This window comes from Phragmites australis, chromosome 1, assembly GCF_958298935.1.
Source record: "Phragmites australis chromosome 1, lpPhrAust1.1, whole genome shotgun sequence".
In the NCBI taxonomy this organism is placed as follows: Eukaryota; Viridiplantae; Streptophyta; class Magnoliopsida; order Poales; family Poaceae; genus Phragmites; species Phragmites australis.
The window spans coordinates 7,485,970-7,630,148 of NC_084921.1; the positions used below are offsets into that span (position 1 = coordinate 7,485,970).

Below are 144,179 nucleotides of genomic sequence, written 5' to 3' on the forward strand. Positions count from 1 at the left end.
CCACAATACTGCTCAACTTAGTCCAAATTTAAGACTAGCAATTGAAAATGTTAAAGACATACAAGTCAAAACTAAACTATTATGATTATCTTACAAGATGAGATGCAATACAAATACAACAATAGTAAGATAGAGTATATAAAAAGATAAAACATCCTCACACAATATCATATGGATGGCATACTCCAAACTCTCCCCATAGAAAAGCAAACCTAGATGCATCTAGAGGTTTGATAAAGATATCGGCAAGCTGGTGTTAGGTGTCTATGTATTTCAAGTCAATGTCTCCTTTCTCATTATGGTCTAGCAAAGAGTAGAATCTCTCATCTATGTATTTGATTCTAGAATGTTGAACTGGATTATTGGCCAAGCTTATGATACCGATGTTGTCACATAAAAGTGGCACACTCTTAAAATCTAACTCAAAATCTCTCAAGATAGTAACCATCCATAAAATCTGAGAACAACAGCTAGCGGCAACATCATATTTAGCTTTAGCGGTTGACTGTGCAACACTAGACTACTTGTGAGAAAACCAACAAACAAGAGAGGTACCCAAGAAATGATAAGTATCAGAGGTACTCTTTCTATCAATTCTACAACTAGCAAAGTCGGTAATCGAAAAATCTCGAAGGGAAAGTGAAGAAGATGTAGAAAACCAAAGATCTTACTCAAGGGTGTGTTTGAGATACCTCAAGATGTGCTTCACCACTTGGTGATGAGATGCCCTTGGTGATGCTTGGAAGAGATCACATAAGCAGACAACAAAGTAGATATAAGGTCATGTCATTGTCAGGTACAGAAGGGAGCCAATCATGCTTCTGTACTCCTGCTAGTTTACCACCTCACCATCTTCATTCGGATAAAGCGTGATCGAGGTAGCCATCAGTGTCTCCACGGGCTTCACATCGCTCATAGCAAACTTCTTTAATAGGTCCTTAATGTACTTCGTTTGGTGGAATGTAACTTAGTTGCATTGCTTGATTTGAAGCCCAAGGAAGAAGTTGAGCTCGTCCATCATCGACATCTCGAATTTCCTACTCATAGTTTCTGTAAATATGGTCAAAAGAGCATGATAAGAGCCCCAAAAAATAATACCATCCACGTATATCTGGACAAGTAGAAAATTATTGCTATGTTTGAAGGTAAACAAAGTTTTATCCACAAACCACATCACATACACATACTCTAACTAGAAGGACTTAAGCCTATTATACCAAGCTCTAGGTGCCCGCTTAAGCCCATACAAAACCTTCTGAAGCTTGTATACTTGATGTGGGTATTTGAGGTGCTCAAAACCAGATAGTTGCTTAACATAGACCTCTTCCTCTATAAAACCATTTAGTAAAGCACTCTTAACATCCATTTGGTACAACTTGAAACCTTGAGATACCGCAAATGCAAAGAGAATCTTAATGGCTTCTAGTCTAGCTACTAGTGCAAAGGTCTCTCCAAAGTCTATCTCCTCTATTTGAGTGAAACACTAGGCCACAAGTCTAGATTTATTTCTAACTATAGATCCATCCTCCCCCTGCTTGTTTTTGAAAACTCATTTGGTGCATATGGTATTGATATTTAGGGGTGGCTCTACAAGTGCCCAAACTTGGTTTCTCTCAAAGTTTTCTAGTTCTTTATACATGTAATTGATCCAATTTGAATGAGAAAGAGCATGTGCAACATTATGGAGCTCAAAAGATACAATAAATGTAGAATCAATAAAATGAGCATGTTGAGCATATTTGGATTTTGTTACTCTTTTACCAAAGTCACCGATCATCAGCTGTGGAGGATGTCTCCGCTGAATGTGCTAAGAGACCTCGTGCTTTGAGATAATATCCCCCTCAAACGCTGTAGGTGCAGGCTCGAAAGTAGCTAAAGTGGAAGTAGAGGCTGCAGAACCCTCTGCCGGTGTTGAAGAAGCAGGAGCCAACTCAAAAAGCAGGTGTGATAGTAGGAAGTAGTGGATCATCTTCATCATCACCGAGAGTTGGAAGGTCGTCATCTATAAATATGTTTTCGCTCATCTCTTGGTCACCTGTACACTCAAGAATAGGGCTAGCAGAAAGGGTTGATTCATCAAAAGTCACATCACAAGACTCCATGATAGTATTAGTGTCAAGATTATAAACCTATAAGAATAACCATGAAGAGAATGACCCAAGAAAATCCCATCGAAATAACGTGACTCGAACTTGTCAGGATTTTCACACTTTAGGATGAAGCAATGACATCCAAATACACTCAAGTGAGAAAACTTCGACCTCCTCCTAAAGCGCAACTCATAAGAAGTTACATTCAAAATCGAGCGCAAGAAAGTATGATTGGAGATATAGCAAGATGTGCTAATAGCCTTTGTCCAAAACTTTCTAGGAGTTATATATTCATCAAGCATCATCCTAGCCATCTCAATCAAAGTTCAATTCTTCCTTTCAACCATGCTATGCAATTGAGGAACGTGTGGAGAAGAAAATTGATACTCAATGTCATGTTCAAGGCAGAAAGCATCAAAGAGATAGTTCTTAAACTCAGTACCATTATCACTACGAATTAATTTCAATGTACCAGGGAGTTCCTTGAACAATCTCAAAACTAAGCTCCAAAAGTGTGAGAGTAATCATCAACAATGACAAGTACATACCACTTCTCACCCACCGAACAAACTTGGGATGGACCAACAGTGTCCATATGTAGAAGTTCTCTCGGTCGTTCAATCATCACCAGATTAACTGGTGTGTGAGAAGCAACAACTATCTTTCCATGTCAATAAGGAGCGCAAACAAGGTTCTTCTCAAACTTGAGCTTGAGAAATCCTCGGATCAAGCCAAGGGCACTCAAATGAGAGAGCAGATCAAAACTCATGCACCCTAGCCTTCTATGCCACATACAAAGCTCAGAAGAGGGTTGAACAATTAAACACCGAGAAGAATGAAAAGACTTAGAAAAATCGGCTCCAAAAACTCTCTTAATCCAAGAAATCTGACAAATCAAAACGCCTAAAAAATTAAGAACTCAAAAAGCATCATGCTTGATGCGCATTTCCAAGTTCTCATCCAACAACTAAAATACATAAAACAACTTGTATCCCAAATGCCCCACTAAGGCCACATCTTTGAGGGTGAAACTCTCATTTAACTTTACCATACCTTTGACATTCACTCTTCCTTTTCTATCACCCCCGAATATGATGTATTCGTGTCGCTTCGTCGGGGTGAGGTTGGGGACCATGATAAATCTCCAATCATATGGCATGAACAACTGAAGTCAATGAGCCACTTGTTCTCTAAGTCTCTACCTGCCATCTACATAAGAGAAGAATAGTAGATGGATGGCTCAATACTGAGGTTAGACAGAAACATCTTAGGAATCTAGTACTCAGTCATCCACCCTAAAGCAGTAAAAGTAGGTGGATGCAAATCAACACTCTCATGCTGGGGTCGAGTACAACGATGAGAAAAATATGGTCCGCCAAAGTGATGTGACTCAGAGCTCCTAATACGTGAACTAAAACCATATGAATCATAGTAAGATCCATACCGAGCACCACCTCTAAGAGAAAACTGAAGAGCGTTAGAAACTCGTAAGAGCGAGAAAAATTCTCATATACACCAGAAGAGGGGTGGTACATGTCCCGAGTACTCAACTCCCACTCACGTCTCTCATCTCTCATACGACGAAAACAAAACTCAAACAGGCGACCCTCTCTCTGGTAGTAGGTGCACACATAGTATCTCTCAAGGACTGGCCTATTGGTGACTCTAGGTTCTATCAAAGGAGTTTTCATCTTAAACTGAGGAGCTCTCTTGGGTTGTATCTTTGGAAGTTCTCTCTTCTTGATTTGTGGTGTGTGAATTTTCTTTTCTAGCACAAGGGGTGTGGCGTTTATTATGGATTTTTCAGACTCAAGGGTGGTGGGTGTGGCGAATATAGTCTTACTTGGTCCATTGTAGGCTACTCTCTAAAAATTTTGCCCTAAAGCTAATCCTGCCTTATTTGCATATATCTTGGTCTTGGTCAAGATCAAATCTATTTTGCCCTTGCCTTCTGAGCACTTCTCCATAAAAGAAAGGAGATACTCATTCTCATCCATAAGATTCTGAACTTACCCTCTAACACAGCTGAATTTGTCCTTAAGGACGATGTAGATGGAACAGTTTAGCCGCACATCCTTATAACTCTCAACACTCTCCAATCTAGACTCTAGCTCCTTAATATGCTCGAATTTCACTTCAACATTATTTGTGAGCAAAGAGCAATTATTGCAAGCACTTAACATAGTAGGTCTAAACTCCTCCTCAAGCAGCTTCTTCTAAGTAGCCTCAAACCGACTAGCAACTTGAGCATGTAAAGTCTGAAGCTCGATAAGTTCATTCATGATCACAAGACAACTATCACATTACTCATCCTTCGCCCTAGACCTAAGCAACTCAAGCTCAAATTAAGAATATTCTTGCCTAGATTTGAATTCCCTAACCTCATGAACCACTTTCTTGAGTAATCTGTCCTAGCTAACAAGAACATCATTCAAGGTATCAATTTAAGCAGAAAGCTAGTCGTAGGAAGGTGATATCTCAGAAGGATCAAGCTCGGGGTTACTGTCGTTGTCATCCATCATGAAGCAAAAACTAGTGAAGTTCTTGTTCTTCTTCTTGTTTCTCATGGGCGGCTCCTCCTCCTCCGAGCTCTCATCCTCGCTTGAGGATGTGTTGATGTTGTTGAGCGCTGCCACAAAAGCTCGTGAAGCTACATTGGACACTTTCTTGGCCATCTTGTTGCAATTCTTGAAGAATGACTTCTTGTTCTTCTTGTGCTTATTGTAGTCGTAGTTGTGATCTTCCTTCTTCTTAAGTTAGGACAGTTTGTCTTGAAATGAGTGATGTCACCACACTCATAACAAACACGAGAACCACCTCCCATCCGGTCTCGTCAGTTATTGTAGAAGCGGGTGAACTTTTTCACAATCAAACAAGTGCGTCCACCTGCTTTTCAGTGATAGAGACCAAGGAAGACCAAGTAAATCCGCAAGGTGAAGGGTTAACATAAGAAAAACCAACTCCAGCTTGACTACCACCACTGGGTTCTGAAACCAACATCATGTTCTAAGACAGGGGGTTTTCTAGACCTATCCTAGCCGTTTTGGATATCTCTACGGATTTTAGCTTGCTGAAGAGTTCATTACAAGTCAATGTGTCATAACTGGATGACTTATTAATACTTGAGATTTTTACTTCCCAAATGTTACGGTTAAGAGTATAGAGAAGCTTGATCGCCATCTCATGATCAATGTAAGGCAAAAACCCTGTTGATCTAATAATTCCATCAAATCTTATAAACATAGCATCCAAAGACTCTTCATGGCTCTGCACGAACATCTGATATTCCTGATTGTACGTGCTTTGACACTAAGGCTTGATCTGGTTGATGCCCTCATGAAAGACACTAAGAGTAGACCAGATCTCTCTAGTAGTACGGACGTGCTAACTATATTAAACTTATTACGACTCAGGTTGGTGAACAATATATTTCTAGCCTCGTTGTTGGCTTCATATTGTTCAATCTGAGTCTGAGAAGTGCGAGCGATAGAAATCTCATAGTTGAGTCTACAACTCCTATATCCTATATAGCATTTCCTTCTCTTAAGAGATAAGCCTACATGTGCACCTTTCAGTACGAAAAATCACGACCTTCAAATAAAGAGATATTTCCATGTCTCTCCATTAGTACCGTCGACCGTCAAGTTCCATCTATCACCTGCAACCATGAGACAAGTAAACACGTATGTCCAACTCCATCTCAAGTTAATTAAAAATCAGAATTCTCTGTTTAAAGCATAACCCAGAAAAATCGTATTCACCAGTTGATCCAGTATACACTCCTAAGCACCGGATCATCCGACACTTGTAATTCTTATTCAACTGAAAACTTTTTAAAAAAATCCTCTAACGAAGCATCCGGTATACACTCCTCTATCGCTAGACCATCCAGTGAATACAACTGCACCAGTCTCCCCATTTTACAAACTCTCTGGAACAATTACTCCGGTGATTTCTCTGATGAGCCCATTTTCACCCACTAGACCATCCGGCTTGTACATCTTCACCAGACAAGCTTTGTAACCTCTCTGAAAAAAATTAGTCTGACGAGCACTGTTGACTATCGCCGGACCATCCGGTGTTGCAATGGGTTTTCTCTTCTGAGTCAAAACCCATCGGTGTGAAATCTTCCTGAGCGCTGGATCATCTGGTGTGTACAAAATTTCTAGCACCAGATCATCTGATGAATACAAATTTTCTTGGCTCAGAGACAAACGCCAATTCCATTTTCTCCGTAGCTTTGATTAGTTAGGATCATACTTGTAATACATAAACTTGCTCACGTAATTCTAAAATTATTAATATTATCAATTACTCATCATATATAAACCAAGATACATCTCAACTTTATTTCTCGGTAATTAAATATTTTTCGTAAAGAAAAAGAAAAAAAAGAAGAGAAGAGGTCTGTAATTAATTAACCAGATCCGTTCTAGAGGATTACATCATTGCTTAGTTCAGGATCCACCTCGGTCTGCAAAGTCTCGTTTCGATAATACGCTAAAAAAAGAAGATCAAAGACCAACCGAGCTAAGTTTTGGACTGGTGCAGAGCGTGAACTGCGCCAAGGAAAAACGGGCGTTTTTTTTGGGGTGCGGACTGCAGGTCTTCAGCAGTGCAGCTGCAGTGGTCAATGGCGGAGATCGTCGCTTCATGCGTTGCACGGCTCGCCTCGTAGCATGTAGCCGCCGTTGCCAAGTCGCCGCGCACATGGCCCTCCGCCTCCCCGGCGCCTACCACCAGCGTAACCGACGACAGCAAACACATCGTGGCGTGACGCCACCCGAATAGCGCTACATGTGGACGGTGGTGCGGCTCAAATCAACCAAGTGCAACGTGAGTGGCTGTCGGGTCGTTGTCGGTGCTGGATATTTTCTTTTCACACTTTCTAATTTTTAGATGTTTAAAATTTAGGAGGTCTATCAGTGATTTTGTGAATATACGTAAACACGTAAATGCTGATGTGGGTAGAACTCTAGGGTTGGTAGTGGCAGATTTTCAATGAGATTTGTCTCTACTGCTAAGTTTATAGGGGCAGAACAGCGAGGTGACGTTGGCCACAGACGGCGTAGAATGATCAGATGGACGGTTTCAGGACGAAAGTGAACAGAGACAGCTGATGAAGTGAATATTGTGTTGTGGGAATAGCTTTATTTTCTTGAGAGTGATAAGATTTGTGGGAATACATCGCACACAGAAAAGGAGAGAAGGGAAACACAATTGTACTTTATTGTAGAAAAGGGGTGTTATCACCGCGTCACGATCAGATCGCCACCAATCTCTTTCGCTGCTCTGGGCTCTGCGATACCAAGCAAGTAGAAACAAGAATTTTTATTTTTTATTTTTTAAATAAAAAATTATAAATATATACTTTCATTTTGAAATTTTACAATTTTCGTTTTGAAATTTTGCAATTTCTATACCTTTGTCGCCGTTGTCGCCCGTTTGAAATATTGCAATTCTATGCATAGATTAGGCCCATGCTATCGGTCCACGTCCTTAGAACTCTGGCGGTGAAGCGGCCCAATAGGCTACGAAACGGGCTCGTCACGTGACAATCATCAACCAAGGTCCACGATTTTGTAGTAGTAACGACCCAACAGCATGCAGAATTCCTTTAAAAAATCAGAATGCAGAATTCCTTTCTTTTTTCTTTTTTCAAGGGCAGAATTCCGTTTCTTTCTAAGAGGAAGACAGGAAGTAGATTCTGACACTCAATCGGAGCGCACACCATAATTTTAATTCTTCCTGTTTTCACTGCGAAATTTAAAGCAAGCCGCCGGACCGACAACCAACAACCACCAGAGCTTGGGGCCTCTGATGCTGCCAATTCAACCAGAGCTGGAGGTTCAAGCTTCAAGCTGATGACAAGGAAGAAGACGAAGGAATAAGAGCATTTTTCTACCTCGCCTGTGCCCTCGAATTTCAACAAGGCCCTTACAGCTTGTCTCGCCGGAGATAGTGTAGTTTCAGCACCACTTTTCTAAACACGAGCGCGTCTGTGCGATCGTGATAGTAACAGTGCCCGCCTCACGTCATATTGCGTCCCATTCCTTAATTCGTATGGTTGCAAGCATGCCGGCCTAGTTCTATTCGACAAATTAACGTAACTTTTTTTTATATGTGATGTAGCTGTATGGCTGCATGCAGTCGGCACAGTCGAGAAAAAGAAAACCTAGGTAATTTGCAGACATTGTGCCGTTTTAATTAGTTGGATCTTAGAGAGCCAAAATCTTGGTTTGGATGGTTAATGAAGGTAATGTACTTAGCTTCTATCTATCAGGATCAAATCTCAAGTCTGTGGTGATGTATATGGATTTTAATTTTTTTCAGTGGTAGGCGATTTATCAGTCAACAGCAAGTCATCTGTGATGACTTCTTCAATCTTCAGCCTTCATATTTTCGGTCTTCAGTAGACGTTGTGTGAGTACGTACGTGTGGTGGTATAAGTATATACGTGTATGTGTGTACGAGTTGTACTGTTGTTTTAAAAAAAGGTTGGATCTTAGGTCACCAAGGCATATCCTCCGCCTTTTATATATAGGTTGAGCTGTGGACACATTTGAGGTGGCGTTAGATTTGGTGTGAAGCTTATATGTGCTGTAAATAATAATGCGATAATAAAAGCATAGATACCATTCCACATAAAAATATACAAGAACATAGCAACAAGTATTCATTACACATGACCTTGAAATAATATGACAATAATTCATAAATAAAAGTACCCGACACCATGTGTACATCAAGAACTAGATAACATGTATAAAACATATATAAAAGTGCCCTCAGGAAGTTCATAACAGTTGGTCCAGGACAATCGAGGTCCTGCCCCCTAGCTGTTCTATTGAACATATCATCGACCGGGCAGTTTTCTAAGCTCTCATCTAGTTTTCAGAACCTGAATAGAATTCTCTAGACTTAATCATGGATAGTGTTGCTGAGCTAAATCAGAGTACACAAATTCTAAACAGAAGTAACAAGTTATTGAGACAATAAACGAAACAGCACGTTGCAAAATAAGTACTAACAGTAACTGAATAGTTGAATCAATTGCTTTATCTAGTATCAATTATTGTTGGCACACTCTGAGCTAACAACAGCACTAAATCTAGGAATCAAAATAACAGGCAGTGCACTGAAGAGCTAACTCAACAAATGTTTCTCAGTGTACAGGAACAGACCAAAGAGTAACACCAATTAATCTCCAGGGGCTACCAGTTCCAAACGAACAACACACAGGTCTAAACCATTATACTTAGAAAACATGCTCAATCTCTACGCATCTATTCATCATCGAGCAACAATGTATATGTACTTGACTATCTAGAACAAAGAAAGAGGAGAAATACTCACAAAGTGGTTAGTTCAAATGCGTTGTCGATCGAGGCTAGGCACGACTCAAACGTCATAGACCCAGAAATCCTATCGCCAGCTGTTGCTGCTGGCGAGAAGGAGAACAGGATATAGAGCCTCAACTGCACTACGACGACATGTGTGAGCGAGCCTCGGCATCCACAGCTCTGACCAAAACCAACACAAGAGCTCCTCCACTCAATCCCTCCAAGCACCAAAACACCAGATCTAAAGCCTGGGCTTCACTCGATTTTAGCTCAGAGATGACAACCAAAAGCAGAGAGGGATGAGTGGGGAACCAAGGGGTTAAAGAGTTTCTCACTTCTACGTAGGGAGAAGAAGCTGGTCTAAAAATAGATGCACTGATACCCTCAAGCACCCCTTGACCTCCGAGGGAATCGGAGGAGTGGTTGTGCCACCATCGCCTTGCGGCAGCCGCAAGCTCCCTCTCCCCTTCTCTCTCATTTTCCCGTTTTTTACCCTAACAGGACTTATGCCACATTTGGACCTTCACCCCATGGGCTTGGGCCACGCTGAAGCAAATGGGCCAGCTAAACCAGCCAAGGAAGAGCCCAGGAAAACATTGAAATTCATTTATTTCTCAACAGCCCCCACCAAATTTTAAAGTTGGAGTTATTCGGTTTGATATACAAGATTTGAGTAATTTGTACCTTTTGGGTTTGAAGTTACCTAGTTGCATAAAATTTAGCTCACACAGGATGAGGAGGACTAAACCTTGATCCTCAGCCTTGGTGTGAGATCCTACTCATATACAACACCCTGTACTAGACTGCTCTTGCCTTAGCTCTCGGGTTGGACGTTATGATTATATCCATGTATCTTAATTCATGAGTGCCACCTAGAGAAGTACCCAGCTTCTCTAGGATTACGACCCCAAAATCACACTCACATGGATGAATTCTCCTAGATATCATATAGGACGACATCTATTGCCATACGACATTGAATTCATTTAGAGCTAACAGCTCACCCTCTCTTATAGAAGAGCAATATAACAAATGAGATTGAATTGCTCTGTGTCCACACAGCTTGTTTTCCTAGAGCCTAGTTCATGGGATCTCTGGTCTCCTAGGATAGGTTACTGCCAGTGTGAACCTTATCAGTGGATAGTAATCTCATTCCTCTTGATGATGTCTGAATGACCTTTGTAGCCATTCCTTTTGTGAAAGGATATGTATGGTTCCTTTCAGACTGAATATAATCCACAGTCATTATAGCCGTCTCTACTGCATGCCTGAGCAACTTGAGTCATCATTTTATATACTTTGAAGTCTTCATATTATCCTTCATACTCTTTACCTTAACCAGTACAGTTTGGTTATCGTAGTAAGTGAGATTAGCTGGAATTGGCTTATCCAATATCGACAAATCAGAAACAAGCTCTCAGATCCATTCTGTCTCAATGACTGTTGAGTCTAGCGCCACTGAAAGGATCGAATAACCCAAGAGGTAGGGGTGAATTGGGCACTACTTAAAAATACTTCTACCAAAAACTAAAACAAATAGCAACTTTATCCTAGATGAAATTTAATGCAACTATACGAACAAGTTAGAGCAAGGCAACAAAACAAGGAGGCAAAGAGACTAAGCAAATTGCAGAATTAAAACTTGCAAGAATGTAAATGCTCAAAGTAAATTCAGAAAAGTAGAAAAATGGACAAGTGGACACCGATTTTTTCTCGAGATATCGAGGAGATGGCACTTCCCCAAGTCCTCGTTGGAGCATCCATAAAGGATATCATTCCCCTTTGAGTAATCAAGACTCAATTACTTCCTCATGATTGCCACTTCTCCATCTTTAGATTGGCTGGCATCAAACCAAGTACATCGCACTTCCCAGGGCTCCCACAAGACCTCCAATACCTCACCGAGACAACTTCAATCATCTAGGATTGGCTATGTGTTTCCAACACCTAGAGCAACAAGCCAATAGCTTCACTTGATCAAGATTAATCCTAAACTACAGCTAGATGCACATTTGCAACCCTCAAAGAACTAATTATGTCCTTAATCTTCTAATTAAGGACTTTGCAAATCACTTAACTGCTCTCTCTTACTTCTTGATGACACACACAGTGTATAGGCTCCTTTAGATTGCAAGAGATTAAAGTGAGACCAAATGAGGGGGAGGGGTATTTATAGGCTAGAGGTCCAAATCTAGTCGTTACCTAACTACCCTATTTTTCTATAAACACCGGAAGATCCGGCGTGCACTTGCTCACACACGCCAAAACACCAGTGTGTATCCTTTTCAAACACTCCCAACTGCCAGGTGTCAATTACCCGTTAAGCCTATTAAACACTCTGGCGAAAACTCTGGGCACACGCCGGATCATTCGGCATGTAGAACCACGAAGTCCAGACTTTGAAATTATTATCGATAAGAAACACTCCGGCGTATACTCTAGTGTACACACTGGACCATCCGGCGTGCATAATCTTCAAACTACTCGCTGAAATCGTCTCTGCAATAAATGCTCTGTCGTAGCCTTCTTTATACGCCGGAACATCCGGTGTGGACTTTAATATTTTTGTGCTATGTCACCACACAAAAATACTCTGGTGTTAATGAGTCTGAGATCGTTGGACCATTTAGTGTACTTAAGATCTTTTTGCCTTGATCCAAGAAATAGTTTGTTGTGTTTATCTCTGGTATCGCCGGACCATCCGATATACTAAAAATTTTTGAGCTCGTCCAAGTCAAGCATTCTTGAGCTCTAACTTCTCGACATCTTAACCAATGGCTTCTTTGAGCTACCTAGTGATATAAATTCATAAGTGTGCATCTAACCTTATCTAGACTCAACTAGGTTAAGCTACAACTCTTAGCTCCCTTTTATAGTACGGTCAAAAGATTAAGAAAAGAGATCTAAACTACTCTAAGTGTGCTTCATCTTCTTGTGACACTTAGAACTAAAAGATCCTTAATCTTGATGCATATGTCCTTTGTGTAAGGGAAACGGGTAGGCTACACTAGCCTAAAACAAAAAAAAAATCTACCGTATTCACCTAGGAAATCATGCTAGTAGGAGATCATAGATTGTTACCGCTCGACGGGCAGTGTAGCAGAAGAAGAGTTGGAGTAGACTTATCCAACACCGTGTGCGTCAAACTCCTCGAGCAGCTTCTTGATCATATCCGCGACCAGCCCCGCGTAGGTGTCACGCTCCTCGACCAACTCCGAGCAGGTGGTCGTGCTCCTTGACCAACTCCGAGCAGGTGGTCGTGCTCCTTGACCAACTCCGAGCAGGTGGTCGTGCTCCTCGACCAACTCCTCGATCACGTCACATTCAACTCGCCGAGAAGATCAGCGTTGCAATAACAGCAATGCCTCTACGGTATCCACACGTACTGGGTAGAAACGCCGAGCGCCGATGTGCTAGCACCGCACGCGTGCCTAGGGTTTTGGGAGATCGTGTGGAAGGTTGCGGCTAGGGTTTTGGAGTGGTTCAACATAAGCACGCCCTACCCACGCCTCTCGTTATATAGAGATCGCCAATAGGCTCCCACGTTGGAAGCACTTTAGGACTCTAACTTCTCATGGATCACAATCCAATCAAAACCCTTATACGAAACTAATTCGCATGTTTTTTTTCCAACCCATTAAGTGTGTGACCCGTTAGGTTCATATACAAATGGCTACGACTCGGAAACCCTTTCTAAACTGAAATCAATAGCAGTCCCTAGCAGGACATGTTGACTCCCGAGTATACATAAAAGATCATATTGGTATAATCTTGATATACACATGCACTGATCCCTCCGCTTCACGATACCAGTCAAGCTCAAGGAGAGATACATGCCACCCTTGTGATACTTCGACCATTCACTCGATCAAATAGTGGATTTATCATGATTAACTCTTTAATCATATTGGTATGGCCATGCAGTTTCTCTATCCAACTACCTCGAGGGCCCCAGAGATATCTCTCCCTTATCAAGGAGGGGTAAATTACATCTTGATCGCTCATACCCCACGACATGTTTCATGATAAACCCGAAAACTACCTTTATGACTACCCAGTTATGGAATAGCGTTTGACGGTCTTAAAGTATGTCACTACATATTCTGAGAATCAATGACGATCTCAGGTCTAAGGATCCTGTAGGTACACCATTTGAGATAACAATTGATGGCACATCATAAATAACAATCCCAGCAATATCTCAAGGTGGGTCTATCCAACATCATATTCTCTAACATAAATATCCACATTATTGACCTGGTATCTCTATACATATAATCCATAAAACGTGATCATCAATCAATACATGTGTTAGTCTTATGTATCATCATAATGATATGTGACCAGAAATCGACTAAGAATAACATCATAAAATAAACAAAGAGTTTCATGAACAAGTCACATACTTGCCAATCAATCTAAACGATAGTCATTCTTGGAATAATACATTATTCGGTAGTACATGAACATAGAAGTATGATACAATCATCTATATGATTGCCTCTAAGGCATATCACCTTCACTTTGATCATCCATTATATCACCTTAGGTACTAAGAAACCCACTCATCATTGTGAACTCAATTTTTGATACCCTTCAAAACACACATATTAGTCACAATGATACGGTTGTCATTAATTGCTAAAACACTTACCACTTACCTGGGGGCATAGATGCTACAATCTCGCTCTTTTTGGTGATTGATGACAACACAAATGAGAAATATCAAGATATGAACTAAAGTACACCATATCAAACTAGGCTATAGACATCATAAAGCAATAAAGTAAGAGAAAGCTTAGCACTAGAATAACCTATCATGCTAGATGAATTAGAATTAAACACACACAAAATTAAACACAATGTGATGACAAACAAAACACATCAATAGAAAGAGCCAAATAGCCTGTCATTACATCAAAATTCATGAAGATCCAACAATCCGAGCCTAGCTACCTAGAAACCTAAACTCCCCCTGAAACTAACAAGCTTTCTAGACACTCAAAACTAGCTATCCTCACTCAAACCCCCCTAACACTAGACTCTCTCCCCCTTTGACATCTAAGCACCAAAAAGGGAACACATCTAAACATCTAGAGCTGGAGGAGATAGAGAAGCCAACGTTGCCGAAGAAGGTCACACCACGAACTGAGAATCGTCAGACTCAAAGTTGGATGTGGAAGAGTCGAGCTCGATGACAACGGCTTCGATGAGAGGTGAGAGGGATCTTGCGGAAGGCTGATAAGAGGCTAAGAGAGTAGGAACCTCTGATGATACTGTATCAGGACGAGGTCAAAGCTAGAGGTAACGACATCATGAGCTGTCATCTCCTAACGATTTGGCTCCGCACAGCCTGAAGGAGAGAATCTGCCTCGTCAAGCAGGGGTTGATCGACTTGAGGAGGCGGCTCGATTAACTGTTGCTGAGCTAGGACTATCGGCTGTGGAGAATCCTCAAAACTGAGAGGTTTAGTAGTCAAAGGTTATGTTAACGGAGTAAACACTTGCCTCTACGAAGTCCCAGCAGGCTGTGAGAAGATTCTGGTGAAAAATAGTGCTAACAGTGAAAAGCCTAATATCAGAGTATACAAAAGACCGTTGACACTGTTTGGGAGAGGACTCAGAGCTAGAGCAGGTGCTCAAGGCACCGCAGACAACTGTAGACATGTATGATGAAACAGGAAAGAGAACATACGAGCGTTGTTCTCTCTGTTTGATTGAAGTGCTACTAACATAGCTTGTTGCTACTGTTGGATTAACTGTATAAGCATAATTTTCTGCTCCTGCTGGCGCAAATAGTTAGCCTAAAGCTTTGCTTGCATCTCTGCCTAAGCTGCCAACTGTTGCTGCTTCTAAATAGCCTGTTGCTGCTGCATCTGCTGAAGAATGAAAGCAAGCTCAGAAAACTGAGCAACAGGAGGTACAGGAGGTGTCATCTCAGGTGTTGAAGAAGGAGGAGCTGAAGTCTGTGGTGCAGCCTGAGAGGAACCTCTTACCTCAGCGTCATGAGAACTAGCAACTAGCGGGAAGTACTTCGCGCCATCTGAGACATTGTCATTGTCCAGGTCAAAGTATGCCTGAGGTAACTCTGTCTCGGTCTTAATTAGGGTCAGGTCCTCAACTATAACTCTCTCTCTCTCTCTATCCTCGCCTAGCACATGCTGCTTTGCGTGAAACATCACATGCTGACCATGATGTCTATCTGTAGGAGAAGTAGGAATATACTCCCTGAAGTAACTCGGTGACTGCTCATAGGTCTGAAGGAACTCCAGGAACCTGATAGAGTGAGCCAGCATATGAGATATGAGGTGTGCATATGGCTGCTGTCTGACCGTAGTCATACCATTGGCTATCATGTCCTCAATCTCACACAGAATCAAATCCACAATATCAAAACGTTGGTGAGTGATAATGGAGAGGAGTAGCCATTGCTGCAAACTAGTGATCAACTATGTGTATCCAATTCATGGTAGCAAATTGCATTTCATGTTCATGTGAATCACCTTTGCCTCAGGTGTAAGCATATTTGGTAGGCGAGGTGGACCTAAGATGAAGGGTTGCCTGAAGAGTGGCATAATCTCGTCGTCTGTAGGGAAGACTCCTCCAACGAGACCATGATGAAGGGGGTTGGCATTTGTATGAACAACCTCGTGCAAACACCTCTCACTCGCCTGAACCCCAAAGGCCTCTAGCATGTTGCTCCTGTACAACCTCATCTGCTCTCCCTCAAATATGAACTGAATAAAGTTGCACTCCGGCTCAATCTATATTGTAGCATAAAAGACTCTGACCCACTCCTCAACATATCGATCTACATCCGTAAGCAAAGCCGAGAGTCCTAGGAAGACATCAAAGAGAGGTCAATTAACTCCTCCTATAGCCAAATGCATGTAGTGCTAGTTGAGTGTCTTCTGCTTGCTCAAATTGACATTCCACCTCAAGTAAGATGCATGAAAACTCTCTTTCAGAATGGTTCAAATCTTGGGATTTACCCCCTCATATATGTACGGGGTAAACCACTCCTCGACTGGTATGAATCATAGCTTCTTGATTCTTGATGATTTGAAGGATGTCAAGTCACGCAAGCGAATCTCACCATATGCTGGAAGCTGCTGCTATGGTTGTTGTTGGGTTGCTCCCCCTAAGGCTGCTCCTCCTCTGTCTTTGGCTCCTGACGAGCCTTCTTCTGGCTACCTAACAGGCTGGAAGGTGTCACACCTAACCCCATGGCAGAACGAGTACGAGAGGACCGACGAGGTTTGGACGAGTCGTCACTGATCTGAAAATCGTGATGTGCATTTGCTACTGCTACAGAACGATCCCATTCTTTCTACACTTTGGACTTCTTCTTATTTGGCTCTGCAACTGCCTTGCCCTTTTCGTGGCGTTAACGACCCATCTGGAGGATGAAAACAACAAAGAGAGATAAGCGAACGCTTCGGGTTTAAGAAATTTGAATGAATTGTACCCAAATTTGAATCCTAACCAAGAATTTGTGGAGAATTTTGATGAACATGCTATGGATTCAGGTTTGTGACAATAGAAATGATCGATTTTCAAAGGATTTGGCTTCAATTTAAACAAATTAATCAAAAGGCACATGAAATTGAGACAAATTTGAAAGATTTTAATGTAAATTTGAAGAAATTGAGCAATTTGATGCACAATTTAGATCAACATGCCCTAATAGGTGATCAATGTGTAGGATTAGGCTCTAATTGCAACACATGATCAAATGATTGCTAAAATTTGGTCAGATTTAGTATGAATTTGAATGAAATTTGAGCAAATTTGATGATATGGATCTAGGGCATAGCAATTTGAAGAAACGACCAGACATGAGTGCTCACCACAAAGAGGTGAAGAGCAGGGAGACCAACGGTGAGCTCGGAGGTGGCTGGTGACAAGAGAGGGCAGTAGCAGCGGACCAGAGAGGGTGGCACACTGGTCAGTGGCAAGGCTAGAGGCGCGCGATGGGTGGTGACTGATGACGGTGAGTTGACGGGTCGATGGACGGAGCTTGGGCGGCAGCGCAAGTCGAGACGAGATGGCCAAGCCCGAAGGAATATGTGACAGATGGGACCCATGACAAATGCGAACGCCGGAAGGTCCGGTGATAAACAATTTGTACGTCGAAAATAGCATTGGACCAATTATTGCAGAGAGCTTGCAAACTGAGCCAAAAGCTAACTTTCACATGCCGGAAAGTACGCTGAACGGAGCACTAAACTCCGGACCTTTTTGGGCAAAAACTGACTTTTGAACGCCAGAAGGTCCAATGTTGACAAAATTGTACTCTCCAGACTATTTTTGAACAACTCTGATTTTTGTGCCTCTGACTAAGTGCCGGATAGTCCGATGATGATCTGGAGCTGACGCCGGACTATTTGTAGGGGGACTTCATACAACACAGACCACTGAGTGCCGGATGATCGGCTGAGGAGAAATTAGAGAGTGCAGGATCATCCGGTGAAAAGAAAAAGATTCTGCTAAACTAAAATCTTGTTGAATCCAAACTTCAAATAACCACACAACAAAAACACATGGTTGGACCAGTTTGAATGAAGCCTTACCCTCTCAAACACTCATTTGCAAATATTTGCCAAACAACTATCTTATAATAGTTTTGAAATAGACAATAAAAACCAAATGAAGAGGGAGAAAACTCCAAGGAAATGGTTGAGCCATATTGACTATGAATTTAAAGATTAAGGTTTTAAATTCGCTAGGATATGACTCAATAGGTATTAAGTACTTACATCTATTTAATCACACTTATAGAGGTGTATGTCCACATTGAGAGTGAATAACAATCTCAAAGGGTGATATTCTTTTTTGTGATCTCTCTACTATTAATGCATATGCAATGCAAAACAAGTGCATGAATTTAAACATGAGTGCACATTATATGACATGTGAATGCATAACATAAACTAAATCTATCTTGTCATATTACTTCACTTCTCAAGCTTCTTCATGGTGAACCCAATAACATGCCTTGAGAGAAACAAGGGACCATCATCTCAAGCAAAACTCATGTTCACTACTATCTTGAGAAGGTTAGATGAACATCTATCATAAATGCATCTATATGACAAGGCAATACATGATGTTTGAAACATCTATCACGTTCAACTCACTTCACAATCTACAAAATATGGCTTCATCTAGATGTTTTGTGAGAATATCCACTAATTGATCTTCCGACCTTACACCACTAAGACAAATATTATTTAGCCACATGATTTTTAAGGAAGTGATGACGAATATCAATGTGCTTTGTGTAAGAGTGTTGAATGGGATTATTTGTAAGTTTTATGGCACTCTTGTTGTCACAAAGGAGTGGAACCTTCTCTAGATGAACACCAAAGTCTAACAAGATTTACTTCATATAAAAGATTTTAGCACAACATGCTCCGGCCACTATATATTCAGCTTCCACGGTGGACAAGGCTACAAAAATTTTCTTCTTGGAATACCATGAAACTAGATATCACCCTAGCAAGTGGCACCCATCCGAAGTACTCTTGCGATCCACATGACATCCGGCAAAGTCCGAATCCGAGTAACCCAAGAGTAAGAAACTAGCATCTATGGGATACCACAAGCTTTAGGTATCTAAGGATCCTCTTAACTGCACTAAGATGAGACTCCTTAGGATTAGCTTGAAAATGAGCGCACATGCATACGCTAAACATATTATTGGATCTAGATGAGGTAAGTAAAGAAGTGACCCAATAATAGAACGATAAAGCTTTTGGTCAACCGATTTACCTGTTTCATCCATATCGAGATGTCAATTAATAGGCATTGGGTTCTTGATTGGCTTGCTATCATCCATTTTGGACTTCTTAATAATTTTTTTTGTGTACTTGTCTTGATGGATGAATGTCCATTCCTTCAATTGCTTGATTTGAAATCCAAAGAAGTAGTTAAGCTCGTCAATCATTAACATCTTGAACTCTCTAGACATCATGTCACCAAATTCATTGCAAAACTCTTTGTTAATTGAACCAAAGATAATATCATCAACATAAATTTGACACAAGAATAGTTCATTATCGATGATCTTTGTGAACAATGTAGTGTCCACCCTCCCGTTCTTAAATTCTTGGTTGATGAGAAAGTTACGTAGGTGTTTATACCAAGTTCTTGGGGCTTGCTTGAATTCATAAAGCGTCTTATGCAACCTATAAACATTATTAGAATATCTAGGATATTTAAAACTAGATGGTTGTTCAACATAAACGAGTTCATTGATGAAGCTATTTAAGAATGCACTCTTCACATTCATTAAATAAAGCTTAATGTTATGATGTGAAGTAAATGCAAGAAGGATACAAATGGCTTCAAATCTTGCCACGGGAGAAAATATTTTGCCAAAATAAAGCATATTGACGATAGCGTGTTCTTACTCCCCTAGATGGACTCCCAATGATCAAGTCAATAGGGCGATCCTTAGAAATATGTGTTTGCTTCACTTATGGTTCTGCAGGTGTATCTTGAGGTGGTCCAACATCTTGAGCTTGAGCTTGAACTTCCTCTTGATAGATGTGTACATCATGTGATGGAAGTGGTTGATCATCTTTCTTGTCATATTAATCAACTTGGGGCACTATGGAGGTGTGTGGAGTGAAAGTAGAAAGTACATCTTTATCCTCCTCCTTTGGCTTGATCTCCCCAATTGCCATCTTTTTCATTGCGTCTCTAAAGGGTTCATCACCTACATCATCACAAGAAACACCTTCTCCTTGTGAGCCATAAGATTCATCAAACTCTATATCACATGTTTCCTCAACAAACCGGTGACATTGTTGAATACTCGATATACTTTGAAGTTAGATGCATAACCAACAAGAAAACCAATATCACAACGACGCTCAAACTTTCCTAAACGTTCTCTTTTCTTGAAGATGAAGCACTTGCACCTAAACACCTGAAAGTAGGAGATATTAGATTTACTCCCAGTGAGAAGCTCGTATGTCGTCTTCTATAATAGTCGGTGAAGATACACTCGATTGGATGCATGACACGCCGTGTTGATTGCTTTCGCCCAAAATTTCTCTGGTGTATCATACTCATCCAACATAGCTCTTGCAAGTATGATCAATGTCTTGTTCTTCCTCTCCACCATACTATTTTGTTGAGGGGTGTAGGTTGATGTGAATTCATGCTTGATGCCTCTATCATCATAAAATTCCTCAACATGAGTGTTCTTGAATTCTATCCCATTGTCACTCCGAATCTTCACAATTGTGACCTCAAATTTATTTTGAGCCCTCTTTGCGAACTTCTTGAAGATCCCAATGGTCTAGCTCTTATTATCTAAAAAGAAAGTTCAAGTGTAACTTGTACAATCATCAATAATGACAAAGTAATAGAGATTACTATCAAGACTTTTGTAGATTATTAGTCCAAAGAGGTCCATGTGTACTAGCTCTAAGGGTCTTGATGTAGACATTTTGGACTTGTATGGATAAGAGCTTGCAACTTGTTTCCCCGCTTGACAAGCACTACACAACTTATCTTTCTTAATACCACTTCCTTCAAACCAACCACCATTCCATTTTTGAACAACTTCTTGAGTTAACTCATTCCAATGTGTGCAAGTCGATGATACCAAAGCCAACCCACAGATGTCTTAGTGAAATGGCATGTTGTCAAGCTAGCTTCATTAAAGGAAAAATCCATAAGATAGATATGTTTATATCTAAAGCCTTTAAACATTAGATCATTATGCTTCTTGCTAGTTATTACAATATCAGCATCACTAAATAAGCATGTGAAGCCTAAGTCACACAGTTGAGCTGCGGAAAGTAAATTAAAACTAAGAGACTCAACTAAAAGAATATTAGAGATAGAGAGATCATCGGAGATTGCCACCTTACCCAAACCTATCACATTTGCCTTAGAGTTATCACTAAAGTTGACTTTCTCATGATCACCCACTTTATCTTCTAGTGAGGTAAACATCTTTATATTGCTGGTCATATGTTATGTACATCAACTATCAAGCACTCAACGCTTGCTACCGGCTTTGTAGTTCACCTTATTGTTATCTTTTGCTACGAAGCACATAGGTGGTGGAGGTAGTGGTAGATCATTATTGGTGATGACGAGGCCTGCAAAGTTGTTGTCTTCATCATCACTTGAATTATCATTTGATCTCTCACCGGAGATCCATTCACCAACAATGTATTCCTTGTGGGATCCACCCTTCTTGTTGAAGAGCTTATTATTATTATTATTATTATTATTATTATTATCTTGATTCTTCTTCTTGTGCTTGTCCTCATCCTCACTTGCATTAATCTTCTTGCTCTTGTTCTTGTTCTCTTGTCCGGATGAGGCAATCATATGACATGTGGCCATAGTCACCACAGTTGTAGCACTTCTTCTTGTCTTTACCACCAGACTTGTCAAATCTCTTTGAGCAAAATTTGTTTTTCTTGGGATTATAGTTGTATCCCTTCTTGCCCAGCATGGATATCATCCTTGTGGTTCTTCACATGAGAAGGGCAAGCTTGGTGTCGAAATCATCACCATCATCATCATCACTCTCACTTGATGATGAAGGTTTCATCTTCTACTTATTCTCGTCAATCATCTTGGCTTTGAGAGCAAGATTCTTCTTGGATGAAGATTAATCATCTTGATCTCCAAAGAAGAACACCTGATAAGCTCAAATTTTCCCATCGACATCGGTCTTTCATGAAAAAGAGAGATGACGATGTTGTATTGTGGCTTGAGAAGCACTATCAAGATCCTACGAATGATGTCTTCTTGAGATAGTTGAGTAAACTCAAGTGAATTGATTTCCTCAACAGCGAATGTTCGAGCTATCACCGAGAGGGGGGTGAATAGCCATTTCTAAAAAATAAAAACTCCACAGTGGATTAACAGAGTCCGGAACTTCTGGATACTTGAAGTTCCGAGTTCAACCCTGACTTTCTGAATACAGAGAGCGAAATTAAAATAAAAGTACGCCTAAGCAAGTCTAGTTGATTCTATGTGTTACCAGAGGTTTCTAGAGGTGTAGTGAGTCCTTTCCGCAAGGCACCTACAGTCATAAACACACAACCACGTAGATCAGGGCAAATTGCCCAAAAGTCAACTAGAACAAGAATGAATACAAATAAGCAAAGAAGACAAGGATTTGTTTCCCAAAGTTCAGATCTAACGATTTTACATCTACATTGAGGTGCCCACAAAGAGTAGAGTCTCTTTCAACCCTGTTTCCTCACCAAGCGATCACGAAGATCGAGCTTGGGCTTACTCAAAGTCCTCTTCCCTTGTGTAGGGGAGGATGGATCTTCACAAACATCCCGTGGCACTCCACAAGCTTGAGTGCATGGAGGGTGATGCCTAGCCATCTAAGAGGATTAACCTCCAAGAGTAACAAATATGATGTCGATGCAGCTTGATGATGAACTCAAGTGCTCAAAGCTTGCAAAGTAGCACACTAGAACTCAAGTTGAATCTCTAAACCCAACTTTCAAAATCTTGCAACAGTTAAACCCAAAATGAGTGGGGAGAGCTCTAGAGGGGCTTTGAATGCACTAGTTTCATGGTAGGTCAGCAGCAAATGCAAGGGGGTGAGGGGGTATTTATACCCAACCCTAAAAAAACTAGTCATTACAACACTTCCTCCCTAAACCAGGAACTTTCGAGTTGACACTTGAATGTAGAACCAAGAGCCCTAGCCCGGACTCAATCCGGAGGTTTCGGCTAGCCACCAGAATCCAGAAGTTCTGACCCAATCCAAAACTTCCGGGTTCAGAGTTGAAACCCAAACAGAGAACCTCAAACTGGTCCTCATCCAGAACATCCGGCTACCCAGAAGTTCCGGGTTTCCATGTTGGTTACAAAAGCCACATCGAGCACTTCTGCCCAGATCCTTATCTGGAGGTTCCGGCTTACCCAAAACTTCCGGGTTACATCCGAAATATCCGAGTACACATAGTAAGTTAGAACTTCTTGGTGTTTTTGGTGTGATTTGTGTCTCCCAACTTGATTTAAAAAGGATACTTTGAGCATTGAGACATCTTCAAGTCTATCTACGTGCATCTGTCTTGATGGTACGGCAAACCTAAACTCAATTTCATAAGTAAAATAAATTTAAATCTATTGAGTAAGTACGTGCCACTTCTCTTTTCCTTTTTGAGAGTCCTTAGCATCTTATAAATTCTCCATAGGACTAATACTTTTTCACAATTTGATTAAACTTTATTAGTCGCTTAATTGCTTGTCATCAATTAGCCAAAACCGACATAGGGGGTCTAGATGCACTTTCAAACAAGCATGTTCATACGAGAATACATATCATTGCATAACTCATTGAGAAACATCTTAAATTAATTAAGAGCATTCATAAGAACATGATATCTTTCTTCCCGAATTTACCTAGAATCCTCATGAATTTCACAAAGAGCGGTCCAAATATCATGAGCGAATTCCTTGTTTCTTACTTAGAAAAAACCTCTTCACTAATTCTCTCAAATATAACATTTTTAGCTTATCATTCTATCTAACATGTTGTTCGGTAAAAGGTTGATCAAACCCAATGGAAGCGGCTAGCCAAACTTCGGAGGAAAAGCTAGAGAATGCTTTCAAATCTAATGTGTCTTTCTTTAAAGTATTTAGAAGTAAATGTTTCATTCTAAATAAGAAGGCCAAAAGTTCTAAGTTTGCAACTAATATTGATGAAGGTTTTATGCTTGGTTATAGATCAAATGCCCACGCCTACCGTGTTTTTAATAAGACCACCAGTTGTGTTGAAATTACATGTAATGTTACATTTGATAAATCTAACAGTTCTCAAGTAGAGTAAGTTGATCAAAATATTTTAGGTGATGAAAAAATTCCAAGCGAGGCGATAAAAAAGATCACCCGGTTGAAAAAGTTTCTTTGTGACATACAAAAGGGGGTAACCACTCGTTCAAAAATCACAAATTTTTTTGTGAATATTACTCTTTTATTTCCTCTTTGGAACCTTTAAAGGTAGATAACGTACTTGAAGATTCGGATTGGATGATGGTCATGCAAGAAGAGCTCAATATCTCCAAGAAGAATGAAGTATGGTCTTTGGTGGAAAGATCCAATCAAAATGTGATTGGTACCAAATAGTTCTTCCACAACAAAAAAGATGAGAATGAGATCGTGACAAGAAACAAGGCAATGTTGGTTGCTTAAGGCTTCATACAAATAGAAGGTTTGAATTTTAGTGATACTTATGCTCCTGTAACTAGACTTAAGTCAATTCGTATATTACTTGCCTATACTACTCACCATGATTTCAAGCTATACCAAATAGACGTGAAGAGTACCAAATGGAGCAATCTCTGAATTGATGTATATGGAGTAACCACCTAGATTTGAAGACTTTAAGTTCTCCAACCACATGTATAAACTCAATAAGGCACTCTATAGGCTTTAGGAAGCATCTAGAGCATGGTATAAATGCCTTAGGGATTTCTCATCACCTAGAGAACCTAGAGCTACTTGTTTCAGTTTCCGGTAGAAGTATTTTTAATTAGTGCCCAACTCACCTCCCCTCTTGGGCTATTCGATCCTTTCAGCGGCGCTAGACTCAACAGCTGTAGAGACAAAATGAATGTGAGAGCTTCTTTCTAACCTGCAGATATTGGATAAACCATTTCCAGCTATTCTCACCTACTGTGATAACCAAACTGTACTGGTTAAGGTAAAGAGTAGGAATGACAATATGAAAACTTCAAAGTACATAAAACGACCACTCAAGTTGCTCAGGCATGCAGGAGAGACAGATATAATCACTGTGGATTATATTTAGTCTAAAAGGAACCATGCATATCCTTTCATAAAAGGAATGGCTAGAAAGGTAATTCAGGCATCATCAAGAGGAATGAGATTACTATCCACTGATAAGGTTCACACCAGCAGTAACCTATCCTAAGAGATCGAAAATCCCATAAACTAGGCTCTAGAAAAAACAAGCTGCGTAGACACAAGAGCAATTCAATCTCATTTGCTACATTGCTCTTCTGTAGGATAGGGTGAGCCATTAACCACAGAGTAACACCAATTAATCTCCAGGGGCTACCAGTTTCAAATGCACAAGCTTAAACCATTGTACTCAGAAAACATGCCTAATCTTAGTGCATCTATTCATCATCAAGAATGTATATGTACTTGTACTGTCTAGAAAAAAATAGAAATACCCACAAAGTGATTCGTTGAAATGCGCTGTCGATTGAGGCTAGGCACAACTCAAAAGTCGCAGACCCATAAATCATATCGCCGGCCGTTGCTGTCGGCGAGAAGGAGAACGGAGATACAGAGCCTCAACCGCACTGCGACGGCACATGCGAGCGAGTCTCGTCATCCACAGCTCTGACCAGCATCAGCACATGAGCTTCTGCACTCATTCACTCCAAGAACCGAAACACTAGTTTTAGAACCCGAGCTTCACTCGACTCTAGCTCAAAGATGACAATCAAAAGCGAAGAGGGATGAGTGGGGAACCAAGGAGAACACCCAGGGAGAAGGAGCTGCCTACAAATAAATGCAAAGACATCCTCCAGCACCCCATGACCCCTGAGGGAATCGAAGGAGCGGTTGCGCTGCCACTGCCTTGCGACAGCCGCAAGCTTCCTCTTCCCTTCTGTCTCATTTTCATGTTTCTTACCCTAGCAAGACCGATGCCACATTTGGAACTTCACCGCATGGGCTTAGGCCACGCTGAAGCAAATAGGCCAGCCAAACTAATCAAAGAAGAGTCCAGAAAAAACATTAAATTCATTTATTTCTCAACAATAAGTACGTACATGCATGCGTGTTTGATCTCTTCTCATCCCGAGATATTATATTCGTCATCCCTGCGCGCAAACGTGCCAAACCAAGCCGCGCGCCTACACGCTGTGCGATGGAGAAACCTGTGCTTCACCGTGTCCCCTAGCCAAAACCGAACGATCCATCCAAGACAGAAGCCGCCATCGAGTGGAAGAAAGTGCGTGCCGCATCACCGCCCGGGACGTCCACTCCCTTTCCTCCTCCATCACCTCCCACTCGCTCGTACGTGTACCGTGTCGTGTCTGCGTAGGCAGCAGCTGCATGCAGGCGTGACCTGACCGAAGCCTGATGCTCCAGTCCAACAAACAAACTAAAGGCGACCGATCCATCGTCGAGCCGGTGGAAAGACGAAGCAGCGAACTGATCGCTGATCGGACGGGGCGCTAGGGACCAAAAAACGGCGCACCAAATCCATCGATGCGTCATGACCCCAACCGCGCCACTGCTCCCTGCCTCTCCGTTCTCGCTCGCGTAAGGGAACACGCGCGAGAGCAAAGGAAAGCAGCTAGCGCGCACGGCGCGTTTCATCTCATCCTGGTGCAGTGTGCTCTGCGCGCAGCCACCAGCTTCGCTCAAACCGGGACACGAGAGCGCCGCGTGCGGTTTGCACATGCATTTGGCTGCTCCAGTTCTTCTCCTTCGCCGTCCTCCTCCTGCCGTTGTGCTTGGTTAGTTGCTTGCCGGGTCTTGCGATCGGCCAGTCGGCGGACATGGGCGACAAGGAGGGGCCGGCGGCGGAAACGGCGGGGCAGGCGGCGCCGTGGCGGCTCAACGTCAGCGACTTCCAGATGCCCGAGCGGCCCAAGGAGCCTCCCTTCGTCACCAGAGTCTTCCTCCGTGGCCACGGTACCTCTTAATTTCCCGATCCTTTGCCTGCTATGTAATATTGCAATGTCAGTTCTGCAGATTGGTTCAATTTGTTGTCATGCGACACCGTTACGCATTTCCTGTGCACATTATCGTCCCCTGTTCGCCGTTTCATGCATCCTATAATTAATCGAGTTGGGAGAAATTAAAACCGCTAACACTAGGCAGAATGGAAGAGAAATTTTCACTTGCTCTTGTAGAAATATGTCTTATCAATATCGTTTATTTATGTTAAGATTCGGGTTAGAGAGCTAGGTAAAAAAATTATATAATATATGAAAGAATCAACAAATAATTATATATCAAGTAGATGGAATAGACGGATAAGATCATACATCTACTTAGTGCATGTGGAGTTACATTTCCGAGAATTATCTAGTGATCTCCGTTAGTTAACTTCAAGATAATATCAAAAGTTAATGATGGCAAACAGGCGAAGATGACAACAAATGGTCCTTAGTGGAGTCCCATGTGGACTGGATACACTTTTGACTTTTTCTGATCTTTTCCTCACTTCAGCAACTAAGCATCAAGCGTGCACGGCCCTTGTACTGGAGTAACACTTGGAAAGTATCCAAGTAGTGACAGTCGATCGTAAGATGCTTAGATTCATATACCACTAAACTAATATAATTCTGCAAACAAAATCACTAAGCCAGTACTAGCATTCCTGTCTCATTGGTGCCTGCACGAGTTACATGTATATACGTGATGCAAAGCAATGGCCTGTATTGTTCACGTTCCTTATTTTGCACGCTCGTCTAGTCCGGATGCTCTGCTAATCCTTTATGCCCTTTGTATCTCAACATCATAATATCAGTCGTCTCTCAAGCATATACTACTATGCAAAAGCGTTGCCGTTCACAAATGGTTATGCACTCACTAGTCGTCGTCTTACTTTGGGCGCCTTCCAGTCGATCTTCTCTTTTGATGTTCTATAGGTGCAAGAAGTTACTCTGGCCATCTACATACTTCGACTATTGACACTGGACAATCGAAAATGCATGACACCAGTATATTTTTTTGGAACATAGATTCAAAATATTATAATCTTGTTATGCTTCATAAATATAATATAGAAAAATAGTACAATCAGAGTTAGTTTTTAGACCTCGACTATGTACGAATTGACTCTTTTCTGGCCGGAAGGGGTACGTTCCATCCCCAAGTCGAACCGAGAATTGATTACTCTAGGATTGATGTGAAATTTCCTAACCTTGAATTTAGCCTTCCGAAATTGAATACTCTAGGATCCATGTGAAATTTCTTAACATTGAATTTTGAAACATAAAATGTGGTGGTCCGCCAGCTGCATGCAAGCTATACTTCTTTTCTTGTTCCTCTGGGAAGGCGTTTTGATTAAAGCATAGTCTTGTTTGCCATGACATGAACAAGGGCATCTGCGGAAACTATTCTTTCAGCTTGACGATCACAAGGAGTACAATGTGTCCCTTTCAGAGAAATCGAAACAAACTGCCATGCTAAAATCATCGGTAATTGCATTTTGGCTTGCTCGATCCTCCACGTAGGCAGCATGCAGAATTGAGTTGCTCGCATGCTCACAACCCGGCAACCTCATCAGCTTTTGCGGTGCACGTGCCGTGCCGTGCGAACATGCAAGGTTGCCTAGAGTCAAGACAATCCGTGTAAAATAAGAGGTAGAGAAGAATGAGTAGAAAGGGTGAAACTTGATTAAGATTTTGTTTGTTTCAGCTTAAGATTATAATAAGCAGTTTATAGATAGTAAATTATAATAAATTGGATTATGATAAACTGGAGTAAAATAAGTTATAAGTTGTTTGGTAACTTGTATTATTGAAGTCTATATGGTTGTTTTTAATGACAAAAGTCTATAATATTCTCAACTATTTTGGGTAACTTGTTTATCTTTTTAACACATTTAACATTCAATCGGCTTTACATAATATTTGTAAAATATGAAATTAAATAAATAAGTGTTAAAAGATAAATTATTCGTGCATACTTGAACTTTTGTCCATACAAATATACTCTCACTGTCGGTGTATTCAGAACCAGGGGTCCCTAAGTCCCGAGACCCGGCCGGCCATCCGCCACATGTCACCACCCTGCAAGGTAGGAAGACGCTAAGTCCCGGGAGAAGGTGTTTGGGGCCGCCGCCTCTGGTTCCCGAGCACCCTAGTTCCCCGATGATCCGCAGATGCTCGGGAGAGAGTGCTCGGGGCTGCACGTGGCAGCCCCCGAGGACTCGGTTCCCCGAAGATCCCATCGAAGTGCTCGGGAGAGAGTGCTCGGGGCTGCACGTGGCAGCCCCCGAGGACTCGGTTCCCCGAAGGTCCCACCGAAGTGCTCGGGAGAGTGCTCGGGGCTGCACGTGGCAGCCCCCGAGGACTCGGTTCCCCGAAGGTCCCACCGAAGTGCTCGGGAGAGAGTGCTCGGGGCTGCACGTGGCAGCCCCCGAGGATTCGGTTCCCCGAAGATCCCACCGAAGTGCTCGGGAGAGAGTGCTCGGGGCTGCACGTGGCAGCCCCCGAGGACTCGGTTCCCCGAAGGTCCCACCGAAGTGCTCGGGAGAGTGCTCGGGGCTGCACGTGGCAGCCCCCGAGGACTCGGTTCCCCGAAGGTCCCACCGAAGTGCTCGGGAGAGAGTGCTCGGGGCTGCACGTGGCAGCCCCCGAGGATTCGGTTCCCCGAAGATCCCACCGAAGTGCTCGGGAGAGAGTGCTCGGGGCTGCACGTGGCAGCCCCCGAGGACTCGGTTCCCCGAAGGTCCCACCGAAGTGCTCGGGAGAGAGTGCTCGGGGCTGCACGTGGCAGCCCCCGAGGACTCGGTTCCCCGAAGGTCCCACTGAAGTGCTCGGGAGAGGGTGCTCGGGGCTGCACGTGGCGGCCCCCGAGGACTCGGTGCCCCGAAGGTTTGCGCAAGATCATTCGACGACCCGAAGGGTCCCGTCGTCAGGGTGTCATCCAGTCAAAGGCCCAATGCCGCATTTAATAGGCACGCGCGGCCTGACATCCTGACATCCTGACATTCTCAGCTGCCCACGCCCCAGTGTCAGACCCTGCCATGTACTGGCAGGGGGGGAGGCGTGGGTCCATTAAATGCACGGGTCCCGTCCCGTTTCATCCAGGTGCCTCGGGATAACGTTGCCAGGATCAAAGCGCTCCGTCGGCCACCCTGCCCTGTCAGAAGGACAAGACGGGGTGGGCGTACCGGGCACCTCTGAGGCTGCCCGGTGGGCCCCTATTATGGCGCCCAGAGGCTTCCGCAGCGGCTGGTGGTCGAATGCGCGCCGCATTTCTCCACCGCCCCTGTCACTTCACCAAGATGAAATGATTACGCCTTTCTCCGTGGCGCCTTGGCATTCGCGTCCCCTCTTTCCCATTCAGGATATGTTGAGGTCGGCGCACCTATAAAAGGAAAGGATGGAGAACACTAAAAAGAGAGAGAGCAACAGCCCCCGACCACAAGACGACCAAGAGACCAGACAACCAACAATCTCCGGCGAACCAGGCCAAAGATAGATCGACAGACACTCGAACCAGCTCAAGTTAAGCTAGAACATAAGAGCCTCAAGCTCTTTGTAAACAGTGCTTCCCTTAGAACCAGATACCTCCTTGAAGAATCCCCTTCAAGGATAAATATAGCGCTCATACAGGAGTAGGGTGTTACGCCTCCGTGCGGCCCGAACCTGTCTAAAACCCGGCGTACCCACTTTCCCTTGCATTAGGGTGATCGTCTCCCACTAGCCATCGCATTTATTTCCGTTCCCGCTTATTTCCCACACAAGCTTTTCCAGGATCATCCCCCCGGCCGAATCTCTAAAAAGGGGTCTCTCGGGATCCCTGCGACAGGAGTTCACTCTCCGACAGCTGGCGCGCCAGGTAGGGGGGAATATCCCTGGATTGTTTGTTTCACTTTTTTCTCCACAGGAAAAGATGGCCGGTGGGCACCGTCTCCAGCGTTCCGGCTCCACTTCCAGTAACGGAGCGCTGCCCCACGACCGAGAAAGCCCCGTCGCTGCTGTGTGCTCGCGGCAGCCGCCATCCACGCGCGCAGTTTTTCCCGCCCAAGGGGATCAAGGCGCTGGGCCCATCAGCGCCGCCGCCGCTACCGACGTACTTTTCGACCCCCAGCATGTGGTCGGGACCCCGGCCGCCAGGTCCGCCTCTGGACCACGTCGGGTGCCGCCTCAGCGCAGGCTCGCTTTCAGTGAGGCCAGCCCAGGGAGCGCGTTGCTTGCAGCACATGCTCTCCTCAGACACCCGCCCGTTCAGGCCACGCCAAACACTCCGGAAGGCCGGTGGATGCAAGATGTCGTCGCTTTGGTCGGCACTGCTCGTCGCCAGGTGCAGGCCGGGAGTCCTCGCACCACTTCTCAGCACGGTGCCGCCAGAGCCGGCTCCTCAGCGGGCAACACCCGCACGGGCCGAGGGGTCTCCAGGCGGAGTGCCGTCCCCCTGGCCATGTCCGGAGCCCGGGACCTTCGTTTGCACCTTGACGAGCGGAGGGGCCACGAAGATGCCCGAGTCACTCTCGAACGTCAGCGGGAGACCCGGCAGGGGGTTGGGGTAGAGGACCAGGCTTCCTCTCTCCCGGCCCACGACCACCGGGGATCCCCGGCTCGCCGCTTCTCGCCACCGAGAGCCCCCGCTCGTGCTGCGGGGTACGGCACCGGTTGCCGTGCCTTCACCACCGAGCTCCGCCGGGTGAGGTGGCCTTCCAAGTTCCGCCCTGAGCTGCCGGAGAAGTACGACGGGTCCATCGACCCCGTCGAGTTCCTCCAGATCTACACGACGGCCGTCCAAGCGGCCGGAGGCAGCGAAAAGGTGATGGTAAACTATTTTCATGTTTCCTTGAGGGGTTCCGCCCGCTCTTGGCTTATGAACTTACCCCCAGGATCTATCGGCTCCTGGGATGACCTGTGCCACCAATTCGTGGCCAACTTTCAGGGCACGTTCACACGTCCCGGTTTGGAGTGCGACCTCCACGCCGTCCAACAGCAGGAAGGGGAGACGCTACGGCGATTTATACAGCGTTTCAGCCAGGTTCGCAATACTATTCCGCGAGTGGCCCCCCATGCTGTTATTGTTGCTTTCCGGCAGGGCGTCCGTGATGAGCGGATGCTCGAGAAGCTAGGTACGCACGAGATCGAGACCCCTGCGGAACTTTTCGCACTGGCCGATAAGTGCGCCAAGGCTGCGGAGGCCAGGGCGTGGCATGCTCCTCGCCCCGCTTCCGATCAGCCAAGTTCTTCCCGCTCTGATAAGCAGGAAAAGAAAAAGAGAAGGAAGCGCGAGGCCGCTCCCGTAGAGCCAGCCCAAGTCCCCGCTCACAGGGTGCTGCAAGAGCCCGATCACCGGCAAGAGCGTCGGCCGGGTGTCGATCGGCGCCCCGTCAGGGCCCCTGCTCGGGCTCCTCCTCGGGCCTCTGTGCCCGCGAGGGCCCCGGCACCGGCTAGGGCGCCAGCTCCAGCAAGAGCCCCGGCCCCTGGCCGAGCTCCTATTCCAGCGAGGGCCCCCGCTCCCGCGGGGCCCGAGCCAGGTAAATGGTGTCCCATACACCTGACCAGATGGCACGACCTCACGGAGTGTCGTACGGTCAAAGGACTCGTGGAGCAGCGCCAGAGGGAGCGCGACGAGTCCCGCGGAGGAGGCGATACCGAGGTCGTCCCCAACAACGCCGAGCTCGGCTTCCAGGAGCCCGAGCATGCGGTCGCCTTCATCGACGGGGGCGCTTACACACCCTGCTCGCGCCGTGGCATCAAGGTCATGCGGCGCGAAGTATGCTCAGCAACCCCGAGCGAGGAGGCCACAAGACCCCTGAGGTGGTCGGATGCTCCTATCACGTTCAGCATGGCTGATCACCCCGTCAATACTGCAGCCGTGGGACGGCTACCTCTGGTAGTGTCTCCCACTATCTGCAATGTTAAGGTCGGCAGAGTGCTGATCGACGGTGGTGCCGGCCTCAACCTCCTTTCCAAAGAGGCTTTTGAGAAGCTGCAAGTATCTTCCCGACGCCTAAAGCCGTCACTCCCCTTCTGTGGAGTAACTCCCGGGCACTCCCTGCCCCTCGGGCAGGTTGAGTTGCCTGTCACGTTCAGGAGCCGGGACAAATTTCGCACGGAGTGCGTCCTCTTCGATGTCGCAGAGCTCCCTCTCCCCTACAACGCCATCCTCGGGCGTCCGGCGCTTGCCAAGTTTATGATGGCCGTGCATTATGCATACCTTACGGTTAAGATGCCCGGCCCCGCAGGCTCTATCTCCGTGATCGCCGACTCCGGCGGCGCTGTCTCCTGCGCCGAACAATCATACATGGCTCTGGTCTCAGCGCAGGCCGAGGTTGATGGCTCTTCAGGGGGCCCGGGACCCTCTTCATCCAGACCCCGACTCGCCGCCGATACCTCTGTTCCAACGAAGGAGGTCGAGGTGGGCGAAGACGCTACCCAGGTTGTCCGTATCGGCAGCGACCTGGGCAGCAAATAGGAAAGCGCGCTCGTCGCCTTCCTCCGGGCTAACGTGGACGTGTTTGCCTGGCAACCGTCCGACATGCCCGGGATCCCTAGGGAGGTGATCGAGCATCACTTGGCTGTGCGTCCGGACGCCCGCCCAGTGAAGCAGAAGGTCCGGCGGCAGGCGCCAGAGCGCCAGGAGTTTATCCGCGAGCAGGTCCGCAAGCTCCTCGACGCCGGATTCATCCGAGAAGTCCTCCACCCCGACTGGCTAGCAAACCCAGTCATCGTCCTGAAGGCCAACGGCAAGCTTCGCATGTGCGTGGACTACACCGACCTTAACAAGGCTTGTCCTAAAGATCCCTTCCCCTTACCTCGCATTGATCAAATCGTAGATTCAACTACGGGATGTGATCTTTTGTGCTTCCTAGATGCAAACTCTGGGTATCACCAGATTCGCATGGTCGTAGGGGACGAGGAAAAAACTGCTTTTACTACCCCGGTGGGGACTTATTGCTACATGTCAATGCCTTTCGGCCTGCGCAACGCTGGATCATCCTTCCAGCGCGCCATTCGTATCACTCTTAACTCGCAGGTTGGCCGCAACGTCGAGGCTTACATCGACGATCTCGTGGTCAAAACCCGAGACCGCGCCACCCTGCTCAAGGACCTTGCCGAGACTTTCAACAGTCTCCGCTCTACCCGCCTCAAGCTCAACCCGGAGAAATGTGTCTTCGGGGTGCCGGCGGGCAAGCTCCTTGGTTTCTTGGTCTCTGGCTGAGGAATCGAGGTCAATTCGGAGAAGATCCGGGCCATCGAGCAGATGCGACCCCCGGTTCGACTCAAGGAGGTCCAGCGCCTCGCCGGCTACATGGCAGCCCTCGGGCGCTTCATCTCCAAGCTCGGGGAGCGAGGGCTCCCCCTCTTCAAGCTTTTGAAGAAATCCGATCGTTTTGACTGGACGTCGGAAGCCGAGCAGGCCTTCCGCGACTTAAAGAAGTATCTTACCTCGCCACCCGTTTTGGTGGCTCCCTCCCAAGGTGAGCCCCTACTACTTTATGTTTCAGCCACTCCACAGGTCGTGAGCATAGTGCTGGTGGTGGAGCGCGACGAATGTTCGGGGCCGGGTGCTGGGTCCCAGCTCCCAGAGGCCCCCGACCGTTCACTTATCCTCGCGGCTCCCCCTGGGCAAGGGGTCGAGCCCGAACACACTGCTCTTCCCAGCCAAGGAATCGAGCCCGAGTGCCCGGCCAGCCCCGACCATACCGCCGACCCTGGGGGCTGTGGCAGCCCCCCGGGTGGGGCCACCATCCGGGCCCGTCGGGTACAGCGACCGGTGTACTTCGTCAGCGAGGTCCTCCGGGAGGCCAAGACAAGGTATCCCCAGGCGCAGAAGCTACTCTATGCCGTGCTCGTCGCCTCCCGGAAGCTGCGCCACTACTTCCAGGCGCACAAGATCTCCGGAACCGGGAGGGCACCGGGCGCGTTGTCAAATGGGCGGTTGAGTTGGCGGAGTTCGACCTACACTTCGTCTGTCGCCAGGCAATCAAAAGCCAGGCACTCTCCGACTTCTTGGCAGAATGGACGCCCGTCCCCTGCGTCATCCCAGAAGAGATCTCTGCCTATCCTGGGCACGACGCGCCCGGGTACTGGGTTATGCACTTCGATGGCTCCCTCTCGCTGAAAGGCGCAGGGGCCGGAGTGGTTCTCACCTCCCCAACGGGTGAAGAGCTCCGGTACGTCGTACAGTTGCAGTTCCGCGCGTCCAACAACATGGCGGAGTATGAAGGTCTCATCGCCGGCCTCCGGGCTACGGTGGGGCTCGGGATTCGTCGCCTCCGGGTCAAAGGGGACTCTCAGCTGGTCGTCAACCAGGTTTCCAAGGAGTACCAGTGCACGGATCCTCAAATGGCAGCGTACGTGGATGCAGTCAGAAAGCTCGAGAGACGCTTCGACGGCCTCGAATTACGGCATATCCCTCGCCGCGACAATGCTCCGGCCGACGAGCTCTCTCGCCTGGCCTCCTCACGTGCGCGCGCCCATGCCGGAGTCTTTGAAGAAAGACTCGCACGGCCTTCCGTCCTGCCTGCCGAACAGGATGAAGGGGAAACCTCAAACTCAATTCAGGGGACCCCGGCGGTGCCCTCAGTGGGAAGCCCCGTCAGGGCGCCGCCGTCCAGCGAGTGCGCTGTGCTCGCCGAATGTTCTCAAGATGCCTCGTGGATGTCTGACATCCGAGGGTACTTGAAAGAAAAGTTCCTACCCGAGGATGAGGCGTCTGCCGAAAGGGTTGCTCGGCAGTCCAAACGCTATGCCATAGTAGATGGGGATCTCTACCGACGTAGCGCAGGAGGTGTCCTCCTGAAATGCATCTCTCGGGCAGAAGGCGGCGATCTTCTCGCTGAGGTCCACGAAGGCGAGTGCGGTGGCCATTCATCGTTCCGCACGCTGGTCGGGAAAGCCTTCCGGCAAGGTTTCTACTGGCCTACAGCTCTCCAGGATGCTTCCGAGCTGGTTCGACGCTGCAGGGCGTGCCAGTTCTATGCAAAGCAGATTCACCAGCCAGCTCAGGCTCTCCATACCATTCCCCTATCATGGCCTTTCGCGGTCTGGGGTTTGGACATTCTGGGTCCATTCCCCCGAGCAGTCGGGGGCTATGCATACCTATATGTCGCTATCGACAAATTCACTAAGTGGCCGGAGGCGGTCCCAGTCATCAAGGTAAAAAAAAAACACGGCGCTCCAGTTTATCCGCGGCATCACTAGCCGCTTTGGTGTCCCCAATCGGATCATCACCGACAACGGCACCCAGTTCACTAGTGCCTTATTCGGGGACTATTGCGAAGATCTCGGCATCAAGCTTTGCTTCGCTTCCGTCGCTCATCCTCGGAGTAACGGGCAGGTCGAGCGCGCCAACGCGGAAATTCTGAAGGGCCTCAAAACCCGGACCTATAACGTGCTCGCTAAGCACGGGAAGGGATGGGTAGACGAGCTGCCAGCCGTGCTGTGGGCCAATCGGACTACACCAAGCCGCGCCACCGGGGAGACTCCTTTCTTCCTCGTCTACGGCGCCGAAGCAGTCCTCCCCTCCGAGCTCACTCTGGGCTCCCCTCGAGTGCATGCATACTCTAAGGGTGAGCAGGAGCATCAAAGGCGCGACGACTTGGACTACCTGGAAGAGAGCCGGCGGCGTGCTGCTGTCCGGGCGGCTCGGTACCAGCAGAGTCTGCGGCGTTATCATCTGCGCCATGTCCGGGCCCGGTCTCTCGAGGTGGGGGACCTAGTTCTCCGACGCATCCAGTCGCGCGAAGGAATGAATAAGTTGTCCCCTGTGTGGGAAGGTCCCTTCACCGTGATCGCGGTCCCCCGGGCAGGTTCTTTCAGGTTGGCGACGGAGGAAGGACAGCCACTCCCGAATCCGTGGAACATCGAGCATCTTCGACGCTTCTACCCGTAGATGGTCGTGCTTGCGGTTCAGGTTAGCAAGGCCGGGGGCTTCTCCCCGCCCGAGCAGTCTGAAGGCTTCGCCCCGTAGGGTAAGTCGCTGTCGTCCAACCTTGTAAATATTGCACATTAAGTATTTCAATAAGCAATCGCTATGTCAAAATACTTTTTCTGGATTCCGTATGTTTAATCTGTCTGGTGAGGAGCTCGGTTGTGCGAGAAAAAGTTCGCTCTCTCTTTTTCCCCGCTGACAAAAGAATCCCGATCGGTATGCATGCGGGCAGTCGCCGCTGACTTACGTCCGCCATGGTAGGCTGTGGTGTTCGGTGTCGTGACAGGCTCCCGGGCACTACCGAGTTTCGAGGTGCTCCGGGTAATCCCATCGCTCGAGCTGCTCGAGTAGTCCGGAGCTCGGGCCCCCGGGGCGGGCTGTCGGTGCTCGGTCTGGTCTGTCATACCCGGGCGCCACCAAACCATAGGACCTCTGGGTTATGCCTCTGCCCGCTCTTATCAGCCGATTTGGGTGTTCGAGAGGTCTCAGGTCGAAAGCAAGAGTAGTCTATAGCAAGTACCGCACTGGCAGAGCGCACCAGACAAAGAAATCCTATTTTTTCTCTTAAGTCACAGGCTGGCGATCGCGAGCAGCTCGGCCGCGAGGGCTTCAATGCCCCGGTCTCTGGTCGGCTCCAAGGGTCCTCGGGTGGTCCTACCACTTAGGCATGGGTGGTCGAGATCACCCGACCCTAGGAGCCTCGTATGCCTCTGGGCACTCGGGCGCTCCGTTGAAAGAATCGAGTCCCCGGGCACCCGAGCTCGGAAGCACATCCCTCCTGGATCGATGAGCCGGAAGGCCGACAGCTGTCCGGTGAGTGGTTATATTCAGACAAGTCTGCTTTAAGTAAATTTATGTCCTCGAGTCACTCTCGGGGGCTCTCGCGGTTTAATCTGTTCGGCGAGGTGGCCTCCTCGCACGCAAAACCCTGCCGCGTGACTATTTTTTCCCAGAACGACAGAACGGTTTGCAGAAAAGAGTAGCGTGCTTGCGATAACGTCTGACCGAAGCCCTTCGTGGTGGTCGTGGTGTTCGGTCCGCTTTTAAGGACCCCGAGCACTACCGAGTCCTCGGGTACCCTGGGTAATCCTATCGCTCGAGCCACTCGGGTAGTCCGGAGCTCAGGTCTCGGGGGCAGGCTGTCAGTGCTCGGTCCGGCCCGTTTCAAGCCCGGGCACCACCGGACCGCGAGGACTCTTGGTCACATTCTCGTCCGCACACGTCTCCCTTCTACTAACTGAGTGGTCGCAAAGTGAAAAAGTGTTCATTAGGCACGCCGTGTTCCGAGCAGGATCGATCTATCTCCCGGGCAAGGGAGTCTGTGTCTTCGTTTCTTAACCTAGGCAGTGCGGACTCGCGAGAGCTTGAGGGCTGGCTGCGCCAACGTCAGCGATCGGAACAACTTCATTTCTCGGGGATGGGAAGGTCGGGAACGGCCCGACTGAGTACTCCCCGGGACTTCCAGGCAGAGCACCAGAAGAAGCATCAAACACACAGAGAAACTGGAGTTGCGAGCCCAGGGAAAAACAGCCATTTAATATTCACAGGATATTTCCAAGGCATTTTCTAAGGGTTCACTCCTACATCTACAACAAAAGAAAAGAGGCTACAAAAGATCTAGTCGGCGGCAGAGGCGTCGGCTGAATCCTCTGAGTCATCCCCGGGGACTGGCGGCGGCGGCACCTCTCGCCTGAAGCCGGCCGCCACCTCGGCGGCGGTTCTCCGGACCGCTGCCCGGGCAGCCTCCCCCTCAGCCTCGACCACTCCCTCCCGCGCCGGCTCCAGTGGGAAGTTCGGGTCCCTGCTTCGGTAGCAGGCCAGGACGTGCTCGGCCACGGCACGTGCCAAGCCACGTCCCTCCCGGGCAGCGAGTTCCTGGACTGCCCAAGGCAGGGTCTCGAGGCGCTCGCAGACCTGCTGCAACCCCAACACTTGTCGTGCGGGGCCGTCGCCCTTCTTGTCGTCGACAAGCCGTCCGAGACCACCCTTCTCCACGGCCCGTCGCATCCGCCGGAGTATGTCCTCCAGCATATGCTCGAGGTTGACCCGCGAGACAAAGGAGGTCTCGAGCTTCTCCTTGGCGGCCCGCAGCTATGCCTCGAGTCCCTGGTCCCCGGCCGGACCGAAAGAACCGCCAGCCGCGGTGGGGGCGGCAGCCTGCTTCGTCTTGGCCACCATCTCGGACAAGGCGCGTTCGCGCTCGGACAGTTCCGCCTCGTGCTTCGCATTCTCCTCCGCCCTGGTAGCCGCGGCGGCCGTCGCAGCAGCAGCTTCGCCCTCTCGGCGACTAAGTTCGCCTTCTCGGTGACTCAACTCATTCTCCCGCCGGGCCAACACATCCTCCTGCTGGGCCACCGAATCCTCCCGGGCACCGAGATCCGACGTCGATAGCTCGTTGTCCACTTCCCGGATGGAGACGTCCTCCTCCCAGCGCTTGAATTCTTCTCTGATCTTCTGGAGATCGTCTTCCCAGCGCTGGAGATCGGCGCGCATCTTCTCGGTCGCGCCCTCCCGACGGGCCAGCTCGGCTTGCCGCTCCTCCGCGGCCTGCTCCCGGGCTGCGACCGCCACCTCCCTCTCCTGCGCCTGCCCCATCCTGGCAAGGGCCTCGGCAGCTTGCTGCCTCGACGCCTCAGCCAAGCGGGCGGCGTCTTCTCGTTCCCGCGCGACTTCTGCCCGCGCGGTCTTCAGAGTTTCTCGTTCCCGCGCGGCTTCCGCGCGGATGTCTTCTAGGAGTTTCTGCTCCCGCGCGGCTGCCGCACGGGCCTCCTCCTGGGCGCCCGCCAGCTGCGCCTTCTCCAGTACCAGGCGGGCGCGCTCGGCTTCGAGCTCCCCCTCCTTGGCCTTCACCACTGCGCCCAGCTGCCCGACTGCTACTTGGACGCCTTTAATGGCGGCCAGGAAGGGATCGGCAGGCCGGCCGGGCACTGGGGGGGCCCAGGCTTCTCCGCGGAATGCCTCCAGGGGGGCCGAGCTCTCCGCAGGGCCTTGCACCGCCATCCGCCCCGGGCTCTGCCTGCCCGGGGTAGGCTCCGCCGGAGCCAAGGTCTCGGACGGCGGCCGAATTCCCGCATCGGCCGCCCTGTCCAACGGCCCCGGCAGAACATCCACCTCCACCGTTATCCGCCCCAGGCTCTCCGCGCCCGGGGTAGGTTCCGCCGGCACCCTTCTCTCGGCCACCGCCTCCGCCTCTCTCCCAGGGGCCGCCACGTCAATTGGCACCTCCGCCGTTCCTATGCCGGCCTCCGCCGTCGCAGCGGGCAGGCTCGGCTCTGGCCCCGGCGCCTGCTCTCTCTCCGTCACAGCAGCGCCTGCAGCCGGCCTACGGGAGACAAGTGAAAGTTGTCAAAACTTAGTTCGGGCCGAAAATGCCCATGGAAAAGCAAGAAAGAAGACTCACCGATACCGTCATTTGGCCGCTGGGAGCCTGATGTCCGGGTCCGGTGCCGTCGGTCCGGACTCCTCCCGCCGCCTCTTCCGCTGAGGGCTCGGCTGAGCCACTACGCGGGCCACGGGCGCCGTCGTGCGGGCCTCGGGTGCCGCCGCACGGGTCTCGGTCTCCACCGTGCAGGTCGCGGGCGCCGATGCAGGCCCCATCCGCACCAGGCGCGGCTCCAGCACCGGAAATGCCGCCGCTGCCGTCGGCGACGGCGGAGAATCCGGCACTAGGATCAAGGCCCGGGGACGCTTTCCCCGATCTCCCGGCGCCAACTCCTCAACAACTTCAGTGGCGCCCTCCTCTCTGGTACGGCGGCTGCCGCTTGCGGCGACCCCTTCACCAGCCTGCGCCGAACTACCAGCAACCTCATCGCCAAGTAGTTCCTCCAGCCCGGGGAGTTCGGAGGCCTCAGGACTCCGGCTTCTTGGCCGGTCCACGGGCCCCTGGGCATCGAACTCCGGCAGCCCCGCCATAATGGCCACCCGGCTGGGGTTGGCACAGAGCGCCATCTCCGGCCACGGGAGTTCCGCCCGGCTCATATCCTCCGTTCCGGTGATCACCCTTGTCATCCCCCGCAGTTCCGCCGCCCCCAGATCCCAGCTCGCGCCAATCTGGGTCCTGGTGATGTCCTCCGGCCCGGTGTAGAACCAGCTCGGCCGGGCCCATTCTCGCAGAGGCGCCAACCGACGGCGCAGAAAGTCCACAACCACCATGACTGAGGTCGGCCCGCCCTCGCGCAGTTCCAGGATGCAATCCAGCACCGGCTTCAGTCTCGCATCTTCTGGTGGCGGTGCCTCCCACGTCGATCGCCGAGGTTCCGCCGCCTTCTCTGGCAATTCGAGGCGCTCGTGGGGGTTGATGTCGACGAAGAACCAGTCCCGTCGCCATTCCTCCCACTTGCTGCGCAGCACCTGGGGAATGTAATGGTCCCCCAGGCCTTCCCGGAGTTGAAGGTTGCAGCACCCCGCGACGTCCGCCGTGGAGTGCCCCCTCTTCTTCCCCACCGGCCGAAGGATGAAGAAGTGGCGAAGCAGCGTCGCCGACGGCATCACCCCCACGAACATTTCGCAGAGATGCGCGAAGACCGCCAATGCCACGACAGAATTGGGGCTTAGGTGCACCAGTTGAATGCCGTACGTCTCCAGCACTTGCAGGAAGAAGGCGGAGAACGGCGGCACCAACCCCGCCACCACGAAAGAAGTGAACAGGACGGTCCGCCCAGGGACGGTCGTCGCCGGCGTCAGAGCCGCCGGCCTCACCGCCACAGCACCCTCCTGACCCTCCGGCACCAGTAGCTTCCTAATCTTGTCCGCCGCCTCCTCGTTCCTCAGACGAGACTCCGGCAAAATGCTGTCCGAAGTCTTGTCCCGGCGACCTCCTCCAGCCCTCGTCATCTCGACAGGATGGAAGGTGTTTTTTTGGTGGTGAAGAAAGAGAGAAGGAAGAATGCTCCGGTTGCCTGAGAATCCCCTAAAGGCTTCGGAGCACGAAGAAGGCAAGAGCACAAGTGCAAGAGAGCGTAAAAAGGGGAACGGACCGATCCGTTCCCCCTTTTATATCTCAAAAATTCGAAAACTGCCGCCCGAACGGTTCGCTCGGTGAAGCGTCGCCTCGATCGGCGCAACTGTCAGGCGAATCTCCCGCCGATCGCGCGATGTCAGCGGTTGCCAGGCGTATTTTCCTCGATCTGGGCGGCAACCGCGCGTGCCGCCCGTATGGTTATCATACCCTTCGGAAGTTGTGTGGACACGCGTCCACTCATTTTCCCGTTGGAACATACTTGAGGTCTAGGTCCGCAAGGGCCACCCCTCGAAAGCTTACCACATGGCGTCCGCGCCAGCCTTGGCCTCGGTCGCGACGAAGGGCCCATTCGCAGTCTCCGTCCCATCGGCTACCAACGGGCCCGGGGGCTAACTGTCGGTGTATTCAGAACCAGGGGTCCCTAAGTCCCGAGACCCGGCCGGCCATCCGCCACATGTCACCACCCTGCAAGGTAGGAAGACGCTAAGTCCCGGGAGAAGGTGTTTGGGGCCGCCGCCTCTGGTTCCCAAGCACCCTAGTTCCCCGATGATCCGCAGATGCTCGGGAGAGAGTGCTCGGGGCTGCACGTGGCAGCCCCCGAGGACTCGGTTCCCCGAAGATCCCACCGAAGTGCTCGGGAGAGAGTGCTCGGGGCTGCACGTGGCAGCCCCCGAGGACTCGGTTCCCCGAAGATCCCACCGAAGTGCTCGGGAGAGAGTGCTCGGGGCTGCACGTGGCAGCCCCCGAGGACTCGGTTCCCCGAAGGTCCCACCGAAGTGCTCGGGAGAGTGCTCGGGGCTGCACGTGGCAGCCCCCGAGGACTCGGTTCCCCGAAGGTCCCACCGAAGTGCTCGGGAGAGAGTGCTCGGGGCTGCACGTGGCAGCCCCCGAGGATTCGGTTCCCCGAAGATCCCACCGAAGTGCTCGGGAGGGAGTGCTCGGGGCTGCACGTGGCAGCCCCCGAGGACTCGGTTCCCCGAAGATCCCACCGAAGTGCTCGGGAGAGAGTGCTCGGGGCTGCACGTGGCAGCCCCCGAGGACTCGGTTCCCCGAAGATCCCACCAAAGTGCTCGGGAGAGAGTGCTCGGGGCTGCACGTGGCAGCCCCCGAGGACTCGGTTCCCCGAAGGTCCCACTGAAGTGCTCGGGAGAGGGTGCTCAGGGCTGCACGTGGCGGGCCCCGAGGACTCGGTGCCCCGAAGGTTTGCGCAAGATCATTCGACGACCCGAAGGGTCCCGTCGTCAGGGTGTCATCCAGTCAAAGGCCCAATGCCGCATTTAATAGGCACGCGCGGCCTGACATCCTGACATCCTGACATTCTCAGCTGCCCACGCCCCAGTGTCAGACCCTACCATGTACTGGCAGGGGGGGAGGCGTGGGTCCATTAAATGCACGAGTCCCGTCCTGTTTCATACAAGTGCCTCGGGATAACGTTGCCAGGATCAAAGCGCTCCGTCGGCCACCCTGCCCTGTCAGAAGGACAAGACAGGGTGGGCGTACCGGGCACCTCTGAGGCTGCCCGGTGGGCCCCTATTATGGCGCCCAGAGTCTTCCGCAGCGGCTGGTGGTCGAATGCGCGCCGCATTTCTCCACCGCCCCTGTCACTTCGCCAAGATGAAATGATTACGCCTTTCTCCGTGGCGCCTTGGCATTCGCGTCCCCTCTTTCCCATTCAGGATATGTTGAGGTCGGCGCACCTATAAAAGGAAAGGATGGAGAACACTAAAAAGAGAGAGAGCAACAGCCCCCGACCACAAGACGACCAAGAGACCAGACAACCAACAATCTCCGGCGAACCAGGCCAAAGATAGATCGACAGACACTCGAACCAGCTCAAGTTAAGCTAGAACATAAGAGCCTCAAGCTCTTTGTAAACAGTGCTTCCCTTAGAACCAGATACCTCCTTGAAGAATCCCCTTCAAGGATAAATATAGCGCTCATACAGGAGTAGGGTGTTACGCCTCCGTGCGGCCCGAACCTGTCTAAAACCCGGCGTACCCACTTTCCCTTGCATTAGGGTGATCGTCTCCCACTAGCCATCGCATTTATTTCCGTTCCCGCTTATTTCCCACACAAGCTTTTCCAGGATCATCCCCCCGGCCGAATCTCTAAAAAGGGGTCTCTCGGGATCCCTGCGACAGGAGTTCACTCTCCGACACTCACAAATAAATTACTCTCTTCTAGCAAATAAAGCATTAGCAATATTATTATAAAAGGCATTCATGCCTCTCTCACTAATACAGAACACCACATATATAGCATCTCATTAGTGTCGGTTCAACAGTAACCGTTACTGAAGATGTGTCAATATCGGTTCTTAAACTTCCACACGCAAACAACGACTGAGGAGCCACGAACCGGCACTGATACAGTCGATTCTAGTTACGAACCGGGACTGATACATCAGTGTCGGTTCTAGCCATGAACCAGTACTGATAATCAGTATAAGTATCGGTTCTAGCCATGAACAGTTACTGGTAGTAAGTATCATTGTCGGTTCTAACCACAAACCACCACTGATGATTGCTATTGTCATGACTCATCTTAAAAAAATTATAACTTTTTCACACAAAGTTGGATGAAGAAAAACTTTATATGAAAAGTATAGCTCTCGATGAGATTTACAACTTTATAGTTGAAAACTTTTTAATCTGAGGTCACTTATATCCTCAAATAATTATAACAAAGTTGCAGCAGTGGTCGGATAGAGACAAACTTGATATAAACATTGTAGAATTCGATGAGATGTACAGCTTTATAGTTGACAACTTTTTCATTTGAGGTCATTTAGATATCTAAATATCCATTCAAAATTTTGGTTAGAAGATATCAAAAGGATTTATTTTGCTACTATAATCACGAACGGACCATAGCTGAGATGGTTTGAGGGGTCACGTGCGCAACTGCTGTGAGGTCGTGAGTTCGAGTCTTGGTTACCGCATGCGAGCGGATATCGACCTTGTGAATATTGGGCGTGATTAAGTGAGCAGCCTCTGATCAGGTGCCTTTAGTCAAAAAAAATTGAAGCTTTTTTGGCCAGAAAAACATTGAACAGGGAGGACTATCAGTGTCGGTTAGTAGCTCTAATCGGCACTGAAAATCACCATAAATGCCGGTTGGCGAAAAACATTGAATCAGAACCGACTATCAGTGCCGGTTTGTAGCTCCAACAGGCACTGACACTGATTTTCAGTGTTGATTCCATACCCAGTACTAATAGTCAGTAAACATCAGTGCCGAGTAATCAATATCGATTCAAAACCCGTCATTGATAGCGATTTTGAACCGACACTGATGAGGATTTCTATAGTAGTGCCTCTTCATCTCCCAATTGATTTGCACTCCCTTGAAATGAAGGCATCGGCACGTAGTTTTCATCTTGATCACACCGGTCAAACTCTTCATCACCCAAAGTATTATCTTAAATGAAGTTATAAAAAATCATGCATGCATGTATTATTTTAGTTTGAGCATAGGATAACTTGGTAAGTCAAAAAAATTCTCCACCTCATCTTTAAAACACCAAACGAGCACTCAATCACACTACAGTTTTTGTAGAGTTGCATATTACACTGGAGGAAGAACTCTCACAGTACCAAACTACCAATAGGTACTACTTTTCAAAAACTAGCACCAAGATAGCATCCTCCAAGAACTCAAAAATCCACTTCTGCATCGAGCAACTCGATAAATTCGATAAACCCCTAATCTCCTACTCCCTCGAGCAAGTAGCAAGCTGTCGAGTTCCATCAACACCACAGGCACCAAACCCTTGCCACCGCTAATCCTTGATAGAGATCCCCATAAAACCCATACCATAATGTTACTACTTAATTAATCAGCAACAAATCAATCGAGCATCAAGGTACCTAAGCCAAGAAAAGGTATCAACTTGGTACAAGAATCGCATCAGTGTCGGTTATCATAAGCACATGGATAGGGCAAGCTCACCATGTTGCTGGTGGCGACATGCGTAGGCGTGTCAGCATCATCGCCGTCGGCTGCTCCCTCGATAACGCTGGCCTTAAGTCCACCAGCCGCAGAGGATGGACGGGGTGGCATGTAGGGATGTTTCCCTCGGCGCGCAGCGGGGAGCTATCCGCGCCAACCGGGGCAGCCACCATTCTGCGCGAGCCTCCCATGGCCGCATCAATAGGTCCTACAGCGTCGTGCCTCCCACGCCGCAGCGTCGCTAGGGAGACCTCTGGTGCGACCACAGGTGTCGGGGCTGCCGCACCAGGCATGGCCCTCGTAGCAACTAGGGTCGACGCACCAAGGAGGCAGCCCGCGCTGGAGATTCCATCAGCACCAGGCAAGGAGGCACCGCCGTGCGTGGACGCCGTCCGTTCCTTAGCCAACGAATCTCAATAGGCGAGGGTAAGGGCGAGGGTCTCCTATGCATCTTCAACGTCGCTTGGCTCCATCTTGGCCGAACCCCCGCCAAGCTCATCGGATTTGAGGAGAAATGCTATGTTTAGGGTTGGAGGGAACAGAGAGAAAGGGAGGCGAATGGGAGGGAACAGAGAGAGAGGGGGGGGGGGGGGGGAACGGGATGCGAACGGAAGGGGGGCTAGGGGTTCGGGTGGGGAGGTGGTATTGATAGGTAATTTTTCTCAAATTCGATGAATAGTATAGTAAAAGGTTGAATCATAGTTAAAATAAGTTTTTTTTTCACAGTTTATGAGATTGTTATAATCTGAGCTTCAGTTTATAATAATTTAGGTAAATAATCTAAATGTCTGATTACACTATAAATAAATAAACTAGTTTATTATAATTTTAAGTGAAAATAAACAGGATCTAACTGGCAAAGGGAACCTCTTAGCACTTGGTCCTTTTCATGCAGCTGTTCGGCTTTGTAGATTTTCTAGCTAGGAGTGGTTAAGAGTACTGATTTAGGCAAAAGGCTTCCGCCCATTGCAGACCTTGTCATGCTGCGGAGGTTCCCGGGATATAGGAGTTCTCTCTTTCTTGGAGTCACCAAGAGTGTCGGTAATTAATTAAAAAAGATGATCGAAACGTAGCCGAAAATAGGAAGTGTATTCAAAAGTTTGAAGTGCACCAGTAGTAGTAACAGTAACAAATTAAGTGAGCTGGGTGATATTGCAGCATGCCAGCAGCGGATAATGATAGGAAAATAGCAAGACGCAACTGCTTTCGGCACGCTCGCTGTCGTTTTCACTTTTCGATAACGAAAACTCGAAGAAGCTTACTCAGTCTGTACACAAAATCGACGAGGGGACGCGAACTCTGCTGGTACATAATTATTAGCAAAGCGCTGCTAAAGCTGATAACTATGCGGAAGTTTTGTACTCTGCTAAAGCTGTGTTTGCAGTTTTGTATTTGAGCTGTGTGTATATTAGTTATACAGATACCGGGGCCGATCGAACTCTTATTCAGTTATATCCTCTTCACTACGAGAATCAATAAAGATTCTACTGTAAAAATAAATTCGGAACTCAGTATGGAAAATCTACAGCAAGTGCATCACTTTTCTGTTAGGGAAGTCGTAGGTAAAAAGCTATGCAATAATGGAATCGCGATGAGTTCAGTTGTCGTGTCGCATAGCATAGAACGTAGTGCGCGTAGACGGATCGTTTAGCATCGGTACAGTCTAAGTCGTCGTCTTATTCTGTTTTTGCACGATTTCTGGGCTGGGAACCTACACTTTCCATTGTTTTTTTCTTCCCCGAGGCATCCGGCTTTCCAGAAGTCCAGTCTCGATCTGCACGTAGCTGCAAACACGAGACCGAGATCAGGCTCTAGGGATGCAAACGGGGTGAGGCCCGCTTAATCATAATTATATTTATATTTTTTTTATCTATTTTTATATTATTAAGTAAAAAAAAGTAGCATGCAGATTTTATACGGACTAATGGGTAGACTCTGCGTCGTCTTCGTGTGCGGCAACCACACATGGTGGAGCGTGCAACATGGGATGATGCTAGGTGGGATGAGGCGGGATAGGGATGCCTATTCATATTTGTGATGTTTTTGGTGTGCGGATAGATATGTATGATTATTTAGTTTTTAAGAATATTTTTTTTAGAGTTGATGAATAAATTAAGTTAATATTTTTTATTGGATGAGACGTATCCAACCACAATCATTAGTAAAATAATAAATAATAATTAGTATGATGTATTACTAATTAGTATTTGTTATTATGATATAATAGTTAATAAGTGTTAGTGTGCACGTTACTTACTATTGTGTATCGATTAGAATATAATTAATAATTAGTATATTTATTGTTAATTTGTAATTACTATGATAAAATTAGCATAGATAAGTATGAGCACATATTGATTAGTGTATAGTTAACCATTATTATATAAAATTAAGAGATATAATTAATTAATTATTATCATTTCACCCATTCTCGTCCCTCCAACTAATCACAAAATTAAATTATACTATCTATTAACTAAACAAAGAACTTAAATGGCTATATTACTAAAAACATAAATTATCATAACCCATCCGCCCTCCAACCAAACTCCACCAAGCTGGTTTGGCGGTTGGGCTCTATGTTGCGGTGCCGTCTTCACCTCTGTTTCTTCCTTCCGACGCGCGCAATGGCATGGTACAGAGGGGAGCCGACGCGCGCAAGGCCGTAGAGGTGGGTGGGAAAGGAAACACCCCTGCGACGCGACTGGGGACTTGGCGGCGGATGGAGTTGAGTTGCACCGGCCAGACAGACAGCTAGCTAGCCATGGGGAGCCAAGGACGCGGGGAAGAGGGGGCGGTGGCCGGGTCGTGGAGGCTGCGGATGGACAGCGGCTTCCGCATCCCGGAGCGGTTCCACCGCCAGCCGCCCTTCTTCTCCAGGATCTTCGGCGGCCCGAACGGTGCGCCGCCGTCCCTCTCTTTCGTCCCTCCTGTTAAAATTGCGCTTCCTTCCTGACTTCACCTCCTTTTATGCTCTTCTTTTTTCTTTCCCTTTCCTTTTGGCCGGCCATTGCATCTGGTAGTGCCCTACGATGTTAATCATTCGAGCAGTCACGGTAATCTGCTAGTAACAGAATCAGCGATTTTTTCCTCTAAAAAAGAAGAACGACTAACGAACCTTGATTTCAGATTGAAACACAGATTATATGACTTTGATGATTGTGAAGTTAAAGTTTATTTTGACTTGTGATTGCATAAGGTACCGTTGTGTAATGATGATGCTCGACGCCGTTGGCATGTTTATCACACACTAACGTGGTTAGGATGACAATCTAGATCATATATACTAGACCATAGTGCACTTTTGTTGATTGGTTCGTCAGTTGGATACAGCTCAGCTCCACTGAAGTTAAGTGGCAAAGTGAAGTCACCGCAAATTCGCAGTTTTTATGCGGTGGAGACTACATTTTCTAATGTTCAGTGTATTACATCCTTCTGCATAATATACTAGCAACTTATCATACATCTTTCCTGATATCCCTGTAATGGACCAAGCAATCTAGCTGTAGAAAGATTATCATAAGAAGTGTTTGTCTCCCCCTAATGTAAATCATTGTTCAAGCATATACTGTTAAAAGGGAGGTGCCTTAGATTCTGGGATTGCATGCAACAGTGCAATTTTAGCACTATATATATATATTAAAAAAACCGATCATGACAAGTCCTTGTTTTAACTTCCAAAGTCACTGTTGGTTGATGTACTATTATTAGCTCTGACTATGTTTCATACTTAACTTTCGAGCGGCTTCTTCAATCTCAAAATACATCTGTAATCTTAACCGACTTCTGTGGCTAGACAGGAATGGCGTAACAGCTGGTGGCCTTTCTTTGTGTTTTCTTGATACAAGGAGATACAGGGGCGGTTAACCCTGTGTTGAAAAAGTTTCGAAGTTACTGTTGGTTGATCAATGTTTTTCCTTGCGTTCTGTCCGTACAATCTCTGACAATTCAGTTCCTAAATTTCAGGGAAGCAAAGGAAAGTCGCAAAGTACTACAAGAAACAAGAAAATCTACTGAAGGATTTCAGCGAGATGGAGACCATGAATGAACTTGGTTGCTTAGATCAGAGTGCTCCTTCCGAGGTACAACTCTTCTATACAGCTTCACTGTTGTGTTGTATGCAATTATGGAATTCGCAACTAGACATCTTATGGGCCTGTTTGGATTGTGCCCTGTCTAGCTCCGTCAAAACGTTGGCTCATCCAAGATTGACGAGCGATTCTGTCACCACCGGTTCACCTGCCTATAGATGTAAAAATGAACTGTGCGACCCAACACAGGCCTAAGTGAGTCAATAATTGACGCTCAACCAAACAGCCACTCACGCAACACCCGGTCAATGCCCATGTTTAGTGGAATGGTTGTGTGCGTCAATCCAAACAAGCCCTATGTGTTTTTCCTTATATGATGTGAACAATATCCTCTTGTTTTCTTCACAGGAAGAGCTAAGGCAATTAGCAAAGAGCGAAAGAGTGGCTATCCATGTGTCGAACATAATTAATCTGATCCTTTTCATTACAAAAGTTGTTGCTTGCTTTAAAAGTCTATCGATGGCGGTAATAGCATCCACGCTGGACTCTCTACTGGATCTTCTGTCGGGATTCATACTCTGGTTTACGGCACATGCTATGAAAAAACCTAACAAGTACAGCTATCCAATTGGAAAGAAGCGCATGCAGCCAGTGGTAAGGATCTCGTTCATTAAAACTGTCACTTTGGTAGAATTTGCACTGTGATTTTATTTCGAAAATATATTGCATTATGAATATAAGATGATCATGCTTTTGTGTTTTGCGTCACAAAAGATAGCTTGAAAATTTGTCTTCTTGTCCAGTTTCCAAAATGAGTTTATTTTTAAACTGGCATTTTTTTGTTGGATGCATTGGTTCACGCCTTACACAAGTGTGTTTCAGCCAGAAATCCTAAACTGAAGTCCACAATAGTTGAGATAATTCAGGGTATATACTTGTGTCACATGACAATGCACGTCCTATTTTGATTATTTTCTGTTAATTTTTCAGGGCATAATAGTTTTTGCGTCGGTAATGGGTACATTAGGCTTCCAAGTGCTGATTGAATCAGGACGCCAGCTTATTACGCAGGTGCGTGATTTGTGGTTCACCCGTCTCATAACAGCAAATCTTTACCGATAATGTTGCCCTTTTTTTCTGATTTGATTGCTGACACTAATATTGTGCAATGGCACAACAGAAGCATGAGAATTTCAATCACACGCAAGAGCTTTGGATGGTAGGCAGCATGTCCTCGGTTGCAGTCGTGAAGTTCTTCCTCATGCTGTACTGCCGGACGTTCAAGAACGAGATCGTCAGGGCGTACGCACAGGACCATTTCTTCGACGTGATCACAAACTCGGTCGGCCTGGTCTCCGCGTTGCTCGCGGTCCGCTACAAATGGTGGATGGATCCAGTTGGGGCCATACTGGTGAGTAAATTTGCTTTACTATGATCTGAAATATTGTGACTTGGAACGGAGAGATCACATATGTAACTATGAATTGTGAGAAATGCAGATCGCGCTGTACACGATCACGACGTGGGCTCGGACGGTGCTGGAGAACGTGGGGACGCTGATCGGCAAGTCGGCGCCGGCGGAATACCTGACGAAGCTGACGTATCTGATCTGGAACCACCACGAGGAGATCCGGCACATCGACACGGTGCGGGCCTACACCTTCGGCACGCACTACTTCGTGGAGGTGGACATCGTGCTGCCGGCGGACATGCCCCTGAGCCAGGCCCACGACATCGGCGAGTCGCTGCAGGAGAAGCTGGAGCAGCTGCCCGAGGTCGAGCGCGCGTTTGTTCATGTCGACTTCGAGTTCACGCACCGGCCCGAGCACAAGGCAGAGGTGTGACTGTGAATGGTTGCCACAGACCACTAGTCCTGCTAGAGATTTGATGCCACATATGTACTTGCAAGACGAACGCAACATCACCTCCAGAGCTCGAACTCTTGAAGGGCATCTAGATTTTTTGCCTTGTGAAATTGAAATATGGGTTAACAATAAGACGCCCTTTCTCGAGAATTTTTCTTACACGACGGAAACGAGCTTCTAAGCATTAAGATGATAGCTGTAGAACCGAGATTGGTAACTAAATTGAGTGAATAGGTGTCTTAATAATTTTTTTAACTGATACTTTTTTCTATTTGATCATCCAACGCATCTTAAAACCTCAGCGGAAATAAAAATACTAGAGAGATTTATTAGGAAGGAAAGTTTCGAGACAACTTGACTCCATAGATGGTATATGACCTATATGATCCATTTAAGATCATTTCATATGATTTTGTGCACAAAAGCTTGTAATTTTGAATCAACACGAGCTACCTAGAGAAGAAGACCCCTAAGTTGATAGAATAAAGCAATGGAATTTAATACTCACTTATATACATATGTGTACAAATTTATACCTCTAATAACAAAGAGAATGACTTCACAAGGTGCTAAAATTTTCATCCAAAAAACAAAATGAAAATTGCATCCAAAAGGAAAAACTTGCAACAAAACACGGAACCAATAGAATGAGATGAACTCGAACACGGGAGGAAACTTTGCACTATATTTCAACAAGAGGTCAGCCCTATTTTAGATATATTACAAAATATTTTACTTTCACAAAAACTCTAACCTATTACAAAAGCTAAGTCTATCATCTTCTCTACTCTAAAACCATAACTCTCATGCATAAATGGATAGCTCAAGCCTTCTCTACAGCCTTATCCCTATATTTATAGACCTAGTAAAGTAACTTAACCCTTAAACTTTCTTGTTCCCAAAATACTTCACTTACAATGATCTCATACCTACCATCGGGGTATTTTGGTCAATTTTTCGCTCTATCCATCGAACGGCCGTAACACCTTCATGACTTAGCTTTGCCTTGACGCTAGCTCCGTGATGATGCCACGTGCAACCCCTCAACGGTTTTGAGATCAAACCGCGAAACTGTCGCGCACGCTTCTCAAAGCGTGACTCACAACTGCTTGCTTTGACCTCAAGCAAGCATTCCGGTGTTGACGCGTGTACTCTGTCTTGCGATCTTAACAGTCGGTAAGTCTTTCCCGCTCTCGATCCCTCAGACTACCTTTTCACTTATATCGATATCCCCTCCACTTGACTTTGTCAACACGCCGTCTTCATCGTTCCTTTCAAACTTTGCTTGACCTCCATGTGCACAGCTAGGATCATTCTCGACTCCGTCCGGCCTACTCTATCGTTTGGCACCAAACACCCTGTTTGGCCTCGATCATCCCACCGTCAGCTGCCAAGTTACATCCATCACCTGCATATCATGAGACAAATAGACATGTATCTCCAAAACATGTAAACTTATCACAAGTTAGTTCAAATTAAATCCCTATTGAAAAAACTAGTTCAAAGAAAAATGTGAACACCAGGTATTCTGGTGTATACAGTCTCTGTACACTAGACCATCCGATGAGTACAAGGATTCCTTCTTTGAAAATCTCTTGAAAAACTCTCCGGTGAGTACAAGGTCCATCATCAGATCATCTGATGAGCATAACTGCTTCAGACCTTATTTTGCAATATCTTTATTAAATGGTCCGGTGAAGCCTCCGGTGCTCATACAGCTCATCATTAGATTGTTCGGTGTACATCTTCTCTCTAACACTAAAAACAGACTTCTCTGAAAAATTGTCCGTTGTTCACATCCCCTAAACATTGAACCATCCGATGTGTAGAACAACTATAACACTAAAAACCCGCATCTCTGTTAAATGATTTGGTGTTGTCTTCAAGTGCTCAATGGATCATCCGGTGTGCACAAATACCCACACACCGGACCATCCGGTGAGTGTATTTTTCTCTGAACTTTGACAAAACTATACCAACTCTATTACCTTCAATTTTGGTTAGTCACGATTATAATTGCAACATATAAACAAACCTATGCAATTAAAACATCATCAAACCAAAGCAACACTTTACCAATCACTCATTACATGTAAATCAAGCCTCATTTCAACTTAGTTTCTCAATAACAAACCTGCACATATTACATCATGTTGCTGTTGAACATGAGCAAAGAAGATTTAATAATTAATAATTAAGGATTTATGAGAAATACGATGTATCATGAAGATAAATCATCGCGTACACGTGTCCTATTCTACACAGAAACCATCATCAGATTAGAAAGAAGTCCTCCATATATTCAAAAGTACTACAATCCAGAAAGAATACATTCAAAATATGGTACGTCTCCTCGACCCGACTATATAAGAAAATATTCAAAAGTAATACAATCCAGCAATGTTCCACTTAGAGACTCTAAATACAGCGTATTTCCTTGACCTAGAGGGAGAGGTATGTCCAGAGAGAAGATCGATTGAGCCAAGAGAAGAAAAAAAGAGGAAGAAAAGAACAAAAAAGGAAAAGCTAGTAGTCTGATAAGCAATAAGAAGCAAGACTAGTCGGATAGAAACATAAACAATTCATTAAGATTCACAGTAAATTTGAGCCACGATATTCATCTGAAAATAGCTTCAGGATTTAGAACACGAGAGAACTCGACCAGATACTTAGGAATAAATCCAGACACACCCCATTATAATTATCTTTTCCTATGATTAATCAAGACAAACATGACGTATGGCTAATATCCTAAAGGAGACTTCAATCAGTATAAAATTTTATATGATCTTCGATACTACCGTTAAAGACTATGTATATATATTTTAAATAAGTATTTAAATAATTGATTTTATCGATCATCGATAACTCGTTGCACACAAGTAAAAAATGCTAGTCCCATGAATATTTGGTGGTCTGCTCTGTCCCTTGATAATCGGGATGCACATTTTTGGAAGCGCAGCAAAGGTGCAGTATATCTATTTTTTTTAGCACACATGACAAATCGTGATGTGAGGCACAAAATTACATTATGCTGTAAGAAAAAAACAACCAGACATACGAGGAATAGAAAATTACCTCCAAAACGACAATGCTCCAAGGATAAATAGAACTATCAAACATTTGCTGCACCCTTGCTGCGCTTCAGAGTAATTTTTCTAACTTATCAAAGTCACTGTCAGGTTAAGTAATAACTCATTGTTCACAGTGTGGTTCCTCAATTTCAGTAATACATTACTTCAACTGGCAAGCATATACCAGAAATCAACGTTGATCATAAAGACCCAGCTCATAATTTCGGAGATAAATATATCATCCGTGGTAGCCAGTAAGACAAACATAATGGAGAGTAGGCCTTCAGGGCAGGCTACATCACGCATAAGTATCTTCCAGAGACTACCAGGATGCACGAATAAAAACTTGCATAGGTCTCTGTAGACTAACACTAAATGTCGATTATGCTATTCAGGCTTGAATTCAGGTTTGTCATAAGCTGCTATGTTCTGAGGTTCACATTCCGGGCTGAAGAGACGCACAAGTAGGGCTGATGTTGCGCTCATTGAGACTGCTCCGCATGACGCCCACCTGAGACTCCTTGGAACCGTTATTCTCGGACCTACAGAATAAACACAGGGTCAGCAAAATGGTTTGAGTTCTGAGTTGATCCGAAGCACTTGCACTTGAAACAAATAAGGCAAGCTCAATAACTACTGCTGGTAAGGTTTATAGAATTATACAAAAAAAAAAAAAAAAAAAAAAAAAAAAACTAGAAGAGGATAACTGGGTGGCTAGGAACAGTGACCATAGTGAAGGCGGCAGAGCACCCAGAAAGCAAGGGCACCACCAACAGAGAAGATGCCAGCAGTCTGCCGCATCAACCGGGAGCAGGGCTTTGACTCTGGCCGCATCACCTCCCCTTCCGACCATCCCAGTGCTCGTCGAAGTGCCATCACAATCCTTAACTTCTTTGATGATGGAGACTATGCTGGTCTGCTAGAGTTGATAAGAGGTTCAGCTGTTCGGATTTCAGAGCGATGCAAATATTCCTAGTAACATATGGTATTCCCTTCCGTTTACAAATAAACGAAGAGTAAGGAAAAGCTAAAAGTAAACCTGATCAAAGAGTAAGGAACAAGAGCAGTCTGATTGGATAAACACACATAAACTTATACGTTTATTAACCATATATCCATCTTGCTGAACACTTGAACTGAGAAAATTCCACAACAGCCAAACAATTAACAATCTTAGTATCAAATCTCCTTTGTGATTCTAGAAAAAAATGTGCCTACTAAAAATTGTGTATGGTAATCTTTTATATCTTTGCCATATAAAGACAGTGAAATTTGCATTGTCCCAGGGCTTCATATTCAAGAGAATTTGATTTGTTGCCTAGTCTACAGAAGATCACTCAGATGACTGTCTGTGATAAAGAAAGAATGTATGAATGAGAACCACCCCATCTGTAATAGATTCAGAAAAGCAGCATGTTACCTCCTCACTGTGCTAGGTATCAGACCGCAACAATAGGATACAATGCAGTGAGGTAGACAGACAACTGAACAAAACAAAAAATAGTATGAGCACCGTAGTAAGAAATTGGTAATCGTAGGTGAGTAGCACAATGACTAGCTGTAAAACTGCATATAAGTGATGTATGATGTAGATCTAATCCTCGTCTCAGTGCATATTTATCCTACAGCAATATGCAAATCGGGATCAACTACTGGGGTGTGTTGTGCATCCCACTGTTACCCTCACATATTGGACATGAACCTACACGAGCAAGGAGCCACCTTCACGTTTACCCCACGATTCACGATCCTATGAGCGCTGGCAATCAATTAGTGGGCATTTTGCACAGTAGACTAACAGGAATCCGCTCCATTCCAAACGACAAGAGAAAAACTTTGAAGTATGCACACTTGCAGCACAAGCAATTGAGCAAACCTAGTTCACTACTTCTACCACCTCCCTTAATAGAGGAATAAAACCTAGCTTACTCGAAAAATCCGAGGAAAAAAAACCAATTCCCCATAAGCTCGTCCAAGAAGCGTCACGCACCAGTGTCGTTCGACATATTGCCACAGCAAGCACCAGTACAGCAACGCTGACAGCTTACTGAACATACCAAGATCAAAATCGACACTAGACGAAGACTTCCTTATCTTAGCCGCACAGAATCGAGCATATCAAGACCTGCGCTAGCTACCCGGACCAGAAGGTTGACTGGCAAAAGGTGTTCGCCGCATCGCCCCAGCCGCCCAGCAGGCAATGATCCCTCGCAGGGGAGGACCACAGTGTCTGGATGTTTGTTTACGACTGAAATCTCAAGAGCACGGCAAGAAGACCGAAGAAATCTGCCACTATGTGAAGGGACTGGCTTCGGGTGCAGAGGTTAGGTTACGTACCGCCGCCTCTGCCGGGGCCGGCGTGGTTTTCTTGCGCGCCGAGTGGCCCTCTACCTGGACTGGAACCCCAAGCGGCCAAGCCTCAGAGCAGGGGAGGGGAGGGATCTTTCCTTCACGCACGGGCGGCGCAGTCCGCGGATGCCGCGAGGCGACGACGATGGCGTTGGAGGAGCGGGGAGGGGAGTGGACCAGGAGGGAGGAGAGGAGCCGTCGGCTGGTCACGAGTTGGTGGGCCGCCTGTGGTTGGGTTGGTTGGTGCGCGTGGACTGGAAGAGTCCAGCCCAGAGTGCACGGCCCTCTAGGAGGAGCCGAGGGAGGCTAGTGGGTTGCACTTGCAGGCCGGAACCCAAGTTGTACCGCGGGCACGACCTGGAGCCGGGAAATCCCTATACATCGGTCGACAGAATTGGACCCTCAGCCCGGTCAGCATCAAGATTCGTGTGAAACCAAACTGAATGACTGTGATGTTCCATCTCCTCCCTCCAGCGAGTTAGGGTTAGGGGTTAGGTTCAAGGGTGAGGTCCCTCTCTCCCAGCTATAGAAGCTCGGAAGTAGGTTGTCACGGCAAGGAGATGGAGGACGATGAGGGGTAGGGCTGGGGTGATGTGAAGATATGGATTAGTTGACAGAGGAGGAGGGGTGGGGGCAAAGGCGCTACGAAGGCACAACCCTGAATGAAGAGGAAAACATGCAAAACTGGCTCGTGGGCTAACCACTCACTGCCTTAGTGGGATTTTGTGGCCTGACCGATCTAAGAAACAGAATTTATCAACCGATGTATAAGACGCCTCGTGTAGACGCACAGGCTCATCCAATCATATAATATGCACTTAAGAACTAAATGATAGCTCAGTTGGCAAGTCCACCGCAATGCAATTGAATATTTGATGTTGTTGCTCACCACACCGCACGATTTAATTCTTAGGTGGGTTACGCCATATATTCTGGCAAGCTCTAGGTACACATAGTGAGATTGCACCTACTCGCGCACTGGATAGCGATGAGGCTCTCCAATCTCTTACTAATGTGTTAGTTATGTGTATCCTCGATATCCCGCTTAAAAAAAATGGCTAGAAATTCCATATCTTGTTTTTTTCTGAATTTTATAACCATTTGTGGGTATCTAAACCGATTCAAAGGAAAAATGTTCAACTATAAAGTTGTAGGTATCATCGATAGGTACAATTTTTATATAAAGATCATCTACATTTGATATAATATAAAAAAGTTATTTCCTCTGATTGCAAATATAGGTCGTTTTAGACTTATGCACAAGGATTAAGAAACTACATCAAATGACCTTGTTATCCTTTATTTATTCTGCATTGGAAAAGATAACTTATTGATTTATGATAGTGATAGCATTTATTAAATAAGAATAAAAAGGAATAAAAGAGAAAAAAGTGTATAGAAATTTGAGAATGACTTATATTTAAAGAATAGTTGAGAAGGCTAAAACGACCTACATTTATAATAAGAGAGAGTATGATTTTTCTTTCAATATCATCTGCGGGACACATGATTTTTGGTATTATTTTTACAAATATCGGTCCGTATTTTTTGTAAATAGATGTCTATTTGTATAAATATCAGATTTTTAGTATTATTTTTCTAATTTTTAATAAAATAATATTATTTTTTTAAAATCAGTTTTACCGCTGCATGTCATTCGCCTTTTCCTCTTTGCTGTGGAAGTGGGAAGCTAGCTGGCAACTGTGCATCGATCTGAACGGTCATGCATGCCTGTAGCAGAAGCACAGGCGGCACTGTTTTACATCTTGAGAAGTCACGTTATCACAACTGTTAACGGGGCCGGTTTGTCGTCAACCACGGACACGTTATCAGCTCAAGCCTCGCTCGGTCCCACGTACTACGCATCCGGCTACACAAAAGGTACAGGCTAACCACTAGAAGAATCACTACTCTAGAAGAGTCCACATATATCTCTTTTATACTGCCATTTAAAAATATCGCTTCTACTTCATGTTTAATACCAATCAATAGTACTAGCGGTTTTTAAAAATGTGTCAATAATCGGTAGTGATAATATTTATTTTAATCGGTTCGTATTTAAAATTGACATTGATAAATATTTTTCATTACTAGTTTAAAAAAACGTGCATAAAAAGACATGTATTTAATAACCAATACTAATAATATTTATTCCAATCAGTTCGTATTACAAACTGACAACGATAAATATTTATCACTACTGATTTTTAAAAGACGTGCATAAAAGATATACCTTTAATAACCGTTAGTGTTAATATTAATCACTGTCGATTCGTGTTTCAAACCGACAGTGATAATATTAATCACTACGGTTTCGTATTCCCAACCGACACTAATAATTTTTTTTTTATAAATTGAACCCATCTCATTCCGTCATACCTATCTCTCATTTCGCTCTCCCCTAAGCCGCTCTCGAGGGTAGTCGCGCTTGAAGTAGAGTGGTGGGCACTAGCCATCTCCACTACGATCGTCTCTACTCCTCATGCCCGACTTCAACACCACTCACACGAGCTTCTCATCATAGCCACAGTTCACCGAGCTCGATGTTCGCCGTGGTCGCCGTCTCCTAAGCCAACGCGTGCCTTCTCCGTCTCCTCGTTCCTCTCCCCGTGGTCTCGTCTCACCATCTCCTCATCTCCTCTCACCATCTCCGAGCAGGCAGCCACCTCGCGTACGTTCGCCGAGCCCGCCATCTTCCAAGCCAAAGCGCGGCTGTGTGCCTTCTTCATCTCCTTTCTTCACGTCTTCACTGCGCGAATATTATGTGAACATGATTGTGACAATTTCAAGCTAAGTTTCAAACTAAGTTTGGGTTTTAAAGATTGTGCTTATGTCATTCATTTATACTTACTATAGTCACTCTCTCAGATAGTAAATTCAGTCGGCTAGAGCGTAAGATGTTTTACGGATAGCACAAGGTTGCTATATCAGGAGTTCTTTGACGTGGAACGTTTGAAGAGCTCTTGTACAGTAGATTTGTAATATCTGTTTTTATTTTTAGATTTATGTATAAAATATTTTATCACGAATATTTGATATAGAGTTTCTGTCTTAACTCAAGGCAAATCTTCACGTTAAAGAGTTTATGGAAGAATTTTTGGGATTATTATTGTTGGTTTATACCTTTGAACTGACAGTGATAATAGTTATCATTATCAATTTATATTATAAAATAATAGCTGCGGTTCAATGCTTAAACTAGTAGCGATACCTATTATCAGTATCGGTTTATAAGTCAGCAGCAATAATTTTAAATGAGTACCCTTGTTTTAAAAACTGATAATAATGATAAATTTAAATCGATAGTGATAATTTTTTGGAGTAACGACTGCATGCATTAGCAAACCGCTGGGTCAGCTCGCCATACATCACAATCGCATGCATGAACGAAATGACGAGAAGCTCTGCATCAGCCGAGATGGATGCCAGCGATGACACTGATTTGGTGCCGGATCTCGTCCTTTTTGGGTGAGCCGACCCGGCCAGTCCCCCGGCTGAGGCGGGGGCCGTACCGCAGCGTCAGCCCAAAACGCGGGCGGCACGGTGTGCACCCTCCCGACTCCCCAGCCATGGATGCATGTGCTCATGTGCATCAACTTGGAGACCAGCTCCATATTACGCCAGTAATAGTAATCCGCATGACGGTCCTACGTCGTACTGCCAAAGATAAAGATGCAAAGCTACTAGACATATACTAGTTTGTTATACTTAGCGAGATGATACTGTAGTACGATACTACTGATAGACAATACTAGCTAGTAGCGCTACACGCTGGAAAACAGGGTGTTCACAGAAGGAAGTTGTCGACGACCGTAAAATCAATTATACAAATACTTATTTAACATAGAAAAATCTCATCGTCAAATTATATAAATATTTATTTAGAGAAGAGAACACAAGATTTTATATAGGTTCAGATATTATTTAAGATAATAATCTTACGTCATATTTTATTTTGATTAACTTTGAGAAAAAATAAATTACAATGAGAATGCGTCTAGATGTAATTCTAAGGATAATAATTCTATGTTTTATTTCGCTTTGATTAATCTCATGATGGTTATAAAACCTGGTTGAATAACACGTGTACTGTGGTGATCTATATATACTGTGTGTCTAATAAATTCTTAATTATTTAATTATTAATTCCTCGTTGTGGTCCTGGACTGGCTCCAGTTTAGTGGTGGCCACATCTCTGCAGGCACTTGTTTACTTAGGTCTTTTAGTTGGACGATGATCAGCAGATCTTACCTCGTCAACTTCCTCCTCCTTCATCATCTTCCCGTAGAAACACAACTTACTACCAGTATGCCGAGAGCACTATATATATGTTTTCAGTTTTCTTTTTATTTTTGACGTACGACTGAAGCAACAATTCTTGATTCCCGCTTGTCGCATGCGTATTATTTGTTCCGTTGCGGAAAAGCAGACCGCTAACCTATTAGCTAGTCAAGCCGAAGCCCCATTCCTTCAATTTCTGATTTCTGCAGAAACAACCCCCTCCCCCTCCCTTCTCTTAGCTACCGCTGTCCGCCAAGTGAGCACAAACGTCGATATGGGACCGGCGAAGAGGATCAGATCGAGAAGGATTCCAGGACTACCACTCCGACACTGCCTTGCGCTACCCATCGTCATGTACCTAATGTGGCTGTGCCTCCATGGAGACGCTAATCTGCTAGCAGTTGCGGATCCAGTGCGCCGTCCAAGCGTGGCCGCAGAGGCGCGCATGGGCACTCGGCCAATACCTTCATCCGGAGGCACATCGTCGTCTTCAACCGCCAGGTTCGCCAACAACAAGCGGCGGATCCCAAGCTGCCCCGACGCTCTTCACAACAGGTAATAGGGTCGAGCTCTGGACCGAGGTGGCAACAGCAGCTCACTAGTGTGTGTGATTGTGTTTTGTTTAGTTTTAAGACATGTCTTACCAGCTATCTAGCGAAGAACAATGTGCAAATGGATTAAGGTGGTGCAGTGTGCTACATGCGGATGCTATTTTGTTGAGCATTGCAGTATGCAAGTGGTCACCGGCATGAAATTACATACCCCCGCTAGCTTGCTTCAAATTATACAGGTTCTTAGAGGACTTATAATAATCATATATAAATGAATTATCCATCGGATATATTGTAGCTCATTTGATATTGAATGCATGTCTCTTATAAAACTGAGATGTCAATTTCAAATGCTGGATCTCCATAGTGTAACTTTGTTCACTAATGAATTTCTATTGCAATATATTTAAGCAAAACCCAGTAAAACTATAATGCTATGAAAGTATTATTATGCATTTATTTATAGGGCAATGGAGATTTTTACAGCTTTAGAAGAGCCCTTTCCGCAGTAAAAAAAATTGCAAAACAAAGTATATCAAGGGCGGGATCCACCATGTTAATTAGATATGGTTTTCAGCGCCGGTTATGGCCACGTACTGTATGCTCACGTGTAGAAGACCAACGCATATTTTGGATGTTTCTCTTAAATCGAGCGTCACTCAACTGAGCGTCTGAGTTCAATGTCCTTTCATTGGAGTAATGAATCGACAGAATGATCAGAAATTTCAGGGGCGAGCTGGCACCTGCAGGATGGTCAAGCCCGAATTTTACCAATTCCCAAATATGTATCCCATAGTAGCTGTAACGGCCGGCAGGGGACGACGGTTTTGGGGAGGTAGAGCATGTTCATACGCCGTCTTCACGCGCCGCGTACACACGGGCGGAACAGCACCAGAACGTGCGCGCGCCGGGGGGCGGTGGAGCCGTTGAGCCACTGCGTCCAGTGGAGGGGGCAGCCGCGACGGTCGGCGTGCGTGTGCAGGCTGCTGCAGGGTGCTACCCCAACAACTCCAAGCTCGCAAACCCTAGCCACGATCGAGATCGCGCGCGTGGGCGGGCGCGGGAGGGTGGTAGCCTGGTAGGAGGCGGGCGACACCTCAGATGGACCGAGGCAGTGCTGATTTCGGCACGCGCCCGCGGCAGCCCAAGTGAAAAAACGGTTGCATGCATCCAAGGCTGTGCGGTGTGTCGGCCCATGGTGTGATTGTTTCCACAGATTATTATTCTTGGGCCATACACAATGCGTACGGCCCATGTGTGTGGCGATGTACGTTATTCATCTGTCCCGGCTGCGTTTGGTTGAGCGTTACTATAACTATAACATCTCGAGGTGAATGCTTTAGATTTACGGTATACACATATATTTTTAGTAAAAAAATCTGAATATGAGCATTTTTTTATATTTTTGATTTTTTATATCTGAACTTGCAACACTTATCTGTGACCTATTTTAATAGATGTCAAAAAATAGAGGAAGTATTTGATAAAAAACTCTATCTATTTGTTTGCCTCTTGAATGTAGGTATGTAAGTAATTTTGTGAAAAATCGTAAGCAACTTAGAATGGATCTATGAGTAATTTAAGAAACATGTTAAGTTAATTCAGATCGGGTGTTCAACAATTTTAAAAACAAATTAAAACCGTTCAAAGCAAATATCAGATCGAGTTACTACATATTTTTATTAAAAAAATGAGAACAAAGTTCATGAAAAAAAAAGTGAAAACCAACCCTTAAAGAAAAGTATTAATCATTTAAAATTTTGAGTGGTAATTTTGTTCCTATGTGCAAGCAAACTTATACTATTCGGAATATAAAATTTCTTCATACTCAGGAGCAATTTTGCTGCAAGCAAATTTATACAATTCAGAAACACAAATTGGGTCAAACACACAAACAATTTTGTATACTTTCATAAGCAAGTTTTACAAATATTATAAAATTAACAAGCAAATCGGTTTGAATACTACAAACAACTTAATGCATTCTCATCACCAAATCTATTCCGAATGCCTGGTTTTGGCACCAGGTACTGTTGGTGTTGGCATGCAGCTGGTGTTGACACCTCTTCTCTCGATTCATCACGGTGATTGCCACTAGGGCAAAATCAACAGTACCACTCACAGCATGCCAACACCTGATCGCCCGTGGCGTCTGAAGTGCACCAAACAACACATTATTCTATACTGGAGGCACCCCCGACGAGTGCCTGGTGTCATATGCACTGTCCTCGAAGGACCGCAAAGGTCACTTTGTCTGAATTAGTATCAAACATACCAACTAGAGAAGGTAAATAGCATCACATAAAAAATTATTAAAGGAGATATATTATTAGTGATAATTTTTTAATATGTGTTATTAGTGTACTATTAGTGATGAATCTAATATCGAACCGTCACTAATATATGGCTTGGGCTAAGACCCGTCACTAATGAGGATTCATTAGTGTGACGACGAGTGTATGGCCCGTCACTAAAGATATTAGTGACGAGTCATATAAAAATCCGTCACTAATAATTCAGTCATTAGTGACAGATATATGGAGCACACGTCACTAAATATAACCTACTCATTAGTGATATATCGTTATGAGATCAGTCACTAATATTAAAGTAATTAATGACGGATTGTAGTTGTTACCGTCACTAATGATTGACTCATTAGTGACGAGTGTCTTTATCACCTGTCACTAATTTCTCTCTCGACCATTCTCATCTCCGCTCACGTCCGCTTGCGTCCTCCTCCCGCCGCCACCACCCTTCGCACCTCACCGCTGACGCTGATGCCATCCTTCACCCTCTACCACATTCCGACGTACGCTGCCGCCCCTCTATGGATCAAGATAGTGGCAGGGGTCGTTGTCGTCGCCATGCCGTACTTGGATGGATCCCGACAACTCCTCCATCGGCTCATGCATCCGGCGTACACTACCCTCCAGATGTTCCCCACCAACGCTCCTCCACCGGTCACGATCGAGACCGATCATAGTAACCTCTTTAGTGACGGATGTCCTTATAGCCCGTCACTAAATGTAGCCTTGACGACTCCCTACCAGGACCACTTATTAGTGACCGGTTGTTATGAAACCAACTACTAATGGCTCACTCATTAGTGACAATTGTCCTTATAACCTATCACTAATGAGTGTCGTTTACTGTTATTTTATTCACTGAGCAGCACGACCAGATAGTGTTTGTCCGCCGTGGCTGCTCGGCAAAGGGGCAATTTTTTTGGCAATTCTGTTGAGGCCAAATCGAATCTTGGTGATTTAAAGTTGGCGTCTGTCTCTGGCCTTTGAAGGTTTAGGTCATCCCTCTCCTCCTCTTGCTCATATATGTATGGTGGATTCTAGGGTTTAAGTTAAAATCAATAATTTTGCTCATTCTCTTAGATTTTGATATATGTGGATTGTCCCCCTTAGTGTATATGCGTAACCTACGTCTCCCATTCAGGGGTATTTGATTATAAATATGATTTGAAAACTCGTCATATTTATAAGAAGATGCTTCCGAATTGTCCACGTACTTTGGACAGTTTAAGGATATGTGGTCTGAGTAGTAGGTTTCTATACTCTTGTATGGTTCTAGAGAGAATTTTGGTGGCGTCTCCCTGTTGTTCTCTAGATACACACCCTCTCGGCTCGTTGTCGTAATGTGTATTTGAAGAACAACGGGGAGGTGCTGTCGGAATTTCCTCTAGAATCGTATAAGAGCATGGAAACCTACTCGTGCCATATATCCTCAAATGGGATTAGGACCTATCTTTAAATATTAGAAATTAGCTAGTATCCTTCGCCATAGATAACATGTATCATATTTGGATATTAATTGTTGCCTTTAATATCACTAGAATATATGTACACACTTAATTTAGTTAAATTGAGTTAGAATTTTTATACTATTCTACCTTCTCTGTCGTTTCTATTCAGAATTAATATTTTTTTAATTTGTAGATGGTGGACCAAAGTTGGATATACCTTGATTGCTGCACTTGTAACGAGTACATAAGTGTGGTGAAGTATTTCTTGATTGTCGCGGTGGCGGATATGGAAGGTCGGGGTAAAACGACAATTTACTGTTCATGCTATGATTGCGAGAATGAGAAGAAGTTCCCAAAAACTGACAATGTGTACGATCACTTGTTAAGGAGTGAATCTAAAGAGAGGTATCACGTTTGGAACAAACACGACAAGGAAGGCCTTAATGAAGGGGAAATAGATTAGGTCCTCTCGGACGTTAGTACGGATCAAGGACTCCTACCAGCCAGTGATATGGATGATTACCTCAGGGACGCAAACATATTAGGATTCAATGATGACTATGTGGATTTCATGGAGAATGTGGACCTAATGGTGTGTGATGCTGAGGGACATGTTAAGTATAGTGATGGTGAGTTTGCTAAATTCTAGGAATTGGTGCGAGACTCAAGACACAATTTTATCCTAGTTGTAAGGAGAAATACACGCTGTTGTTTACGGTGCTTACATTCTGCAATTGAAGGTAACCCATCGTTAGTCTGGTAGGAGTTTTAAAATATTGTTGAATCTGCTAAAGGATATGCTACTAGATGGGAACAAGGTGCCCAAGACCATCTACGGCACGAAGAAGATAGTTTGCCCTTTGAGATTGGAGGTAGAAAAAATACATGCATGTAAGGAGGATTGTTTCCTGTTTCATGGAGAGTATGCAGACCTGGAAAATGACAGTGGCGACGTGGAGAAAGGCAGCAAGAGGAAAGGGTCTCCTAGAAAGATGATGTGGTATTTTTCTGTAATTCCTAGTTTAAAGCGTTTATTCTAGAACAAAAAGAAGTCCTAATTGTTGTGGTGACACAATGAGGGTCGTAAGAACGACGCAATAATACGGCACCCCGCAGATTTAGCTCAATGGTGAACCATTCATTTCACATTTGGGTGGTTCGCTGAAGAATTAAGAAATATTATATTTGCTATGAGCACAAATAATATGAATCTATTCGGTAACATGAGTACCTCACATAGCACCTGGCCTATTGTACTGTCTATCTACAACCTTCCACCTTGGCTTTATAAAAAGTGAAAAAAAAATTATGTTGTCAACCTTAATTCTTGGTCTGAGACAACCTAGCAACGGCATCGATGTGTATCTCAGGCCTTTGGTGGATGATCTTAAAGCACTCTGGTCTGAAGGCATTAGGGTTTGGGATCAATACAAGCGAGAATACTTCACCCTACATGCCATATTGTTCATCACCATCAATGATTTGTCAGCACTTCGTAACTTGTCAGGGCAAAGTAAAAGAAAAAGTGAAGCTTACCCTAATTCTTAGATGACACTGGGAGTATATGGTTGAACGAGTCAAAGAAAATAATGTACATGTGGTATCTACGTTTCCTTCTAAGGAACCACCGGTACCAGAAAATGAAGTCTCAGTTTGACGGCATAAGGGAGAAAGCGTCACCTCCAAGGTATTTCAACGGGCAAGATGTCTATGATAAGGTTAAGGATATTAATGTTGTCCTTGGCAAGCGAAAACGATCCTCCATGAGTGATGAAAATAGAATGTGGAACGAGAAATCAATTCTCTAGGATCTTTATTATTTGGAAATACTTAGATGTTCGTCACTGTATTGACCTCATGCACATAGAGAAGAATATATGTGATAGTCTCCTCCGTACAATTCTCAACATGAAGAGGAAAACAAAAGATCATGAAAACGCACGAGCTAACCTTGAAGAAATGGGCTTAAGGCCAGAGCTTCATGTCAAGGATGCGGATAAAGAAAAATTCCTACCCCCATCTTGCATCACCCTATCTAAGGAGAAAAAAGAATCTTGCGAGTTCTTGCACAGTGTGAAAGTTTCCTCCAGTTACTCATTCAATATTAGAAGACTTGTTTCAGTGAAAGAGCTAAAAATAGTTGCCGGCATGAAAACTCATGATTGCTATGTGATGTTGACGCATATGGTTGTGGTTAGAATTAGAAACATGTTGACAACTGGTGTTCGAGAGGCTATCATGAGCCATTGCTTTTTTTTTTCAATGCAATTGGTCAGAAGGTACTCGATCCGGAAGCGCTAGGTGAGCTAGAAAAAAGACACTTCGAGACTCTATGACTTCTCGAGATGTATTTCATACCATCATTTTTTAATATCATGGTCCATCTCATAGCTCACCTTGTGAAGGATATTTATTTTCTTGGCCCTGTGTTCCTGTATCAGATGTATCCATATGAGTGATTCATGGGCGTTCTCAAATCGTACGTAAGGAATCGAGCTTTTTTTGAGGGGTGCATTGCGTAGGGTTACTCTACATAGGAGGTAGTGGAGTGGTGCGTTAATTACATGGACTCAGATAACCCAATTGGTGTGCCTCGTTCTCGCCACATGGGTAGGTTCGTAGGGCAAGGAATTCTGGGGAAACATGCAATTACTCCTGAGCCGAAGGCATATGACCAAGCTTATTTTCTCGTGTTGCAACAAATGAGCGAAGTATCCCCATATATCAACGAGCAAAAGAAGTTTCTTCTTCAGGAGAATCTAGGGTGGACCGAAGCTTGGCTTGCGAAGTGTCACACCTGATTTTAATGGAAAAAAGCAAGTGCGGCTTATGTGTGCCCAGGAAGTTTAACACACATAAGGACATCATAGGTGAAGTAACAAAAGTAATACTTTTATAGAATAAACGTTAAACTCTTACAACAATTGATATATATTATCTTCTATATAGATATCTACAGCGGAACAGAAGCACTGGTACCCAACAACACTGCAGGCAACCGAACGGGAGACACACGCCTAGAACGTCACAACCTCATCTTGATAGTCTTCAAAGTCTTCCGCTGAGCAGCATATGTATTGTGGGAGATAGCAAGAGTGAGCACATAGAGTACTCAACAAGTGTGATAAAGTAATGACATGTAGGCTTTCAACAAAAACAGGCTAACAGATGATTTATTTGCGAAAATGCGAGTAAAGAAAACATTAATGTAATTGAAATGCATTAAACAGTTAATACGTGAATGTAACCCAAACAACCCGATAATTAACCATCCAAGATTAACCATCCCATAAACCATAACCAACTAGTACCAGCTGTATTATACCATAACCATCTAATCATGTGAGGATCCAAGTCTCCCATAACCGAGGGCACGACTGTATAACAGTTTTACACTCTGTATAGGTTGTCCAACTTTTAGCCACGAGTCGTGATATCCATGTTGCCGTGTTGTGCAAACACTTAACACATGCTAGTGCTGCGCCGCCAAGAGATCACTATGAAGCATGGTCCATCAATTAGGTCTTGGTACCCCAACGAATGCCAGCTAGGTGTCTAATTGATATGCTAAGCCTTACCCATATCGGTCTCGTGTTTGGATGGTATTTATTGGGTTGTCACTCCTCAAACTAGTCCTTATATGTGACACTTGGTCAAGGACTATCCAACAGAGAAAAAAACCCCCAACAAAACCTAACACCTTTTCTTGGAACGTATCCACAAGCCCACAACATGAACCGCCATTATCAAACCATCTCCTTGCCCAAGTCCTAGGTTTCTATGTTACTGAAACAAGTTCATCATCATCATTGCATATGTCCACTAAACATGTATATGATGCTTCCCAACATCCCAAAAGTATGGCTAAGCAATTCTACCCAAGAAACTCATATCAACTACCACTTAGGCTTCAAGGAATGTAAAGGAAGAACTAGGTAAACCCTAACATAGGTGATTATCCATCAAATTGACACTATATGCAATTTGTAAAACAAAACATTTAAAATATAGATTCAAGATGATCAAAAAGTACACTTACGTTTTACCCAACGCTGCTCAGTGTTGACGAAACCTTGGTCTTGAAATCCCTCGAACTATTCCAGAACACTATCAACTAATCGCGGGAACTACCGACAAATAACACAAAGCAAATACTAAGAATAACATACCAAATATTATTAAAACACTTTTAAAACACTATAGTTATATAGGTATGATTTTAGAAACATTTAGATGCATGAATCATCTAAATCAGAGTTAAGGCGAAAGAGAACAGGTTTTCGGAAGATGGATTAGGCTGAAAAGGAAAGATTGGTTTACTGGAGTTATCTTCCTATGAGAAAAGAGTTTATTGTGAAATTATTGTGTTAGGATTAACAACATCATTGTGCATGGTTCAAGGAGTATATGGCTGACTAGACTTCGCTAACTAGGCTAAGGAGAATGATGTGGTGCTGATTTGGCATGCTATGCAAGCATCGACTAGGATTAAAGAAGAGGTGCGCTGAGGTCTAGTCTCGACCATCCATGATCAAATAGCCGGGGTTATGCTTCTAGGTTAAGGATACTACCGGTAAGTCTGCGTAGCGGCGGCGGCTCGGGTTTCATCGAAGACAGCGCAGACGCGTGGCTACTTACATTGACATTGGGTTTCGGTGACATTTCAGCGAAACGAGGCATACATGGTGTAAAACGTGGAAATGCTAACTTAGAGGCACATTCATTTTTGGAAGGGGTCATCCAAGCTAGCGGCAAAACAGAGACGACTGCTGCTAGGTTTGGTGGTGACTGCGAACAGATGCATCAATGAAAATGCTTGCGTTTCTAGAGATTGGCTATGAATTTTGAGGAACCGTCTGAACAAAGATGTTCATATTTCTCTGGAACACAATGCTACATCACGGGTTTGGGCAGATCATCCCTTGAGAGGAAGAATGACCAGCAGAGATGAGACGGGAGATGGCTGCGACATACTACAATAGGTAACCATGTTTCGGTCGTTTCGCTGTTCAAACAGTGAAAGAATCCTAGGGTCAGGTAGAAGACTCTATGGGACATGTGTTGACACCAATTTCACATCCATACGGCTTCTGGATTGATAGGGAACGCAGATGCAAATCTAGTGCGTGTGTAGAACCCGTCCAGACTGGGGCAGCGGGCACAGTGATTGCGTTCTCAGGGGCGTCGATGCTCTAATGGCCAATCTGGTTGGAGAGAGTGTGGGAGACATCTCGGGGCACGATCTGGAGAAAGGGTATGGTGATTCGACCTAAGTTCGGCCGGGAACTTCGATGTTAATCGGTAATGGCGCATCTATCTGCGACGGCGACAATTGTGGCTATGTAGATTGGGCTTTGGCTGGGGCTAGGGCTTTGCGTGGAAAACAATAGTAAGGGAGGGAAAGGATGGGTCCTCACCTTGCTTCAATGGTCGAGGAAGGAGGATTTGTGGAGACGATGACGTAGCGCATCACGGGCGGTGGCGTTGCGGCACCGGCGAACGGCGGTGCACGGGCAGGGAAGCAGCAACGTCTAGGACTTGGAGGAGTGGAATAGGGGCAGTAGAGGGAGTGCAACTCCTATTTGTAGGGCTAGGGGCGGCTGGTTGAGATAGAGTCAAGCCGGACACGAATCAGGTTCGAGTTTGAGTTGGTTAGGATTTTTTTCGCAGGTCTCTATTCTGAGGATGATATATTCACCGTCCGGACTCCAAATTGGATGTTTCTATACTCTAAATTGTATTATTCAAAAATATCTACAACTTTGGTATTCATTGAAACATCTGAAAATACCATCTTTATTTTAAAAAAAGCATCACAAGATAAACTGTTTGAACTCAGATTTTATTTGCGTAACACTGATTTCAGGGGCCATAACTCTTAGCTCTATTATCCAAAAGGGGACTTCTATAGGTTCAAATCCAAGCTCTCGTTGAGACCTAAAACTTTGGTATTGTCAATATTTGTATTTGAGGCTGTCTCGAGCTCCGGAACTAGATGTGAACATGAGGCTGTCCAGGACTCTGCGGATATCCATAGATTTCGTGAATTCTTTAGGTATATCTAGGACCTTCTAGAAGACTTGGCTAAGAGTTTAGATTTGAGCAAGATTGAGCCCAAGGATACTTTAGGTATATCTAGGGCTTGAGAAAAGAAACTTGTGTAGAAAAATTTGAATTGAACTAGAGAAAGATTAGATATGATTAATGATTGATGATGAATTCAAGAATTTTGAATTCTAACCATTAAGATCCTTAACTTATTCACTATTGAGTTTTTCAAAACCCTTTTCAGTCAAAACACCAAATAGAAAGAAAGAGAAAAAGAACTCTAATGCATTTACCTAAGCTCATAACAAAACTCAGCATGCAATGCATACAAAATAATAATCTATATTGATTGATTAATTAAGAAAATTGGTTTTAAACCTATTCTACTGGTGAAGCTATTCGATAATCTTGGAAAATTTTAAAAAGTTGTAAAATTTGAAAATCAGGGTGTTACACGAAGCAACATATGGAAAGGTTCAACACTTGGTTTTGAGATCGAATTAATCAACCGAGTACTCCTACAAGTGATTTGATCAGGAATTAGCAGTAGCCCCTATATACATAATTACAATATTTGAACGGTACGATATAAACAATTACACATTTTACATGGTTACCCATGATCAGAAAAACACATACCAGAACAGTGGTGTCCGTATAGATGCTTATGATAACAATATACACAGGAACACAAACTACGGTTAGATAGAGGACATCTAGGAACTGGATTACTTGGGATTCAATGTACCCTTGTTTCGGTGCTGTTGGGTACACGGGACAAAGGTCGTTACGAAAGACAAGTACGGATTCACTAGCGTTAATCTCAAAGTTGTCAGATATAAGGACGAACCTTTTGTACTTGCTAAACAAGTTGCCCATGTGTTTTATATGACTGACACAACAAATAAGAAACTTCAAATTTGTAATATTCAGTTAAGTCTAAATTTCAGTGTAACCTCAAATTTATGATATGTTTGCAGGAGAAGACGGCTGCCAAATCCTGACTTTGCTTCAAGATGCAGACAATATATATCTAAATCCCTTAGAGGGATGAGCACATTAGTGACGGGTGAGAACTTCACGTATCAGTAAAGATATAGATAGTGACGGATTAATTCTTCACCTGTCACTAATGATCGAATCCCAGGACGAAGAGACACGGTCATTAGTAACAGGTTGAATCTATAACCTGTCACTAATTATATGTTTATAAATAGTGGGCCTGGGAACCTTAGTCTCCGATTTACACATCCTAAGCTTCCTACTCGCTGCCGCACCCACCATCCTGGTCCTCTAATCCAGCGTCGTCTATGGCTGCCCCCGACGATGACTACATCAATTAGGACCTCTTGTTGTGGAGGCGGAGGAGGAGGATGAGAAGGAGAAAGTGATTGCCAACGACGAGGTGATCGCTCTCACTTTTCGTGAGGTGGAACTCATCAGCAAAGCTGAGGGAACGGCAAAGGCCATTATCAGTGACGACGCCATTGCACACCTCTTGGCGAAGGGTGTGGAGATGTGCGACAACTCCGAGACCGACGACAACGAGGAGGAGGAGGAGGAGAAGATGGGCGATGACTCCAACACCGATGAGGAGGAGGAGGATGAGGAGATGGCTAGCGCCGGTGGTGACTCCGACGATGACACTGATGAATCGTAGTCCATTACTTACCTAGGTTTATGGTGGTAATCCGAATTTAACAATTTAGATTAAGCACCATTCTTTTGTGATCCAGATGGGTATTCTTTGTGTAATCTGGACCTTATTTTGTAGTGATGAACTTACTTATCCTAAATTAATGAAAAGGCCAGTTAATTGGAGAAGTGTGTTAAATTGAGAATGCAAGTGAGACAACTAATTGAGTACATTTTTCTCATCATCGGATTATGCTACTTCCAAATCCTGACTTTACTTCAGGATGCAGCCAATATACATGTAAATAGGGGGACGATCACATTAGTGATGGGTGATAACATCATGCATCACTAAAGCGATCATTAGTGATGGGTGAATTTACCATCCGTCACTAATTACCAAGTCCCAGTGGCGGGGTGGTAAATCCACCCGTCACTGTGACCCGATCATTAGTTACGGGTGGTAAATTCATCCGTCACTAATGATATGTTTATAAATGATGGGCTCAGGAACCCTAGTCTCCGATTTTGCCTAAGTCATGCCGTCCCCACTACCCATTTCTCCTCGCCTCCTTCTCCTGGTCGTCCCTGAGGCCACCGCCGTCTCCCTGCCATCCCCATCCGCCTCCCCGATGCTGTCTTCCCCCGCACCCTCTTCACCGACTACCCCAACATCGAGGTGCCCAGACTGCCATCGCCTCCTCCCCAGTGATCACCCCGATGTCAAGGAGCCCACACCACCATGCTATGCTCCGCCATCATCCTCATCCATCGAGGTGGGCCTCCCACCGTCCCCTCCTTACCGACGCCTGTCGCCACCATCCTCATCCGCCATTGTGAGTTACTTCTGTGCATTCTGCCATACTTTTTGTGCTGGGGGTGAATGCAAATGGTATGTTGGATTATATTACTCGATGATGACAGCGGTTAAGTGAGGTTGTATGTGACAGAGAAGTCTACTTAGGTGGGACAATATGGACTTTGCAGTTTAGCACAAATGAATTATGCGTGCTGTTATCTTACCCATTTAACACTTACTATTGAATACTTAAACTCCACATGTTCCTAATTTTGACCCTTGAGTTGTGATTTCTATGTAGTATTTACGGTAATATAGGAGATAGAGGGTATGTGAATCAATGGTTAGTAGTTTAGCACCATGTAGAATTTTTGCTTTTTAATATGCATAAATATGGAGTTGCAATGCATGTTGTTCTTGGGAATTATATGACAATTAAGAGTGCGTTGTCACACATACTGATGATACAAGATAGTCAATTTGGCGTTTAGATGACGACATCAGTCGTAACACGCTTTCTGAGAGTAAAACTTGATAACATAAACATGTTCTTGATGTTTATATGCTTGGCATATGCAATTTCCATGTTTATCTATTTTTATTCTTGCTTATGTTCAGTCCTGATAGAACACATTAATTCTTATTCTTGTTTATCTGCTGCTGTATATTATTGTCACTAATGTATGCATAATGACAAGTTCATGATGGTTAAGATTAAATTTGTAAGAAAATCCTAAAAATAAATTTAGGTTGCATAACCTATTAAGTTGTCTCCCATTCGGGAGTGTTTGATTATAAATATAACTTGACAACTCATCATATTTAAAGAAGATGCTCCCGAATTGTCCACATACTTTAGACAGTTCGAGGATATGTGGCCCGAGTAGTAGATTTCTGTGCTCTTGTATTGTTCTAGAGAGAATTTTGGTGGTGTCTCCCGGTTGTTCTCTGGATACACACCCTCTCGGCTCATTATCGAGACGTGTATTTGGAGAACAACGGGGAGGTGCAGCTGAAATTTTCTCCAGAATCATACAAGTGCATGGAAACCTACTTGGGCCACATATCATCGAATGGGATTAGGACCTATCTTTACCTATTAGAAATTAGCTTTGATCCTTCGCTTTAGATAAGAAATACATCATATTTTTATAAATTAATATAAAAGTGGATATAGGTACTAAGACTTATACAATTGTATCTACATATTCGTATCTACTAGATGCCTGCCAATGATTCATCAGGATCTTCTGCCGAAGCACAAGCTACTAGTCAAACATTTGCGCAACTAGGTCCCACTGGAGCCATAGTATGAAAGCCAAGGGCACAAGTAAAGTGCCGACCAAAAAGATTACCGTCATGAAAATCGATGATGACAGCATGCCTACGGAGAAGAAGGCCTGCAGATGTTGCGGAAGCTCGCATATCTTAATGCTCAGGAGAGGGTGCCATTGACCCTTCCGATGTTCGATGACCTCGCCGTGGATCAAAAGAACACCTTGTTCAATGATAGTGTCAATACGTTTCTGGAGTTCCTGGAGAACATGAAGGCGAAGGCTTGCAAGGCTGCTATGAAAATGATCGCCAAACTTGAGAGAAGCCACAAGAGCAAGCTTGTGAACGAGTATATGGCAAAAGAGTTGGCACCCTTCAGTAAGTACCTATATATTAAAAGAGAGGATTGGGAAGCTTTTGTGGTGTTGAAGAGCTCTGAGATGTTCCAAATGGAGAGTTCTGCAAAAAAAAAAGCAGCTTCGGGCAAAGAACAAGCAGAATTACAACCTGAGCATAGGCGGGTATGTGGGGAAAAGGGATAAATAGCAGGTGGATGATGCAAAGTTAGCCAATGAAGTCCACGAGAATGCTTAGTTGCAATTCCCGAGATGATCACAATTGTATTTGCGCACGAGGGGTACGCTGTTAGATAGTGGAGAAATCACCTTCAAATCAAAGGAAACCGAGACACTCACTCAAAAGGTGAAAGAAATAGCAACCCACTCCTTTGAAGGTTCATTCACTGGGGTCAGGGAACATGTCGTGCTCTCCAGTATGCTGGGAAACTCTGAGCACCCATGTCGCATTCGAGGCGTGTCCAGTTCCCAGGGCTAGAATTTAGACTTCCCCGAACATGTCGGGATGTAAAAGAAGAGGAAGAGGTCAGTCCTAATAGATGTGGAAGCATTAACCTAGTCAATTAGGGAGATCTTTTATCAAGACGTCCTGCCAAGGTTTGCAGCACAAGGAGTCATAATTCCTATTGCACCAGCGGGTGGTAGCCCCATTACTAGACACAAGAGTAGTCAAGCCTCCAGGAAGGTTGAACAATATGTCTTCTCTCCATCTGTGGAGCCCGATACCAAAGACCTTCTCGATGGGCCCACACCGTGCTCACTGGTTATAAGACCTAGAGGCTACTATATTGAGGTTGCAAAGAGCCAGGTGCATCCAAATATCCAGGTGTTACATACAACCTTGATATGTTCTGGCTATATCGTGGTCTTCATGGATTTTGTACATGCCAATGCCGTGGACATTGATTTGCTTGTCCCCCTAATGATGAGATCTAAAAACTGAGTCAAGCTCGTCTTCAAAGGATCCTATAGAAGAGGGGGGACATCGTGGTGCACACGATATCTAAGAGCAATTTGCCCGGACGTTCAAGTTCCATACCCCAACCTCAGTCTCAAGATGCGCTAGTTGTGTTGCATTTGCCCACTCCACCATCTACAAGAAAGCAACCTGAGGGTAGCCCAAAGAAGAATAAGAGGTCCAGGCTAGGTCCAAGAAGTAGCTATAGAAGAAATCCAAGTCCTCTGGTAAGGACTCAATCGCCGAGAAGCGTTAGATAGGGGAAGCTTGGACTAAGGCAAACCCAAAATTCAAACTTAGGAAGCCTTTGCTACCGACAGATCCACTTTGTCGGGCAGGACAACCTTGTGTTGAGTTGCATAATTACTACTTGCAAGGTTGTAGATAGAAGAATGTTTCCATTGTCTTATATTACCAAAATCGTCACTTCTTGACTGGGGACGGCTACTTCCTCGTGGGCTTTAACTACTTATACAACCTCTTCAACCTCGATGGCCTGGACGTGGGGTTATTGTGATGCTTTACATTGTAAGCCCTTTCAAACTAGACGTTCATTAATTATTACCACTAAATTCTCCAATCTAACTAATTTATTATCTGTAGACACTTGATACAAGAAACGAGGAAGAAGGAGCTCTTTGGATTCCTTGACCCCTAAAATATGATGATTTCTTTGATGGAACAACAAAGGGAATTCGTCGTGGAATATGTGGCTAGGGCAATGAGCCACTTTTCGAAGAGGGACTGCCTGATGGCCGCCCATAACATGAGTGACCATTGGATCTTAATGGTCATTGCCCCCAAGTGGAACTTGGTCTGGTATCTCAATTCATCGAGACTAGTGGTGGGACCTAATGGCGAACGGAGACAACATGACTATGCTTTCGTCAAACGAATCCTCGACGAGTAAGCTCTTTATGACTTAGGTTACATATTGAACTTTTCAAACTTACACCAAATGTTGACTATTGGATCCCTCTTCACATGTAGGGCTTTTGACATGTATATGCGCTGTGATCCATAGTACGATCTGAAGGAGCCCCACACACAAACACATAAGACCGTCTTCACGGTAAGTGCCAGGAGACATATTTGCAAATACTCTACTACTACATTTGTTCCTTTCGAACTGATGGTTTTCCCTCTCCAGTGCCACCAACAACCACCGGGTAACTCCTGCGGATTCTATATTACATGTCACATGCTGCTATTCATGGCAGCAAAGGATATGAAATTCTCAGATGTAAGATAATTGCATAGTCTTCTCATAGTTACTTTTATTCATTACAAATATCCAATGATAAAATGATTTTTCTCACGGCAACATCAAGAAGTCCGCACTCTCCAACATTCAAGCACGGATCACCTCGTTCATAATGACCGAAGTCGTCTCTTCGAAATGTGAGTTCTATTTTTGAGAGGTAGGACTCTGACTTATGTAATTTTTAGTTGCACTTTCGACTTATGTAATTTGTAACTATCTTGATGTAGACTTGCACCATTGTACGTTTCGCGGACTTATGATTATGTAATTTGTAGTTGCATATCTCGTTACTTGGTCCCTACAATGTGGGTATATATCTTGAAATAAATGATGATTATGGCATGAATGTATCTGAATGTGTCTTATTTGCAGGAGAAGATGGCTACCAAATCCTAACATTGCTTCAGGATGCAACTAGGAAACAGGTAAATCCCTTTGGGGGATGAGAATATTAGTGACAGGTGGTAAATTCAACCGTCCCTGACAACTAAGTTCCAGTGACGGGTAGCTTTCCAACCCGTCTATGGAACTCAGTCATTAGAGACGAGTTGGAAAGATACTCATCACTAATGACTCATAACACCCCATCGTTGATGACTCAGCCACCAGTGACTGGTGGTAGCTACCCATCACTGGTTCTAGATAATTAGTAATGGGTGGTAAATACACTTGTCACTAATGACACGGTCACCAGTGACAGGTTGTTATTAGCACCCATCACTAATGATAGAGTCCTAAAGATAGGTTGGAAATGTACCTGTCACTAATGACTCAGTAATCAATGATAGCTGGTAACAACCCGTCACTGATGACATGGACAGTAGTGACAGTTTGTGGTTAACATTTCTCACTAATGATCGAGTCCCAGAGATGGGTTGAAAAGCTACTCGTCACTGGAGATTGATAATTATTGACGTGTGGTATATGCACCCATCACTAATGACGGTCACAGTGACGGGTAACATGTCTGCTCAAGTCATACGAGACGCATTTTAGTGATGGATCTCAATTATGACCCGTCACTGGTGATTGTCATTAATGACGGGTCCTAACCCATCACTAATGTTTTATTATTAGTGACACAATAAGAGTGACGGGTGTGGTAACCGTCACTAATGATGGTTATCACCCGTCACTAATGTGCTGTTTTGGCGTAGTATAGGCGGTTTCAAAAATTAACTAAAGAACAACCAATACTAAATTGCAAAATTATAAAAATCACGACTAGACAAGAATATAACCATGTCAAGATTTGCAATCATAAGATGACATGAAACCATTCATATTCTAGGAAAGTAAATTACGCAAGGTAAATTGAATGAATATAAATTGATCGCAAGAGATACCACACAAAAGAGACAATTAATTTTATCCCGTGCTATTGATGACTTGCCAGTCACCTCTAATCCATGTTAAGATGGGTTTAAGCCTCTAATCACTCCTATATCAAGTCACCAATCCTAAAAAAGAGATGGACATGATCTTAAATCGGATTAGTCCAATGATCCATTTCATACCTCGATTCCACTAGAGTTGTACTTTACCACTCCAACAAGGTATGCACACTCTCACTTCTCACAAAGATGCACAACTAAGCAAACAGAGAAGAGGTAGACTCAAGGTTCAAGAATATGCAATCCAAATGATCAAGAGAGTCTCCTTGAACAAGGTTGGCGACTATATATAGGCTACATCTCGAAATATAGCCGTTACACAAAGATTTCAGAAAATTTGACACATCTGAGTCCCTAACAATAAGATCACAGTGCATCTAGCAATCAGACCCTGCCTAGCTCAATGGCTATGTCAGAGTAGTTAATGCATTGGATTCGAACTTTCTTCTACCTGGTGGTTAGACCATAACTCTCCATAGTTAGACCGCGAGCCAGAATAGAGAGGAAAAACTCTTTGTTCGCCCTGGCGGATAGACTGCCAGACCCCGCGGTCAGATTGAGAAGTCATTTCTTCTCCACATGTCTGACCGCTACCCATGACAGTTAAACCACAATCTAAATCGGAGCCTTTGTCCTCTCTATGCAGATGGTGGTCAGGCCACCACCCCTTTCAGTCAGGCCACCAGACACTCTGAACACTTCTCTAGGGCAAGGTTTTTTGCTCTCTCAAAAGAATTTATTTTGATATGAAATACAAATTTGAGCAAAGTGACAACTATATATACTTCAAGTAAATAAACATCGATCTCTCTTAATAGAACACCATCTATTCTTATCAAAACTAGGCATTTTCTTCTCTAATCATCTTATGACCAGCAAAAAAATCTTTCCCTAATTTATATCTTTACCTCTAGCTAGCCATCATCAAATGCCTTTCACATGCATCATCTAGCTCATCCATCGTCACGGGACTAACCTTTTTACATCTTAATTAAACAAGTGAGCCCCCAAATAAATATTACCATTAATTAACAAAACATCAAATAAGGGCCTATCCGACTTCTTTATTCAAGTGATTGTGGAGGCACCCCCGTATCCCCAAATTTTTGGAAGAACTTGGTTAATTTCTCTTTTGTCATAAACCTCTGATTAAGGTCCTATTTAATATAACTTTAGATACAAAATCTTGGATCTGAAGTCGTGAGTGGATTGAGGTTATTTAATTACAATATCTGATTTTTATTTTGAACTAAAAATAAAAGTTTATACCACTTTATTTTATCATATAAACTCTAAATCTAATATAGATCTTGATGTTGGAGCTGGACCAAATAGACCTAACTTGTCTTATTATTCTATTTATCTCACATGGGCAATATAAGTGGTCATGAGCTAAAATAACATTCATGTACAAAACGAAAGTCAATATAATCAAATCGAACAATAGACGACAGAGCTAGCCATAGTAACATAATAAATGGAAACGACGATAATCAGGCGGTAGTCCGATCATGTAAAAAATGTAATCCACACAATTTGTTAGATAGTTAGTGTGTTAGTAAGTCGGTGTCAATCAGGCAAGAAACAAGGCGTAGTCCACTCACAAGGTGAGAAAACAACCAAATAGCTCATGAGACAAAAAAAAAAAAACTGCTACTTCTAATGTCAGGATTGGTTAATTATGCGTCCGGTGTAACAGGGATTCACACCTCGCCCGGTCACGAGGCTAGCCCTCCTGAATGAATTAGTGGGCCGGCGAATTAAATTAGTCAAATGCGTGCACAATACAACCTGTTTGTAATATCATATCACATACGGTTCCCAATACAACATGCCTATAATAATCATTTTAATTCAAACATTTTTATGAATGGCATTGTCAGTGTGTTAAATAACAGAGCATCATGACTAACGGGTCCTATAGAGATATGTGTTTGATGGAATATTTTCTTAATTCTGGCCCATTGCACAACTAGTCCTTGATTCGCACGACCAATGTTAGACTTGCGTGACTAGCCTCCTTGCGATTTAATGTGATCCCGCGATCAGTTCTTACTAGCCACGGGGCGTCCAAGACCTCATCTAGCTAAGTCGCAATTATTGATATCTATTCAAGTGTTTTCCTTCTTGAGGCTACTACTCTAGAGAAGAAAGTCGTGGCTAGTGCAAATAGGCAGTGCACCATCCCATAGCATTAATTGCTACAGTTTGGGGTGTTACGGGCCGACTTAGCACCAGACAACAGATGGGACAGAGTCCGCAGAACGACTAGGCAAGTGGATCGGTACCCACAGGCTCAGAAGCTGCTATACACTATTATGATGGCCTCTCGAAAGCTCAAACACTACCTCCAGACCCACAAAATCAAGGTGATCTTTTCGCTCCCAATTAGAGAAAATCCCCATAATAGGGATGCAACTGGAAGAACAACAAAGTGGACAGTAGATCTCGAGGAGTTCGATCTCCAGTTTGTCCCCCGAATGGCTATCAGGTCCCATGCACTGGTCGATTTTGTGGTCGAGTGGTCATCCTTTTAGCTCGAGCAGGTACAACGACCAAAGATAGATGAGCATTGGACCATGCACTTCAATGGATCATTGAAGCTGAAGGGAGTAGGGCTGGAGTGGTCTTGACCTCACCAACCGGCGACTTTTCAGGTACATAGTTCAATTATATTTTCCAGCCACTAACAATATTGCGGAATACAGGGCATCTTATCTAAAATGCGAGTGGTCTCCGCACTTGGGATTAAATACTTCTTAGTGATAGGGGACTCGCTATTGGTTGTTAACCAAGTTCATAAGGAGTTCCAGTGCTCTAATCCGACAATGGCGGCATACCTCGCTAATGTGAGAAGACTGGAGCGATGTTTGTTCGGTTTCGAAGTCAAGCACATCCCTCGCAAGGACAACTTTCTAGCCATTGAGCTGATCCATCTAGTTTCTTCTCACGAACATGTCCCGTTCAGAATCTTTGAAGAAAGACTCACACGACCACCCACTACGGTCTCGGGCTAAGGTGAAGGGGATGATCTGCTTAAAAATGGAGCAACAGAGGTAACACCTCCTTCGGTGCCGTCGACCTTAGGTGGCCATCATGTGGTCGTTCTGCTCGATTTTGGGTATGACCTGGATGGACCATATCTCGGAATAACTTCATAATCGAGCAATCCCTGACGATGATGCGTCAGCAGAAAAGGTCTCGCGGGAAGCACGCAGATACTCCCTGGTAGATGGACACCTTTACCGTTAGGGGAGCAACAACTTTTTACTAAAATGCATCACTTAGGAATAGGGGAGTATAGTGCTCTATGATATAATCTGATGCATATGTAGTAGCCACACTTCATACTACACTCTGGTCAGAAAAGCGTTCTGGCAAGAATTTTATTGGCCCACTACCCTCCAGATGCTTGCGAGCTAGTGAAACAGTGCGAGTCATGTCAATACTATGGCCGACAGACTAACCTACCAACCCAAGCACTACAAACGATATCACTCTCTTGGCTTTTCGCTGCCTAGGGCTTCATGTTGTAGGATGGTTCCCTGAAGCCTCAGACAGTTTTGAATTCCTATTCGTGCCAGTCGACAAATTCACGAAGTGGATAGATTCTGAGCCCATCAGGAAGATCACCGCCACAACAATGATTAATTCATACGGGGGCTGGTAGTGCAGTTTGGCACTCTAGATTGCATAATTATGAACAAAGGGACTCAGTTCGCCAGTAGTGCTTTCCATAACTAATGCAAAGAGATTAGGACCAAAGTTTGCTATGCGTCGGTGACACACCCATAGAGAAACGAATAGGTCAAAAGAGCAAATGTGATGATACTACAAGGGATCAAAACCTAGGTCTTTGGTTGGCTTAAAAGCTATTTAAAATACTGGGTGGACGAACTACCTATAGTACTATGGTTGTTGTGAACGACTCCTAGTAGGGCTACAATCGATATCCCTTTCTTCCTTGTTTTTGGCGTAGAGGCAATGCTTCCATCCAAGATCTTCTTTCAATCACCTCGAGTGGCCCACTACTCAACGACGACCAGGAGGCGTGATGAGAGAGTGATGTAAACTTGATCGAAGAGTTTTGCAAGCGTGCTCTAATTCAAGCTGCCCGATTTCAGCAAAGCCTTAGATGCTATCACAGCTGCAAGGTGTAGGAGTGGAGACTAGTCGTAGGTGACCTTGTCCTTAGGGAAATTTAGAATAAGTCCAATCGGAATAAATTGTCCCCCCAAGTGAGAAGGGCCATACAAAATGGTCGATGTCACCTAGCCTGATGCAGTCAAGCTAGCCGTGGAGGATGACTGTGAATTACACAACTCCTGGAATATTGTCTTGCTGCACAAGTTCTATGTGCAGGGTTGCTCAGAGGCAGGCATATTTCTTTATTTTGCAGAACCTTCCGGATGAGCGTGGAATATAACTTGTAAGTTTTAAAAGTTAAAAAGACCAGACTCTTAGTTTTGTAGGATTTCATGACCAACAACGGACCCCTGCCAGAGTGGCTCTCCGACCACAACATGCGACAGCGCTCAACGGCCATTACGGATCTGGCGACCAGGAAGTTAAAACAACCATATAGTCGAGGGCTCTTGAACAGTGTGGGATCGCTGGTTGCACAATGTTAAAGGTACGAACAGCTCATGATAGCAACCATAAGGCCATAAGTCCCCACTCGGGTTGGGCGTTGGTTGCCGCTGAGGTACTTATCGTGCTTAGGGTTGTCCCACGCTTCGAAAACCTAACTAACGAGCATAACAAAACAATTAGAGCCTACTCACCATGATAGCATAGAGAAACTCTCTAGACATTCTGAACAGTGGTTCCGCAGACGGTCCAAAACCCGCAGGGCTCCTGTATGGTCTTTCAGCCATTGGCGAGGCCAACAGAAAGGGCCAGGACATTTTCGTTGTGGGAATGATAGGTTATAGGCAGGTCGATTACATCTGACCAGGCTAACTACCCTGTTACATGCTTGTTCCTTCTCCCTTAACTCGAGTGGCTAGAGCTAGGTTAATGAAAAGGTTCCGCCTAACTCTTGCAAATCATAAAGATTCACCACTTCCAAGAATTCGTAAGTATATGGACCCCTACTTTCCCTTAAACGAGTATTGGAACATCTTATACTCTACATTGGGGCGGCAGCTGATTGCCTCGAGAATCGAGCGACGACATGGGTGAGGGCCAGGGAGGATGGCCAGCGTGAAGACCATGCTAAAGCTGCTAACCGACGCTGGCGAACCCGGCTGACCCTCTTTCCGCTTTTCCTCCACCTTCACCTCTTCGTCAGTGTCCTCCTTCAGAAGGTCACAGTCGATATCCTCCTCATCGTCGAAGATGTCGATAATCTCGACCAGGGAAACCACTCAGGTCAGAGATTGAGCGGGAGCGGCAGGTGGAGACCCTCTCTGTATTCGAGGGAAGCACGATGGCGGCCAGCTCCAACCCCACAAGCAAGACCTTGAGATTGTTTGCCCCTGGTGGCATCACAGCAATCGGAGCTGGCGTCAGAGGTGACATGACCCTTGCCAAATCCTCCAAAATCATCGACCTTCCCGACGAAGAATGGGAGGAGGACGCCATGATCCACAAGAAGAGTTGCCTTCTTGCCTTGCAAAAAGCATCGATGGGTGGCCGGCTCGGTAAACTCTTACTTTTATAGTCCGGCCGGCCATTGATTCACGCTTGGGGTGGAAGACGGAGCCAACGCGGCAAATGTCCATGATCCTATCATTTTCTACCCAGGGGGCTCATGGTCGATTCCCAGTCAAAATCGTGCATGCGTGGGGGCACCAACACCTTAGTTTTTTATACACATCTCATCATTACACCTCACTCTTGGAAGTACTGAGGAACCTCAACCGGTGGCACAGCATCTAAACCGCTCAAAATCCAAGGGGGCGCACATGGGGAATTGAAAGTCCCTCAGGCCCAGTGGCAATAAATATTTTTCTCTCTCTTTCGCAGGACGCTTAACCTCCCCACGTGATGTGAAGTTCATATTTTAACTCTGAAAGCTAACAGCACCGATGACAACTCTCTAGGTGGACTATGTTCCCTCTGGGCCCAAGGGGTGCGACCAGACCTGACCAAGACCACGGGGAAGATTGGGGGCTACCGTCGGAGTATTGAGTAAGGGGGCATCCTGACTAACGGGTCCAACAGGGGTATGAAGTCTGACGGGGGATACTTCCTGAACCCTGACCTATCGTGCGACCAGCCCTTGGCTCGCACGACCATCATGAGGCTCACACGACCAGCCTTCTTGTGATTTATTGTGATCCTATGACCAGCCCTTGCTGGCTGTAGGGCGTCCAAGATCTAGCCTCTCTAAGTCGCATTTATTGATATCTACTCAAGTGTTTTCCGTACCAAGCTCCTCCTTCAGCGGACAAAGTTGTGGCCAGCGCATATGGGCAGTGCTCCGTCCCATAGCATTAATTGCTACGGATTAGGGTGTTGCAGACTGACTTAGCACCACGCAATAGATGGGACAAGGTTTGTAGAACAATCAGGCAAGTGGATGAGTTTACGAGTGGACTCATGGAAGGCTGGGACGAAATGGCTTGGCAGATAAGCTTGCGGCGCACGGCGAGGGGGCAGGCAGGGCTATCGAGGTAAGGTAAGAGTGGAGACGTCCAAGAGGATGGGACAAGCCCTGCAGTACCATCGGCGCAAGGTGCGACACACACGCTCTACATGATGATGACCTGAGAAAAGTATATCTAGTTAGATATGTGTCAGTAGAAAAGAGCTTACTTGTAAGTTCTCCTTCTCTTATATATAAAGAGGAGAATGAGTCTAGCAAAAGTGGACTCATTTATAACCAGTTCACAAACACTGATAATAAAATGCATAGGACGTAGGAATATTATCTTTTGAAAGGTCTAAACATGGATAACCACTATGTTCTTGAATTCATCACAAACACATGCACACTGCATATGTTGTTTACACGTTCATCGACCGGTACATTCTGGAATCATTGTCAGAAACTAATTCTGGACAGACATGCACCCTGAATGTACTTCAATCTTCTGTTCCAAGGCAACATCATCTTCGAGAATAAGAACTAAATCATTTTTCAATCAGGATAGCGCGCTCCATCTTTTACGTATTATATTATTTCTTAAGCAATAAATTGCAGCTCTTTAATTAGCTAGTTAGGACACGGATTATATATGTTCTCCTAGTAAACATATAACAAAATAATCTACCATGACGCCGCTTCATCCATAATATTTTTGGGACATAAAATAATTAATAAAATATTACCAAAATACTAAGGACATCTCTGGAATATAAGATTCTGAAACGTGGTAATAGGAAAAACACATGATTAGAGTTATCTGGTATTTGCAATCCTATACGAATTTATAACATAGGAAAGTTTCTAACGAAGTGTTTAGATGCAACACAGGAATTTGGAGAGAGAGGTAGAGACAAAAAAAAGTTTCCGTAAAGTCTAACCTCTTGCTTATTTTCCTTTGGAATTGGCTATAGGAAAGCAATCAATAGGAATAAATTTATTATAAAAGCTAATAGCAAAAAACCATCAGCCATCAGTCAGAAACTAACTTTTCAACCTAAAAGCTAAAAGCCTCAGTACAACCAAACACAGCCTAAGTACATAACAAGTTAGACAAGACTTGGTCTTCAATATGTAGCTTTAACCGCTATTTTCTATTAGAATATATTTATAAATCTAACAAATTTATAATTAAATGTATTTTTCAAGATAAATCTATACATATAATTTCATATTTTTAAACAAAATATTTTAAATTAAAACCTATTGTTAATCAAAGTTCAACAGAACCTTATATAAAAGATCATATTTCTATGATCGAAGCGAATATAATCCTACAAAAATCCTCTAGGAATCATCCATTCCGAAGGGGGCCAATATTCTAGAAATGATCCATACCTTTCAGTGCTAACGAATCTTCATCAAACAACTCAAGAACAAGGACCAATATGCTAAACATACCGCGCGCGTCGTACGGTGCTAATCGATTGCTCATCAGGTAATAGCGTATGCATAGTGCATGCCTAATACTATTGCGCTGTTTTATTTTTTTTAACAATGGTTGTTTTAAATTTAAAGGTCGGGGAAATGTGGATCGTACCATGTATGCATCAAACAACACTACTAGCATTGGTTAGCAGATACATGCACTGACAGTAGGAAGATACTTAATCAGCTATTTGGCAATTTGGCTGAAAAACTATAGCTCCTTCATTTGTCATCTCCCTCTGCTGTTTGGAGATGATCAAACCCTAGCTAACTTTTGCATTGTTATATGCAACTTGGTCTCCCCCTTCGATATGCTTTTGCCATATATACATTGAATCCCCCCTTGTGGGGGCGCCGCGTACAAGTGCACCAAGAAAAGACTCTCTCTCTCTCTCCACACATAGAGGTGGACAAAGAACAACTCGTTACGGTTCATGTGCATCGTGCCGTGTAGGGAATAGGGATAGTCTGTCCCCCCCCCCCCCCCCTCCCTCTTACAGCCTCCACACATAGAGGTGAACAAATATCAACTAGTTCGGTACATGTGCATCGTACTGTGTAGGGGTAGTCAGAACGTCCAACTTATGCGAAGGGTTCACTTTGGAGAAGATTTTGTTTTCTAGCACAACAATACTTGTTTTCTAATATTAACAAGCGGAAGAATATACTAGCTCATATACTAGAAAATATATATATGTGCATACCGGGAGCCTCTTGTTTAAGCAAGAAATCGAACATTTTGTTAATTTGATAATTTCTGAGAACAATCCCTTTTGATTTCAGGACATAGTTAGTGTTGCCCCGTTCCAGCATATATAACCCTAAATGATCCCATGATATATGGAACTTAAATGAAGATGAAATAACCAAACAAAGTTCATGTATACAATTAATCAAGCATATATAGATCAGCTGACCGCAATTGATTACAATTCATAAAATGATAAGGAAGTCACTGCATGGGCAGGTGCCATATATCGATCACACAATCACACACAAGCATGCAATATACATAAAGCTCTATATACATGATACATACACGATTGTGTAGTATGTCACTGAAACATCTGAAATTAAATAAAGGGAAGAACAGAAGAAACGGAGTATCATCATACATCCGAAAGGCAAAAAAGGGCATGGACTATTATATTGTTACACGATATTTCCGAAACTCGAAAACACCAAAGTGATTCCTACGTACAAAGACTACAACTAAAACATGATTATGAAGAGTTACTGCCAATCAAAAGTCCCTCTCCGTTCGCTCCGTATTTCAAGAGACTTCACTATATTAATTCATGGTCAAGCTGCCGAAGCTGAGATCGCCAAGCCGAGCTTCACCGGCTCGCCTCTGTGATCAGGCTGGCCGTCGTCAACGTCTGACGGCTCCGTTTTGTGCACCGACGGCACTAGGCCTAGTGTGAGGTCCAGGCCAGCCTCACGCCCATCGCTTTCTCTTGGTGGGTCGGACTCGGACTGGCTGACATGAGACACTTCCACGGTGTCCGCCGAGGTGTTGCTGTCTGTCTCTGGCAGGGCGTCATGGTTCGCAGAGTACTCGTGACTCGATTCACGTGGCGCCCAGTTCAGCGGCTGTGCCTGCTGGACGTCGACCAGCATGGCGGCCGACGGCTGGGCGAAGACGAGCTCGATGCCGGAGTCGGACCCTGACGACCTGCGCGCGCCGAGTCGCTTGAACTGCCCCCGAGAGCTGTTGGTCACCCGGTGGAGGTCGGCTGCGACGCCGCAGTGGTCGCCTCTCCTGGCGACGTGGCGGATGTCGCACGTCCGTAGAGGCGGGACAGCCGTGGCCGCGGGCGGCGGCTGCGCGATGGGCATGCCGCGGAGGATCGACTCAACGGCGGCCTGGCAGTGCTGCCAGTTCCCGGACCAGAGCAGGCCGACCGAGCCGTACACAGGGTTGAGCATGCGGCCGCAGGCCTCGTACAGCAGCGACCGGAATATTGCTGCACATATACGGATATCCCATGAGCACAGTGCCACAGTGAGCTAGGGGCGATCCGCGAGAAGGGTGAACGCTTATATGGGTGCATATATACCGGGTCGGGCGTGTTCGGGGCCGGCGGTGATGAGGTTGATGAGACCGGCGCGGCCGTAGAACTTGGCGAGGAAGACGGTGGCGTTTCCCTGTGCGTCGGGGCTGCGGATCCACTGCAGGCACGGCCGGATGGCGCAGTTGTCGCTGCACCCCTTGCGCAGCACGCGGCACCCGTTGCAGCTCATCCGCATCCTGAATCCCTTATCACTGTATATATGCACTCGCTATATATATATATATATGCTCGCTTCGTCCGTCGATCCAAGGATCCTCACGGAGTCACACCGGCGCTTGGTCAATGGCCGGGAGGGAGCGAGGAAGGAGACGAGCAGAGGAATGGTGGGCGCGAGGGGAGAGGATGGATGTGCGAGGTGTATATAAAGCATCGGGAGGTGGAGCCGTTTGGCTTTCGGGAGGCTGGACACCGGACTGAAAGCCTCCGGTTTCCCTGGGAGTGGAAAGCTGGTTTCAGGAGTGGGCCCATGACCTGCCAAATTACCCAAATGCCCCCTGTCTATCTAGGAGGGTGACTGGGAGAACTTAAGCTTATTGGACTGCAAGCTTCATGCATATAGACTGGTTATGAGGCATGGAAGATTGAACTTTAAAATATGTCAAGAAGCGGTGGTCCTAGGTCGGATTAAGCAGCAGTTGAACAGAACTAGCTGCTAGGAAAAGAAAAAATCTAGTGGAAGGTACTATACCTTAACTATTTTTACTACACGTCGTCTGAGTGAATATATTATTTTTTGTTGCTTGTCATAATCACACCCTAACGGAGGGGAGTTTGGCTTTAGACCTTCCACGGCCTGTGCTTGGAGTGAAACATGAGGATGAAAGAGAGCGTCTGGGTATCGCTCTACACGCTGCAGGTAGCGATGCTAGAGCTAACAAATTTGGAGTGGTGCAACTAAAATTCTTTCAAACGCAATGGATGATAGTGCTAGCAACATTTTGATGGTTAGCAAGACATGAATCTTACCAGTTTTCTCAAAAGTTCCTCGTATAAATTCAAATAAGATATGCTATATAGGTATTCATTTGAATACCCAATTCTTTTTGCAGAATATCTTGTATATATTATGTATATTGTCTATGTATATTATAAGTTGGGTCAAGTACGTGTTACCAACAGTGCACATGCATTCAGCCAAGACCAAACAGTCCCACATATGAACAACCGAAACATCCCAACTATTTATTCGACGGACCTCATCACAATAGCCTCGGCCCAACTCTCCTTGTGTGTGTGAAGACATAACAGACGAAGCCTAGGAACACAACAAACCAACATCTCGAGCAGCCCCGTGAGTCGTGACGCATACGACCATAAGCTGGCCAGGTCTTGGGAGCAGGCCGCCAGGTCGACTATCTATCCAGAGCTAGTAGCAAGGTAGCTGCACAGAGGCGGCGCGTTGGTGGGCCAGAACATGATAAATCTAGTTGAAATATATCTTGTTTATTTATAATGAGTGATTAATATTGATATTTATTTAGTTTAATGTTTTATTTTGTATGAGTTTTGATGTAATTTGTATTGATTTGGATTCTATTTGATCATATTGATTATGGATTAACTGAAATTAGACTTAGAGATATGTGTTTCCTTGTCTCATGATGTGCAGGTGATGAATGCAACTTGACGGTCGACGGTAGGATGACCGGGGCCAAGCGAAGTGCTTGGTGCCAGATGATGAAGGAGGTCAGACGGAGTCAAGGGTTGTAGAGAACATGTCTTTAGGGAGATTGTAGCGGAACATCGTTAGAGCATGTATATGATTTTGGTGATTAATGATAGCATAGTCAAATGAGACTAACATGTTTGTTAATATATACTTTAATAGATCTCATGAATGCAACAAAAGAGAAGTCACCGAAGCTGAGATAAAGAGATTAATTAATTGGATTTGTCTTAGAATTTTTGACATGATCAAATGGGATGAAATTCCGTACAATCATATAGAGCACTTCACAAGCTTTCCAAAGAGTCCAAGATCATCAAAATGGGAGTTTGGAGTGGAAAGTTATGCTCGAAATACAAATCGCTTATTGTCTGAAAATTATAAATGCCGGACCTTCCAGCGTTCAAAAAATAAACACGCCGGATATTCCGGCATTCACAAAATGAACATGATGGACTATTTTGTGCAAAGAGATTGCAAATGGCTCAATTGGCATCGTATGCACGCTGGATGTTTCGGCGTTCAAAGAGGACATTACGTCGGACCTTTTAGTGTTCATAAAAAAAGGTGGAGTTCTAACGGCTAGTTTTTAGGGAGTACACACCGGATGATTCGGCGATTGTAATGTTGCACACGCCGGATCATCCGGTGAGTATAACAAAATATGACCGTTAGAGCAACGGCTAGTCTGCAAGTTTGAGGCTATAAATAACTCTCCACTTGATCATTTGATGAAGTCTGAGTGTGCTGGAGTACAAGAGAGCTCTTGGACACTTACGAAGACATCCAAGCCACAAAAGTGCTTAAAGTGATCATCTAAGGCAATTAAGCATAAGATTGAGAGTGATAAGTGCTTATATACCTAGAGAGAGTTGTAGTTAGGTGCTACGGCTTTGAGAGGGGATCAAGGAGTAATCCTAACTTATACCAAGTGGTACGCCGATGTCTTGGAGTCTTAGTGAGTTGTCGGCAGCTTGAGCTGAAGTTGCTCAAGCTTGTTGACCCTCCTACTTGGTCTGGAGCGGCGGTAAGGCACGTGTACGGGGACGCGGAGATCCTTGCCTTGGTGGCTCAAGTTTTGAAATGATCATGACGGCAAAAGACCGGAAGAGAGGCTAGAGGTGAGACATTGCTTTGGTGGCTCATCCGGCTTGAGACTTTGCCTTGGTGGTTTGGTGACTCAACAGCTATGACTAAGTGCCGACCGGAAGCATATCATTGCTGGGAGCTCCAATGTAGAATTGGGGTGACATTCATGCCATCGATACCATAGTATAAAAATCACTTGTGCCGAGTATGCTCTTACTACCGTATTTACGTTTCTGCATTTACATACTTGTAATTTACCTTTGCGCATTTACCTTCCTAGAGTAGTTTGTTAGAATTGGCTATAAATTGCAAATTTTTTTGTTCGGTAGAGTAGACACACTAGATAAATTTAGAGAATATTTAGATAGATATTGATATAGGTTTATCTTGTAAGTTTTTAGGGCCAATTAGTTTAGGTTAGTTTTTTAAGTGTCTTAATTTATCCCTCTTTTAGGACATCACCGATCCCTTCAAGGGTGATCCTATCTGAACACATGGAGGTCAAGCAAAGCATAGAAGGCAGATGAAGACGGCATGTTGATAAAGTCAAGCGAAGAGGATGTCGATGCAAGTGACAAGATAGCCTGAGGGATCGGGAGCGGGAGAGACTTACCGACGGTCTGGATCGTAAGACGAAGTACGCGCGTCGATATCATAGCGTTTGCTTAAGGTGTAAGCAAATGCGGGGTCACACTTTGAGAAACGTGCTAGGGTTTCATGGTTTGGTCTCAAAACCATAGGAGGACTAGATGAGTACATAGCATCATCACGAAGCTTGCATCGAGATGAAGCTAAGTTGTGAAGGCACTGCGGCTGTTCGATGAACTGTGAAGAAAATTGACCAAAATACTCTCGGTAGTATGTATGCGTGTACTACAAGAGATGGGTATTTTAGAAAAAAGTTAGGAAACTTAGAGGTCAAGTTTCTTAGGCTTATAAATATCGGGGTAGGGCTATGGGAGGAGAGGAACCAGCCATTTTGAGCCCCTTGTGTGATCCATATGAGAGCCTCGTGCTAGGGTTTTAGAGGAGAGAAAGAGGAGTGCTTAGCCTATGTATTAGGTGAGAGCTTTATCAGGAAAAATCTTTGTAATCTGCCTAAACTAGGGATGATCTCTGCTGCAATGAAGTTTATTTTTCTTCATGTTATTGTTCTCACCTCTTTCTAGTTTCTCTCTATTGGTTTCCTTGAAAGTTTGCAAGTTTTTCGGTTTCTAGATTTTATTTTCATTTTGATTTTTGGACTGAAATTTCAGAACCTTGTAAGGTCATTCTTCTTGTTGCTAGAGATATAAAATTTACATACACAGGCTTATGTGATGGGGTCTTGAATTCCCTTGCCTCTAAACAATCAACTTGGAGAGTTTCGTTACTCGGTGTTCATCTATTTTTATTTCTTTGAAGTTGTGATATTTTAAGTGCTAAGACACATAGATTGATCTTAAATAGAACATATAGTTCATATAACATCCATGGAGTTATGTTGTCTCAATTTTCTCTTGTTAAAACTTCTCTCTATTTTTTTCGCTTGAGTTTTGAGGTGCGTTGGGTGATCCAAATAGGAGAAGGCCATCGATTTCATAAGAAATTTGTTAAGGTGCATATTCATCCCCCTCTAGTTACCAATCTCGTTCCTACAGTTGGTATCAGAGCCAGTTGATCACTTGTTGAACTTTACTGGCTTTGTGATTCGTAGACGACAATGGAGAGAAATAGAAAGATTCCTCTGTTTGATGGTCGAGATTTTTCGTACTGAAAAGTGCGTATGGAGCCTTATCTTATAAGCCAAGAAAGTACAATATGAGAAATAGTTGATTCCAACTATATGATTTATGTTGCTCGCACGACTCAGATTTAAATTGAATAGTATGAGGCCAACAACAAGACCGACAGAAATATTTTGTTCATAAGTCTGAGTTAGAATGAGTTTGATAGGGTCCAGCACCTCCGTACTGCCCAGGAGATCCGGTCTACTCTGAGTGTCTTTCATGAATGTACTAATCAGATTAAGTCTAGACGTCAAAGCACATACAACAAAAAATATCAAATATTTGTGCAGGCCCCGGAGAGTCCTTGGATGCGATTTTTGCTCACTTTGATGGGATCATTAGCAATCTTCGATCCACTGGTGTTCTGCCCTATTATGATCACGAGAGAGATCAAGCTTCTCTATGCTCTTAACCATAGTATATGGGAAGTGAAGATCACAAGCATTAAAGAGTCATCAAGTTATGACATATTAACTTTTGATGAACTCTTCAGCAAACTTAAGTCCACCAAGATAGCCAAGGCAACTCGGGTAGGTCTTGGAAATCCCCTGTCTCAGAAAATTGCGTTGGTTTCTAGATCGAATGGTAGCAATCAGGTTGAAGCTAGATTCTCTTGTGCTAACACTTCATCAAGTGGTTTTTCTTTGTCTTCTTTGGTTCTATCACTAGACACTTTCAATGATGAGGAACTTTCTCTCATTGTGAAGAAGTTCACCTGCTTCTACAACAATCATCGAGACCGGAGGAGGGGCGGTTCTCATGCCTGCTTTGAGTGTGGTGATACCACCCACTTTAAGGCGGACTACCCCAAGCTTAAGAAGAGGGAAGATCGTGACCATAACCACAACAAGCACAAGATAAGGAATAAGAAGCCCTTATTCAAGAAGAATCGCGACAAGATGGTCAAGAAGGTGGTCAAGGCGGCTTCTAAGGCATTTGTGGCTGCTCTCAGTGACATCGACACCTCTTCTAGTGAGGAGGAGAGCTCGAAGGAGGAGGAGGAGGAGCTACTGGTGAAGGACAAGAAGAACAAGAATAAGGACTTCACTGGCCTTTGCTTCATGACAGATGGCAGCAATGACAGTGACTCCGAGCTTGATCCCTCTAAGGTATTACCTTCTTACGACCAGCTATCTGTCCAAGTTGATACCTTGAATGATACTCTCATTAGCCAGATAGGATACTTAAGAAAGTTGTGCGTTACTTGAAGGAGCATAGGTCTAAGTATGAGTCTGTTTCTTCTGAGCTTGAATTACTTAGGTCTAGGTCTGATGATGAGTGTGAGAGTTATTTGTTGGTTATGAGTCTGTTTCTTCTGAGCTTGAATTACTTAGGTCTAGGTCTAAGTCACAAATCGGCTTGAGAATACCGAGAAGAAACTCCTTTAGGAGAAGTCTAGGTCTAATCTCTTAGGTACTTGCAAGAATTGCCCTTTGCTTGCAAAGGATGTTGAACTGAAAGACAATCACCTTAAATAGTTAGAATTTAGATTGGAGAGTGTTGTGTGTTCGAAGGATGTGTAGCCAAACTGTTCCACTTATATAGTCTTTCAGGACAAGCTCAATTGGATTAGAAGACAAGTTCAGAAACTCTTGGATGAGAATGAGTATCTCCTTTCTCTAGTAGAGAAGTACTTAGAGGGCAAGGGAAAAATAAATTTGATCTTGGCCAAGACTAAGATGGGACTAAGATGTGCGCTGATAAGGCGGGTTTGACTCTTGGGTTGGGATTTGAGAAGGTTGCTTACAATAGGGATAGTAAGACTATTTTGACTACATCTACTACCCTAGAAACTGAGAAGTCTAAAATCAATATCACACCACAACCCATCAAGAAGAAACCCACACCACAGCCTGCAAAAAAGAATCCAGCACCACAAACCAAGAAAGCTCCACAAGCTAAGGTTAGAGCCCCAGTGAGTCGGCCTAGAATGACCGGCAGTCGAGTTTCTGAAAGACGCTACCACTGCACCTATTTCCATAGAGAGGGTTGGGTTTTGCTTTCATCGTAAGATAGATGAGCGACGTGAGTGGGAGTGGAGTACCCAGGACATATACTATCCCTCTATTGGTGTACATAAGCCTTTTCCTTGCTCTCGCCCACAAGTCTTAGACGCTCATCAAATTTCTTCTAGAGGCTTTGCCTGGCGTGGATTTTATCATGACTCATATGGTTTTGGTCCATGTGTAAGAGGCTTTGAGTCAAGGAGGAAAAATAGAAAATGTGCAATCATCAAGAAGGAGCATGTGTTTTTGGGTTTTTTGAGTTTTTCTTGCTCTTTTGAATTTTTTGGCTCGTCTTTACCTCTCTTAGTGTTTTTGTAATCTTTACTATGCCAAGTGACATATTTTACACTTTCTCTAATTTTTGGTCACTTGGATAAGCTCATCTTGTTTTAATTGCTTCAAACCAAAATCTTTATGCTTTGAGGGTTATCAATGCACTTATTAAGGGAAGATTGAAAAACCAAGTTGAAATATATTTTGGTTTACTTGTGATGAGTGATTGACATTGATATTTATTTGGTTTTGTGATTTGAATTGATTTGAGATTTTATTTGAGCATATTGATTATGGACTAACTGGAATTGGAGTTAGAGATATGTGTTTGCTTGTATCATGGTGTGCATGTGATGGATGCAACATGGTAGTCGATGGTGGGATGATCGGGGCCAAGCGAAGTGCTTGATATCGGACGATCAAGGAGGCCGGACGGGGTCAATGATGATCCTAGCTGAACATGTGGAGGTCAAACAAAGCATAAAAAACGGATGAAGATAGCATATCGACAAAGTCAAGTAAATGGATGCCGATGAAAGTGACAATAAAGTCCGAGGGATCGGGAGCGGGAGAGACTTGCCGGTGATCAGGATCGCAAGACAGAGTACATGTGTCGACATCGGAGTGTTTGCTTAAGGTAAATGGGGAGTTACGTTTTGGGAAGCATGCTAGGGTTTTGCGGTTTAGCCTTAAATACGTGGGAGGACTGGATGAGTACTTGGCACCATCGCGAAGCTTGCGTTGAGGTGAAGCTAAGTCATGAAGGCTTCACGGCCGTCCGATGAATCGAGAACAAAATAGACCAAAATATCCTCAGTGGTAGATAAGAGTGTACTACAAGAGAGAGGTATTTTGGGACAAAGCTACTTATGGGTTAAGTTTCATAGACTTATAAATAGAGAGGTATGGCTATAGGAGGAGAAGAACTAGCCATTTTGAGCCCCTTGTGTCATCCATATGAGAGCCTTATACTAGTGTTTTAGAGGAGAGAAAGATGAATTCTTAGCCTTATGTATTAAGTGGGAGCTTTGTGAGAAATTTTTTTTGTAATCTGCCTAAAATAGGAATGCCCTCTGCTGTAATGAAGTTTATTTTTGTTCATGTTATTGTGCTCACCTTCTTCTAGTTTTTTTCTACTGGTTCCCTTGCAAATTTGTAAGTTTTTGGGTTTCCATATTTGATTTTTATTTTGATTTTTAGGCTGAAATTTCAGCACCTTGTAAGGTCATTCTTCTTATTGCTAGAAGTATAAAATTAGTATACACATGCTTGTGTAATACAGTTTTGAATTCCCTTACCTATAGATAATCAACTTGGAGAGTTTCATTGCTTGGTGTTCATCTTTTCTTGTTTCTTTGCAAGTTATGATCTTTCGAGTACTAATACACATGGATTAATCTTAAGTGGAACATATAGTCCATATACCATCTGTAGAGTCATGTTATCTCGATTTTCTCTTATTAAAACTTCTCTATATTTTGCTTTCGCTTGAGTTTTGAGATGCGTTATGTGATCCAAATAGAAAAAGGCCATCAATTTTGTAAGAAATTTATTAAGATGTATATTCATCCTCTATAATCATCAATCTCGTTCCTACAAAACCACATCTAGCAGCAACAAATGTAGCACTAAGGTACCAAGTATGTCAATCCAAATTGTTTCCTCAAACAGCGAATCTCATGAGGGTTTATTTGGTTCATTCCCACACATTGTCACACCTTTTTCTATATACCTCACATTATGGTTTTTCTTTTTAGGAATCCCACATTGTTGTGAGATAATGCCTCATCACACTATAGTTTTGATTTTATGAGTATTTTTTCCCCTTTGATTGAAGACCTTTTATTATCTTTAATGTTGGAATACCTTCCGCCGTTGCATATATTCAGGTTGATTGTAATTACATTGTGTAGTAATTAATTAATCAACATGCAGACCGAAAGATATACGATTGTTATTTCTAAAAAAGGAAAAAAAGGAATATCGAACATGTAAGAAAGGGTAGTGTCGGAGGATTAACTCCTGTCGCAGGGATCTCGAGAGACCCCTTTTAGAGATTCAGCCGGGGGGATGATCCTGAATAAGTTCGTCGGAGAAATAAATAGGAATGAATGCAACGGCCGGTGGGGGGGGGGTGTCGACCTAGTGCAAAGAGAAATGAATGCACCGGAATTTAGACAGGTTCGGGCCGCACGGAGGCGTAATACCCTACTTCTGTATGGATGCGATAACTGTCCTGAGGAACTCCCTCAAGGATGTTGCTGGTTACAAGAATGTTGGCCTAACTAAGAGCTTGAGGCTCCTTGTTCTTCGGCTGGGACTGTGCTCAACCTTGCTCACAGTGTCTACTATCGCCTGTGTTCTTCGTTCTTGGTGCTGTGTTTGGTCTTCTCCGAGAGAGCTCGAGTTCGTGTTCGAGTCCAGAGGAGAGATCCTGAGGCGGTCCTCTTGCTTCTGTGTTGCCGGCTATTTTAAGTACCTGCCGGCCGAGACATGCCCCGAACGGGAAGGAGGGGGCACAAGTTCCAAGACACCATGACTGAGAAAGGCGTCATCATTTCTTCTGGGTGAATTGACTGGGGGTGGAAAATGCGTCGCACGCCCGGTCACCTGTCACCATACACGCCCCGGCAACGGGCGCCGCGGAGAGGGCCCACCGGGCAGCCGCAGAACGACCCGGCGTGCCCGCCCTGTCTTGTTCCTCTGCCACAGCAGCGCGCCAGACGGAACGCCTTGGTCCTGACGACGTTATCCCAAGACAAACCGGATGACACGGGACGGGACCCGTGCAATTAATAACCCCACGCCTCTCTGCCAAAACATGGCAGGAACTGACGCTGCGGCGGGAGCAGTTGGAGGTGTCAGGCCACGCACGCTCATTAAATGCGGCCTTGGACCTCTGACTGATTGACACCTCATCGAGAGGCCCCTCGGAGGCCTCTCTGGGTCGTCGGGGCACCGAGTTAACGGGGTTACTGTTCACATCCCCGAGCACTCTCTCCCAAGCACGCCTATCCTTGTCTTCGGGGTACCGGGTGCTCGGGGGTACTTGTTCACCTCACCGAGCACTCTCTCCCGAGCACTCTTGCACGAACCTTCGGGGAACTGAGTGCTCATGGGCTGCCACGTGCAGCCCCGAGCACTCTTGTGCGGATCTTCGGGGAACCGAGCGCTCGGGAGCTGCTGCACGCAGCCCCGAGCACTCTCTCCCAGAACTTGGCTCTTTTGATCGTCGGGGGACTAGGGTGCTCGGGGGTGAGCGGACACCTCCCTGTGCACTTTCTTCCCGGTACTTAGACTCCGTGGATCATCGGGGAACTGGGGTGCTCGGGAACCACTGAGTGTGGCCCCGAGCACCTTCTCCCAGGACTTGATCTTTTCTCATCCTTCAGGAGGGACCTCGCGGGATGACGCCATGTGGCGGATGGCTGGCCTGGCCTCGGGATTTAGGGACCTCCAGTTCCTGATACACCGACAGGTAGTTTCGTAAATTGTTGTGTTTGGGGAGTGGTGGAGTCGTGCCAGCGTGTGGTTGATCGCTCGCCGTGGATTGCCAGATCATATGCAAATGCATGCATGGGTACGGACGAATCGCCATGCGCGCTCTCTTTCCAGGAGCACAACTTCTCGGATATTTGGTGCAAACTAATAAATAAGTATAAATATATAAATATTATCTATTCAATTTTTATTTAAAGACTATGGTTGATCTTATCATCCTACGATAAAAATCTTATTTCGCGATATTTCGTGACTGCACGAGAGGTTTTCTATAAATCAATACTTTCACTCGAGGGATGATGAGATTAATTATAGTTTTTGATAAAGATCGGATAGATAATTTTCATTGTTTGCACACTTACATTTATTTGGTTGTTTGCGCTAAAGATTTTTTAAGCACGGTGCACCAAAAGTTAGCATAAGCGGATCATCTCTAGATAAATTCTATAGCTAGAGTTGTAAACAGATTCAGAGTCTTTAATTGAGTATCTTATTGTTAGAATCTCAAACTCGACACGACTACTCTTTTTTTTAACCGAAATTAAATATTTCGATAGAAGATAGTACATGTACCTGTAAATACATTCCCAAATAAAATGTGTATCCGTCCTATGTGATGATATATTTTCGATCTCTTTTAGAGGTGTGATAGTGTGCAGATGTGCATGTGGTACGAGTGGGGGTACATGCGTCCGACTTTTAGAAAACGGCACAGCGCTCCGGGGTCGGTCTGAAGTACAGCGCCGCAGAAGCGTGAGATCTGGCCGTCTGTACGTTCGTCTCCCAGCGACCTTGGGGCCCCGTGGTACGTACGTACTACAGCGGTATCCTGGGTCGCTCGTCCTCTGATCCTCTCCAACTCCGCGTTCTGGTGCACCTGTGGGCGGCCGCGGCCCCGATCCATCATCCATGGGCGGTTTCGGTCCACCTGCCGCTTCTTTAATCACCGGCGACTCTCCTTTTCGGTCCAACTTGGTAGGAGCAGCACGTCTCTCTTCACTTTCCCCTCTTCCTTGGTTCTATCAGTACATCGATCGCGGCGCGAACGCGCTACGATCGGTCGTTTTGCCCGTGGGCGAACGACAGGTCGGGACTTCGACTTTTGACCTCGCATCCCGGTAAAGTAAATTCTTCCGGATAGCCTTATAAGTTAATTCTTCGGTTAAGCATAATAGGAGGGTAATATGTCGATCGCTTATGAGTTCGGAGCCTTTACGAATATCTTAGTAAGCATCTAAAACGACTTACATTTATAACTAGAGAAAGTATATCGATCTTTAAGAGTTCCGAGGCTTCATGAATCTCTTAAAGCGTATATATAAGTAATAGATTTAATATGTGACTTAGTGTATCGATATACGTGTATAAAATATGTAATTCATTTAAGTGTGTGTTTAAATACTATAACTTATACATGGTATTGAGGCTAGAAAAAATTAATGGATTACGGCTGCCAACCCATTCTATTAGGTGCTGGTGGAAGGCGAAAGTGTAAGATTTGAAAAGAAAAGAGTTATTTAGGTTTTGATTTTTTATAAGTTATGGGTGTGTGATAGTTTCCCATTTTTAATCACTTTGTGGACATGATCACTGAATTACCTCTTTTTTCTGTGAAAACATACTATTTTATTTTAAGTAATTGTTACAATATAACCCTTCGGTCGAGTATAGTAAAATATGGTAGACAGCTCTGAATCTCCACACAAGTACCAATTGGGTGGGCTTCTGTAAAACACCCTGTGGGGTTCAATTGACCACACGCAAGTTGAATTACTTCATATGCAAGGGGGAGGCATATTTTAAGTTGTACCATATTCTATCTTATTTTCTCCGAGAAGCCAAATTACCAAACTAGCTAGGATCCTGCTTTGAAAATGCGAACAATTCAAATCCTATGAGGAAAGCTGAAAAATTCACTTCTTCCCAAGAGAAGATTTCCTATGTAGACATACTTATATATATATATATCGTCCTTATTAACTCAATGAAGCATTAATATACTAGGAATGATTTGTCTGTTTGGATAGAAGATAAATCCAGTTATTATGGTCCTTATTGCACGCTAGCTAACAAAATGTGAATTTCCTTCTTCAAGTGGTGCTCACAAGTTGCATATAATTATTAGACAAATTTTGCTAGGGTGCACTCTAACTTCGGGACTTTTGCTGGTGGACACATTTTTTTTTTTTTTTTTTGGTAAGGCACTCTCGATATGCTCAGAAAATTTAATACCCACCAGCAAAAGCCACAAAATCAGGGTGTCCTTTACCATAATTTGCCTAAATATTACACACTATGTTCATATTAGCTTTATTTTCACTTTAAGCTCCATTTTTCACTTGATGATTCATTTGGTAGTTCATTTGATTTAGAACAAAATGGTCTCATAAGCTTTTTGCATATGTAATACTGGTGTCTTCCATTGTTTTATTTTCTTTTGTAGTTACCAATTCATAATTATTAATAAGCGACCCATGTATTTCTAACGGAAAATGTTTGTTGCTTGCATTTTTTTCTAACATAGATAAAATTGTAAAACCAATAAAATGAGGCATGAGTTTTCCTTAGGCATAGGAAAAAAATGTGTCATGAATTAAAAATTAAAATGCTATGAACTCGGAAATCCTCAAATAAATAAGCATTCAATACAACAGAATTGGTCATACGCATCCAGTCATCAATGACGGCTAAGCCAAAACTAACACTGATGACGTATCAGTGCCGGTTCGTAACATCCAGCGCTCGATCAATGGTGAGCTAGAGTAAACCAACATTGATACTCTGTATCAGTGTCGGCTCTTGATATAAACTATCACTAATACTTTAGTGTCGGCTGGTAACCATGAACCAGTATTAATACTTTTTTATCAGTGTAGGTTCGTGTTACGAACCGGCACTGACTATTGGATCAGACCCGCAATTTGAATTCACTCTGGTTTTAGCTTGTGTGTTGAGGTCCAGCTTGATCTCTCGCTCCCTTGTCTCTTCAGTTGCTCCCTTCATCTCTTCAGCTAGCGCACTCCAATGGCGTCTCCCCTCCCCTTCAAAACCGCCTCCTTTCCCTCCCCCTCCTAGCAGTCCTCAAGTAGTAGATGCAGCTCGCAAGCAAAAGTAGGGGCATATCCCATTGGTTTACTACCCATGGAGATGAATCTGCAGCAGGAGGTTGTGGGGAAGCAAGCAATGGAGGGCTTGTGGAGGAAGGCCAAGAAGGCGCTGAGCGTCGGCCTGTGTGTGCACCTCCCCCACCCCTCGGTCACCGACGATCGGGAGGATGGCGCCACCTAGCGCCGCGCCTTAGATGTACTCTCCTTGGATGCGCCAGCAGCACTCGCATCGGCACCAAACATGCCGGTGGCGACAGCGACGGCTGACTCCGGCGTGTTACGGAGGTCGAAGTCTGGAGGCAAGTCCTCCAAGGTGAGACCTTTTTCTCTTGCCCTTCTTCGAGCAAGTTCATTTTGTCATTCTGAGTTAAGATTTGTGACTGTTTCATTGATTTGGCTCTATATGCAGTGTTTGTCTAGTCGGCAAATCTTTGATGCAGCCATTGGCGTTTTGGTTTCACTACTACAGAATACCTCATCAGTGTCAGTTCAAAATTGCCATCAGTTGTGGGTTTTGAACCAACACCGATTACTCAGCACTGATAGTCAGTGACTATCAATGTTAGGTATAGAACCGGCACTAAAAATCACTATTAGTGTCGGTTCCATCCACGAACTGGCACTGATAATGAATTATCAGTGCCAGTTCCCTGTTAAGAATGGACACTAATATTGTTTATCAGTGTCGGGCCTAAAATAGAACCGACACTGATAGATATTCGGCAACCAAAAATATTGCACAATCCAAAATGCATCACATGCATATGCATCCATTCTTCTAATATTTAAGTCACGATAAACACTTAATACATTAATTCAAACTACATGCATTTCTAAAATTACATCAAATACTATTATGTGCACAGTTGATATCTAAAGTTTCAACTCCAAATATTACATCAAAAATAATTCAGTGCATAAATGAGCGCACTAGCTATTGCTTCAAATGGCAGTTCCATTGGACTTCCACAAATAACAAAATTGTTACTATCACACTGAAACTTAAGGTGTGACTGGTACTTTCCTTCCCGGACCTTCCTGCATTGAGGACCAAGTAATATGTACCCTCATTGCTGGGCAAGAAGATGTAAGATTGAAGTCAAGCTACGATCCATTTGTATCCAAGTGTTCCAGTAAAAATCCTACAGATAAATAGCAACAATATAGAGGAAAATTTTAATATTATTGAAATAATCCTAGCTACAAACTACAGGTTCATGTCACCAACCGTTTCAGCTGCATGTAATCGCGAGAGCCTAGGAGTCATTGCAAGCACATCCTCATTTTGTTCAAGCACTTTCAATTTAAAATAGATGTAGTCCGGAAACATGTATCCAAGTTGCAGGTTAACTGATCGTAGAAGCGCATGAACAACAGATCTTTTAGCCATAATTCTTTGGTCTGTTTCGGAGCTTGATGCTGTTAAAGTGATATATCATTATATAGGAAAAGCAATGCTAAAAGAGATAGTGATCTTCATTTTATTGTTATCAGCCAATGTGATCGTCACCACAGGTGGTGTGCCACCAAGGTCCGCAATAATGGCATATAGCCATTGTAGATGAGGAAGCATCTACATCAATCAGCATGTTAGTTTCTAAATTTGTTAACTGCAAACTGCAATATTAACTGATCTTCTTATAATTTATAGCAAATGGATTTTTATCTCTGAGCATGCAGATGTAACTAAGACAAGTCATAGGTACGTCTACATGCCCAGAGAAAAAAATGCCAATACCATATAAATCAGCACATGTGGATAATCTCCTAATTATGTCAAGTCATCAATTGCAGTACAAGGAAATACCAAACTAGTTACTCACTAGAAAGTGATGGTAACATCTAAAACACCGATATAGTGATACACATCTAATATCCTGACATACATATCTAATAATAAGCCAACATATTTTGAACAAAAAAGACATATCTAATTTCAAGACCTACATTGGCTAACTAAAATTGCTAACTACAATTTGCTAACTATATTGTGCTAACTACAATTTGCTAACTTGAATTTACGAACTAACCCAAGTGTTTTGTGGCCCTTCCGGGTACGAATGGGATACGCCGTTGAGGATCTGGAGGCCGGGAGTATGAGGGTAGTCATCCGGACCCAGGCGGCCGGATAGGATGGAGCGGCCGCCTCCACACCGCCTAGATCTACGCCCTCCACCTCCACTACCTATGTTGCTCGCCATGGGGACGTCGTGGAGGTGACGAGGAGGTGGCGGAAGGCCAACGCGCGACGAGGACGAGGATGCAGCGGTGGGCCGACGCACGACGAGGACGAGGAGGCGGCGGTCAGCGCGCGATGAGGAGGAAGAGGTGGCGGGCTGACACACGATGAGGACAAGGATGAGGATGCCACGTACTGGGAGTATCTTTCGTGGTACCATCCGCGCACGTGTGCCACCTTACTTAGTGGACGTGTAGAGCTGGCCCCCAGACCCTTCCCTAAGGATCGTGCCCGCCTTCTTCATGCTGTGGTATGTAATACGGTACTTATAACAATTGTCATTGGTTTAACCTCGCTATTACTAACATGGCCCTCATCTTCTACAGACTGAAGAGGCGTACGAGATGCATACGCAGGCGGAGCAAGCTTGTGGGAAAGCAAGTAGGTCATCAATGCAGAGGGATCGCATCCCTCTCTAAAACTACATGAGGATGAGAGGGTCCCACTTCCTATCCACTATACGTGGTCTAGGTGGTTATGACCCTCGATAGAGGGGGTATGACCAACCAGCCATGGACCCGTCCCGTGCCTCCCATAGCAGGCGTTCGTCCAGTGCCTGTGAGGAACCCATTTGGGCATAGTTGCGAGAGGCACCTTCAGCTTCGGAGCACCATGTGTCACGTTCCGGTGTTGAGGCCGATGAGTGCACGCAGCCTCCTGCGCCTGAGCAATTTACACTAGGTTCACAAGCGTCGCAGTGGACATAACCTCCTCAGCTACTCCACCTATAGCATCAACTCATTACGAGGACATCGTTGACTGCATGTAGCATATGCCTGACTGGAGCGACACGCATGATTTTGACTGGACTGCTGCAATACAGGCCACCAGCTTCACCTATCTCCTTAGAAGACAGTACCACTAATATCTCGATGCACCTAGGGGTTCACAGTGGTACGAGCAGGATGAGCCTTCGACACACCAGATAGCTTTCACAGAGAATCTCTGCCAAGCATCAATGCCACAACCTTTCCACCTTTCATCGAGAATCATATGCTTCAGCCCACAACCAAGCACATGCACTCGGTCCATGCACCGGACCCCACCCACCATAAATAACCCACCCTCATCCATAGATAGACCACTCCATCCATCGGTGCACTCGTACTTGTTCATGACACATGTATTATTCACTTTAATGTCGTACGAGTCCCTATTATGTCTTATTCGTTGTATTGTTAATATAATTATTGCACATAACTTTATTTATTAGTTATTTCTTAAGCATTGTTACATATTAATTGTGATATTTAGTACTAGTTTAATGTTTCTTAAATATTAAAGAATTTGTGCTTTGTTGTAGAGGCAGAATGTTGCAGAGACGGATCAATAAATCTATGACGAAATCTTCTAGTATAGGTTTTTTATGGACACCTACAACGATCGATATAGCACTTAATGCCTTATTGCATATTGTGCGTGGAGAGAAAGATGATCCCTTCAAGGAGAACAACCTAATTCAAGCCGTGTCCAACTTGCATGCAAGACCCTTATGCTCCGCGTTAACCGCTCCGCTCCAACATGTAACCACCGATGACCTTATGGCCCTATTGCATGAGCAACGTCAAAGGTATCTCAGGGTGTGCGAATTAGCCTACCATCCTTCTGTACTAGGTTTCTCTAGAAGGCAAAGAAGGATAGCGATGCATCCCACATTCAGGTTCGTCATTTTCTATTTGGGCACCCTACTTTTCTTTTTCCCATTGATTTGAGCGCTCCTCTTTTGCGTTAGGCATTCCCGAAAGACACGGAGTTGATAAATAGAGAAATTCCACACTTCTTGATGACGTATATGCTCTTCGACGGGGGTGTGATGCCTGGTTCGCGTAGAAGACGACGAAGATCAGCAAACCTAAGGGGTGCAGTAGCGCCCTCTACTATTCAAGCAGAAAATGACAATGACGATGAGGATGATGATTTCATGCCACTAATACCTCGATGTTCCAGCAGCGATACAGAAGAAGGTTTAAGGAAGACTACTTGTACGCTTAGGCAATGTATTTTGTGTAGGGGTCAGGGTACGAGCTAGGGTAGGGGCCAGTTGTAGTCTGTTTTACATGTACATTTAGGCAATGTATTTTGTTCAGACTGTTGCACGACTATTTATTTGATGTATCTTTCCACTACATTAGTTCATTTCGATGAGTATATTGTTAGTGTCTTATATTATTGTACTATGTTATGAACTAATTGTGAACTTCATGTCTAATGCATGTGATGGTTAGTTTGTTATATTAACGTACTGTCCAAGCACATTTCTTTCCAACAAGTGAAAATCATCACTTAGATGCTTTCAAGCGGACCTATGTCATCAATCAGGCTTTACACACGAAGTGACCACACGACTCAGCTTTAAGCATGAAATAACACCATTTTTGTCCTAACTATGGCTTTAGACACCAAGCAATAAATTTCATAGGAAATCTCTGCCAAGCATCAATGCCATAACTTTTTTTAGCTTTCACCTGGAATCCTATGCTCCAGCCCCCAACCAAGCCTATGCACTCAGTCCATGCACTAGCCCCCAGCACCATAAATAACCCTACCCTCAACCATGGATAGACCACTCCTTCATTTTCCCTCTCAACAGCAATGTATTCCTCAGCTCCACCAAGCCCACCGAAGAAACATTGGAGGGTTTTCATCCCCAGGGGGTCAAACCACTAATGTGCTTCTATGGGGACCCGTGTAGGCTTCGCGAGTCTATCATACCCAGTTTTATAAAAGGACAAAACTAGATGTGAACCACATGTATGTCAGGATCAAGTTTCATACATGCAGCGACTTCATTAGTACATCACACATAGCACCATTATTACAACGTTTAACTTAAACAAAATAGCAAGACCTCAAAGTCTTTAACTAAAGCTGACGAGCAAAACACAGCGAAGCTCCCATCTTCCACAGGCAATCGACCGGGGGTCCACCAGCGTAGCTATCTTCATCTTCATCGACGTAGTTGGTTCTCCTCAATGCCTCCATTGTTTGAGCAGCGGTTTGATGCACATTTGGATAGAAATAGCAAGTGTGAGTACATATCGTACTCTGCAAGTGTGAGAAATATATGACATGCAAACTTGATTAAAGGAATAGGCTATAACAGGTAAATTTGCATAAATGCCAACTACGCTATCATAAAAAGAGTTATAAAAGTAACCTGTTTATCGATGTGAACCATTACTAAACTCCCAACTCCTAGAAATATCTCCACATATTTTCCAACTACCTGAATTCCACATCAGGTTCCCATACCAACCAACTTGATACCCATCACAGGTAGCCAAGAACCATCCACTGACATTTACCCTTCACAGGTAACCAACCAAAATAACTAAACCAAACCAACTAATCATATGAGGATCCAAATCTCTCACGATCGTGAGCACGACTAATATATCAGATAGTACAGTCTGTAGAGGTTGTCCAGCGTTCCCCATAAGTCGTGATTTTCTTGTTACCATGTCGTGCAAACACTTAACACATGCCAGTTGTGTGTCGCCTGGAGATCACCACAAGGCTGTTACAAAGAATCCTCCCAATAATAATAAGCCTGCTAAGGTTTCACCACCATCAAAGTGGAGTCACACCACCCAAAAGCCCCCTCATGCGCCTTATAGCTCCCGAAAGAATCACTATTCCCTTCCACTACACCACTAGTGGCTCATTCTATGTTGAGGATCCGCTAATTACTAAGCCAGTCCGTACCCATATCCTCATGGATGTACGATAATTCTTGGGTTGTCACTCCACGAACCGGTCCTTAGGGTACCGAGCAAACACTACCACCCACTAAAGTGTTTCACACACTTGTGCCTCACGCACCATCATCAACCAACCTTCTGTTCGACATCCCTAAGTTCCATGTTACCACACAAGCTATAGTTCATTAATCATGTTTAACTGATAAACCATCCATACCCTTGTGCAAAGCTAAGCATAAACTACCTATAAACCATTACTGATAGCTAGGCGACAAGGAATATATGGAACATGGTACTATAAATAAATGGGATTCAAAATTAATAACATGCATGTTTGAAATAAATAACGCATTTGAAAACTTGGATCAAAATGTTTAAGGACACCTGCCTCTTTCAACTTGCTGCTCAGACTCTTCAAAGGCTTGGTCCTAGAGATTCTTGAACTACTCTTCGTCTACTCTCGGAACACACCGAAAAAGCACACATAAAACTAGCTAAGAATAGTACACTAAACAATAGATAACATCTATGAAAAGGGTACTAAAAGATAGTACACGCTCCTACGAACATGAGAGCGCAAAAATCACAAAAAATGGAGCTAAAACGAGAAAGTCACGCTAAAAACAAGTTTTGGACTAAATCTGAAAAAGAAAAGGACTTATTTTGAATAAAACGGAGGGGACAGGGGCGTTTTGTAAAAAATAGAGGGACCTAATTGCAAATATTAGGAAGTTTAGGGACTAAGATGTAAAAAGATAGGGGCTTTAGGGTAAAAATAGGAAGGTCCAGGGGCTAAAGTGCAAAAGTGCCACTCTTTCCCGAATTAAAAATAAATGGAAAAGCTCATTGGGTAAAGCTATGGTGATGTGGCATGACACACGGGTTCTGAGGTTGAGGTGGCCGGCTGACGTGGACGGTGAGGTGGCAATGGTGGCTGACTGGATTAAAGAAGGTGACACGTGGCAATATGTGATTGGCTTGGGCGAAGGGGTATTCTGAATTCTAATCTAGGCCACATGTTTTAGATCCAAAGGCCACAAGAGAGAGATGGCCGGAGAAAGAGAGACCGTCGGTGGACAGCTCGGGCATGGCGGCGGAAGGGGAAAGACGGTGGTTGCCTCACCGACGCACGAGCAAAAGCTATCGCTGACCTCAGAATTCAAAGGCAAGCAGCGAATAACGATGTAAGGGCTACGACAAACTCGTTTGATGGAAACGCGGTCCTTACCGAGGTTCACCCAGGTGTCTCCACAGCACATAGTAGTGGAGAAGACCGGTGAGCGGCGAAGGGGCACTTCCAGCAACGGAGAGGCGGCAAGGGGCAGCGAGGTCGACTCCATATGAGCATGCGGTCCTGAGGGTATGCTCAGACACGCTGGAGAGGCGGCGAGAGCTGCGAACGATGAAGCTCGGTCAGCGACAATAGATATGGCGGTGGTGGCGCGGTGAGGGCGAAATAGATCAAAAAGAGGGGGAGGGCTCACACTTATATAGGGGGGAGAAGAGATAGGCGTAGAGAGCAGCTCGGATTTGGCCGAGGTTGGCTGGGATTTGGACGCGGAGGGCAGCGGCGGCACGCTTCCGACTCAGGCTTAGTGGAGGAGTCTAGCAAGGGGACGAATCCGACGCGTGGGGCCCGCACATTGGCAGCACAAGGGGAAGGCGGCTCGGGCAAGGGCGCCAGTAGGGAGGTGGACGACAACGGCTAGCTGGGTCGGGGCCTTCGGTTGGCCCAGGCGGGGGGTGGGAGGCGAGAGGGGGGAGAAGGAATGGTGGAGTGGGCTAGGCCCAAGAAGAAAATGAAGATGGGCCGGAAAATCGGGGAAAGAAAACGAAAAGAAAGCGAGTCGGCCCAAAAGAGGAAAAATGAGGTTTTCTTTTGTGAAACATTTTTCAAACTTTTCCAAAATTCTAATCGATGCTCTACGGTGTTTTCAAAAATTATTTTCCACACCATAAAACCCTAATGCTTCAACACAACAATATAACCTAGATTGATTTTATTTAGAAATTAAACTTTTCTCCTAGGGTTTTTCCAACACTAAACTTAACACCTCTAATTCTAACAACAAAAATTATTTACTATTTCCAAAAATTGAAAATTAGGGTGTTACAAACCCACCTCCCTTAAGATGAATCTCGCCCTCGAGTTTCGGAAGGATCGGAGAAGAGCTGCGGAAATTTGACTCTCAGATCTGATTATCTTTCCCAGGTTGCTTCTTCTTCGGAATGATATCTCCACCGCACCTTGCACATACGGATCCTTCTGTTTCTGGTGATTCGCTCTGACGTCTCTAGAATCTTGATAGTATACTCCATGTAGGTGAGATCTTCTCCAACTTCTATTTCCTCTAGGGGCATTTGCTCTTCAGAAAATCATAGGCATTTTTTCAATTGTGAGACATGGAAAACATCATGAACATCTGCTAGCTGAGGCGGTAGCTCAATTGATACACTACTTCTCCTCATTTTTTGACACTTTAAAAGGGCCTATAAACCTGAGTGCAAGTTTTCTTTTGACTTTAATTCTATGAAAACCTATGATTGATGAAACTTGTAGATATACAAAGTCACATGCTACAAAATTCAACTCATGATGTCGATGAACAGCATAACTTTTCTGTCGTGTTTGAGCTGTTCTCAAATTTTTCCTGATCTGTTGTACTCATCTTTCTGCTTCTCTCAGAATTTTTGGGCCAAACACTTGACTTTCACCAATCTCATTCCAGTATAACGGTGTCCTACATTTTCTTCCATACAATGCTTCAAACGGTGACATGGAGCAAAATAAGCACAAGAAGCGGTGGGTCGACATGAGCATGCAGTGGAGGAGGGAAGTGTATGAATGCTAGGAGTACGAGCAACAATAGGAGGAACTCCGCCTGAAATGTCAGGAGGAGGTGCGCATGAGACATGCAGTGGCGGAACGTGCTGCGACTCAAGCACGCGAAGTAGAGAGGGAAAGGAAACAGGAGAGAGCCCGTCGGGCTAAGGCGCAAGGCCCCGATGGCCTGTGAAAGGGCAAATATCCTAGATGCACTCAGTAGAGAGCATATATTGTAACCTGGCATTTTTTTTCATTTCCTACTGCATGTTAGGATTAGTAGCACACGCTATTAGGTTAGTTATTAGCCATACCATACATGCAAATATTTATTGTCATAATCTCTTTATTGTTAGGGTCCATTCGCATTGCGATGAAAAACCTCATATCTCGTGTAATATTTATCAGCGTATGTAACATCTATATCGGGTTATATGATAATTGTAATTTATAACTTTTATTGTTCGATAAAATAGAATTTGTATCCTCCTAACGTTACTTCACTAAAAAAATACCCACAAAAGTATAATAAATGAATAAAAAAATATCTATAAAATTACATTGAAACAAATTTACAAACACTAACTCATCCAATTATTTTCTTTATTTATTCACTCCAAAGTTGTGCTACTGCACTCTATTCAGCCTCACTATCACCAGTAGGTAATGCACTCTATGCAGAGAGATGACACGAAATGACACATACTCATTTATTTAGTTCCTTTCTTTATTTATTCGCTCATGCCTGATGAAACAAAGTTGTCCTACATTTAGCCCCTGGTTGGCTCTGCAGCAGTGCATCTGAATTGGCTTCAAATATGTCGTAATGTCTGTGTTGGAACAGAAAACCCCTCTTTGTGCTAGCAGTGCTATGCGACATGAAATGACACGACAAAACATGACATCAGTGACGAAAGCAGGGGCGGCATGCCAGGCCTGTTTTCGGAACCTGAGGTGCCGATTATGACATTGTTCACCGTATTTGATATCTCAGTTACTGAATACAATTAGTTTTTAGCAACTAAGGTGCCGAATACAGCACTGTTCACCATATTCGCCACCTTAGTTACTGAATACATATAGTTTTTGGCAACTGACCTTAGGTGCTAAAATTGGTGAGGTCGGCGCTTTTTCGGCGTTTGAGTACCAAAAATGGATTTTTGGATTTTAAGATGCCAAGTGCATATGCTAGATTTGTAAATACGTCAATATATTATTTAATTTTGTAAATACACTGATGTATATTATCTATTTTTTTCATTTTTACCTCAGCGGGAGGGTCGATGTGAGGGGGGCATACTTGGGCACTGAGGTCGCAGGAAAAGAACATGCGTGACCGATCCTCTGAGACGTGGCCGTAGCGTTGACAAAAATCGTCGGCTACAATTGTTTATGTGGACCAGGTTACTTGTGCAAAGCCGATCGTTGAAGTAGAGCCACGCGACAATCTTCGCTTTGTTGGAGACCTTTGATCGCCGGATCATCCTTGAAGGCATTGGCGGAGGGATGATATTCTCTTATTGTTATGGCGAAATATATACTTGGGGGGAAATGCAAAGAACAACCCAATTAAAAGGCTGCATACAAGTTAAACTCTCTTTACCTAATAGCAAATTGATTGGAATTGCTGCCCATGCATGCGTTGTCATTCGCTTCGTGACTTCTTGTTTTGTCTCCGGCCGTAATATCCCATGGTAGCGTAGGAGGCAGCCAATATTCTCTACGTACGTTGAATGCCCTACCAGTTCCCTCAAAATAAAAAATAAAAGTAGCAGTCAATAGACTTTTCTTGAATTTTTTTTTTACTTTCATGCTTAAGCTGGTTGTTTTCCTCTGATTAGTGGTACAAGTTACCAGATATTTCAATTTCGTTTTATAATATATTTTTTCATGGGTGAAAAAACTGAAATTTATAAAATTTTGCCGAAATTTTGGTCATTTTTTATCCTTTGCTCTGTAGGTCCCACATGTTAGTGAAAGAAAATTCCGGAATTACATATTTCGTTCATCTACAGAATTGGTGAAATTTTGGTGATTTTAATCCCTGCAAGCTACCGAGTTTGAATCAAAATCACTACACAGAATCAGTGAAAATAGATGGAGTATTATAGACATTTTCTTAGGATATGTCATGGACAAAATACCCACAGATAGTTGCTAAGACAGATGTGTCTGTAATATAACCATCGTTTGGATGTGCTAGAACTCACATACAGTTTTTACAAATTCGTCTATTTCTATCATACAGACACAGACGAAGATTAGAAAAATCCATCTATAATACTGTAACAAATGGGTTCTTGTAAGATCCGTCTATTTGGATGATAGATATAGACGGATTTTTTGAAAAAAAAAATTGTTTGTAGTTAAACACCCAGGTACTATTTTTTATTTGATGTCTCACTCTTCAGCTTCGCACTACCACCGATAAACACACAAATCGCTCGTCTCCCTCGCTCTCCGTGTTGCCCATAAAGGCTGATGTATGGGACCCACATTTCTGAGTTTGTTTCCATGACGGAGGTTCGAGATATGGGCATCGAATGCCTTTCCCTAAACTGAGGTGAGTAGGGTTTGCGTCCATCGCAGTTTTGTTATGGTTTCTTAGGGTTTTCTTCGATCTAGTGTACCGATGAGGGTAATTTGGTATTTGTGTGTCCCAGATCTTCGATATATTTGTTCACTGCTATCAAGGGCTAGGAGGATGGGGTTGTTCCTATGGCTGCTTCCACATTTCGGATGCTTGGTGTCAATTTCGGTCGTGTGGAATATGTGTTCTTCGCTGCTGTGAAGGGCACCAGCGTTGAGCCAGTTTTTTATGTGAATCATGTTTTGTTGTTTGTTATTCCAGATGAAAATTTCTCTATTGTTATTAATCATAATTGAGACATTTTCGTCAAATACAAGACTGGTTTGAACCATCATCTCTTACTTAACAAAGATTTAGCAGTAATGCAGTTTGGTTCTAGCACATGACTGAGTTAGTCATGATAGAGGTTGATTCGGATAATAGCGAGATGATGATTGAAGATTATGTTTGGGTTGACATTATGGTGAAATATAGATGGTTGAGATGATGTCAATCATTTCATCCTTCAGGAAGATAACGTTGTCCAATGATGTCAATCATCTCATCCTTCTGAAAAACAAAGTCGTCAATGATGTTAATCATCTTATCCTTCTAGAAAATAGCGTCAATGATGTGAATCATCTCATCCTTTTGGAAGATCACATGAGATACAATTAGAGATTGTATATAGCTGGCTAAGTTTATGTTCTCAACAATGTGTGATGTGCTGATCAGATTGTGTATATAGAATAACGTGTTCTTATGTGTTACATATATATGTGTGTATGATGTTCTTATATGTATGCATGTGATGTTCTTATTTGTGATATTTAAATGCCTATGATGGTGTATGTATATCATGAAGTGCGAATGTATGCCATATCATGAGGGTAGCCAAGAAGCAAAATATCTTATCAGGAAGAAATGATTACATAGACAGTTAATACACACATACGGTTTTTCATAAAATCCGTCCATGTGTAGCTATGTTATATATACATGTCTTATTTAAACCCGTTTATACGTAGCTCTGTTATGAACGAAGTTGTAATTATCTGTAACAAGCTCGATATTATAAATATTTTTTAAAAATGGAACTCATAACCGTTTATAATATGATTTACAATCTATCTATGATAATTCATTATGAGTCAGTGAATGGGATATGGTACAAACCGGTGTCTTCTCCCCCTCAAAGTTAAGTGTCTTCAAGTATGTTCTCAAGTATTTGAGGAAGGATCACTCTGGACACAGCCAGAGTGTTAGGCCGACTCCAACAGCTTCGGTATTTTTGCTGCAAAACACTGTGCTGTCAGCTTTTTTTTTGTCCTTTTGCCGCTTGCCTAGGCTACAAACACCTCCAACAGAGGCGGTATTCCAATGCTACAGTGATGAAGTCCGGAGATAGGAGCTCCAAATTTGCGGTAGGATACGGGAAACTCTAACATTGTTCATAGCGTATGCACATGGGTTCAAGGAGAGGAGGAGAGTAATGTAAGGTAAGAAATAGGGTGGCTGTTGGAGATAGAAAAAATAGAGGATGTTGTAATATGTTAGGGAATGCTATAATAGTGTTATAAAGGATGAATTTTTAAGTATATGTTAGAGTTGGGCTTAGAAGAAATAATATTAATAAGACGAGTGGGAAATATTATTATTATATAGTATTATTGTATTTAAGAAGAAATAATAAGATGGAGAATCGATGTGTAGAGATTTTCTCACGGAGATATATATACAGAATTTTTAAAATGAAGTAAAAAAATTAGCGCTTCGCTTAGACCGGAGGACGATACGACACACTACCTAGCAAGACATCCACTACTACTTCTACTATCACAAATTCAAGCTTATCTCCCACCGTGCAACTTCCCGTTTCTCCAAATTTCCGTGCCCCCTAGTCTCGGGGCACGCACACCTATGTCCACTCTATGAATCATTAATTCTTTACAGGCTCTCGCGTGCCGTCATGAAATCCTAGCTAGTTCTGAACTAGCCGTCGCTCGCTGCCGCATCCATGTAGCAAGAGAGGATAATTGGCCACCTAGAAAATTTGTGATTACTCCTGGAGATCGGGATTTGAAAGGACTAATTAGAAGTAAATATTAGATATAAAGCGGGTATGTGGAAGCATATAAACTATTTTTGGTCATGTATATATATATGCTTATATTTCTACTGATTTTCTTATCAAAAGTAAGCATCATTGATGCACGCAATCATAACTTCCCTTAAACTTTAGACAATGATATCCTTATGAATTGATTTGGCATTCAGAAATAATATCAGTAATTTTTTTTCTTGAAAAATACTCCAATAATATAATAATTTGATTAACTACTTTCTTTTTTGGAAATATACTATAACAGACATATTATGGCCATAGTGGTGTTTAGAGACCTTTGAGAGAGTCCGAAATTACACATATTTGTTACTAGAGTATATCTTGCTAGCTCGAGGACGCTAGCAGTCCAACATGTACTCCACGTGTCATAAACTATAATGCATATTTTGAGTTATCGCATGGATGAAGAAGGATGTAAAACGAAGGCAAAAGGAAGAGAAAATGACCGGATATCGAAATAAAGTATGAGAGCGTGTTACTTCCAAGTGAAAGCATATAGAGAAGATGGGAACATGAGGAAAGTCGTCCATAGATTTACATGCATAAAATTTTCTAAAAATTATATGATGGAGAAAGTTTTGAGCGTCTTTGAAAAAAAAACAATTTTCGCCCTCCATCGGTAATCGAATTTTGATTTTTGAGCATTCAATACACACATGGTACTCACAGATAAGCACACACTGTAATTTGCAATTAACTAAGTTAATCCAGACACACATATTCAAAGTCTGCTTGCTGTCATTTTGGTTTTATTTGACTAATTTAGGTTTCTTAAGAGCGAGTGCTCAGGACAATTGCATAAGGCTTTTTTTTTTACAAAACCAGTACGGAAAAGGCATCAATAGAATAAGGAAAGGAAACCGGGATTTCTCTTCCATAACATTTACGCATCCACTTGCACGTCCCAAATTTCCTATGAAAAAGTATGAATCTCACCCGTATGATGAATGGCTAAATAGCCCACGGTTTGGGGCTCGAATTGGATCCTATACCCAGCTAGCTAGTACAGCCTATCTTCAGGTCAAGTACTATATGTGATCTTCAATTTTGGATAAATATCTTGCTATCTTCCTTCAATTATGTATTTGTTTACAAGTGTTTCCTACTGCAATTAATCCTACTGTTTTAATTTAGTAATATTATTGTAATGTGCTTCCTGTCATAATTAATTTGTAAAATTCTTTACCATGCTCAATTTGTCATCATGGTGGGTTTTTCAATATTTCCTTTTCTTCGGATAAAGTTTCCCTAAATTTGAATGAAGCATTTAGTTAGAAGCAAGAGCCACAATAATAAAATCTCACTGAATTAGCAACCACACTTTGCCCTCAGAGTTGCCTATTTTTGTTATCGTTTGTCAAAATGGTATCGCTACCTACTAAAATAAACCTGCCGATCGAAATTCATTTAGATCCAGATCACCAGAAGCTATGCATATGTTGCTATTATATGAATTGTAATGAAACTAAAATTTGACTTGGGCATCTGTTGCAATTTGTCATATAAAAGGTGGGTGCACAAAGAGAGGAACCATTAGATAAATCAAAGACTTCTAGACCCAAGTTAATTTAAAGCAAACAATGCACAGTGTGGAGACTTGCAACCGCTGAAGAATCTAACAAGGATCGAGAATGAGACTAGCTCTGCATACATATACAATAGTTTTTCCCCATCTTTTTAATTAGTTTTACGTGTAGCTAGGGCAATAGCTAAGCAATGACATAATAAGACCGATCAATATGGCAATTTGTGATTTGATTAGGCACTCCCGGAGCAGCGTGCGTTGCACCCGGCTCTCCCGCCCGGTGGTATTCTGGTTTTAGCAACCCACTTGGCGATTACTTTACCTGCGGCGAATAGATTAGCGAGGGCGTGTGGTCTCCACGGGGACTGGGTCCCACGATCGGCGTAAGCTTTCGATTGGATCGAGCTGGGGCAATGTGTTTCGCGAGGCGCGGTCAGAATCGATCGGCTTCACCTAAACAACTGGTTAAACCACTTGGGATAATAAACGATATTCTTTTGTATGGGCAATGTTTAGTGCATCTTCTCAGGGAATTAGTAGCTACCTCTAAAACCTTTTAATAATCATTTCAAATTTTTAACAAAGTATAAGGGTTTGAATCCGAATACTATTACAGAACATGTCAAAAATAGCGGCTCATCCGTGCCGGTTAAATAGTAACCAGGACTAAAAACATATCAGTCACTACAAGAAATCTAACATTATATGACAAAGCATAAACATCACAAAAGTTCTTTTTTTTTGTCATAGAAGGGTATTCTATGACATAGTTATGGTGTTATAGTGTTCATCACAAAAGCTGCTTCATATAATATATTCCATGACGAAATTTACATATCATCACAAAGCTCAGGACAAGACTGCCCGGCTGGGCAACTGAATATGTGACGTCTTAAAATCATCATAAATGAAGACATTCTATGACGATCTCAAATGGCTTCAATGATTGTCATCACAGATAGTGCTAAATAAATAATAGAAATCATTCAAAACACTAGCACATATGTTTGCTTTGATGCTACATTTTCCAAATATACCATTGATTCCATTCACAATAAATATTTTCTACATGTAGTCATGACATAATTTGTGATAAAGTAGGATTAAATACTTGACAAATGAATCACTCATTGCTAATCTGGTACAAAATAATTAATACCCTTGACAACTTCTAACACATCTTGTCAAAAACTGAAAACTGCATACATCACTTTTAGTGCTTACCTGCTACCACTCCTAACTTGGCTTCAATCTTTTTTCAAATAAAAAACCATGGCTTCAATCCAATGGTCTTTAATTGTCAAACTTCAAGTGGTTGTCATCTAAGTCGAATTTGAGAATTGAGCATTAGTATCATGATAGCTTGAGAACATGTACTAGTCACCATAGGAAGAAAAGGTACATATCCTACATGTTATTTGGCACACAAACAAACAAAAATGTTATCTCACAGGTCGGGTACCATACACTGGCAGCACTGCATTCAGATTAAATTTTAATCTGGTCATGCGTTATTAAAGCATTTCAATCCGGATATCATGTTTCAGCATTGAACTATTGCTGCCTCTGATCAATAGAAGGCATTTATTTAGCAATTAGAAAGATTCAAAATATCATCGTGTACATTATTTATTCGATTACTACAACTCAATATTTGAATTGTCCATACATTGTACATGATCAGAAATTATAGAGAGGTTTAATTCTTTACACATGACTAGTTAGATTACACAATTGATTTGAAATTAAAAATTAGATAATATATATTTCCCCATTAATTCTTGCACACCTAATTGACTATAGGATGTGTAAGCTTTACTTAAATTGACATAACAAGCCCACGGCCGTGCCTGGTGCCAAAGTTGTTGAGGCCATGGAGCTACAACACAGCGAGGAGCTTCTCCAGCGACGGATCTGCAGTGACAGATGATCGGAGAAGTGATGGCATCTTGTCTGCGCAGGGAGGTGGAGTTAGCTGTGGATATGTGCAAAGAGGTAGTCGGAGGAGGTGTCCACAATAGGAGTCCGTCCAAAACTTTTCATGATGAAATATATTACTATTAGTTGAGTATTCAATGATGAAAGCAGAAAATTGTCACTAATTATTGCATATTTTATGATGAAAAACAATGGGTTGTCATAGAAATAGGTGCTCAGCCTGCCTAATTTCATTTCATGATGAAATCACTTAATTTGTCACTAATGATTCAATAAACATGATGTTTTCACATTTTGTCATAATGGTTATCATCATAAAAAGTCATATTTGTAGTGAGTGTTGGTTCTTAATCTCCCGCGCACAAACAATGATTGAGCCGCTAAGAACCGGCACTGAAACGAACTATCAATGGGGTTGGTGGATGGAACCGACACTGATGTAACCAGCACTGATGTATCAGTGCCGGTTCCAACCACGAACCGGCACTGATTGTCCGTTTCAGTGCTGATTCCAGCTACCAACTATCACTGATGTTTGCTACAGAATAAAGCTGACCTTCTGCCCCAACCCCGACCAGAACAGCCGCGAGCCCAAGCAGAAAGCGCCTTGATCAGTAAATGTTCCATTAGCTTTATCCAATTTTGATATATGAAGAAAGCTTTATCCAATTTGGATATATGAAGAATGTTTTACATTTTGAAAAAATAACCAAAGCTAGGTGTTGACGTTATCTAACTACCTAGTCGATGGGTTTTGTAGGAAAAATCGTTAAAGTTGCCCAAACCCCAATTGATCTACCAGAATGTCGATTGCCTCACAACAGCAAACCTTCAATGATGACTGTGCACAAGCAATTTTAGTTAGTAATTTTAGTTAGCCAATTTAGGTCTAAAATTTGTATTAGCAATTTAGTTGTGCTGCCTTGTTCTTAGAGATGTTTTCTAGGGTTTTGGGTTCTTAAAGATTAAAGATGGTGCAACCGCATGTGGCTAATGGTAATTTGTGATTTGGAATTAGCATTTTTTTTGTGTGTCTCTTTATGTTGTTACCTTGTTCTTAGGTCAATGATGATAATTTGTGAGATTTTTCTTTGGGTTTTGGGTTCTTAAAGATGGTGCAACACATGTGGCTAATGGTAATTCAAAGATGCGGAAGACCATCATTGAGTCATAATCCACATGTTGTTACACCATATTTATGAAATTTGAATTTCTAAACCCTAAACCTCTATAGTAGTCATTATCTGAGGCCAATTTTTACTTAAACTTCAAATGGGCCGATTGATTTGGCATTATCATTTTTTTTCTCTAGGCATGTAGAAGTACACGTGACTTGTCCCAGGTACGTCTACATGCTTAGTGATGAAAATCCTTTTGCTAGAAATTATAAGGTCTATTAATATTAAAGTTTGCAGTTAATAAATTTTGACACGATTAAATTTTAAAACTAACATGCCAATTGATGTAGATGCTTCCTCAATTATAATAGTTACATGACATTATTACAGATATTGGTGGCAAACCACCTGTGGTGATGACCACTTTTGTTGATTATAATAAAATGAAGACCACTATCTCTTTTGATGTTGCAGTAACTAAGGAAGGATGTATCACTTTAACAGTATCTAGCTCTGAAACAGACCAAAGGCTTATGGCTGAAAGATCCTGTTGTCGATGTGCTTCTACAATCGATTGACCTACAACTTAGATACATATTTCCAGATTACATATGTCAAATTGAAAGCACTTGAACAAAATGAGGATGTGGTTGCAATGACTCTTAGGCTCTCGCGGTTACATGCAGCTGAAACGGTTGGTGACATAAATATGTAGCTTGTAGCCAGAATTATTTCAATAATATTAAAAAAATTCCTCTATGTTCCTGCTCTTAGCCTGTATGATTTTTACTGGAGCACCCGGATGCAGACGGATAGTAGTTTGACTTCAATCTTATGTCTTCTTGCCCAGCAGTGGGGGTACACATTGTTTGGCCCGCAATGCAGGAAGGTTCATGAAGAAAAGTACCAGTCACACCTTGAGTTTCGGTGTGATAGCAATAATTTCGTTATCTATGAAAGTCCAATGAAACTTTTGTTTGAAGCAACAGCTAGTGCGTTGATTTATGCACTGGACAATTTTGATGTAATATTTAGAGTTAAAATTTTAGATATGAACTATTCACGTAATGGTCTTTGATGTAATTTTAGAAATACATGTAGTTTGAATTAATGTATTAATATTTATTGTGACTGAAATAAATGTTTATGAGCGAAATATCTATTTATGGGTAAAAATATGTGTATTGTGCTTCTTATCTGTGATTGAAATATCTATGAGTGAAAGAACCGGCCAAAATTTGAAAATGGGCATGGTATTGGTGGCAACCGCCATAATCTGAAAAGGATGGCAAACATATGTCATTGATGGTTGGTAAAACCAACTAACCGACAGTGATACTCCACATATCACCGCTGGTTAGTAAAACCAACCAACAGACTATCATGCCGGTTGTATCCACAAATCGGCAGTGATGCTAATCTTTAGTACCGAATAATCAGTGACGGTTCAATACCGCCACTTATGACGATTTGAAATTGCCATTGATAACCGGTTCTGTAGAATTGAAATGTATGTGCATGCAAATGGTTCGAAAATCCCGTGTGGAACACTTTTTTGAACCGTCTGTGCAAATCAGATTTGTACAGCCGGTTTTTGAACCGTCTATACAAATCATTTATACAGTAGGCTCATTATTGGAACCGTCTATACTAAATTTTCTGGAGCTAAAAAATTCAAATATATATTTTTTCTATCCACACCAGCCCCATATATTATTATATAGGCGTGGTCTCAAATCACACGATTTTTCATGCGAAATATCACATGTGCATTTTTTAGGAGTCGAACCTGCAACCTCTAACCTCGCGCGAAACTTTCTCACCATCTCACATGTCGTTCATTATTGACCATTGTATAAAAATAATCTACATAAAATATACGCTCAAAATAAGTAGAACACTATTAAGTATAGGTGGTTCTAAACTATATGTATTGTTTCTTTTTTATAAACGATTCTAATTTGGAACTATTTATACTATTACTGTCGATAGTATAGATGATTCTAGTTTAGAATCGTATGCATTATTCCTTTTTTACAGACAGATCTAAATTAGAACCGTCTATACTATTAACATTAATAGTACATATAGTTTCAAATTAGAACTATTGGTATAAAAAGTAACCGTCTGTACTATTAGTACATACTATTAGAAACAGACTGTTCTAACCTAAAACCGTATGTACTATTAGTACAGACGGTTGTAGTGTGTAATCGTCTGTACTGTAGCATCCCATTTGTTATAACTATTCATTATTATTTTCTCAAACAATTATAGTTTGGAACCGTATATGATACCATTTATACAGATAGCTGTATAGATCTACCTGTACTATGGTGTTCCAATGACTGAATTCTGTAATAGTGGCAGGTTGGGTTTTGTCTCGTGTATACACATGTATGTACTACCATGTCTAGCTAGATCAAACATTGAAGTTGTTGCACACAGACAAAACAGAGACAAAAAAAATTCGAGAATAGTAAAAGGAAAGAAGTTGTAACTTAACAGGTGACATAAATTATTAAGGATTCGTTTGGAACATGGAAAAAATACTAATCCTGTAGAAGTTGAGTTAATTATTTGCTGTGAAATCCCTATCAAATGCATATGAAACCTCCATTTGGAACTATGTTGACTTTTCAAAAGCATTTATTTGTTGGCAATTTTGAATGGATAACTTATTTGGGAACATCTTTTATGAAGCTTTATATAAGAACAAAATCGTACAGAATGGGTATACATTCCCTAACAAACAAGTTACTGCAGTGTAGCGTGTACATTAAGTCACAACAACCGCAAATTGGTCCAAGAATATTATTTTTCTTCTCCCTCTAGGAAACAGGACGAACTCGACTTTTTTAAAAGGTTACATGAGTCCCCCGCATATGAAATTTCTGCGCTCCAAACGGGGCTAAATTTTAAAAACAGCTGATCTGACAGATCTTGTCGTCCATATTTTTTTTTGCGTTCCAGGCAGAGAGCTAAGTTTTTAAAAATTGCTGATCTGACAAATCTCGTCTTCCATATTTTGTCGGACCTATTGAGCACGAACTCCTGGATCCTGGCGTCAAGGACAGATTCCTGCCCCCCAAGTCATGTGATCGCTAGCGCGTGTTTGGTGGAACGGGACTTGACTACACCGTGAGCGTTAGATTTCAGATGAACAGGTAGAATTTGATGTCATATAGATGCTACACCGGTCTGTGAACAGTAATATTATTATAGTATTTACCGTTACAGTATTCTTTCTACACTATTTGATACCAGTCTGCTGTTACTTAACTAACATATTATTGTCCCTCTCTACTTTTAAGGGGTGAAACCAGAGGATTTGAATCGATGTTTACTTGTTTGTATGGATTTTTTTTCTACAGCGTGTATTTTAGATAAGTAGAAGTACGCTAAGTGATATAGTAACTCTGAAAAAAAAAGAGTGTTAGACTATCTGTATAAGCGGATGTAATGACTGTGTAAAATTATTTGATTGATTGTATAGGTAGATGTAATGATCCTGCATATACTGCTAACGAGTGGATCCGTTACAGTACTATAGCAGATGTAATACATCCACCGAGCTATGCTTCATAGAAAAACTCGATTCTAGCATATTCATCAGATCATACTTCAATTATATAATTATATTCACAGATATAGAAAGGAACTATACATGTAGTCAATCAAATGACTTTTTCGCGAGAATATACATAGGAATATAATCAGAATACCTCTAATACGGGTAACAAACACGCCCTAGATGCATGCATTGCACCTGGCTTAGGTATGTACCAAGGACGAGCAACTGGGAGCCAATTATATGTTGTGATTGTGTGAACCGTAAAGGATTCCAAGGCACTTGCCGTGAACTCTTCTTTTTTAATACAAGTGGCTCTCAACTTGTGTGCTGAGTGCAAGTGTGCATCCTCATCTATCTCATCGAGGCCACAGTTACACGGAGTTATCTAACTTTTCTCGCCCACTGGGTTTAAATTTGACAAGGTAAGAAAAAATGGGTTGGCTCGATCCGACGCCCTGTAGTAGTACTCTACTCTTTTAACCCAGTGTATTGGCACTTCCTTGTTGTTTTATACTTCCAAATGGTTAATTAGTTGGTTACAGCACGAACAATTTACCATGAGCATGAGTTCTCACCATGCAGTCACCACGGTCAGTCACCAGGAACTGATCTGAAATCGGCTGTCATAACTCATAAGAACTGTTTGCGAACAGGAATAGACATGAATGAGTACGTCCGCTTTTGACCGTCCGACGGTGCCATTTCCGGTGTGTCCTACGTGATGAGCTTCCAGTACAGTTCTGGTCGGGTTCATGGCCGAAAGCAGCGTGCATGTTGCACACAGGGTCTCATGGCGCACGTACCTAACGTCGGCACTGGCACGAGATGTCTGAGCGAGCCAGCGGGGGACAGGTATTCATAACTGGAGGCCCAAAATGCTCCAGATCTTGTTCCCCTTCGGCCCGGATTTAGAGCACCGACGCTACTGTCCTAAGATGGGCTGGTCTTCACCTTGATACGGAGTATCTGGGCCATCTGAATGGGCCTTTTGTCCAACCTCTTGCACCCAGTCAATTAAAGCCCATCTTGGATGGGACTGCATGGATGAAGATGCGGGGCCCAAAGCTGTGCTACAAATAGGGTGCCCAAATTCATAACCATCCTTGGATTCTGAAGTTTTTTAGGTATAAACAAACACACACTACCTATACACACACGTGCGCCTCGCCTACATAGATTAGAGGAGGTACCTAAACACGCACGGGTATGTACCTGACTAATTGGATACCACTTTGGGTGCCATTGAGAAAATCCCCTGCTAAGCCGCACCAAGTCCATCACCAAAGATTGAACCCTCACGGACAACGACGAGGACCCCTGAAGTCGTGCGTTATCACTGACATGTGAATCTGAGCTCATATTTCAACGACGAAGTCACCATGATGTTGACGATCAGGGATCCGGATCCCATGGACTCATGCTGTATGTGGAGTTTGTAAGTTAAAATAAAATGTATTAAGCATTTGTTTTTAACCTTAAATACGAACAAGATGTTTCACTTAAACATTCAAATCTATCCATAACTTTAGCTCCAAAAATATCTAAAGCTATAAATATTTAGCTCTAAGAATTTCTAAAAATGAGATCTGGCAAACAAGCTTTTACTAGAATTTTTGGAACTGACGTTCTGACAAACAAGACCTTACTTCTCATGAGCATTAAACAAAACAGACCAAGATACCCATGCGCCCGGTTCCTAGGATTGCTCTGTTTCTATCCAGGACGACCGTGCTTGGTTTGTTCTTTGACCTCCAGAACCGCAACCAGGTACACTGATCAAAGCAAAAGGATGCTGCTAATCAAATCAAAGCAGAGATCGATCAGATCATGAGCGCATTATACCAAAACCCTAGGTGATGAAACGCATATCGCATATGGGCTTACCTCGTAATGCAAGTCACCTGATCCAGGAGCTGTCTCCCCTCACCTCTCGGTCTCTCCAAATATATAGTTTATTGATCCAGCTTCGTACTAAGAAGATCGCTTGCTTCCAGCTCTTCTCACCAGTCTTCTTCTCGTCATTTTCTTATCTTTGTATCACGTTGGGCCCCATACTTCTCTCCTCCAGCTTTATGGAACCCTATAAGCTTTGTGTTTGTTTCCCCGGCCAGACCATCTGCTAGCTAGCTAGCGAGCCCATCGATCTCTCTAGCACTGCCACTTTCGGCTGGTCTGTGTCCGTAGCCAAAGCCAAAGCGAAAGCTAGCTTCTTCACCGGCGCCTGCCTGATCTCCTCTCTCTCGCTCCAGAATAGTCACGTACGCTCTGCCACGCACGACGAGTTCGGTAGATGCGCAATGCGAGCGGCAGCTGGTGGTGTTCCCGTGTGGCGTTGCTGCAGCAAGTGCTTGTCCCGCAGGCTGCTTCTCATGGCTTCGGCCAGCTGCTTGGTGCTGCCTCGCCCGGCATGGATGGTGATCATGAAGTGATGCCTCCTCTCCTGTTCCGCGCCCTCGCGTCCCTCAACCTCATCCTCCTCCTCGTCTACCTCCTGCTCGTCCTCCTCGCCAAGCTCTCCGCGCGCCTGCACCTCAGGGCCACCGCCAAGGACCGTACAGGGTAACGAAGTGACTACCCGCGCTACCTCTTCAGAGATCTTCGACGTGTATTTATCATGCTTACATTTTTGTTTGCATGCACGCTTAGTAGTTGGGATCATGACTGCGACCACCGTGCCGAGACCACAAAGACGGAGGACGTCGTCGCCGCCGACATCGTCGGTGGACAGCAAGCGAACATGCTGCTCTGGTTCGACGAGGCCGTGTTCGAGGACAGCTCCCTGCTTAGCGACGAAGGAAAGGATCACCTGTACACCACCACTGCCACTCCACGTTGCTTGCAGGTGGAGGGCACATTTCCCGCGGAGGAATCTGCCCGCATCTCGCCGAGCGAGGGCCACCATATCGATGCTGCTGGGCAGCAGCAAAAGGCCAAGGACATCGCCGTCGATGTTACGGATCAGTGGAATGTTCCAGCCGTCACATCACCGGAGAATGTTCCCATTGAAGGCAATCTCCTAGGTACTCTGCTTCTTATTCTCATCATATTTTGCCACTTCAGCTCGATCTTAACTGACACTTGACATCACTATCCGGTTTCAGGGAAGAAGGAAAGCAGCAGAGAAGAAGACGCTCGTCGCGATGACGACAACGACCGTGACGAGCATGCAGAGGAGGTGGATAAGGGCTTCTCCGAAGGCCATGTCAAGCTGTTCGTGAACAACCGCGCGCTCGCGGACACCAGGAAGCTCCTGCTCGAGGGCGTGGTGGCCGGAGGAGGAAGGCAGCTGAAGGAGGAGAAGGACAGGGACAGCGGCCGTTTTGGCGAGTCGACGCTGACGAGCGAGTCGACGTCCAAGAGCTCGGTGGAGTGGCGGAGCGCAACGGTGACCAAGGACTCGGAGACGGAGTACCCCTTCTCGTCGTCGTCGCGGCGGAGCTCGGCGCGGTGGGAGTCGTACACGCTCTTCCGCAAGTACGACGAGGACATGGTCTACTTCCACCGGGTCGGCGCCCAGAAGCTCACCGAAATAGGTGAGCAGTTAGCAAACTAATTTTTTTTCAAGAAAAATTAACAAACTTATTTAATTTGTTCATAGATCAGTACTAAACGCTCTCAAGGTATCATTGCCACTCATTACGTAAGATTATCTTTCCTTGACCAAAAGCTTAGATGACGCGTAATTCATGTAATCTGCAGCGCTTTCGTCGACATGTGGGCACAACCAATGAACCAAGAACAATTTTTTTCACATTCTTTTCTTTTACACATCCTTTGATACGCATAATCTAATCCTACAAGCTCAACCTACTGTTCTTGCTACATTGTGTTTAATAATCTATTGCACTTGAGACATGTACGCATCGATCGATGCATATATGATGTACTTGTGTTTGGCTTTGTTTCCTGCAGAGTCATTCAGGTCCATCAAGTACCGGCCACGATCAATGTCGGAGCGGATCGTGCGCAAGCTGACACCCAAGCCGAGCGCCCCGATCGGGCTGCGGGACCCGTATCCAGACCTGGAGAGTGCGTACGTGGCGCAGGTCTGCCTGACGTGGGAGGCCCTGAACTGGAACTACACCAGCTTCCGGCGGTACAACGTCGGCGACGGCAACATCGCGGCGCGGTGCTGCCCGGCGCGTGTGGCGCAGGAGTTCCAGCAGTTCCAGGTGCTTCTGCACCGGTTCATCGAGAACGAGCTGTACGAGTGCGGCAGGAGGCCCGAGGTGTACGCACGGATGAAGAACTGGACGCCCAAGCTCCTCCTGGTCCCCGAGTTCAGAGGTTAATTTGCAGTGCTCTGCTTCTCACTCAGATGCATTCATCGAGTAATGGCTTGATGTTCTGGAAATGGATAACTGTGATCGATGTGCAGGGGAGGATGACGAGAAAGACGACCTGATATCGGCGGTTCAGTTCTTGCTCATATTGGAAGAGTCGATCAGGACGTTCATGAACTTTCTCCGTGCCGACAAGAGGAGCCACTACGAGATGTTCAGAGAAATGGTTAAGAGGAGGTCGAGCGCCGTGGATCAAACCTTGGTCATCACCCTCAAGAAAGCCAACAAGAAAGTGAGCCACGTACACACCAAATCTTATATCATATCGATTCGCTTTTCGTGCATATTTTAATCAAATTTGTTCTTTCTTGGTTGCATTCATGCACCGATTCTTCAGAAGAGGAGCCGGCTCAAGGACCTGACGCGGCCAAGGCGGTGCCTGAAGAGGACGAAGCTGAGGGAGGAGGAGGAGCTATCCATCCTGCTGGGCCTGATCGACCTCAAGGTGGTGGCGAGGGTGCTGCGCATGCCGGAGGTCACCGATCAGCAGCTGCACTGGTGCGAGGAGAAGATGAACAGAGTCAGAGTCGATCCGGAAGGCAGGATGCAGAGAGATACTTCCCTTCTTTTCTTCCCTGGACACTGACTGACAGGGACCTGTCTTGTGTAATCTACTTTTTTCCATCTTCTTTTTCCTGTTTACGTTGATGATATGTAGTGGACAAAGATAAAGTTGCGTTGCATAGACATGAGAATATGCGTGGCACTTAGGCCTCATCTAGTACTGTGTAAAGAGAGAGAGGGAGAGAAAGATCAGAGATGATGTTATTGTAAAGGCATATATATATATATATATATATATATATATATATATATATATATATATATATATATATATATATATATATAAGTGAGAAACTAAATTGATATGAGCTTTAGTTTATATGTGATGAGTGATTGATAAAGTTGTTGATTTAGTTTGGTGATTTTAGGTATTATATGAGCATGGTTGTGTTTGTTTATGTTTAAGATTAATAAAAAATATTGGAGTTAGAGTGTTTGTCTTTGAGCTAGGAAAAGTTAACCTCGTAAGATGGTTCGGTGTTAAGATGGAGTTCACACTAGAGTATTTTAATTTAAAGATAAAAATTGAGGTGTTCACTGAATAGTCTGGTATTCAAGTGAGTGTACACTGGACTATTTTCTAAGAGAAGTGCAATCTTTAGAAAAATGAGTTTGAACTCGTCGGATAGTCCGGTGATGAACACCGAAGGATTCACCAGAGTGTTTTCAGAAAGTTTTCAGAAGGATAGAGATGCATGCACAGCGGATGGTCCGGTGCTTGAGGATGTTCTCACTGGAAGCATCGCCAGAGTGTTTTCTAGGAAATGTTGCAAAACGGCTTGTCTGGTATAGTTGTATACACTAGATGGTCCGGTAATTGAGGGTGTGAACAACGAAGGCTTCATCGGAGCTTTCTCTAGAAGGATTTCAAAGGAGACAGGACTTGTATACACCAGATGGTCTGGTGATCAGAGATTGTACACACTAGATCATTCAATATTCATGTTTTCTGTGTTATGAGCATTTTAACAGAGATTTATGAGTTTGACTAATTGGAGATAGAATCAGATAAACGTGTGTCCTTATCTTATTATATGTAAGTGATTGAGGCAATTTGATGGTCGATGGCGGGATAATCGGAGCTAAGTGTGGTGCTTGGTGTCAGACGATTAAAAAGACTGGGCGGAGTAAAGGGTGATCCTAACTGTACATGTGGAGCGCAAGCAAGACATGAGATTGTGGATGAAGACCGGGTATTGAAAAAGTCAATTGAAAGGGATGCCGGTGCAAATGATAAGGCGGTCCGAAGAATCAGGAGCGAGAGAGACTTGCCGACAGTCGAGATCGCAAGACGGGTACATGTGTCGATATTGGGTGGCTTGCTTAAGGTGTAAGCAAGTGGCGGTGAGTCACGCTTTGAGAAGCATGCGAGGTAGTTTGTGAAGTGACGTGATATCATCGCAAAGCTTGCGTTGAGACAAAGCTAAGTCATGAAGGCGTCACGGCCGTTCAATGGACGAGAAAAAAAAGGACAAAAATACCCTCGGTGATAGGTATAAATGTACTGAAAGAGATGGATATTTTATAAATAATATAGGAAACTTAGGGATTAAAGAACCTAGGCAATAAATAGAGGGGAGGACTGGTTTATCTCTCTTGAGCTAGCCATTTGAAATTGTGTGCTATGATTTTAGAGGAGAGGAAGAGAAGAGCTTAGCCTTTTGTGTTAGGTGATAGCTTTTGTAAAGCAAAAATACTTTATAATCTGCCGAAAATTGGACATTCCTCTATAAGAAATGTAGTTTATGTTTCTTTTTGTGCTTGTTCATCTCCTTCTAGTTTTTCTCTATTAGCTTTTCTTGTAAGTTTGCAAGTCTTTCCGTTTTCAGTTGTGATTTTCATTTTTGTTGAAGAGTTGAATTTGTTCGTCGCGTTGGAGTTGTTCTTCTTGTTGTTAGAGGGATAAAAACCATCTATGAGTTAGTCTTAAATTATCCCTTGTCTCTATTTCATCAATTTGTAGACTCTCTTCACCATGTATCTATTTTTCTAATCTAAGTAAATCAAGTTGTAAGCTTTTGTGGTTATAACTCTTAGAATTGATTTCTACGGAATCTAGAGTTCATATTTATCCATGAGAGCTATACTTTCTTTAGAGATTTTTGTTTTCTCGGTTTTGTTGTTTCCGCATGTTAATTTGAGGTGCGTTGGATGAAAAGATTAGAATAGATCATCCAAGAATTTGATGAGGCTCTTATTTATCTCTTTAATTGCATTTCTCGATCCTTCAATAAGAGACCCACATCTTATAATTGGGCTCATGTGGCAACTAGGAACATAGTTAGATAGATATGGAATGTACATATATCTGTGGCACCATACCACCCCATGCATTGCATGGAAAGCAAAAGGGCTGAGGTGGTGAGGATGGAGACAAACACGACTTTGACATATTTTCGCTAGTGGAAGATCCAGAATTCGTAGGATGGATATTCAAATTTTTTAAAAATATATTTAACAGAAAATTTCACAAATTTATAATAGCATAACTAAAGTACACAAATTATTCATGGTAGCGACATCTTAGCTAATTTAGAGAAATTACAAAATAATTAAGAAAACTACAATTTAACTATGCATTTCTTTATAGCTTGGAAATGCTCGATGATATCATCATCCTTGACTTGCACAAAAAAAGTCATGCTCTATAAACAGGTTACATAGAAACTTTAGCACTTACAACTAGCGACTTTAGCAAAACTTGATTGTAAGCTATCTGATTTCAACACGTTACATTGAAATTCCAGCACAAAAGTAAGCTATCTGATTGAATACCTCGTGTATTCAGATGAATAGGATAAAATTACAAACATTAGAGTGGAAAATTTAAGATTGTGCTGACGCTAAATCAGCTCACCTTTTGTTTCAGCTCTGGAGATTATCCTAGCGCCTAGCCAATCGCTAGCTGCCTGCTGCGTGCGGCCGCGCCTCACTACCCATTTGCCTTGCCTGGAGCAATGGAGCCCTGGACGGCAGGACGGGTCATGGCTGGTGGACCGGATGCCTGGTCCTACCACCACACTCTTGTCGGCGTTGCCAAAATGTCGCTCCCCCGCTGCCGATCGCCAGCCCACTAGCGCAGCCCAAACACCGCCCGCTGCCTACTACTTGGTAAGTCCAGCCGCCGCACGCGCGCGTCCCCACGGGCTGCACCACTGCTGGCCTATGACCCCGCATGGGTGCTTGGCCACCTACCAACGTCGTTGCCTTTCGCTGCCCCGTCGGCCAGCCGCCTCTAAACCTTAGACGCAGGCATGAGCTCATGGTGACATAGTCTGGTGCGTGAAGGCAAGTCACGAGGCAACGAGAATACAACTTGAGGAGTTGAGGTCACGGGCTGCCGATCTGGTAGAGCCTCTCATGGGCTGTGGGTTGGCTGGTTGGATGAGATTGGTCTGTTAAGGTGTGCTCAAAACTGAATTTGGTCCATCTCAGTTTATACACATGTATATATTTTACATATACTTGATTTTTCTAAAAAAAAAATAGGTATTCAACTGAATACCTATGAATCATGGCAGACCCGCCCATGTTTTTCACTTTGCTTTTTGTGTTCCTGCTTTACGGATCCTTGGATTGGATTTGCATCAACAATCCAGGATAACCACATCACTCTCCTTTTCTTTATTTCCTTTTGTGGATGCCCCCCCCCCCACCCCTGTCATCCCGAAAAGCACTCATGCAAAACTATCTTCCTCGATATTTAGCATCACTTGACGAGATAAGCACTTGTGAATCCTCTGGATAATGTAAATTAACACGTGTAACTTATCGTTAGATCATATTCATGGCTTCAATAACTGACTTTTTGACATGCTTAGTGTTGTTTCCGTCACATACATACGGAGCAGGGACTGGTGAGTAAATGGAGACCGAAATGGAACATGCATGGTGCCCTTGCTTTTCGTAAAGATAGGCGCAGTCAGAAAGTGATTATCTACGGTAACAAGTCAAAAGGAAGTGGGTGGGAAGACCACTGATAAACAAAGATGCCGCAGTGTCTCAGTTGGGCTGGGGCTGCATGAATTGTTTCCTCTGGGTTTGTGCTGCATTTTCTGACTCGATGCGTCAAAAGCCCATAACTTCAATACACACGACAGCCCAGTAAGGTCCAATGGGCTCATTGGATGATACCACTATCCCAATAGAACGAAGAAAAAAAATCCATGTAAAAATATAAATATAAAGAGGAAATTTCACAAAATCAGATGCATCCGTAAATGTTGCAACCCCGCGCTCTTAGCCCCTGTTCGATAGAGCTCCATCTTATAGCTTCACGTTAGAATTTGAATTTGTAAACTAAAATAAAATAGTTCCGGTCTCTAATTTTAGTCTAAAAGAGGAATAATATTCTCACCCAAAAACCTTAGGTCCCTTTTAGTTGTCTTTATGGCTCAGCCTGATTCGTATCTAGAGAGAGATTGAGTTGAATCAGGCTATGCACATGCAATAGGGTATGTTTAGTTGGCTGTTTGTGCTTAGCCTAGTTAAAAAGAGATCGTGTTTGGTTACTCGCATGAGTATATGTTGTATTACAATGAAACTCATTTTTTTCACCTAACAATCTAGGGCTGTAAATATTTTTATAAATTAATACATCACATGATAAGAATATTAATAATTTTTTCCTATTTTTTGGAATTTATTTGAGGCATAAAAAATTGATGGGTGTTATAAAAGTAGGCTTTTTTGAAAATTTTAATTAAATATTGGTCTAACCTTTTTGAATCAAATCAATTAAAATGAGTTGCTAGTGAGCTCTAATTTACTCATAAAAATATTTTTAATTTTTAGATTACTCTTATACCTTTAAATAAAATTTAGAATTCAGCTTCTATCATTTTTAAAGCTAAAACTTTGCTAAACAACCTCGTAAGCTCTAGTTCCGCCTAACCACACTTTCTTTCACATAATGTTGCGCAACGCAACAGTGCAATAATATTGTTTTTTAAACAAACAGCGCAATGACATCATCAGATGCCACATCATGAAAGATCGAGCCCACATGCCATAGTCACATGCTTGCACCATCTCATTTGCTAGCGTATCATGAAGTGCCACGTGGGATGGGGTTCTAGCCGAGGGGAGGGGCAGAAGAAGTGGAAGGACTGTACTACGTACTTCAGAGGGAAAGATTCCTCAAATTTTCCTCCAAAAATACTTGACTTTATCAAATCGAATCCGGTGGACACACAAAGGGCATGCTTGTTCCAATTTTAAATGGTGAAAATCGGCTTTGAATTATATATTGTAAAAAATTAAATTATGAAAAGCTGAAGAGTAAAAGCTTATGACGGTTTGACTACCTAGGTTATAAGAGTTAAATTGTAGCTCATAGAGGAGGTGGGGCCCACTCGGCAATGTGAGAGAGGCAAGAGGTGCATGTGGATAAGGTCGATCAATGGCTCACAGAGAGAAAGAGAGGCCGAAGAGAGAGAAGGCCGGAGGGGAGGAAGAGAGAGGAGGCCAAAGGGGAGGAAGAGAGGCTGGGGGGAGGTCAGAGGGAGAGAGGTGGCAAGAGGGAAAGAAGAGGCCGGTGGAGCTTGCCGATGGTGGGATGGTAGTATGGGGCGGAGCGAGTGACAGAGGTAACGACGGGGGAGGCCGAAGTGGCGCAACAGGAGGCAAGAGGCCAGAGTGTTGTAGCATGAGCATGAAGGGGGGGGGGGAGGATGGTGCTCCAAGCGACACCGATCGATAGCAGTCCGAACAAGGGTGGCAACAACGAGGTTGCACAAGAGTGGCGGTGTCGCGGAGGCTGCACGCGGCACTGTGGCGTGGGTGACGGCGATCGGCGGCAACAGGATGGCGGGGAGGTGACAGTATCAAAAGAGCTACGAGATGGAGTGACATGGCTCAGTGGACAGTGATAGACAGATAAATTCGAGCTATAATCTGTGAAGAATCTAGACTATTGAATTGTAACAATCCAATAATCGGATTATTGAAATATAAAACTATAAATAATCGGTTTGTTTCAACTTAGAATTATAAAAGCTAGAATTCAAAATTCTAAGTGGAAAAATCTGATCTTGTGCTTAATTTGTCGTTGGTGTCATCGGATTTGTCCCCTAGCTTGTTTGTGTGCCAGATTTGAGAACTGTACTGCAGTAATCGTCGAGTCACCGGCTAGCTCCTAGACTCCTACCGGTTCCTGCCATCATATAGGTTTTCAAAGGCCATAGGCTGATTGACAGCACACAAAGTGCCTGCCACCCTACGATCTGATCTCTGCCCCTGGTGCTGTTATTTTCAAGACGGGCCATGCATCCATGTACTAGCAGAGGTATCTCCAGGCCACGCATTGCACGCATCTGATCGATAGGACCCGCTCCCAGCCGCATGCCATGTCTCTCCAACTGAAACAATACGGGTTTCCTTTTGATGGAACAGAAGTGCCACCCCGGCCCCACTGGCCAGACTAACAACCCTTGAACCAAATTGAATTTGTGGTTATGTGTGAATTTTGGGGGACAATAGTTTGAAAAAGACAGGCAAGGTTCGACTTGTCATGCAAGTACTAGTACGACTGTAGGAGTAGCTAGTAGCACCTCTCAGTTTGCTCTCTTGCATCTTTCATTGACGACAACACAAGTCTTTTTGCTCATTGAATTTCCATACATGCATTCCCGGTCCTTTGTTTTACCATAATCTGTTTTCACTCGTATCAAGAGAATTGTAAGACGAATTTATATAGGTCCACATCACGTACATCCACATCACGTCAAAACACATGCACCTAAAAAAAAATGCATAAAAATGTTTAATGTGCGCTGTACAAAAGAAAAGCTAATGCAAAATATAAGCAATATATCTTTTTTTTTTTGCATACGCATATAGACATACTTTTGCATTATTATTTTTGGTTGCAGATGTACATGCAAGAATTTTTTTGAGAATTTCTTTAAATGTAAACGTGCACAGACCCAACTTTAGATAAACCTAAGTTTTGAATTGAAAGTCCACATATTCAATTCTTCGACTAAATCATATATGCGACTTCATTGTACTGCACATACACAACAAGCTGAAAAGTTTACAAAGGTTCATCGATCCGAGCACAAGAAAGGGACTATTTAAAACATTGGATTTTCTCATAAATTTCATAGGAAACATTTCAATTCTATGTAATTCCAAAAAAGAAAAGCCTATTTTTGTTACTACTGTTTCCCACTTTCTGGTTCCATCTACACTCTCTTGCTTCCTTATCCTTGAATCCTTGATGAGCTTTTCTTCCACTCTTTTTCTCTCCGCGCGCGAGTGCGATCTGATCTGAGGGCTTGTATCCATGCGCTTGGAGTTATCCTCTTGTTAATATGTGTGCCAAATGGGGACGCACAGCAGCTAAAGATCAAAAGGGTGTCGAAGACAGCAGGGAAACTAAGCTTAGGGCTGGCCAGGGCTACAAGCTGTTTACTCTCGTAGCTGGCCTGGCCATGCATGCTGTCAGCTATTAATCTTATCATTAGCATTTGCAAGTTTATTTTGGGTTATTGCATGCATGTAGTCGATGCATTGTAGCCGTGTGTGGCGCCGGAGGAAGCGTGTGAAACGTACAAGCATGGTAGCTTGAATTGGATAGTACGTGGCAAGCCGTGCGAAACGGCCGGAGAGGTAAGGGCGCGTTTGGATGCCTGCACGCCCGTTGGCCTGGCTCCGCGCGTGCAGGCGCCGGCCGTTCGCTCTAGGCCTGTTTGGTTATCCGCATACCTTCAGCTCGATTCGTATGAGTCATACAGGCTGAGTTGAGACAGGCTAGAGAGATGCAGTAGGATCTATTTGGTTGGCTGCACGTGCTCAGTCTGACTGAGAAGAGATTGTGTTTGGTTGCCCGTATAAGTATATGTTACAATATAAAGGAACTCACTTTTTTACCAAATAACCTTGGGTTGAAAATATTTTTATAAATTAGTACATCAAATGATAAGAATATTATTGATTTTTTTAATGATTTTTGAAGAATTTTAATTAAATATTAACTTAGGTTTTTTTAATCAAACTAATTAAAATGGGTTGCTAGTGAGCTCTAGTTCGCACATAAAAATATTTAGAATTTTTGGACCACTCTTGTACCCTTAAATAAAATCGAGAGTTAAATAAAAAATTCATATATACAGTAAATTTGCATGTTGCGAGCAGACCCGGCGGATACGGCCGAATCTCACGTATGTGCGGAGCCAGGCTAGTGCGATGCTCTTGCACGAGCGGATGCAGGCGCGAGCAAACGATCCCGGCAACCAAACATCCATCCCACGACTGCGACTGCATGCGTCGGCGCTTGGACGAGCGGAGCCGAGTAACCAAACACGCTCTCTGTGTTTGGTTGTCGGTACTGTCGCTCGAGATTGCATCCGCCCATGTACACGCATCCGCCCAACTTAGCTCTGCGCGTACGCCGGAATCGGGCGTACGCACCAGGCCTGCTTGTCCGTGCAAATACACTATTTTTTTATTTAACTTTAGATTTTATTTAGAGGTATAAGAGTGATCCAAAATTTTTAAATATTTTCGTGAGCAAACTAGAGCTCACTAGCAACTTATTTTAATTAGTTTGATTAAAAATCCTAAGTTAATATTTAATTAAAATTCTCTAAAAATTATAAAAAAATTCACTAAAATCCTTATCATGTGATGTACTAATTTATAAAAATATTTTCAACCATATGTTATTTGGTAAAAAAGTGAGTTCTTTTGTAATGCAACATATGCTCATGCGGGCAACCAAACACAATCTCTTTTCAGCCAGGCTGACCACATTTAGTCAACCAAACAGACCTTATTGCATCTCTCCAGCCTGTCTCAACTCAGCCTGTATAACTCATACGAATCAAACTGAGCGCATGCGGGCAACCAAACAGGCCCTAAATATCTGTGTCATGCAAGACGACATGAGATATACACGTACAAGACTTGGTCGTATGGAAAGCGAGAAGCGGATGCTTGTATGATCAAGTGTACCCACTACTTAGAAATGGTTATCTGCGTCCCTCTTTCACTGTCTGTTATTAAGCTCCAGACGCAAAAAAACTGTACCAGTAAGAACCAGTAATGATAGTAATTATTACTACCGGTTCATGTTTATCACTGCTGATTCTTAACAAGACGTGCTTAAAAAGATGTGCCTTTAATAATCGACAGTGGTAATATTTATTTTAATCGGTTCGTATTTTAAACCGACAGTGATAAATATTTATCACTGTTAGTTTCTAAAAAGATATGCATAAAAAGAAGTGCATTTAATAACCAGCAGTGTTATATCATTATCGATTCGTGTTCCGAACCGGCAGTGATAATATTAATCACTGTCGATACATATTCTCAACTAAGAGTAATAATTCTTTTATAAATCGAACCCATCTCCCTCAAGCCGAAGCCGCTCTCGAGGGGTAGCGGTGGTCACCGACCGTCTCCACTACGGCCACCTCTACCCGTCATGCCCGGCTTCAACACTACTCACACGAGCTCCTCGCTGTAGCCACCATTCGCTGAGCTCCACGTCCGTCATGGCCACCTTCTCCTAAGCCAACGCAAGACCGCGTGCCTTCTCCGTCTCGTCATTCCTCTTCCCACAGTCTCCTCTCACCGTCTCCTCATCTCCTCTCACTATCCTCAAGCAACTGGCCACCTCACGCACATTCGCCGAGCCCGCCATCTCCCGAGCCAACGTGCAGCCACATGCCTTCCTCGTCTCCTCATCTCCTCTCTCCACGTCTCTACTGCATGCGCAAATGTTAAAGATTGTGTTTTTGTCATTCGTTTAGACTTACTATTGTCACTTCTCGGATAGTAAATTCAGTTGGCTAGCACGCAAGATATATAACGGATGGTGCGGGGCTACTAAACTTCCAAAGAGCTCCTGGTATAGCAGCTTTATAATATCTGTTTCTATTTTTAGATTTAGGTATAAACTACTTTATCACAAACATTTTGGTATGGAGTTTCTGTCTTAGGTTTGACATCAAACTTAAGACAGATTCTCATGTTGAAGATTTTGTGGTAGAATATTTTTGCACATCTGAAAAGATAATCACTGTCGGTTCATAGCTTGAACCGGCAGTGATAGTTGCTATCACTCTCGGTTCATGTTATGAACCAGCAATGGTAGTAGGATTATTACTGTTGGTTCAAGGCTTAAACCGGCAGTGATACTTACTATCACTGTCAATTTATAAGCCGACAGTGATAATTATAGATTATCATTATTGCTAATTTATTGTCAGTTCAAAAACTGACAATGATGTCAATTTTAAACTGATAATGATAATTTTTTATAATAGTGAGAGGACTAAGGTTATCGGGTTACATGCCAGACATGCTTCGTCATGATGTGAGTTAGTTAGATAAGATATGTTTAGTTGTTGTATGGCTTGGAGATAGGATAGAGGACCTGTTTGGATAGTTTTTTTTTCTGAAAAAAGTCAAAAGCTATCAAGAGGCTGCCTTTTGATCTTGGTTTTTAGTGGCTTTTGGCTAGCTGAGAAAGCGGCTATGGCTAAAATGAGTTAAAAGCTGAGAAGCAGATTGAGATGAACTTTTATGACTTTTAGTGTGCTGAGAAACTAAAAATTTATTGTAAAAACCAACAACGAAAATTTAACAACTACAACCACTTAATCAGTTAGATAGAAGCTCTAAAACTAGAACCTATCCAAACGAAGCCATAGTCTAGTTTGTTAGCTGTGCTTGCGTGAGTCTGTTGCATTTTCCCTTTAAAAGAATGTAATCTCATTCATCTGAGTTAATCGAGAAAACGAAGAGAAAAATCCCGGATGCATGTTGGCATCCACCAAAACACTAGTATCTCTCTGTAATCTTTCTTCCTGATATTCACGTGCATGTGCCCTTTGAAGATGTGTGCCATTGAGAGAGATAGCCTAGTTGCGAGACGGAAATCAGTGATTGATTTCCAACACATTCTTTGGCAGCGTAAACACCTAAACTTTGCAATCTGCAAATGGTCTCGATCGATGCTTTTCTTTTTGTAAAAAGAAAGAAAGATGGAGAGAGATGTCCAGTTCATGCGGCTGCTTGTCATGCATGCATGCAGACCTCACTGATTAAAGTGGCTGTGCACGGTAGGACTCAGGGACTCTCAGAGCTAGCTAGAGATCAATCGACCGGAAGCGAGCATTAGGAGGCATGCATGCGCTTGAGAACTCGATCGATATGATATGTGTAAGTGTATCTCGAGAAGCTCACATGTACATGCATGCAGAAGTTTTGTGGGCTAGCTGCCAGCGCGCAGCAGCAATCCCTTCAGGTTAGAGGTCTATATATATGCAACCGTATAGCCTGAGAGAGATGTCTCTCTGGTGCGTGATATCTACATTATTGAGGTTATACAATGCCTTCAGTGACCTAGTCATGTTACACCTGCAGGTGTGTAGGCTTTTATTACTTTGTACTATTTGAGCGAAGGTATAATTTAAACTAAGTTTTGTTACCTACTGTTTGAATAGAGATATAGCTTAAGTTTGACAGTCTACTATTGTCAGCGAAAGGCTAGCTGCGGCCAAGTGATGACTAGATCCGACGGTTATGCTCAACACATGCCAAACTAAGATATAACATAAGTTTCACTGTCTACTATGAATAGAAATATAACTTAAGTTTTACTATCTACTGTTGAAACAAAGATATAACTTAAGATCTACTGTTTCTACCTGGTAGCTATCTGTCGTAGAGACTTAGAATAGCTAGGCTAGATACCAACTAGGCAAACTATTGCTAGGTGGTCATAGGTATACCTTTGCCAAAATAAGATCTTCACTGCAAGGTTAGAGGCCCGGAAGCCCTCGTAGCTCTGAGGTGGGGGAAGGGTTGGCCTCTCCAGCCTCAGTCGTCCGCCGAAGGGTTTTGGTCTTGCGGACCTTGGGAGCACCCAAGGCCTTCTTGCTAGGGTCCAACGTCCTTTTCCCCTGGCTGACCATGCCCGTAATGAGCCCGACAGGGGACGCCTGCTGAGAGTTCTGACCGTCCGAAGCCTAAGGCAGGGCCTCCTCTTGTACGTGACCTGTTGGGCTCCATTATGGTTAGGGCTCTCGAGGCATCTCAGCCCTTATCACTGGGGTATTGTATCATCGACGATGGAGTTGGCAGCAACAGAGCAGGGTCGGAGGCCCAGAAACCTGCTCGAGGGCCCACTCCAGTCTTACGACCCCTATGTCACTCGTTGCTGGCTTCCTCCCCTACCAGGTGTCCTGTCTGCCTTCTGAGGTACTCCTCCATGAAAATTATGAGGGTCCCATAGTCGTGTGTATTGTGGTCACGTCCGGGCCCGTGTAGGATACACCCATACACTTCCAGTGGTATTAGAGTTCGTGGTCGGCGTCGAGGGCGTTGGTGGGGTTGTGCGCACCGGAGCCCATGGTTTCCCCGGAGCTCTTTTCCATCTGAGGAGGCTGATGAGGCTGTCAGGCGAACCGACTCTCGGAGCTGGAGTAGTTCTACCTATGTCTTCTCAACCGGGATGGACTTGGAGCCTCTTTCATACGGTTGACATCATGATTACTGTGTTTATGGCATTGATGGGGTCTGCACACCCTGGAGTCCTAGGACCCCTTAGAATCCTCTTCCGGGCACCCAGACTCTTTGAAGATGTCGGTTCGACATGGGTGTCCCGGGTGTTGTTAGAAGAGATGCCTCGGAGCTGGGCCTAGGCATGAATACCCTTGGATTCGAGCGCCCACAACCACTGGAGAGCAACTTAAGTGGTTGTGGTCTCGGTCATAACCTCCCGTGGTGCGATGAGGTCTTCGCTGCACCACTGTTGGAAGGCCTCTACACCGGCCTAGATCTCCATGCCAACCCAAGCTATGAGGTCATCGTTGGCCGGAGAGTCATCGTTCTGCCCAGCTACAAAGCTGGCGGAGGCACTTGGTGTGCTTGGTCGCAGCTATCATGCATATTTCTTCATGGGTGTGGCGATGATAACGGCTGCTAGGGCTAGCACCTTGGTGGTCTTTGGTGGTGTCCTATCTCTCTTTGTACTTCTATGTTCAGATCCCCATAGATGGCGCGCTGCTGGTGGAAGAGAATGTCTTCCACGAACAAGTATAGTGAGAGCACACTCACACGAATGGCTCAAGCTTGGAGAAGAAGTGGAGAGGAAGGAACACCAAATGTATTGAAATGGCTCAAGCTTGGAGAAGAAGTGGAGAGGAAGGAACACCAAATGTATTGATCGTCAAAAGATTTGTCCTCTTATCTGGTGGCCAAGGGGTCTGTATTTATAGTACCATTCAGGGTGTAAAAGTACAAGTATGTCTTTACAGAGATAACAGTACAAGTTATCGCAATACTGCAGAGACCCAAGACCGGTCGAACTTACACAGCTCGAGCTCTGGTAAAAATACTTTTACCCCTACCTAGAAGATATTATCTATAGCAAATACAGTGCTGCAAGCAACTGTAAGGGCACGATACTGAGTCGATTGTCAATTCTGGCACGACGTCGCACTATCCTGAATGTCAGGATGACTCCACTTGCACTGGCATTAATTGCCTGTCACTTCGTGTCAGATGACTGCATGGGTTGTCCTTCCTTTGCTGATATTTTCTTTGGAGGCTAGCTGCCTCCCCTGCGAGGAGAAGGAGCGACCTGATGAGCTCTTATAACCTCTGGAGGTTGTAGTCTCTATGGGTAGTCTGTAGCCTTAGGGATCCAGAGTAGCACCAGATGGTGACTCCCTGGTAATGCCTATGGGCTAGGTCATTTCTCCCAATAGTACCCCCTCATCTATTGGCCTCGAGGTTTAGAGGGGTGAGCACATGTTAGAAGGAATTAGCTCCAGCCTAGCCTCATAGTCAAGATCTCCTGAACAACCCCTCGCCGTTGGGGAGTCTCTCTGTAGTGACCGCGAGTTATGATGGCGAGGCTCCGATGGAGACGATGTAGTTCGAAGGGAGTTACTTGGTTCCCCTTGGGCGTCAGAGCCTATGTGGAGGCTGGAGGCATGGCTATCATTGGAGCCGAAAGCCGTCAAGGCTGTGACAGAGGCACGTGCTCTAGAGCTCATGTGGGGGCCAGAGTGAGCCCTTCACCCCCCTTGATGGTGAGCAAGGAATTTTTCTCATTTTCCTGGCCCATGTATTTAAGGACGTAAAGTGACAGAGGTACATCTGATCCGATAACGCGTGGGTTCGTCATGGGTCTCATGCTCGCAGCCCTTGCACGCGCGGGAAGAAGGCCCGAGCCATAAATACGATGAGGCGTGCGTGCAAACAATCAAGGTGTCATCAGTGGATATTGCCACGCGTACGGGGATCGACCATGATGTAGCCACGGGCCCTAGGGGAGTAATGGGAAGTGCCGCAAAGCGACGCCCGTGGCTATTCTGTTTCCTTCCCCACTTGTGCATGAATGTACATGATGTCGCCTATAGGGAGGTGAATAGCCGTTTCCTAAAAATTAAAACTTCACTGCAGATTATAGAATCCGGATACTCCAAGTCAATCCAGAGACTTAGGGGTCCGGAGATTTTGAGCTTAACCTGGATAGTTCGGATGGAACGACAAATCAAAAACTAAGAACACCTAAGCAAGTGTAA

At 44.2% G+C, this 144,179-nt stretch overlaps 4 protein-coding genes across 10 annotated transcripts; 2 read left to right on the top strand and 2 right to left on the bottom strand.

Annotated features, from left to right (window-relative positions):
* The first annotated feature begins 26,735 nt into the window (after positions 1 to 26,735).
* LOC133900824 (metal tolerance protein 7) lies at positions 26,736 to 52,013 on the top strand. Of its 2 annotated transcripts, none has more exons than XM_062342183.1 (6): positions 26,736 to 27,108; positions 49,934 to 50,049; positions 50,407 to 50,652; positions 50,989 to 51,069; positions 51,179 to 51,409; positions 51,498 to 52,013. In XM_062342183.1, the coding sequence occupies exons 1-6, from the start codon at positions 26,973 to 26,975 to the stop codon at positions 51,840 to 51,842; spliced, it is 1,155 nt and encodes a 384-aa protein (XP_062198167.1). In that variant the 5' UTR covers positions 26,736 to 26,972; the 3' UTR covers positions 51,843 to 52,013. The 2 variants fall into 2 exon arrangements, with proteins under 2 accessions (XP_062198167.1, XP_062198092.1); XM_062342108.1 differs by lacking the exon at positions 26,736 to 27,108 and adding an exon at positions 48,506 to 48,867.
* Positions 52,014 to 55,076: 3,063 nt separating this feature from the next.
* LOC133900955 (uncharacterized) lies at positions 55,077 to 57,488 on the bottom strand. Of its 5 annotated transcripts, none has more exons than XM_062342400.1 (4): positions 57,275 to 57,488; positions 56,358 to 56,421; positions 55,666 to 55,853; positions 55,077 to 55,479 (listed from the first exon to the last, which is right to left on the bottom strand). In XM_062342400.1, the coding sequence occupies exons 3-4, from the start codon at positions 55,811 to 55,813 to the stop codon at positions 55,325 to 55,327; spliced, it is 303 nt and encodes a 100-aa protein (XP_062198384.1). In that variant the 5' UTR covers positions 55,814 to 55,853; positions 56,358 to 56,421; positions 57,275 to 57,488; the 3' UTR covers positions 55,077 to 55,324. The 5 variants fall into 5 exon arrangements, with proteins under 5 accessions (XP_062198384.1, XP_062198439.1, XP_062198328.1 ...); XM_062342455.1 differs by having other exon boundaries at positions 55,666 to 55,856; XM_062342344.1 differs by lacking the exon at positions 56,358 to 56,421 and having other exon boundaries at positions 55,666 to 55,856.
* A 31,259-nt stretch (positions 57,489 to 88,747) lies between these two features.
* On the bottom strand, positions 88,748 to 90,021 carry LOC133887407 (LOB domain-containing protein 40-like). Its single transcript, XM_062327350.1, has 2 exons — positions 89,685 to 90,021; positions 88,748 to 89,591 (listed from the first exon to the last, which is right to left on the bottom strand). The coding sequence occupies exons 1-2, from the start codon at positions 89,872 to 89,874 to the stop codon at positions 88,927 to 88,929; spliced, it is 855 nt and encodes a 284-aa protein (XP_062183334.1). The 5' UTR covers positions 89,875 to 90,021; the 3' UTR covers positions 88,748 to 88,926.
* Positions 90,022 to 126,769: 36,748 nt separating this feature from the next.
* Positions 126,770 to 129,840, top strand: LOC133901286 (uncharacterized). 2 transcript variants are annotated; one of them, XM_062342630.1, is made up of 6 exons: positions 126,770 to 127,282; positions 127,370 to 127,743; positions 127,825 to 128,256; positions 128,636 to 129,010; positions 129,102 to 129,298; positions 129,404 to 129,840. In XM_062342630.1, the coding sequence occupies exons 1-6, from the start codon at positions 127,014 to 127,016 to the stop codon at positions 129,650 to 129,652; spliced, it is 1,896 nt and encodes a 631-aa protein (XP_062198614.1). In that variant the 5' UTR covers positions 126,770 to 127,013; the 3' UTR covers positions 129,653 to 129,840. The 2 variants fall into 2 exon arrangements, with proteins under 2 accessions (XP_062198614.1, XP_062198688.1); XM_062342704.1 differs by having other exon boundaries at positions 127,373 to 127,743.
* Positions 129,841 to 144,179: the final 14,339 nt, after the last annotated feature.

What these genes read in the sequence shown, in the direction of transcription:
- LOC133887407 (XM_062327350.1), bottom strand. Translation starts at nt 89,874, where the DNA reads ATGCGGATGAGCTGCAACGGGTGCCGCGTGCTGCGCAAGGGGTGCAGC. An exon ending in CCCCGAACACGCCCGACCCG is followed by an intron (nt 89,592 to 89,684) that starts GTATATATGCAC and finishes GTATATGTGCAG; the next exon opens with CAATATTCCGGTCGCTGCTG.
- LOC133900955 (XM_062342344.1), bottom strand. Translation starts at nt 55,813, where the DNA reads ATGGCACTTCGACGAGCACTGGGATGGTCGGAAGGGGAGGTGATGCGG. An exon ending in GCTCTGCCGCCTTCACTATG is followed by an intron (nt 55,480 to 55,665) that starts GTCACTGTTCCT and finishes TTTATTCTGTAG; the next exon opens with GTCCGAGAATAACGGTTCCA.
- LOC133900824 (XM_062342183.1), top strand. Translation starts at nt 26,973, where the DNA reads ATGGGCGACAAGGAGGGGCCGGCGGCGGAAACGGCGGGGCAGGCGGCG. An exon ending in ATCAGAGTGCTCCTTCCGAG is followed by an intron (nt 50,050 to 50,406) that starts GTACAACTCTTC and finishes TTTTCTTCACAG; the next exon opens with GAAGAGCTAAGGCAATTAGC. An exon ending in ATCCAGTTGGGGCCATACTG is followed by an intron (nt 51,410 to 51,497) that starts GTGAGTAAATTT and finishes TGAGAAATGCAG; the next exon opens with ATCGCGCTGTACACGATCAC.
- LOC133901286 (XM_062342630.1), top strand. Translation starts at nt 127,014, where the DNA reads ATGCGCAATGCGAGCGGCAGCTGGTGGTGTTCCCGTGTGGCGTTGCTG. An exon ending in ACCGCCAAGGACCGTACAGG is followed by an intron (nt 127,283 to 127,369) that starts GTAACGAAGTGA and finishes ATGCACGCTTAG; the next exon opens with TAGTTGGGATCATGACTGCG. An exon ending in TCAAGAAAGCCAACAAGAAA is followed by an intron (nt 129,299 to 129,403) that starts GTGAGCCACGTA and finishes CCGATTCTTCAG; the next exon opens with AAGAGGAGCCGGCTCAAGGA.